This window comes from Harpia harpyja, chromosome 12 (genome assembly GCF_026419915.1).
Source record: "Harpia harpyja isolate bHarHar1 chromosome 12, bHarHar1 primary haplotype, whole genome shotgun sequence".
In the NCBI taxonomy this organism is placed as follows: domain Eukaryota; kingdom Metazoa; phylum Chordata; class Aves; order Accipitriformes; family Accipitridae; genus Harpia; species Harpia harpyja.
In genome coordinates, this window is record NC_068951.1 from 43,871,779 (window position 1) to 44,008,696 (window position 136,918).

At 40.9% G+C, this 136,918-nt stretch overlaps 2 protein-coding genes across 13 annotated transcripts; both read left to right on the top strand.

Annotated features, from left to right (window-relative positions):
* The first annotated feature begins 9,674 nt into the window (after positions 1-9,674).
* PLCH1 (phospholipase C eta 1) lies at positions 9,675-82,116 on the top strand. 11 transcript variants are annotated; one of them, XM_052804110.1, is made up of 23 exons: positions 29,439-29,819; positions 33,414-33,560; positions 34,624-34,867; positions 37,228-37,357; positions 40,180-40,350; positions 47,221-47,314; positions 50,085-50,288; positions 51,874-51,994; positions 53,511-53,682; positions 56,633-56,740; positions 58,979-59,140; positions 61,881-61,952; positions 64,804-64,898; positions 65,603-65,703; positions 67,166-67,345; positions 67,442-67,549; positions 68,540-68,664; positions 69,123-69,207; positions 69,984-70,130; positions 70,531-70,610; positions 73,166-73,526; positions 76,275-76,303; positions 76,605-76,719. In XM_052804110.1, the coding sequence occupies exons 1-22, from the start codon at positions 29,738-29,740 to the stop codon at positions 76,283-76,285; spliced, it is 3,000 nt and encodes a 999-aa protein (XP_052660070.1). In that variant the 5' UTR covers positions 29,439-29,737; the 3' UTR covers positions 76,286-76,303; positions 76,605-76,719. The 11 variants fall into 11 exon arrangements, with proteins under 11 accessions (XP_052660062.1, XP_052660064.1, XP_052660067.1 ...); XM_052804111.1 differs by lacking the exon at positions 76,275-76,303 and adding an exon at positions 72,625-72,684 and having other exon boundaries at positions 29,447-29,819; positions 65,606-65,703; positions 76,605-82,116; XM_052804102.1 differs by lacking the exons at positions 29,439-29,819; positions 76,275-76,303 and adding an exon at positions 9,675-9,810 and having other exon boundaries at positions 76,605-82,116.
* Positions 82,117-99,974: 17,858 nt separating this feature from the next.
* STRIT1 (small transmembrane regulator of ion transport 1) lies at positions 99,975-122,435 on the top strand. Of its 2 annotated transcripts, XM_052804125.1 has the most exons (4): positions 99,975-100,442; positions 114,593-114,668; positions 120,442-120,541; positions 120,632-122,435. In XM_052804125.1, the coding sequence occupies exons 2-3, from the start codon at positions 114,656-114,658 to the stop codon at positions 120,534-120,536; spliced, it is 108 nt and encodes a 35-aa protein (XP_052660085.1). In that variant the 5' UTR covers positions 99,975-100,442; positions 114,593-114,655; the 3' UTR covers positions 120,537-120,541; positions 120,632-122,435. The 2 variants fall into 2 exon arrangements, with proteins under 2 accessions (XP_052660085.1, XP_052660084.1); XM_052804124.1 differs by lacking the exons at positions 99,975-100,442; positions 114,593-114,668 and adding an exon at positions 115,658-115,975.
* Positions 122,436-136,918: the final 14,483 nt, after the last annotated feature.

A 136,918-nucleotide genomic window follows, 5' to 3' on the forward strand; every position in this document is an offset into this window, starting at 1 on the left:
GGTCTCCTTCTGCTGACAGTCTCAATAGTTCACCTCGTCAGCATCAGCACCACTGGACTGAGTGGTCTGAATGGGAGTTTATTTTCTTGACCGCATGCAGTAGTGTAATTCATTGGAGTCTGTGGAAATTTATCATTTCCAGCATGGGAGGTAAAGTTGGATTTATTCCCCCCCCTTCCCCGTTGCAGTTTTTACCTGAAGAATTGAGGCATGAGCTAGGAATCTCTGGGAGTTCACAAACTGCCTCTGAGATTAATCAGTTCCCCTGAGTTTAGGACCATTCATATTGGGGTGGTTGGCTCTTGGAGCTGACAGTTCCGGGCTTGCTATGTGTTCCTCTGCCTACTTTGAAGTGAGTGGTGGTGTTTATAGAAGAAATTGGAGAAAATGTAAAAGAATCTCAAAGCATATAATAGAATCTGAAGATGTGCTGTTGATGACGCGTGAAAAGATAGCATTGTCAATGTGGTGAAGTGAGTTCTCTCTCTGTAGATTAAAATTTCCAGTGTAGAAAGACTCTTGTGTTCAACATCTAGAGTTCGAAAATCTTTGTGCAGCAAAACCAAAAAATGATTTGGATTAATGACTTGGTGTACAGAGAGCTGGCAAAAGCAGCAGAAAGGTGTGCAGAGTACTGGAAAGCTGTGTAAGGAAAACATTTGTGTACACTTACTCATCTTCATCAGTTCCATGTCTGGTGGGATGACTGTTACACTGAACAGAGGGTGTGCAAGGTAGGTGTCTTCTGAAGCTGTGCCCACTGAGCGATAGAGGCAGCACCATGCTGCCTCCTGGAAATAATTCCTTAAATAGGAGAAAAACAAATTCCATTTAGGCTTCTTGAGGAATGGGGAGCAAATGCTAATTCCCTTTCAGGGTCTGTTGCCATGGGGAGTCAGTTCAAATCCTTTCTAATGCCTTCCTCAGCAGCAAGTTGTGCTGACACATGCTTTTCATGACTTCCCAGAAAGAACAGAGAAATGACTTGAAACAAAAGCGCCATCAGAATTAACAGCTACAGGAAGATTAAGGTTTGCTGTTTGTTAGCTGTGGGTAGGACAGATAAGAAAGTTGTCCATTATAGAGGCTAACACAGCTTGACTGGCCTCCTGCCTGCACTGGGTGGGCTACACGGGCGAGGAATGTGTGCCGGGCAACTTGTTGGCCAGACACCACATATGGTGCTGTGCAGTGAAGCCTATCTGTTCCTCTCCTGGAAAGGGAAAGGGTAGTTTATGGAGCAAATTGTGGGCACTAGTCCTCTAGCATGATCCAAGTTAGATGCAGTTAGGGTTAGGCTGAACCTCACATACCACTAGTGCCATCAGGAGGGAGATGTGCAGTCGCCGCTGCCTGCTTTTTACGCCTTGGCACTGGCCAAGTGAAGCTGGGTACAGTTTCCTGAGTATCCCCAGCAGAGCATTGGTACTGGGATGAGGGACAGAACTGGTGTAGGAGACAATGGAGAGAAAGCTGTGGTCTGATGTGGCCATAGCAATGTCAGTGATGATACTGCTGTTTCTGGCTTACTAATGTAGATCATTAGTTGCTGTATAATGAAAAAAATTTAGAAGCACCTTTTTCAAACACTTAAACAAGCGAACTGATGTCAGAGTCTGTCTTTGGTGAACAATGTGTGACTAAGATTAGTGTTTAATGCTGTAATGGGGGAATAGCCAAAATACCAGGTTAAAAAAAAAAAAAAATCTGGATTTTTAGGAAACCTCATCTGTCTAAAGAATATGAAAGTGTTAACATCTGTATCCCAAATCCAAACTCTCTTGTGACCCTCCCCCTTTGAATAGACAACTCTGACTTCTACGAATTTCTTAGAAACCCAGCAAAATCCACAGGAAATTTTTCTTTGCTACTGTGCTGGCTTGCACACTCTGACACCTTTACTGCCAGCGTTGTGCCAGCACAGCTGTTCTTGTGGCCTCATGGCACGTTAGATTAGGGAACTGATCTGGCAGAAAAATAAACCAAACAAAAATCTCTGATTTTATTCCTCCAGACCAGTTCCTAGAGAAATAAGAAAAGGATCAGATACTGGATGTTTTTCCTTTCTATTACCAAGTATTACTAATCATATTTTTTCATGCTGGTGATATTTATGGATAAATACTTGCTGTTGAAAAGGGAGTGTAACTTTGGGGGTATTTTTTAAGCTTTTTTTTTATACAAGATACTTTAACTTCTGGAAAGTATCTGTACCTTTATGAATGGTTTACACCATAGGTAGGTGAAGCTTTGTTTTTTAAGTTATGAGAGTGACATCGACTTCTGGGCAAAAATGTCTTTTTGTATCAGCAGTATGGATCTTTCACCTGATGCAGCTGAGGTGCCTTGCCTATTCTGCATGGCTCCTATACATGCAACTTTAGCATCATTTATGCAAGTTATTTTGAGTGAATGTTGATATTTGATGCTGATTAAAGTGGAGATTTGCACAGATGATGTGTGGAACCCTTAGAGCCTGGGTTTATGTGACAGTTAAATCTAAATCTGCATGAATTCAGACCAGCTTAAATGCTTAGCAATATTTGGGTGACTGTTAGTGGCTTAGTGAAGTAAGAAGCCCAAGACTGCAGATGGGTGTATGCCCTGTGAAATATTGTCATATTAGGATTTTATAATCTCTTCAGATTTGGATTTCAGGTCTAACTATGGCTAAGCTTTTCATCCGGTGGCTACTTTGTTTTGTGGATACTGTTTTAAAAAAATACAGTCCATGTTGTGCAGCAGCTGGTCTCTGAAAGCTCGAAGGTTGTTCCACCAGAAGGTTTGTTGGTACTTTCTTTAGAAAGTAAAAACATGGACTGGAAACAGCAGCTCTTTTTCTAATGTATAAAACCTGGAAAGAAGTTCCTATTGGTGACTACTGATAAAGTGACCTAGGAGAAATCCTGCAGCATATTTTAACATGCTCCAGGGAAAGAAAGTTGGTGAGAGCATAAATTTTCCTGGTTGCATGTTGTGGTGTAAACAGAATTGCAAATGACTTCACTGTCTCTCTTCAATATCTGTTATTTTGTAATATTAGCATAACAAAGGGCTGAGCCCTTGGACTATTGAGAGGACGTTCTAGGGTAAGTGTCTCCTCTTCTCTGATTTTCACTGCAATGTGTTTGCCACGCTGCTGAGTGCTGATGGCACCTCTAGGAATGATGTAGAGTTTGACCTGAAACGTTTCTTTGTCGAAGAGATTGTACAGAAAGACCAACGATCCTGTCTGGGCAGTCCTCATTCTGTTCCTGAGGTGTGTAAGTGAACCTTTTGCTTAGTCTCAAACTTAAGGTAAATCAGTTAACCTACCTCTGGTCTAATAATACATGTAGATCTGTTGTGAAGCTAAATTGCTTAGCTTTTGAATACTACCTCAGTATTCTCCAAGAAAATTTCGAAGTAGTATTTGTACTGTGATTTGGTATTTATTTTTTTGTGTTTGCAATAACTGGAAGCTAACTGGATGCACGTGATGGCGGTCAGCAGAGATTCTGAGTGCCCTCACCACAATCACAGCTGCCAGATTAAAGACCAGTGTTTCTCTGGACAGTATATTCCTGCTACTTAGTGCCAGCCAGATGGTCTTTCTGCCCTCCCATACAGATGTCTCTAATGCTTATAAGAGTGCTCTCTGGCCATATCTGGAGCTAATACAGTATTATTTCCTGTCACACACTTAGTGTGTCCTTTGCTTGACTCTGTGTTGCTTGTCTCATTTCCAACCTACTTATTTTTTTTTCTTTATTTTACTTTTCCTTTATGTCAGTTGTAGTGTCCAGTATCTCTGAACTATTTTTTGCTGTAAAATTGATCATTAACCGGTATCTGAAACAGGTGCAAGCTTCCAAAATCTGGAGCCTTCTGAATATTCAGTGTTTTCTGGACTTTCTTTTCTTTTGAAAACAGAATTGCCAGGCACATGTGCTTCTTTAAAAAAAAAACAAAAAAAACCCCAAACCCCCAACTTTGGTAGAACTTTTTACAAAATATTTGTTTTTACCATACACCATTTTGTGCTAAGGAGAGGAATACACTTTTTATAAATCACACTTTCAAAATGTGTTCACTGGGTAGATACTGGAACAGGGAGCTCTGAAACTGGAGCAGTGGTTTTGTCGGAGGGAAGTCCTGGTGAACTGCAGTATCTGTGCTGTTACGAGGAACGATTCATAGTATCTGATTGACCTAATACTGTTACCTGTTGAAGTGCTTCAGAAACAAGAAGGGGAGCAGGCAGCTGAGAAAAAGTGAGACTAGCAATCTCTCCACCCTGTATACTGCACACTTAACTACCAATTAGTCTGAGCGTTCTCAAGAGAGCTGTGCACTGGACTCAAACGAGTTCCTGTCTGGTGCTAAATGGATATGTGCTTAATACCCTCTTCACATTTGGGACCTGCACAGTGTCCAGGTTAAATGTTAAATAGTGCAGATAAATATTTAGATTATGCTGCTACTTTCTAAAATAGTTCAGTGCTAACCATAACAGTCAGCCTGAGCTGAGAATGTGTTTTGTTCAAGTGCTGCTCACCCTCCAGCTGCTGGTATAATGCATTAAGATTCCCTGGAATGGGCATCCTGCTTCTCTGCACTACTCGGTAAAGCATGGGGTTTTTCTGTGCAACAGGGGAAACTGCAGAATACAGTGAGACCAGGGGGTGTCAGGTGTTATGTTCTTGGTGTTAAGCCTCTTGTAATAACAAGCATCTATCACAGCCTAGACAGAGCATAGGTATCCTCTGCTAAATTCAGAAATATCTTATATGTTCATCTCTACAACTTTTATAATCAAATAATTTCCTAAAGAATGCATATAACAAAACTTTCCTTGTAAGGAGTTTACCCAGTGTCTTGATAACAAAAAAAAATCATATGTGTTCATCTCATCCATCTATATCTACACAGATAGATGTATATCTACGCATGCATACACACTTGAATACATAAGTTTTACTTAGTTTTTTGTATCAAACTTCTTTAAGCAAAATTGGTTTACTTCCATTAATAACTCTTTTGTAAAGTATGGTTCAGTAGAACTAATCATAGCTCTCCTCTTTGGAAGTCTCTTATGGAACACAGTACTCAAAGTACTAAAATAACACAGCTGACACAGGTTTAATGGAAAGTAATCAGCTAAAATAGAAGATACAGTTCCTTCAAGTTCCTGTGTTTCTGCAGACCCATGTAATGGACTCCTTTGCTCAACTCACATGTTAATACAATTTATCCAGATATAAAGTAGGGGGGTTCTTGATACGCTGGTGTAACATCTCTTTGCTTAGGTAGTGAAGCACCAATTGCTTTACCTCTTGGAATGAATGTGCCAGGCTCAGGGCTGAACCTGCAGAAATTTTGCCTGTTGTGAAAGAGTGATACCCCTAAGTTGAGAAACCTGCAGAGCGGAAAAGTTAGGAGTGTTTTCAACTCTCTTTCTGAATTGGTTGCATTATCAAGTAACTACACAAACTAATTTTGAACTCAGATTTATATCTGTTCAGGATTTAGGTAACTTTTTGCAAAATAGTTTTGGTGGTATAGTCCTTTCCTATTTAAAGGTAATTATATGCTTACTGGCACTTTTTACTCATATAGCTTATTCTACATGTAGAAAATAAGTTGTACAGGTATAGCCTGTATAACATTCTGGTCTATGATGTAAACAGGATGTTCTTTTTTCTACTATGTTATTGTTGTTGAAATGGTGCAAATTTGTGTACAGCTAAGTTCCTAAATGCATGTTCATTTGAAATGATGGTATTTGTTCCAAAGTGTGTGGTTGGTTGGTTTTTTGTTTGTTTTTTTTTGTACAATACAGTAAGGCATGATCTTGGCTGGGCTTTCCTAGAGCTCTGTAACAGAGAAAGCAAATAACTTTGAGGGCCATCCAAATAACTGCTGGTGTGTCTTAGGAAGGTTTTCTTACAGGATATTTGTATCAGCTCATGCAGCCACTTTGGGATTCTGCCTTCATCCCTGACGTGCCAGGGAGAGAACCTTTGTTCTAAGGGGCCACCATGGTGTGGGAGAACCCTTTGTGCAAGAACAAAGGAGTATTGTATTGGCATGAACCATGGAAGGGGAGGGGAGTGGGCTGAAGGGTTTCTTTCAGAGGCACTGCATATATATATTGATAGCAACATTTCCCCTATAAATCTCCCCTATGATATGAGTTCTATGTGGGAGCTGAGCAGGAGATAAGATCTCTTTTTATTTTGTGTAAATTCTTGGTGACAAATATTTGATACAATTTTCTTAATTAAAACATGGTGCCACTTGTATTTTTATAGCCTAAAGCAAAAAGCCTGGCAGTAGGCTGGACCATGATGGTAGAATTGTTCCTATACTTTAAAAGTAACTAACAGCTTGTGCCTTACTAATTAACGCTAGAAGAGTGGCCCTAGTTATGGCAAGCTATAATGAAAGCTCATGGCTGGCAAGGGCAAAAGTCCAAGAAATGTAGAAGACGAAGTCTGGCAGAGGTAGTGGGTATTACTGCTTGGTGTTCCAAATATTAGTAAAATATGCCTTTAGTGTAAACAATACATGGGCCATACCCAACACACATACTGTAATGGAGACTGTGATAGTTTTAAGATAGAGCAAAACAGAAACAGGCATTTTTGGCTCACACCTGCAGTGGGTCATTCAGACCATCTCTTCTCCTCACACAGACAACAGTGGAGAGGCAAATCTGACATCTGCAGCAACAGCCTCCTCACAAACCTGCAACAGAACCATTGTAGGTATCAGATTAGTATTTGCCTATCAGTCTCTGATCAACAGTACAAGTAAACATAAATATCACTTGACAGTTTTTCACCAAGTTTTTGGCTTCAGCCCCAATGCTAGCTGCTTCTCCTGCAGAAGAAAACCTTGCCACCTTGCAGAGTGGAGCACCCCTGGCCATGAGTGCCCATCTGATCCAACAGCTTGCTGGCAGGAGAGGGGGAAGCTGGGTCCCCTCTACCTTGCCTCCAGGTTGCAGGATACTGCTGCACCTTCACAGTACCAATGCTGTTGAACCTCCTCTGAGCTCATTCAGCCCTCCAGAAACAGCCTGCCTTTTTCCCTGGATTTGTGAGGTGAATCAGTTGAGGGGTGACTGACAGAAGTGGTGGGGGAGAGGAGGTCTGCTCAGCCGTTGCAGGGGACTGCAATAGAGGTGGGACTGGGGTTGTTTCCTCGTGGACCAGAAATGGCAGATATTTCTGGGCTCTTCACGATCAGCTGCTTCACCTTCACTGCTGCAGGAGACAGCATTCATCGCAGCGAGGCATGGGGAAGGGGAAAAGTTCTCCAGGTTCTTCTGTTCCCTTATAGCTGAGTACAGCGTTTAGGTCCCAGGAAATAATTGTAGCTGAATTGGTCATTAAGGGTAATACGAGTCCTGCTGGCTATGATTTAAGATTACTTGTGTTCCTTTTTGTTTTGAAATCAGTTGAGCAAAATGGATCTGTGTTCCTCAGCAGAGCTGCAGTCCAGGCATTTATAGCGTGCTGGTATTTCACTTGGGGGGGATTTGTTACTAAGCCCCCCTGGCAGTAGTTTTATGAGGAGGCTTGAACAGCAGTGTCCTTACATCCTGCTAGTGGTTTGCTTGGATAAAGACAGTTGGAGCTGTTTGTGCCAAGTGTGGGCGAGAAACCAGCTGGGTTGACCAGAGTGAAGGTGGGAGGGTGGTAAAATGGGAGACCAAAGTGGGCTTGTAACAGGAAGGGGTATCTGGATTGCTGAAACGAGAGTCTTGAACTTGATAAAATAGCAAAGGGAGAAGGAGGATCCGGTGAAAGGATTTGGTGTCAGAACAGGAGATCAAGGAGTCCGTGGGGGTTTTTTTTGTTTTTGTTTGGTTTTTTTTCCAGCAACAAATATCAAAGAAATATGAAATGCTCGTTTGTTTGGCTGTAACTGCAACTGCATAGTAAGTCCTGCTGGGTGGGATGGATTTTTGCAAGGTCCAACTTGCAAAACAAAAGGCTGGAATTCTTTGAATGAAAGTTCAGTGAAATAACTCAAACAAATACAGCCTTGTCTTGAGTTATAACCACCAGCTTATTAATGAGTTAACTTCTACTGTTTAGGTCTCTGAAAATAATTGTTCCGATTGTTCCCATTGTCCCGGATTGCAGCAGTGGAACAGCCAGTGGCTGTGATGGAAACACTCCCGGGGCTGAAGGGGGGTTGTTTCTCACCTCATTGTCAGCGATTGGCTTCAGCCCCTCACGTTCCCCTCACTTGGCTGGTCTTTGTTTTGCACTGGCTTGCTGTGCATTTCCATTTTAACTGGTTTATAAATATTACTGGCTGGATCCAAGAAAAATTGGCGGTCAGGGGCTTGGCCTAGCGGAGCTCTGGGGCCTGTTTCCAAAAAGACTGCTCTCCACTCCCAGCACTTATTGGTGACAGCATCTGTGGCAAATTACCCATGAATACTTTGATGGGCTTGTCTCTGGTGCTGCTGGCATTAAAGGCAGAACTTACCCTGTGACAGTGCTGGGAGCCTCAGCTCTGGCAGGCGAGCGAGCAGGGAAGGCAGGGGCCAGCACAGACCTGTGCATGGAAGGGTTGCTGCCTGGCTGCTGTTGTCTCAGGGGAAGTTCTCTGCAGTCTGCCCCTGAAAAGAGTGCAGTGGTTCAGAGATGAATCCCAATTTTCCTCCTGTGCAGCAACATGGGCTTCTGCCTGCTGATAAGGATGCTTGGTTCAGGCAGCCATCGAGGGGGAGTGTTCAGGCTCCCAGGTGCTCTGGTTGTGCTCTGGGGTGTCCTCGGCTGGTGGCATTTGCCAGGAGGGGTATTGCTCCCACTCGTTCTGTTTGGTCCCGTTGGTGGTTAGCTGTGTAATGGGGGTGAAACAGAGGCAGGCGGAGCAGAAAAGACGGTAAAGCAGATTGATGATTTATCCTGTGCTTCAGCGCTGGGTAGCATTGGTGCTCTGAGTTGGGATCATCTCTTCCCTGTGCAAAGCCGGGATCCCTTAGGGCCGGAGGACACGCATTTTGCGTGGCTGACCTAAGTGCTCCTCCTCAAAGGTGCTGCTCAAACTGCCTGTCCTCAGGACAGTTCGTCTTGAGCTCCCACAGGTGAATGCCTGCCAAGGGCAGGGGTGTGCTGGTGCAGGGGGAGTGCTCAGGGGGCTCTGTGTCCACATAACACTGCTCTGTGGTCTCAAGATCAGGAGGAAATTACCTTTGAGTCACTTTTTTGTTTTTAAATAACCTTCCCTTGGGGACGATTTATAGTTTTGTGGGGTTGTTTGATGTGTCCGTAGCTTGTTAAATATGGGACAGCATCGTTAAATAGATTAAATTGATCATCTCTCCATGGCCCCTGCAATAGCCTGCAGGGGCTGTGGGGGTTGACTGTAACAACAGGCGCCCGTCGTGGGTGCAGCGACTGCCGGGTAGGGTGGGCTCGCTTCAGCAGCCTTCAGCTTGGTAGTTGTAAGCATCGGTGACAGTCTGTCTCTAGCTCCGTCCAAGCGATCCACCTGCACCCTTTGCCTGTACATCCTTGGAGATGGGCATGTCTGGAGAGTGAAGGACTACTCTTGTTGTAATGCTTTGTAGGAAGCCAATGAACTATTTTGCGTAAAGGGCACAAATAAATACTCTTGTAGTGCTTACAGTAATTACGCATTTCTTGTAAATTAACTCATAATTATCCATATTGTGTTTCTCTTTGTAGGGTCGCTGCCTTTGATGGTGAGCAGAAGGTCATCTTACAATGAGTTACTGGAGTCTGGATAAGAAAAGCTGTCTGCAGTACTGCAGGCACTTCTTAGTGGACAATGGTGTATTTCATGGTAAGTTACAAGTTATCTTATATTTTTGGCTTCTCCCGTTTCCTACCGCCAGATGCCAGTTAAATTTCCGAGCGGCGTATGTGTCTCTTGTCGGTAACGCTCCCCTCGGGGTCAGTTAGCAATGGGTGCTGCACCAGCCTCGCTTCCGCCGTCCCTTTACCGTGCTGCGCCCCAAAGTGGGTGCAAAGGGAGGGGGGGTCCCCGGGACTGCCGCCCCCCCCCCCCCCACCGCCGCCTTAGTGCGAGGCGGGGGGGGGGGGGGGCACGGACGCGGGCTGGCCGCCGCCACGCGGGCGCGCCAGGGGGCGCTCCGGGACCGCCGCCCCCCCCGCCTCGCTGCCGGCGCCGGGCGCCGGGCTCCCCCCTCCGCCGCCGCCTCCTCCTCCTCCTCCTCCTCCTCCTCCTCCTCCTCCTCACACCGGCCGCGGCTCCTGACGGGCGGGGGGGGGGGTGTCTGCGCTGAGAGAGCCCTTCCCCTCCTCCCCACCGTTTGGTTTAGGACTGCGCTTCCTCCCTTCCCCTCTGGGTGAGGCCACCGACAGGCAGGTGCTCCGGGCTGGGAAACTTCGCTCCAGCTCTAACTAAAGCGTTAAAGCCTGGAGAAGAGCGGCAGTTGGAGCATGGGCAGTGGGTAGAGTTGCCTTGGGTGTAGACGGTGATTGTGTTCTGGAGCGAAATGGATTAATTGTGTTCACGTGGTCTGGCGCTGCCTTACACTTAAACGTTTCCTCCTGAGGCGTTTCTAGAACTACTTCGGCGAAATCTGCAGGTATGCATCCTTTGTGCTCCTAGTGAGGAGGAATTGAAAGTGTCAGGAAGGGCTTGGCTTCCCAGTATTGATCAGACGTTTGCGCAAAATAGTTGCCTAATAGTCATCTCTAGTTCCCTATCAACCCCTCGCATCTTAGTCTCTTGCCACTACAGATTACATGCTGTGATCGTTCAGTTGTTGAAGTATCCTTCCAATAGCAAAGTTGGAAATACTCTGAAGACATTTTGATATAAAAGACTTCCTTCTCAGGACCTCTTTTTGTATGCTTTAAAACTTGATATATCAACCTAACTAGAGAGCACATGTGTTCCCCATGCAGGTTTCTTTCCCTTTGTTGGGTAGCTTTACCCTTGGGCACATGCTAAGGAACAGTGCTGAGCCCAGCCCGTGCTCCTGCAGTGGGTAAGGGACCACCAGGACTCACAAGCCATCCCTGCCTGGAACAGACTTCTGCAGGTCTAGTTTAATAAGACAGCTGGACCCCTACCTGTCCTACTGGGGGAGTGACTTGCTAATGCTGTTTCTGAGAAGCCCAAATTTTGTATTCCTTATTCCCTTTGAGGTCAGTGATTAAAAACTGTCACTTTAGGGCAGAATTATGGCACTATTAATAACAGTAGCACGGAATACCTATAAATTAAAGATAGAAATACTCATTTTTTTCAAAAGCAAAGGTAATCTTTTTTCCCTAGAGAACCTACATCTCCATTTTCACTGTGTATTTGTCAGGAAGCTCGGGAAGTTTGCAGCTCACAGAATTATGATGCAACCCACTGTAAGCCAAACTGTATCTGCATTTTTGTCACTGTGGTTATGTCGCCATTGATGAAGCTAATGGTTTAGTAGGAGAATTAAGCATGTGTCAATTTGTGCATCGTCTTAACAAAAGCCTATTCAGAGATAACACCATTTTCCTCTGTACTGCTTTTTTTCTTGCCCATAGGCACTGCTAGTTCTATTTGGGACACCAGAAGAATGTTAATAACTTTTCTGTAAGTCAGTCTGACAGCACCATTGTCGTATTAATTCATCTGTGTGCTACATTTGGGGCATGCGTTACAGGGAAGATGGTTCACAAATCTGTCATTGGTGAACCTGTCATCTCCAGGCACAACTGTTCTGCTTCTCAAATGAAACTGAGATTTGTTCCTGGGATTTATCAGGCCACTCATGTGGTCTCACTGATTTTAGTGGGATCATGTTCCTTCTGAGTTCTCTCTGACATTGTGGAAGGAGAGAGTTGTCTCCCAGGTGTCTTCACCCAGGTCCCACTTCTCTGAGTCTGAGCACTATTGCAGTGTTTTGGTAAATGGCCGTTAATCACATTTCTCTCCAGGCAACAGTCTGTACTCTATCACGAGTGTGTAACTGGAGCAGCTACAGTTTTGGATGTGTATTTGCAGTTTTGCTATTCCAGACCAAGTGAAAGAAAAGTCTGGTCCATACTGTGTGACTCGAGGTGGTATTTTATTGTAGAGCAGGATGATGTCTTTATCCTGCTAATGACATGAAGGCTGGATAAAGATCCATTAGCACAAAGTCCAGTAATCCATGAACAGCTATTGAGTGATGGGTCTGCAAAGTGATAATTGTCTAAAGTAGAAGACATAATTAGCAGGAATTCTAGACCAGAAAGATTCTATGGCTTAATTTTATTTGTCTTTCATTCATGACCAGACAGGATTAATTATTTTTCCCGACAGAATCCTTCAGGGCTTCCCATTTGTCTCTTCAACCTAAGCAAGACACTGCAGTGACAGTTAGTTTCACTCTGAGTATATGGAGGGAGCTGAAGTCCCCGCTGGACAGTGACAGAGGTGGCAGTTCCCAACAGCATGATGTAAGGAGACGTGTGCATGTCCTCAGGAATTAGCATGTTGCTCCTGATGCTTGAGAGAAGTTGGTTTCCTATGGGATTGTGCTGATAAAAGGCTCACTGATAGATAAAAGGGTTGATGAAGCTTTTTAGAGATTTGCTTTTTGCCAGTGAGCCTTCTGATCCTGTAGGTCCTGACAAAGGCCAGTGGGATGGGTGGGTGTGAGCGGGCTGGGTGCTTGCCCCTGTTCCTGATGGCAGCCTTGCGGTTAAGATTGACCCATCCTCCTTAGCAAGTTGGACTGAGCAGTGAACTTTGGGCTTTGCATGACTAAGCGAATGCCAAGCAACTAAATTGGGACTTACCTGTGTCTGAGACCATATTTTCTCCAGTAGACATAAGGAAATTGTAATTGTTTAAAACTTTTTTGCACCACTGGGAAATTAGGAAAGAAAATCTAATATGAACTCTACGTGGGAAGGGTACTGTCTGTTAGCAGGGAAGGTACTGCGATCCAACCCCTTGTGATTTGCTGACATTTCAGTGGTTTTGTTGTATGTGTCCAGGTCTAGTGTCTATTCATTCTAATTTACACAGTGTTTTCATGATTTTTTTGTAGTTATTACTATTATAGTTTCATATTCTGACATTGAAAGCATGGCTCATCAGGGAGCAAGCACACAGAGCCATTGATTAGCTTATATTTCTACGATTATGAATGCTAATATTCTGTAATCATTAAACAGAAAGAAGCTGTGACATGTTTAGCAAATGGCTGATTTTGTCTCAGCAGTTCTGAAAGTAGCTGTTCGTACTTACTAGAGTCAGTTACTTAACGCCAATTATCTTTTCTTCTTAAGTTCTTTCAGAAATACAAACCTTTTGTTTACATTGCATTTCCATAATTGTAATTGTCTCTCTTAGTTTCTAATTTTATCTTCTGGCCTCTCCACCTCTTTCCAGACCTGTGTTAATAGGGACTTGACCACTATTGGTAGGATGTCACGTTAATTCAGTCTTGCTCATATTATCTAAACTGCACTCTTTCGTTCAGAGCAATGGACTAATTCAGTTGTATCAGGCTTGTCTGGAAGGTTACATTACAGTGGCACGGTTATTATCTGTAATTGAACCTGTAATCTGGAAGAACTGTTACACCTCAGGTGCAAGCCAGCCAGATAAAAATATCCCACTGCATCAGCTGGTGTTCTTAAAAAGCATAGGAACATCTTTCTCCATAGAGACTTCAGGACTGGAATTGTCTACAGAGGCACACAGTATGAACTTTGCTGCTCAACTGTGTTCATCTCTGGTGTTTCTTTCATACCCTTCTGGGACCTGTGTTGCTTTAAGAACCTAAATAGTTGGTTTTCCATTTGTTCACCTCCAGCTGAGGTGTTTAAATGCAAGAAACTCTTGTGGACAGCGTAAATAAGAATGCTGAAGCTCTGTGTTTATTTGGAGTAGTTTAAACATCTTGTTTTGTGGTAAAACAAACAAACAAAAAAACCCACCCACCAACAAACAGAAAAAAAAAAACTCCCCAAAAACCCAACACCCAGCCCAAAACCCCAAACCAACCAACAACAAAAAAACCCTCCAAACCGCTAAAACAACCCCCCAAAAAACCAACCAAAGAAAAAAACCCAAAAACCCCAACTTAGAGCAGAAACACCCAAATGAGACTGCAGCCCTGCAGGTATAACCTGTTGGAGTGCACTGTGCTTCTGTGTGAATGTCAAAACCTCACTTGGAAGACAAGCAGTGAATGCTTCTGCTCCAATGTGGGAGACCATCAGCTGCAAGCGAGGAGGTGGTATAGGACAAAGCATATGAGACAGGGCAACAGCAGGACAGTACCTTGTTTGTGTGATGCATTCGTTGAAGGCAGATGCAATTTTGAGTGTCGTGGATTAGGATGAAGGTGTTAGTGCTGTGAGGCCCAACCTAATGCAGTTCTGGTCAGCAGTACTTGAGCAAGGGGAGCTTGGGAACAGGCAGAGAAAAGGACTACAGAAGTGGAGATGAGATGAGTCTGGTTTGTTAGCTTGGAAAATCAAAGATTGAGAGGGGATGTGACTGCTGACTATGAATGGATTGCAAAGGGAGAACTCAGGGAAGAAAAGGCTTATTTGAACTGATGGGGAAAGTTGGCACAAGAGCAAATTGAAAATTGTCCACGAGTATATAAATAGACACAGGAGAAACTAATGTACTTTGAGGTGGAGATTGGTAAGTTTTGGAAAAATTGTTGAAGCATCCTATCTATACTCTTGTTCTGAAGTTGTAAATGTAATTAGTAGCAAGTAATATATTGATTAATGTGAATATAAGGCTGGAGAACTATTTAAGTGGTCCCAATTCAATTCTTGTGTCCAGTGAAGAGCAAATAAGAACAGTAGTGTTTCCATTCCATTCTGGAAAATGTTACTGTACACAGATCAGGCTGCTCTCTACCACACTATAATGATGGTTTGAGACACTTGTGTGTTGTTAGACAAGAAAAAGTATTGATACATGACTGTGTGCCTTTCCACAGGGCTTTAATGGGTTGTCTTTGAGTAATGACTGAACATTCATACATGTAATGCTGAAGTACTCTATGCATCAAAATTGCCTAAGGATTTCTCATAATTTTATTGGGAAAAGCTTCTAATAGTTGCATTTGCAGGATATTAAAATTCTTATTTGTTTATGTCTGAAATTTTTGGTTACAGAAGTGTGGAGGTTGCTGCTGTGCCTTGTACTCTAGGGAGTCTTATCTGCCTAGAAGCAAAAATGTCAGTTTTCTTCAGTAACAGCGAGATACAGCACTGTATGTGCACACAGAGAATAACAAACTGAAGACAGATCTGGGTTTAAGCTATTTTAGTAGTTTCTGTAGAATAGAGCAGATAGGCAATTATAATGTTCAGAATAGCCTTGAGGACTTGATGAACCCACTTTCTTTGCCTTCCTGTTGCAAACAGTGCCAAAATACAAAATACATCATGCCTCTAGGCTTGGAAAAAGATTATTTTTTTTTTTTTTTTAATTTTCTCAGGGTTTTCAAGCTGTAAATGTGGATCATATTTTGTTTGTTTGCTGGCAATAACAATGTTGGAGTGGCTGTGTTGTCAGACCAAACATCCATCTACTTTGCTAGCAGATGTTTGGGGCTAAAAGTATAAAGGGTATAAAAAACTCCAGTGTGTACGTAATAACCCTTCCTGTGGCACATGCTCCCAGTGCCTGCCCATCAGCAACATAAGTACTTCCTTAGCTAGAAGCTGCATCTAGATAATTGCATTTATTTACTTTACATCTGATAAGGTTTTTTTTCTAAAGTTTTTTGGCGTTCCCTCAGGCTTGTGACCATCTGTGGGAATTAACTCCAAAATTATGTTGGCTGGTGTAAACCTTCTGCTTGAAGGGAAACAGTAATTCCATGCAACCTTGCCACATTCAGACTGTAATGGATGGTGCAGGTTTGGTTGCTCGATTACTTCACCTTTGAAAGACCATTGACTGGATGTACTGAACTGAGGGCCAAGCCTGTAAGGTAGATAGGTATTTAAGTCATGTTAGGAGTTTTGGTAGCTTTGAATGTCTGCCTCCTAACGTCTTACTGAGGAAAGGGGTTGAGAACATTGTGGTGATAACATTTTCTTCTGCACCTGGGAAAGGGAAAGTGGCAAGAATGGGAACTTCATTCTAGACTTCAATATTGAGGTGCCGAGCCACTGCAGCACAGCTTTGGTACGGTGCTGCCCTGGATATCGGTACTTCCACTTACTTCAAATGGCACTTTGAGGTAGACCACTCAAACATTTGTCTTGTGCTGGCACTAAGCAAATAATATTTTTCCGTAATTATTTTGCCATCTGACGGTGTGCAGTGAGCTGGCTGTCCCAGCCACCAGCGAACATGCAGGGGAAATTGCTGACTGCTGATCTGGATTCCTGCGTCTGCTCGTAGTCTCTTGTTTCAGGAATATCCAGCTCATCCTTCAAAAGGTTCTTCCAAATCACCTACTTCTATACATCCCAAGTTGAGGGTGGGAGAGAGACTTAGTCCAAGGCAATTGCTTATTTTGAGAGATCATCTCAAAGATTTCCCAAATGTAAGGGATGCAATTGTGCACCGCCTTTATTAGATGAACGCCTACTGCTGTTACACAACCAGTTTTGGACAGCTTCAAAAGAGATTGCTTACGGCAGGTGTTATTGCAGTGTTTTTCCATTCATTTCAGTCTGACAAGCTGAGCTTTTGTGCAAGTTCTTGTAGGATTTTTTTGCTTCAGTGATCTTGAACTTTTGTGCCCAATGAATGGGAACATAAAATGCATTATGTTTTACTTTTTATACAGTAAAATGGTCTATTTTGGTTATTAGAGCACAAGAGTTTTGGGAGAACAATATTAAATCTTTGCCGAATTGCACGTGTACATTAGGCTTGATGTTTGCTGGTGGGCAATGCTTTATAATTAGCTCTGCTGAAGCCTCATGCAAGCCCTGCGCTTGAGGCTACAGTGCTAAAGATGCCAGATGTAGACTGCAGAATTCAATCTTATATCTTACTAGTCAGCTTCCATTTGAGTTTTATAATGATGCTTGGGAAAGCAGGACAAGTTAATAGTGCAGTAATTTATATTTTGGTTTATATTCTGATTTATGTAGCAAAATATTCATAATTCATTCTTTGAGACAACCAGATGTAACTGAAAATGCACATGCAAGAAGGGCATTAAAGAATTTATTAAAGTTCACATAGATTGAAATGGTGCCTAAAAATGCCTGAAGAAACTGTGTCTTGGTGCTTTGTTGAATGTGTAACTACCTTTAAGAACACTGTGTCTATCACTAGATGCATCCTTTGGGGAAAGGAGGAGTTTCATGTGTGGGATTGGTCTCGAGCTGGTGTATCAGGCAGTTGAGTTCTAATGCAAAGTGTTCTTCCCTTTCCATCTTTGTATATTTGTCAGCTTTTTGAAGAACTGTGTCTTCATTAATGACAAATGAGTAGAGTTGATAAAAGCTTTAATCTGATAAAAATGACAAGTTTTTCATGCAGCTAATACAGTTTTATTCATTGCTAGCTGACTTTTCACTAGGAGGTTGTATTACTAAGATTAAATTTGGGTGATGAATATTAAGATGTTATCTTCTTATTTCATGATCTATTTACTGTAAGAGGTAGAAGTTCTCTAATCAGCTTTTCTTGCTCTTTAGCAGAATTAGTCTTTGTACCAGTTTCCAGCTATTTTGACAGTGAAAAAGGAAAAACCGATGAGCCAGAAAATTAATATTCTTCTGATACTGTAATTTCAAAACTATTCATTAAATCATATTCTCATTTATTGGAAAATGACTATTTTGCAGTAGAACTTGCACTGTTGTGCCTCTGTCCAGTAATGTAAGCCTTGTGAGGTATGGGGTTTAGTGTTCAAAAATTGGGCTTCCATTTTTGGCAATTTGGCAAAGGCTGGTGCTTTTGGTAATAAATTTTCTTTAATTATGAATGGGGATGTGGCTGCTGCCTGGTGCCGTGGGCAGGTTCAGGTGCTGCCAGGCTGTGGGGAGGGAAGGCCATCTCCCGTGTGTCAGGCAGGGCTGCACGGCAGCCAATTCTCCGGCAGGTACGTTGGACCACAGCCGCTCAGCCCTGCCAAGCGCGGGGCTGTCAGCCCTTGAAGGGGGCCTCTGCCTGAGTTCACGTGGCCTCTCCGCATCCTGGCCAACCTATAGCAGCAAGCACGAGGCAGGATTTTTACCCTGGAATTACTGGTTCAGGTTTACATGGCGTACGGGTATCTTCTGTGCTTTTCAAGGGACTTTTTAGCTGGTTTTGTAGCCCAACAGATGTGAGCTGCCTGGGGAGGAGAGGCCTGAGCAGCGATTCCCGCAGCTGTCTGTCCTGTTGGTCATCTGTTTTGCTGTGGGAATATCTGCTGGTTATCCCGTGGGCTATTCCCTTGCACAGATGAGCTGGGAGTGCCTGGGTGGCAGGTTTAATGTATCTTTTCTTCCAGGGAGCTAAAAATATTGGTGTTGGTTTGGCAATTATACCCCGAGACAAGCCAGCACTGTTTTGTCCCTCTGGCATTGCTTTTGGTACAAAACAGGCCACGTTTCCCCCATCTCAGCCAGAAGCTGTGAGCTAAACTACGGTGTATTTTAAATGAAAACATATCTGTAACTATGTGCATAGAAGAGAAGAATTACAGTTTGCAGATATTACAAGAAAGCTTTAAATCCCCTTTTTTATGAAATGACCAGGATAGTGCTTTGACACTGTCTGCTTTGTACCTGGAGGTACTTGCTGTCTTATCTCAAAATAATTCCAGTGGTTTAATGACAGAACTTTTTTTGAACCACAAATTAAGGCGACTGGAAAATAATATTAGCCTGGGGGAGATGGATTTTGAGTGAATGAACATCTTTTAAATGAATTTTAGTGCTTTTATAGCTGAGATTGTCAAAAGCTATTGGTGTGATGAGGCTTGGAGGATGGTTCATGTGTTTCTTGAAACCAGCTTAAAAAGTTGAAAAAACCAGACTTTTAAGCATGCAAGTTATTGGAAAGTGTCTTCCAAGGAAGGGCTTATGGGGCAGAAAATGTAAGTAGGAAAACCAGACATACAAGTGAGTCTGTTACCTTTCCTGCCAAAGCTTATCTTGTGATCGTGCGATACCTATGAAACAGTGGTGGCTGTTGAAAATATGTACTGCTGTCTTATGGTGATCATTCATGTTAGTCGAATACAGGTAACAGAATAACAATTTAATATTCAGAAAGCTTGCTTGTCACCATCAGCTCTGAGACTTTGATAGAACTTTGCGTGTTGCGGCTCTGCAGAGCACTCCCAGCAGGAGCGTTGTGATCCCCCTGAGAACAGGGTATGTATGAGAAAGCAAAGCAAACTGGAAAGATGTGAGGGTTACTTGGCCATTGCTTAAATAAGATGTAGGTGCAGTGTTAGATATTATAAAGTGAACTAGTTGCCTTTTAACTTTTCCCTTTGCAGACAGTCAAACTCTAATGTAGTGTGTCTCCAAGGACACACCAGTTTCAGATTTGACTCTGACTGACAGGGCTAGGGATTGGATGCAAAACCTGGCTTGTCAGTGAAGAGTTGTCATGGTGATTTTTTTTTTTTTTTTTACTTTTTTGGAAGTTGAATAAACCTACAAGTATTTTCATACCATTTGGCATATGTCTCCTGAATAACATCAAAGTCTTCATTTGTTTGCTGTAATGTTCTTGCTAACCTATATAGCTTGCCCTGATTTCTAAAGCCATATAGCATTTAAACACTTCTGATTTTAAAATGAACTTTATTTTGAAGACAAAATAATGAGTGTATTAATGATTGGGCAAGGTTTCTTACAGAGCAGCTTTGGTGTTAAAGATGCTTGTGTATAGCTCCTCTCATAATATAGAATGATAGGAGTGTGAAGTAATTTGCACTTAACACATTATCAAATGCAATCTGATATATCAATAATAAACTACAGAGTGGTGACAGTTTATTTTTTGTTGTTGAATTGCAACTATAACACATCAATTTGTTTCAATGTAAATGATTAATAACTATCTAGAGGCTTCAGAGTGATGACTTCATCCTTTAATCTTGTGAACTGAGGTGTGAACCAGTGGTGGGGTAATGATGTAGCTGTTCCATTTCCCTTGTTATAACTGAGAATGAGTGACACTTCTCTCTGCAGAGCATGACTTCTGCCATGTCCTGCCATCCTCAGCTGAAAGTGTGATTAGAAGCACAAACTTTGAGTGCAGCCGAGAACGATCCTACAGCGGGCTTGGGGGTTGTTTCATTTTATAGGTTGCTAGGTACAGTCAACATATACCTTGCAGTGTACTGCGATCTATCGTGACATGCAGTGACTGTGCGAAGTCTTACTTTTTGTGTTAGCAACAGCTAAGAAATAATGATTTCTCAGTAAGTAAAAAGTGTCAACTCCAATTTATCTTGTCTCCCATCTCACTCAAGTTCTACAGGGTTTTTTTTTTGTGGATTGTTTTTTTTTTCCTCTCAGTCACACTGTCTATCGTGTAACTTCTTCCTAGCACGGGCTAGACAAATTCTGTCCTCTTTTATTGCTGTCACAATCTTTGAGAATGTAACTGGGGATTCCTTTGGTATGCTGATGTAAATGTCACTGTAAAAGCCAGCTGAATAGTGAAACAATTAGAAAATGCAATAAATCAAACATGTGAAGCATTATATACGGAGCCTACTTTATTCTTGCCATGCTTTCCAACGCTGTGCCCCTTGGGCTCCATCATAAGTAAGTGCAATTTATGCAAGTCTGAATGTTTCTGCCCATTGTTCCACACTGACTATAAACTCACTGATTTCAGTAGCAGTGAGTTGGCTTAAACAAGCACAGTATTTAGCCAGTAGCATGGTAATTTTTTATAGCTACTGGGAGAGTTAGTGCTCAGCATCTCGCAAGAGACTACTTGTACTTACGAAATCAAATGCTCAGTGATGCACAGACTAACCCATTTGCATGCTTTGTGCTCTAACTGGCCTGATTCTGCAGAATGGCTGTTCCCCTTCAAGTTACTGACAGAGACAGGAGGAGGGGGCACAAAACCTGGGGAAAAGGAGTGCGGTCTACAGAGGTTCTCTCCTTCCGCCTTGCAGAATCCCCATGGCTGCAGATGCTGGTAGTTACTTTGGAGTGAGGGTGGCTTTTCTCTTCTGCATTCAGCCTGCGTCACTCTCCCATTCTTTAACTGGAGTATGGTAATCTGTTCCTGACTGGCCTCCCTAGGTGCCAGCAGGATTTCCTTGCGCTTGCCTATAGAGCAATTCTTCCCAGGCGTTATGCACACTTAATGCCTGGAGCATCTTAATCACACTGCTATGCATGCATGTCTCATACCAAAAGTAGTCGCTGCTCCTGCATTCCCACAGCAGCAGCAGCAGCACAGAGCAGATGCTTCCAGCTTCCCTCTCAGGCTGTGCTTTTTGGTTCTGAAGAAAGTTGCCTAGTATTGTTTCCGGATTTGTGCTTTCCTGTCTTTGTGTTATGGATCATGAAGATTTCGTCGTCCTCGTAAAGAGTAGTGCTGGCAATGTTCTGTACTTCTAAGGATTGCTTTCCAAATGTTTTAGCTCTGGAGAAATGCAGATTAAATTGAGGCTTTCCTGCAGTGAGAATTTCCATTCTACTTGCCAATAATGCATGAGTTACAAATTTAATGGCAGACCTTGAAGTATATAAAAATTTAAGTCCAGAAAAAGGTAAGGATGTTTGAGTTTGGAATTACTGTAGGAAGAGCTCATAACATTTCTGGAAGTGATTATAGAAAAATCAGGTAACTTTATCCTTATGATTGGTAAGTTACATACAATATTTATATGGACATTATTAATATAAAAATGTATATATTCCTGTATATTGTAGAGGAAAACTTGATATTTTTTGTATTGACTTGAAAGTACATTTCTTTATGAAAACATGTGGATTGTATGTGAGATACTGCTCCTGTGATATGGACGAACTGCACTTGTGTGTTATCTTAAATTATTACCAATGTATTTGCCTTTAAAAAAAACGTTCTTGACCTTTTCATCTGTTGGTCATTTTGCTGTGGCATGGCTTTCTATGGAAAAGAGTTTCTAGTGTTTTTTTTCTAGTAGCACTTATAAATATTATAACACATATGCAAATGATGTGTAGAATTCTGCAAACAGCATTGGATGAGAAAGATATGTCTTTCAAGAATTGCAGGACGATACAAAAAAAGGAAGACATCTTGAATAACTTTCTTCAGTAACTTGTAGTTTATAATGTCTGATTGTGTTCAATTTAGGTCAGTGCTGGATGGAAAGAGGTAATTATTTTAAGCCTCTAAGTGGATATAGAGTAAATGCTGTAGAGAGAAGGAGAAATCATGGTAGATAAAGTTTATTTTTGTATTTTGCTCATCCTTAATGATGTTGGGTTGTGTGCTTTTAAAGAAAAAACTTAGAAAATACATTTAGCAAAGAGCTGGCTTGTTAAAATTGGGTAGTTCAGAAGACATTTTCTGACAAGATCATCTAATTTTAAAACAAACAAACTAATCTAAAATAAAACCACCAAAAGTCATGGATCATACTTTGAGATATTTTGCCCACTATGAAGCATGTTAAAAAAATTTAAGGGCAGTGTTGGGGGCTGATATATACTGGGATTTTTTTCCTTTGTGTTTAGCATGGATGATTTTATTTGATAAGTATTTTTTAACTAGGGAAAGTTACTGGAAATAGACACACCTATTGTGTAAGGAATTGAGACTATTTTAAGAAAAAGTCAGTTATTTGTATATCCTCTCAGGGAAGGGCCTCCTATGTTGGAGTTGGTATGCTACAGTTCCAAACACTGTATTTTTATTTTGGAGGGTTTTGTTACACAAAACTCTACATTAAGCTTTGATGCATATGGTTAGGTAAAGGAGACCAGGTGTTACTCCATCTGCTTTCTGAGACACAGAAGGTAATGGATATGTCCCCATTTAATAATTTACAAGAGCTAGCTTATTTGAACGGGGTTTTTGGAACAGTCCTAGAAGAAAAGCATCAGTTTAATTTTTGAAGCTCGTGGAAATGTGTGTGTATGTGTAGATAAGCCCATTTCTTACTGAAGTACTCAGTTGATGGTGAGATTCTGTTTGAGGTCATTTTGCAGTCCCTTTTCCTTAGCCAGGTATAAAAGCAACTGCCAAATTTCTTTAATCTTTTCCAGTTAGTAGCACTACCATTTCTCTGTCTGGTGGAGGCAGTTAAAGGATGCAGAAGCAACGAGTACAACTCTGCGTCCCTTGCATTCAGGTTTGGCTGCTTTGGTGGCATTGCAGCAGTGCGTGTGGGGTCACGGCTTGGGCTCCTGGGGTGTCCCCCCACACACAGGAGGGCTGACGCAGCACTGCGCAAGCGCAGACTTTGGATGTTGTGTTTTGTAGGCATGAATATATTCACATGCTTGGATGGTGGAAGAAGGCAGAGTGCCTGATCTCCCCCTTACTCAGTCGGGTGATTACTTTAGCCTGCCAGCACCGATACTGATAACAGCAGGATCACACCCCTTGCACAATTTATGCGCATAAGAGTGCTCGTATGATAGCGCCTGGATAAAGGGATAACTGAACAAGCAGGTGTTGTGTGTGCAGTCGTTGGCCGACTGTCTGACTTGGCTCCTCAATGAGCGCTTGCAGGAAGCAGCAGCTCCGTGTCTGCCAGCGGTTTGGCTGTAAGTTTGTACGCGACCGCTAACCACCGTGAATGGGAAATGCACTCATGCTCAAAGAGGAGTTGGCAGTGGGACATTAATGGGTATGGCGTGGGAGGAGTGGTACAGACTTCCTTGGGTATGGGTTTGGGTCTTTGGCTGACAGGTTGTGGTACTTTGTAGTTATCTTGTTACTGCTTTAGTAGAACACTAGGGTTGCAGTCGGTACAGCCAAGCAGAGAAACAGCAGTGAACTACATCGAGTTTCATTCACAGGTACTATTGCAGCAGCCTTTTTTGAGGTCATTATTAGTGCTTCTTTGGGACTGTTGTATCTTTACATCTGTCCAAGCACCTGTAAGACAGGTATTAAGTATAGACTCTAGAATAGTAAGTGATATATAAAGCAATTAGCTTAGAACAGCATACTGTTCTGAGTGCATATTGAAGGCATCAACCTCCTGCTGTGAAGAACTTGGTCTTCCACGGGTTTAATTCCAATAATAGCTTAAATCTATCCCAGCGTTATATGCACTCGCAATAAGTTAGCATATGCACATGGCAGCTTTGAAAGGTCTAAAGCCTCTGTGTTGTTAGGTATGTTCTGAGGATGTTACGCTGCATGAAGTGAAACACCTCACCTGCCAGCCTGAAAGGAGTATTCTGCGGTGTGGAGTGCCGGGTCCCTTCCCTGGCACTAGTGAGGTTTCAGAGGATGCTGGAGCTGGATGCTGATGGCTCCATGAGGGGTATCTGCTCTGCTTCTGCAGAGCCAAGGGTGTGGTAGACCAACTAGTAACTAGGTGATATGCTTGTTAACTACTTTGGGTTTTTGGGGGGGGGGGGTTTGTGCTTAAGAATTAAATACACTCTTGTTTCAATAAATCTACAGAACATTATCATTGTGTGCAACTGAAAAGGTTCTTAGAGTTTGTTGAAGAACTGTGCCTTTTTGAAACTATGTGGCATAAACTTAAAACCATTAAAGTAATTCTTACTGCTTTGATGAAATGGCCAAATGCTGTATTGGATCAACATAAATGGTGTCAGTGTCATGGCATGCAGTAGCTTGGTGAAACCAGGGGTTGGTGAGTGGAGCTTGATGAAAGAAAAGTTCACAGCTTTTTCTGGCATGGAGCTTACCTGCAAGAGGAAATGTGAGTGCTTGTGTTTCCTCTTTACCATATATTTTGAAGTAGTCCCTTAAGAAGCTCATGTCGTAGAGGACAGCCTGTTAGTATGCAGGCAGCATTTTGTGCTGGTGTGTGTGCTTCCTGGGTGACTGAAATTAAAGTTATGGGAAACCATAAGCTGGCTTTTTTTATAAAAGTGACAGGAAACCCAGCTGTAGGTAAGGAAGTTTGTGCCTGTTCTATGTCAGGTTATTGGTATCCTCAGCAGTATAACATATAACTGGTTTGGAGGCATTTTCATGTTACCAATAGAAACATTGATCAGCATGAAACTCAGATGCGCAAAACATCGTTATTTTTGGAAATAAAATTACTTTGGTGTTTGAGACTGTCAATCCATTGCTTGTCCATAGATGACTCCCTGTTGGTGACTTGCACCAAGGTAACTTAAGAATAGAATAGATAAACATGTTTCTTTGGCAAAATGACTGTTTCTCATGAGTGTGAATAAATTAGCTCCTATCATCAGTTGCACTCTAGTCTTCATTCATTACTTTTAAAGGTTAATTAACTCCACCTTCAGTTCTACTCTGATTTTTCCCCTCCTACTCTTTAATCAAGCCCCAGATGTGGATTTATTTGGCAGCCTGAAGGGGAAGCAATGCTCCCTCCAGCCTAGCTGCTGTCACAGCCCAGTGTGATGAGCGTGCTTCAGGTCCTGGGGTCTGGATTCCTCTTCCACCCACTTCATCCTGCAGCTACAGCTGCTCTTGTGCCCTGTGACTTATTCCCCTCACCAGGTTGTGATGCTGTACAGGTGCCAAGATTGCTGTGACATATTGCTATTTGTTGATAAATTTGCAGGCATCAGAATTCACTGTTTGTGCTGAAGCTGGGACAGTTTATCCTCTGCATGTCTACTGTGTGGGGACAGGAGCAAGCTTTATGAAAGGATATTCTGGTGGGGTTTTTCTATTTTTGTTTTGTTGGAGAAGTTAAGGGGGGGGTAAGATATAAAGGAATCTACTTGAAGTGTAGATCTCAAAAAGGGGATCATAGGCCCTGTGAATAAGGCACTTTCCTAGCAAGTCATTTTCTGCATTGCGCAGTACTCTGTAAAAGATAGTCTCACTGTAGGAACAAAACTTACAAATAAGGATCATAAAAACTCTTTGGGGATTGTATTGTATTGCCAGGTCTTTGTTTTGATGCTTCTGGTTCCTTTCTGATCTCTTGGTGCAAAAGAGGAGGGGGCCTCAGTCTGGGAAAGGACCCTGGGTGCTCCTATGGCAAGAATAACTAATTATTGTCAAGGATCAGCGGTGGAGAAGGCATATAGCAAAAACCTTTTACTTGTAATATGAAAATAAGATGAGTTAAATTGATCATTCTAGAAGCATTAAGCCAGCAATCTCAATATGGTAGGCTGAAACAGCAGTTACTATGAAATATGTTATTACTCAAGCATAACTTCTGGGAGCTACTACTCCCAAGCTTTTGGTTTTGTTTTGGTTTTTTTGTTTGTTTGTCTTTTTTTCTTTAAAAAACCCCAGCACCAGACAGTTCCCAGACCTACAAAGAGTCAAAACACTGCTGATAGATTTTGGTTGTTTGTTTTTTTTCCTTCTGGGTAGTATATGTTTTTGTTCTTAAGCTCCACTGGTTTTGTGTGTTTGCATATTACTTAGTGAATTTACAAGCATGAGTTGTTTTTCAGATTTTATGATTTTCATTGATTGTAAGCCATTCACAATTGTTTTGAGTAGTCATAGCTTGTGTTTGGCTGGTTACTCGTTTTGATTCTCTACCTTCTTGAGGGCTGAAATGAAATACCTGCATGCTTTTCAGCTGGGACTTGTAAGGCCTAGCACCAGCCTTTGGTGTTTCTGCTGGTGTGTGTGACTTCCTTGAGGATTTCTTGGTATTTGCAGAAGTGTGAGAGATTGTCCATCTCATGTCCATGCAATTCACAAAGATTATGATTAAATCCACTGTAAGAAGCTTAATGTAAAATTCCATAAGGTTGGAAGAGTTGCTGCAAAACAAATTAAAATCTGGCATTAAATGTGATATGTGGCTATTAAAAATGGTCCTGACTGGGGCCATGGATTCCCCCAGACCTGCATCTGCGGTCTCTGCTCTCCTGGGCTTTTTGGCTGTTACGTAACAGAACAGCAATCAACAGTTTGATGACGCTAGTGGTAAGCTGCGTGGTGTGCGGGATATTAGTGCTGTTCTATGGGATTTAGATAAAACGCACTCTCTGGGGGATGGAGGTAGGGAGTAAATGGCTTTTAATGGTATTAGCGTAAAGGCAAACTTACAGCATACTCATGGTGAATAAATGATGCAAAATAGGGTGATGAGAAGAGTTCAGACAACTGACAATGTTGGCTTTTTTTGGTGTGGGGTTTTTTTTTTTGTGATTGCATCTGGAATATCTTCACTACTTGGATCATGATAGTCTAATTGCATACTGTTCTCTAATTAAGGGGTGTGTGTGCTTTTTTCTTTGCACATTCCTTCAATGCCTGCTTCTGAGAATGTGCATCTACATCAGTGAAAAATGGACTCCAAGTTGGATCCAGGTACACGATTCCAGTGATGGGAGCATGCTGTGACTCCTTTGTCAACCACCAACTATCTACTTTTTATATAATAGCCTCACTTAGAGTTTAGTTTCTGGAGTTTGGGGGTTTTTAAATCTGAAAACTTGAGATAATTACTATGGTGGCATTTGGGGGTTTATAAAGTAAGATGAACCATGCTTTCCATAGCGTAAGAGCAGTTACCCTAAGGTGAAGTGTAGGATCCTGTTCTGGTTCTTGGGATACAGCAGTACAGTGAATCACCGGAGATGTCTGCAGAAGTCCTGGGAATCATGTGTGTGGGAACGGCACGTGGTGGTGATGGTAATGGGGGGTCTTTGGTTCTTCCCTCTCCGAAGAGAGAACAAACAATATACCTGTAAAGTATATAGTAAAACCAAAAATACTGAATGTAGGGGAGAAGAGCTGATGTTGCAGTTAAAAAAAGTAAGTTCTGCGTTTTATGGGTTTCTTTTATCTCCTCAAGCTTAATGGTGGTTTAATGCAGCTTGCTGCATATAATGTAGAAACACAGTTTATATCCTCTTTCATAATTATACTTCTCATTGTTTGGTAATGCTCTTTATGCCTTATTTAATCTTTTTGTTTTGTCAGATGGCTATAATATTAAGTCCATAAAAGCAAGACATGCGAGACCAGACATTTTTTCTTTTGGTTGCACTTTGAATTATTAATTTCTTAACATATAGTAGTATAACGGGGAAAAATAAAAAAGAACTGGGTTTGTGGACAGCAGTAAAAAATTTGTTTAGATCTTTAATTAAAAAAAAAAAATCTGTGTCACAACTTCAGTGGTGTAATCTTAATACTTAATCATAGGACTCTGTTCCTAAAGCTATTAAATATATTCACATTCTACTGTATTTGTTTTGTTAAGGGCTGACTGTATAAATTTACTAAGGTTTGCTGTGGACACTTAAGCTGTTGGCACATAGCAGTTGCACACACTGCCCCTTGCAAAAATAGGTTTTACTGGCTGTCCTGAAATTGAATTAATAACTCATTGTTTAAAGACCTATGGCTTTCTTGTGCTATCTCACAGAAGCTGACGGAAATGCAGGTGAGATTATGCTCAGGGTGAGCTGAGTGCCACTATGGCAATAGGCTGCTGTGAGTAAAATTAGGACAAGCATGGAAGTTTAGTTGAAACTTTGCATGTGCATGTGATTTACTGCACAGGACCCACAGAGTAAAATGAGTGGGGCCTTGAGCTTTTTTTTTTTGTTTTGTTCAAATAGTTAACATCATCTCTTTGCAGGTAATGGTTCTTTGAATGCAATGTTGGAAAAAAGAATGTTTTAAAAGTGAAATACCACTGAAACTGGCTAAAAAAAGTGAAATAAACCCCTGTTCACCGAAAACCTGTATTCTATGAAGATTTTGCTGTAGGCTCTTGGCATAGAGAGTTTGCTACTAATGGTTAGGTAATAGTATTTTTTGAGTAATGAAAACCCAAAATATAGCAGCAAAAAATCTCAAACCTGTTCCTGCTACTGCTTACTTTTAGCGTTACGTGACTGAAATGAAGGGTTGGGGAAGCTAATCAGGGCTGAGGGCACAGCAAGACAAAGCGTTTAGGAGTTGGGGTAACCCAGAAAACCTTGGTGCAGTGCTGGCTGTCATGTGCGGGCGATGGGGCAGCTGGTGTGCACTGAGCATCCCAGCCGGTGTCTTTGGGTGCTGGTGCTGCTCCTGCACAGTTCCTGCCTGTTGGTTCCAGTTGTGAAGTGACCAGCATATTTATTTAATCTTGGATGAACGTGTTTTATGGGGAGTGTATGTGTGTTTCACTGCTGTGATGTGCCCTGTATATATTTGTGTATATCAAAGTGCATTTCTATTTTACTGAAAGTGCTGCCAGGTATAATGTTTTAATTCCCTAAATATTTTCTTTCTATTGTCAACTAAAGGGTCCCACATGCCTTAAGTGCTTTGTGGTAAAGCACAACAGCACGCAGATGTGCATGTCATAACAATGACTGTTGAGAACTAAACCAAATTAACTGCAAACTGTTGAAAAACAGGGCTCGTACAGGGAAATGGCTGTTAAACCTGTGAACAGAGCTGTAACTTTTTGCGAGAGATTCTCTCAGGGTGCAGTGCTAAGCTATTCCCTGGTTATTAAAGACCTGATTGCACATGGGGATAGATTACAGCCGAGCTGGACGGAAGGTACTGTTGGCTGATTTGGGGCGGATTAGAGTGCTTTTTGAACGTAAGGCCGCGTATGGTTAGTGGTCAGAGTTCCAGCTTAGTGTTCCCAGGCAGCAGCTTGATTTATTCAGCAGCGAGGAGCGGTGTTGTCAGGTAGAATAAATAGCATCTGCTTAACTTGCAAGATTTCAAGTCACATCTGGACTTACTGGGGGCTTGGATGGCTTTCCTCCTGGCTTCAGAGGTCTACCATGTGCTGGGGAGTGTGGCTACTTCAGAAAAAGTCCAGCTGGCACAGATGGGTTTGTATCTGGTTTACCATTCAATAGAGAAGCAGCTCCTTCTGAAAAAGGAGATGTGTGTACTACTGAGAATGATTATCATCGCTTGAACTAAAAATTTAAAAATGCTCTTTGAATTGAGGTCTGTTGTGCTTTAAATGGTTATTTTGGGAGGAAAAAATAGACTGGTATTTCAATATTATTAAAAACCATTAAACTACAGGATGTCTGTTAGGATGATTTTGGACTGTCAAGAATAAGTTTGCATAACCCTGGGAACAGAATTGACTGTAGTTTTCAAATTTTTTTTCATTTGAAAGAAAAGCTTTAAATATACAATGCATAAGCATAATATTTTATTTGAATTTCCAGATTAACTAACTTTCTTTGTTCTTGTAGCACGTAAACTACATTGTATTCTAGTTCTACCTCATTCATTTTCAGACTTTGAGCAAAAAATGCACAACTAGTCCTTGTGTTAGAAAAATACCATATAATGGAAACCATGTATTGTTTTCTCAAATTTTAATAGATGTCTGCATCGAGGAGCTGCTTCATTTACTCAGTATTCATGGTTTATCTAGAGGATTAAATGTTTTTCTGGAACTGGTTTTCCTATTCCTTAGTGAAAGCATTCTTGAATTACTCTTCTGGAGCTTTATTCTGAACTGCCTCTGTTCAATAACTTCACCTTATTCAGATGCTAATGTGTGGTGTCTCTCTCTTGTGAATGTCTGGCTAGAGACAGAAATTAGCATATTAGGAATAGATTTTAAAAAGACTTTTTTTCTTTGTGTGTTTATATTTTATAAATATCTTAAAGGGGAGGATGGTGTATTTTGTAAATGGTTTGCAGAGTTGAAATTCAATGGGCCTATGAATGGTGTGGCATTTCTATTACTGTAGTCCGTTCTTTAAAGTGGATTCTTTCTGTTATTAAAACCTACACAGTAGGGATGATGCAATTAACTCTCTTGCACATTGACAATTCTTATCTAAATGTTTGCATCCTGATGGTATTTTCTTGGAACTGGAAAAGTGCAAGCAGAAAAGATGGTGCTTACTTGGGCACTAGACTTATTGCAGATGGCATTTGAGAAATGGAGAATGTTGAGATATTTAGCAGGAACTGGATTTCTTCTACTCTTCTCTATTGGTGAAAAAAGTTTTTTAAAATCTATGCCTTATAACTTTGATTCTGAAGTCTGTCTGAAAAACGTGTATGTGAAAGGCATCTGTAACAATTACAAATGTGACGTAGAAATGTTTAGGCAATTGAAATGGCGAAGAAGAAACTGGATTGCCTTTTATGACTCTTGCGCCCCCCCCCCCCCCCCCCCCGGTTTTGTTGGCTGTAATTATCTGAGTGTGGCCCATTTTCTGCTTTTCTTACATTAAAGAAATGTAGTCCTCTTTCTTCTGCCTTTTGCTAGTTGCCCTCAACAACATCTTAGTGGAACCAGGTTTTTTTCTGTGACAACTGAGCTGATGATAATAGAAAGACTTATGTGAGACTTAGTTATTTTTTGTAAGAATTTTATTAATAACTGATAGCCTTCGGTGCAAAGAAACAGATTTTCTGTGCAGAGTAGCTTGTTGCTAACCTCTTCCTGAGCTAAAACCCTGTTGCAATCGATCAGTCTAATAGTGAAATTAAAACATGCATGCAGTTTGTATGCCAGGCTAATGTAGCAGTTCAAACTTCGATATCCATACACACTGGTACAATCTTTTCTTATGGAGAGCCTTATTTCTGTGCTGGAGGACAATTCTTGTTTGTTTGCTAGGTATGAATCCAAGGCAAACTTGATCTAAACTCAGTTCCAAAGTGAAAAGCTCAGTCTGCCAACAGAAGGTGTGTGTGGATGTACGTATGTAGTAAGTTTGAGAGATTTATTTTTGTTTCAGTTAATCTTTCTTCTTTAAGGTTCCGAGTTTTCCATCCCTCGTGGTGTAAAGGCTTGTCTTCCTGGTACTTTGTGCATCTTCAGATAGATACAAGTTAAAACTGCCACAGTCGACCTGTGGATACTGTGTAACATCTATTTCTGGCTTGATTTATGTCACTTTTCTGGCTCATCTTGAAGGACTTTCAAACCCGCCTATTTATTTGGTATGTGTGATGATTCAGGGAAGGCCATACATTTATGGACATAATAAACAAAACATTTATTGCACTCATGCACATCTGTGATGCTTTCAGAAGAGTTTGGTTCCGTTCAGCTCAACCTGAGTCCTCTCATTCCTCCAAGAAAGACAACTCCTCAGCAAAACCACCACTTCTGATGCAGTTATTTGATGTGGAGTTTGGCTTGCCAACAAAAAGGCCTTTGTGCAAGGGAGCCGGGGAATTTGGTCCAGGGACAATGGCTGTTCGTCCTGCGTTTGTCGAATATTTAGGATGCTGCTCTGACTGCATCTGACCTAGAGGTGCTTTGGAAGGAGCAGCAGGCTTGTTCTCCTTCATTGATGGCCTTGGGGTAGTGTAATGCTCTGACGGAAGATGTTCTGGCCACGTTTCTGCCATGGAGACAAACCGAGCAGGGCCACTGCAATGTGCTTTGGTGTATGGGAGCACTGTGGGGTTTCAGCTGGCGCTGAGTCCACTGCTGCTTGTGCTGCTTGTGCCACTTGCTGTGGGAGCTAAGGAGGTGTCAGGAGCTGAGAAAATAAATCCTAGCTCTGCCAGAGAGGAGTAGGAGGGTGTATTGGTCTTTGTTGTGATACCAAGAAGAGTAGTAAACAGAGAAGTGGTGAAGAGAAGAAGGGTGATAAGAAGAAATAAAGACAGACCCAGATAGTATTTGGGAGCCAGCCAGAGTGTAAACAAATCACCTGGGAGGTGAATTTGGAATGATATCAAGTCAGCAGAGGCTGTGAATGGATAAAAACAGGAGAAGGTAATTTAAGAGTATGGACATATACTGAGATCAAGAAGAAATGTTATCTTGATCCTAGTGTTTGGAAAACTGTAGGAGGAAAGATGTGAGATGAAATGGAAGAGATGGGTGTATTTTAGTCAAAACAGAGAAACAAAGCCTTATCGTCCTGGATCAGATGGGTGGATAAAAGGAAGTCATCACAGTATGTGCTTGAAATTTGGTAGCAGGATGGAGAGGGTGTAAATGTGTGTGGTAAGGAAGAGGGATTGTGTATTTATAATTATGTTAGCACTTCTAACAGTGTCAAAAGCACAAGATATAAGCTAAAGGATTACCGACCCCAAAGGAATACAGAGTTTGAATGATAATCTCACCATTCAAAATTTGTGGAGTGCTGGGGTTTAAAATTACAGTACTGTGTATAATAATATAAAAATATTTAAATGAGATAAGCATGGAACAACTATAATATATTTTCCTTCAATATATGGTAAAGTTTTCTTTGCCTCATTTGTGAAGGTTTTTTGACAGATGATTTTTTTTTTTTTTCCTATGTGGAGAAGCTAGTAGTGAAGAAGAAATAGTATGTCTCTCACAGCAATGACTAGTTTCCATCATTAAAGGTGCAAGTCAAAAATTTTATATGCTTGGCAGATGTTGGAAAGTGAGTAAGTAATTTTATTAGTGGAATTAGATGGCCATTTAGTTGAATTTATTCTGTTCTGCTTCACAGTTGAAAGATGCATGAGTGTTATGCAGTCTGGGACTCAGATGGTTAAGCTGAAGAGTGGAACCAAAGGGCTAGTTCGTCTCTTCTACCTGGATGAGCACAGGACCTGCATCCGATGGAGACCGTCCAGAAAAAGCGAAAAGGCAAAAAGTAAATTTCTAATATTTCTTTCAATTTCTGGGGCAGTTCAGTATTAGAACATGCATTACAGAGGGATCAATTAAATGCTTTCTGATGCTTATGTAAAATGTGATGTGATACTTACATGAAGGTTTTCAAGAGTGTGAGTAGAGTTTAACCACCTACTAAAAGTTCAGGATTATGAAAGGAAGGGGGAGTGTAGTTCAGTTTGATGTCAACATTTTCCATAGATATAGATGAATTATGAGCAAACTGAAGAGGGACTTGATAACAAACTATGCTGAACTCTTTTCAATGTATATATCAGAAATCTATATACAGAACCTAGAAAAGTTTAGATTGAGGTTTCTTAATCTTAACTGTGATAATTTTCTTTAGGCATTATTACATCTTGAAGTTATTGTGTAGCATTATTTCTCATTGAAACTGTTCCTGCTGCACCATTTGAAATTGGAAATTCAAATTAGTGGTTTATTGAATAAAATACATACTAGAAAATCACACAGCTGTCACGGAGGCTTGAGGTTAAAAACAAGCAGTTGGGAAGGCTACAGATAGTGACAGTTGATGTTTTTGGGCCAGTGTGTGGTGGCTAAGAGCTGCTGTGTTGAACAGCATAGCTATTAGGTGCCATGGCATTGGGAGCCGTGTTACCCTAGCACAGCAATGGGTTTCCCTGTCTTCCTGCTGTAGAAGGCACATCTGTGGTGGGAGCAGTCCCTTCGGAGCTACACAGTGTTTCACTGATTGATAGAAGACACTTGGTATCTGTCTCCTCGTGCTCCCCTTTGAGCAGCCAACAGTCCTCTGATGTAGCAGGGAGCACTCAAAGAGCTTTGCTGTAACCTGCCTGTACCTGCATTGGCCTACCTTCAAGGCAGCTGTACTGTGCACATGGCACAGCCAAAGCAAGGATAAACCTAGAAATCAAAAAGCGCTTTTGGATGTGAAGATGTAATATTAAAAAAAAGTTTAATGACTCTTAGCCTGAATAATTCAGAATTGCTAAAAACAGAAAGAGGTTGGGTGGATATCCAAGCATGTCATCTTTTGTTCTCCCTTTTCCCCATAGTTGTCATCGATTCCATTTACAAAGTCACTGAAGGCCGGCAGTCTGAAATCTTCCACCGCCATGCAGAGGGGAACTTCGACCCAAGCTGTTGCTTTACCATTTACCACGGCAACCACATGGAGTCACTGGATCTGATTACATCTAACCCAGAGGAAGCTCGCACCTGGATCACAGGACTGAAATATTTGATGGCTGGAATAAGTGATGAGGACTCACTCGCTAAGCGACAGAGAACACATGATCAGTATCCTTTTATGAGCCTGAGCTCCAGCTTCTGATTCAGTATTTCTGGCTTGGTTTTTAGTGACTTCAGCATAGGCTGTCCTTTTACCTCCTGTTAAGTGACCAAAAAACCTTGCCATTGATTGCAATGGAAACTTGAGTAATGGGTCTGACATGTTTTATTGCACAGATAAGTGTCCATCAGCTGTGCCTTAGGGGCTGGATTAAACTGCACTGAAGTCAGGGGATAGTCTTGCATTTTGTTAGTGAAATTCTTATTGAAGGGTCAAAACAGTCATTTCTAGTTATCTCAGTAAATACTAACCCCAGCATGATTTCAGGATTTCTGTCGTCTTCTGTTTGCCCAACTGTGCTTATATTCTTCCGCTGCAAATTGTGAGGTCTGTTAGACATTGTTTTCCAGATACTACTAATGGAAAGCTTGAATTTTGTAGCCTCTGGACAGGTGAAACTCTAACGTTTTTGGGAGTCTTTCAGTAAACTGACTAGTAACTCCTGGCCATCTCTGTTTTTCTTGGTCGGTCTGTGTCAAATAGCTGTGTGTACTTCTCAGTCTCCATTGATTGTCAGGAGCATAAATCTTTAAAGCTCCTTAAATGTTTATTGTAGCCTAGTAACCAAAATGAACTTCTTGTAAAGATCATGCCCATTGAATGTTTTCTTGATGTGCTTTCTTTCACAAGAGTGCTGACTAGTATGTTAAATGCAAACAATGCTCTTCCCCCTAAACCAAACCAAACAAACCAAGCCCATCTTGATTAAAATTGTAACCTGCCTCTTCTGCCACATGGAAATCTACAGTGGTCACATGTAAATACTTCTCCTGGAGAATACACATACTTCAGGTATTTTTAATTTATATTTTCAGTGTTTAATTCTGAGACAAGGTAGCCACAGATCCATTTGGGGGATGAATTGCATGCTCTGTTGCACACGTAGTTGCTATATTTATCCATGAGTTTTCTGAGGTGCACATATCTGCTGTATGTTCTGTACTGGTGAAACATCACTTCAAGTCTTGTTTGTGTTATCAAATACGGCAGCTGGGAGACTGCAGATGAAATGACCCTGTACCAGTTCCAGCTAGTGTAAGAACTTAGCAAAAGCTGCAGAGGGATATATGTGCAATGAGGGGGTAAAAGGTACCAGTTAAAAAGTGGAGAAGTTCAAGAAGAATGAAGGGAGAAGTAGAAGAAGATATGAGAGCAAGCCTGTCAATATTTGAAAACTTGGAGTATGTTCTCAGACGAGAAGCTAGTAGCAGAAATGAGAGTGCAAAGGGGCTGGTATTATGAACCTAGCTGTAAATAATTGTTATAAACCAGTACTGGTTTTAAGCATTTGAATGAATGCAAGGGCAGGGGGGGAAAACCTGGTTCAATGTCACCTCAAACCCATGTAAACCTGCAGAACATCTCCAAAAAGGTGATGTTAGAGACAAGCCATATGCTGTGTGAAGAATCACCTCTTGTTTTCTGAATCTCACAGCTGCTAGCTTTATTTGATGCCATATTGTCCTTGTGAGGGGAGAAACAGCAAATGTATGAGCGCTATCCATTTTCTCTGTGCAACTTACGATTTTATGGAGTTGCTGCCCTGTGGAAGATGTGGCACAAAATGAGGGCAGCGATATCAGAAAGTGGTGGACACAGAAGTTGTCCAGAGATGGAAGAGTTAAAAATATACAGATGAAAGAACTGTTTGACAGTCTTGGAGGAGAGAGCATGGAAAAAACAAGAGTGGTTAATTTTTAATGAGGCTCTTATGGAAATCTCAGGCTGATAATAATGTACTTGGGCTGATTTCACAGAGTCTTCCTTATTCCATCCTCTTGCACTAGATTAACATCATCCCCAATACAGATGGTTATTGAGCTTGATTCCTTTGAGTTCAGTCATGAAACCAGTAGCCCTCAGATACAACAGTCTTAATTGCATCAGGTAGGAGGTACAATAGCAAATTGTACCAGATGGTATACAGTAGTAAAAATGCTTTGGTTTGGCATCAGCATGGGGAAGAACCAGGTAGGTAGCACCAGATCTTTGCCAGCAGTGACTTTATTTCACAGCATACCCAAATAACTCTAATGCATGCTGTGGGAAGTCTTAATTCAAATGTTTTGCCCAGAGGCGCTGACTTGAAAAAGACATGTTTGTGAATGCTGGATTGAATAATGCCCAGTTCTTCTCCCTGGAACCTGTTAAGGTCCTCTGCTAAGGAGGATTATCCCCCTGCCCAGAAGAGCTGGGGCAAGGTCTTGTTCTCCTGAGTTCCAGTCTTCTCCCTTACCTGCCCAACTGCTCTGCCTCCCTTCTCCGTGAGGAAATCACCCTCTTGAACCTTTCCTTGACACATTTGTAGCTGGGTCAAACAGACCTTTGAGGAGGCTGACAAGAATGGAGATGGCCTGCTGAATATTGAAGAGATCCACCAGCTGATGCATAAACTGAATGTTAACCTGCCCCGCAGGAAGGTCCGGCAGATGTTTCAGGTTGGTGGCTTCTAACACACAGTGTTGTTGTGGTAAGATAGTGCCAGTTATGATCTATTTCTGGACAGATCCAGAATAGGATCTGCAAGTTGGGATTTAAAACTCTGTCCTTTCTAGCACCTCAGAGACTTTTTCCAAGTCTTTACCTTTTTGTAGACAAAGATGCATCAGGACATTGTTTTAATGACATGAACCACATAGAAGACAACTTATTAATATTACATTTTCAGATGCATTATTGTGCTCATCTCTGTGAACTGAATTGTTGTATGCTGGCATTGATGGACAATGAAGTTATTCTGTTTCTATTGAAATCTTTTTAATTTCCTTTATGGAAAATTATTTAATAGAAACTAGCTTTATGAAAGTAATTAGTTGTTGGGTTTTTTTTTTTTAACAACTTCCTCCTACTTAGCCAGAATCAATTTTTTACTTCTGTTGTCTGAAAACAGTTACCATTTTCCACCAGCCCTAGTGTTTACTGTAGGAAAGGAAAGGTAAGCCAAAGACATAATGGAGAGCAAAATAAAATTTTCTTAACTCTTCAAAACCAGTACCAGCCAAAAGCTGGTTTGCTATAAAACATGGGAAAGTTTGAAGAATCTTCTATGGTCAAAAGTGCTTTCTTTGTTTGACATAAAATCCGCATTAGAGATACATGTATGGAGTATCAAGTTACTCCCCAAAGACTTGAGAAGTGTGGAAACTGGTGGGGTTGTGTTGCAGAGATGAGTTCAGGTTATACTTGTTCCCACAAATTATAAACGTCACTTAAGATATATAGTAGATATAAAATAATTTATAATCCTATTTGACACCAGATAGCTGGGAATTATTTTCTTCTCGGCTTACTTTCTGTGATCTGAGTTTGTAGCTCAGATAACAGTAGCACTAAGAAGGTGTAATGAAATGCAGCTCCCTGAGGTCTTTGGGTTTTGCTGATAGTTGTCTGCTGCAGGAGAGGCAGAGAGTTGTGAAGCCATGTACCAAGAAGAAAAAAAATTTAGTTCTGCCTGCACTTTTAAACTGTCTAGGAATGAAGTAGGCCACTCTAGCAACCATCAGCCTTTGTATAATCAGAGGCAACTTTTGGTTAAAAATAAGCTGCTTAATTTATTTTTATTTTGCTGCAGTTGCTGCCAGCCTATACCTGAGTTAATATCCTAGACCTCACAGGCATGGTTAAAGTTAAGGTTGAATATAGAAGGAGTGTTGAAGGTTTGTTTACTGTTAGTCTTTTGGGGCTCAATCCTAAAGGCCTTACCCCATGAGCAGTGCTTTGGTCATTGCTTCATGCAGGATAAATGGAGTGGCAAAGTAACTGTGGGACAAATCCTTGTCCCTATATCTAGCTACTTGGCACTGTTCTTGGACTTGATCTGCTAAGGTAGTACTGTTGGTGTGGCTTGGCTTTACAGCTGTGGACAAGGCATGAGCAGCCCCCAGCCTGGAGGAGCACCTGGGGCGCCATGGGGGTGGCCAGGCTTATGAAGCAGTCCTGGTCCTGCATCTGGGAATGGAGTATGGGGCTGCTACTTTAGTTGTGTGTATGTACTAGGAGTCACTGGTGTAAAGATGGGTTCCTGTTCTAAGACACGCTTTGAAATAGAGTGGTTTATGTGAAGGGAAAGTAAAACTGGATCCTTGGAAAGCAAAGCAGGTCAGAGATGTGTTCATTGCATCTGCTATTAGACTAGCTCTTCTTCTATAGAAGAAGTGAGGTTGGGCACCAACTGGAAGAGCTTTCTTGAGAAGGAAGTAGTGATAGCAGGATGAAGATGCCCTCCATCTGGAGAAGAACTTGTATTTGGTGTACCACTGTAGAGACAAGCTAACAGGTTCAAAGCCAAGTCAGTGTGAAAAGGACTCTGCACAGAAACTGTTCTGACCTGGGCAGAAGGAAGCACCATTTTTAACAGAATGTGACTTGGGAATGGCAAGGGGGTTTATAACTACAGAGAAAAAACATTATATACAGCATGAACGAAGGACATTATTCATGGGAACAATAGCACATTTCTAAACACTTATTTCATTTTGTCTCCATTATCTGCTTACAGCCTCAAACTTAAAGAGTTATAGCTTCCCTGAAGTTTGTTTTTTGTGGAGACCTACATAATATTTGACAGCAGTTCTCCAGAATACATTCTTTGTTTTGAAAATCCAAAGCAATCCTCTTAGGCAGATGTTCACAGTAAAAAGCTTGTATTAACATGCGTTAAGTACTGTTTTCTTCTCTTCCTACCTCTGAGGATAAACAAAAACTGCCATCAAGACTGGGGCTATTGGGCATATATTTTGGTGTGGAGTCTTACTGCTGCTGCAGACTTGTCCCCTCTACAGAGAGCTGACAGGGGGGCTGAGTGTTGCAGTTTGAATTAATGTACATTTAAGACTGTGATATTGTTCTGAGTGGTTTAAAATGTCAGACCCTGTTGTTAGGGGACACCAAGGGGTGACATTATTATGTTCCTTGCTACGTTTTAATCCAGGATAACTGCAGGGCATACAGGAGAGTAACAGAGATCAGAATAAACCCCAGGGTGAGCCTTCTTACATGGGAAACAAATTCAAAGCTAAAGATGGAATTGAGACTTTCATAGGGAACCTGTGGCTTTAGTGTAGTAATTGTTTTCACCAAAAAATCCAATAGACGGTCTTATAATTTTGCAGTTATTTTAGCTTACTAGGATTTGAGTCTGAACAGAGTCTTGCAGACTAGAATTTATTAAATTTCTCTTCGTGTACATAAATCCTGTTCTACTTTGTTTCCTGAATTCACCTGTGTTTAGCATGCTTACCTGAGTGTCTTTGCCTCTTAGGAAGCAGACACAGATGAGAACCAAGGAACCCTAAATTTTGAAGAATTTTCAGTGTTTTACAAGATGATGTCTTTACGTCGAGATCTCTACTTACTGCTCTTAAGCTACAGTGACAAGAAGGATCACCTCACTGTTGAAGAACTTGCTCAGTTTCTAAAGGTGGAACAAAAGGTATGGGAATACTATGCATCCATATATATGTACATGTAAATACATTCAAGTATAGGGAAAGAATTTTATGGAAAAGTTTAGCTTGGGGCAAGGGGTAAAGCACAGATGTTGTAACAAAAAAGAAATCTAAAGCTGTTACTGTTTTTTAAATACTTCTAGAAAGAGTTTGAACTTTTTTTGTACTCTGTGGTAGAGGAAAGGCAAGTGTAGGGCAATATGGTTAATGTTTGTTTATAATGGCATTCAGGTAACATTCACACTTCTTAGTTACAGCTGATTATCATGTGTCTTAGCATGGTTGCTTTCTCTTACATAGCTTGTCTGGATTGTTTATTGGTGTTGTGGGGGGACGTTTATATTTCCAGGGGATGCCTTTCATGCCTAAAGGTCTTGGCAGATATACTCTGAATTAGGATGATATGTGATATGTTTTAAAGCTAGAAATACATGACAAGAGCAGCAAACTATTTCTGAGTATCTACAAATGGTTTGCCTGTGCATGACTTAATGCGGTAACATGTTAAGATGAATCTTTGTGATCACATATCCTTTCCTGTAAGCAAAGTTGAATCCTACAATACTCTTATATATCCCAGGAGTTCCCAAGTATCAGTAGTAGTAGTAAATATAAGGACTGCTGCTTTTATTATTAAGGCAGGAGTATAAATAATGACAAAGATCAACCTCTTAAATGCCTAAATCTGTATTAAATGTTAAGGGAAGATTACACTTTTGTGATATAATACAAAGGTGGGTATTGTACGAACCTGGCCGAGGGCGAGATGTCCAGGATTCTATCCTTTTTCCCTTCTGCCTTCTTTCCCTGATTTTTCTTCAGAAAGTCTGTTTTCCAGGCATTTCTCACAGATGTGGGGGACTTGTGCAAAGAAAATTTCACATCTGGAGGTTGCACTTCTATCTGAAGCTCCTCAGAGAGAAGCAATTGACAGAAGTGAGGTTCAGGGAACCACAGAAACAGACACTGATAGGGAATTTTTAAAAAAAAAAAAAAAAAAAAGGCATAAGTAACTCAAGAAGCAAAGCTGGGTCAAGACCAGAGATTTTCCCCCAACATGCTTATGAATAAACTTGCTGAACAAAAAAATCTCTAGCCATTCCTATATATGTTGCTCCAGTGGATATTCTCATGCCCATCTTGAAAGAGACTGGATTACTATAAAAATTGTCTGTGGAACCCAGGGAGAGAACTTGTACTCTGGACAGTGAGGAGCACAGAAGGAACCTTGTGATCTCCAGGACTCTTGTTTGCTTCTGGCAATTGGTCCTGGATTGTTTGGTCACCCCATGTGTCATTGCAGAGTATTGTTCCAAAACAACCTCATGAAAATAAATACTAACATCCCAACCTACTTCAGCTTCCTGGGTGTAGATGCTGTGTTTTGCCTGCAATCATCGAATAATCTCCTCTGCCATTCTGGGATCCTGCCTGCGATGACTGCTTTTCCTGAGTTATGCTTAGCATAAAATATCAACAGTCTGTGCTGTTTTGTTGCTGATTTTCCCCCTGTTGGCCACTGTGGCAATTCCCTGGCATGTATGACTGGTTCTTCCTTCCTCCCCCTTGAAACATGGAGCACTATCACGTCACTGATCTCGCTGTGATAGCCTCAACACACAGTTTCCTGCTAGCAATCTGGTCCTGGCAATTCTGCTAATTACAACTTTAAAGCAGAAAATGCTTTTATCTTTTTCCCTTTATGCTATTGCCCTAAGTTTTTTGAGCTCACTGCTTTTTCCTTTGTTTCCTTTTTAATCACTGCCTTCTACTTGGGTGCCCTTCAGTGGAGCACCCTTGACAGCAGCAACAGCAAGGTTGACACTGATGAGAAAGCAAAGAAATGCTCCGGGGAGGACATGTTCATGGAGATGCTGAAGTGCCCAGAAACAGCTGAAGAGCAGTGGTATGAAAAGGGCACTCAGGGACCTGGAGCAGGAAGAAAAACATGTGAAAGAGGCAGAAGAGCTGTCTTTGTGGGTGCACAAAGACATTATGAAACTACTGATGCAGCAGAAAAAACAAGTTGACTGTCAAGTCTGGCATACTGCATCCTTTTCTCTGTCTACACACTACTCAACATGCTGAATGTGGACAGGGCTATCTGTTATAAATGCTCCACTCAACATTATTCCAAAAACAAACACTAAAAAGAGTAAAGGCGTGATGTCCTGTAGATGAACCTCTCAGCAGTGTAGTTTAGAAGCACCTTGCACTTTCTTTGCCTCTTCCCTCTGGTCTTCCCACTTCCCAGTATTAACAGTGTTGGAGCAGATTTACCCTTCAACGTTTTTAGAACACAAACATGGTAACAATGTACTTGGGTAAGGCAAGATTGCCTTCAAAAGCTGATAATGGTTCAAATCGTAATGCAGCTCTCAAGTGCCTTCAACCAAACAGCATTTTGGTTTTGCTCTTGTCTGGCTGCTTGGAAAGCTGTGGACAGTCTGTCCAACTCCATCTGCTACTCTTTTAGCAAGACTTTTAAATATTCTGCAGCCTGAGGATAGAACAAAAGGGCTTTGGGTTTTTTGTTAACTTGCTAAGCTGGCTTGTTTTCTTAGGAGAGCTCCCTGTTGTGTTCACCCTAGAACACGTGAAACAGATTATTTCCATTTAGGTGTGGTTAAACTCAGCTCATTGCTATTGAACTTGCAGTTATATGGCTTCAAATGTCAGAAGAGCAGAAAGTAGGCTGGTTTCCTGGAATGACTTCTGGTCCTGCAGTCCTCTTGGCACAAGTGGCTGTGAGGGAGGAATGTCCCTGGATGTCCAGTCATGTCTGCACGCCTCAGTGTTGTCCCTTTGGGAGTGTCCTTTCTTAATAAACCCATATCATTGTCTGAGTTGGTCCTCTCCAGAGGAGGATCTCCCACTATATGACAGATTGCTTCCACAGCAGGATCTCCAGGCTCTTTTGACTGACAGAGTTTGTCTGATACTTGCCTTTGAGTAGTGGGGCTTAGGTGAAATAGGCTCTACAAACATCATCTTCCCTGTTAAATAGCAGCTTTGCAGTTGCTAGCCGTTCTGGACCTGCATTGTAGAGTGAATGGCCTCATTCCGCCCTGGCGTTGGGATCCCCATCGCGATGCTTCTCTGTGTCCAGGGGGGGTCAGCCGGCCTGTGGCTGTTATCTGATTGCTGTCAGTCCTTCCCTCCTTCTTTCTGCTGTATCCATATCACATCAAGTGTTTTTATTTTAGTCATAGCAGAGACCTTTTTTGACTCTTGTGCTGGTGGCTTTATGTAGTTACAAGGCTGCTTTGGTGTTACAAACCTGAAATGTTTAGTTTTGGGTTTCTGAGGGTGAGGTTTCCCATGTGCCTGCTTGCCACTGCTGCCTTACCATGGATCAGTTACTTTGCAATACAGTTTTCATCTGTCCTGAGAAGAAGGACAGCCCGCTGAGATCTTGCCTACAGCAGTGTTCTCTGCATGCATATTGTATGATGCGCCTTGTCATACTGCCGAGTGACAGGAACCAGATGGAAATGTTAATACCACACCATTGTATTGGTACCAAACTAGTACTTTCTGTGGTTAAAAGAGCTGCTGCTGTATGCAGCCTAAATGAAACTGGTGGCAAAAATTAATGTCCCCGCTCATTGTAATTGAACTGAAAAGGAAGTAATTTTATGACAATTATACCCTCGGAACATGCATATATAATTATGTAAAGCTTTTCCTTAATTATTCAATAGGGGCTAGTGCATTTTGAGTTAAGCCTGATTGAGAGAGTAAGTTTACTCTTACTACTTGTCTACACTAATTATACTGTATCACAGGAATAACTAGGGATGTGGTGAGAAGTGGGGACTAAGTGCACTTTTAGAAAATGAATGTCCTGAAACAGCTATACCTACTCTCTTGGAAGAAGTTTTAAAGGGATATGAGACAGTATATGCAAGGGCATATGTTAGGCTGTGATCTGAAACTGTGTGTACTGAAGGATATCAGAAACCAGCATCCCAAAAGGAATGGGAAATTGTAAGAATATCAGTGTTGGTACATGGACTTTGAAAAGAGGAGAGACTGTGGAGCTTGTTAATATCGGACAAGGAAGACAATACCAGATCATAATGCCTGATGAATCCTTGCTGCTTTCCACAAAAAATCCTTATTGCAGCAACACAAACTCACAATTGGAAAGCAAGCTGATGCCTTCCTCCCTCTCACGCTTACACAAAAGGATAATCAGTATAACTGATTTATGTGGTGACTCGGTATGTCATGACATCTTACATTGACATCTTGTACTGAAATTGGAAGAATGTCTTTGCTTTGATTATTTATATTTTGATTTTTCTTATAGAATGATTAACTGTGAACAACTAAAGCCTAAACTGTTAGAGCACTGTTGACATGCTGGTGGGTTGGTGTCCTGTCTAGGAACACCTATTCTTAGCATTGCACTTCTTTTCTAACTTCTTTTCCTTTTTTTTCTAAATTCTCTTCTACTTTACATTCTTTTCTCTTATTTCCTTTCCCATGAGAATGGGAAATGAGAACGATTCCCATTCTTAGCTTGTGGGCCTTTGACAGAAGAGGGCTCTCCCATTACCTAGCATTGCAGTGCTCTGCAGCTTCAGATGGCATTAGATTTTTGGCAATAGGTATGTCTGACCTGCTTCCAATGAGATTGGTAAAATCAAAAGTGATTTCCCTCTTCTTTCTCATACTTCTACACAGAAGATTAGGTATAATGTTGCTTTTTTTGTAGTTTTGTAGGATCTTATTTTAAGAAAATTGATTGGTAGTTCATTTACTGAAAAACCAAGGTCTTGCTGGTTATTGAAAGGCTGATGGTCTTTTAAAGAACATATCTGCATCAAAATTAAAGCTTTTAACGAGGAATAGAAAAAGTAGCCATGTATCCAAGGGATTTTGGAAACTCCACTATTGACCATCTTCAATAATCCATGTATCTAAATATTCAGTCATCAATAACAATCACTACTATTTGATATTATTTTTAGTGGAATACTTTAAAACTTAATGAAAACAAATTTAAATGAGTATCCTAAGTCGCCATCTCTCAAGCTACAGTTAAAAAGCACAAATCAGTGGACTTTTCCCTCACAGATGCAGCTTTGCACTAGATTAGACATTTTTGTTCCTAGAGCACACAAGTACCCTGCCACTCAGACATCAAGGAGCCATGTGGGATAATGAAAAAGTTAATTCTAGCCAGCTTGTGCTGAAGAAGGGTCTGCTATGAATAGTGTTTGCAATCAAACAGCAACATCTACTTGAGCTATGATAACCAGTTATCTTTTCTACTGAATTGTTCTCTTTCCTATTATCCTGTGTAATTCCTGCAGGTGTCTCATGATTGTTGGCTTAGCTAAGAGATGTAAATAAAATGTTTGGAGAAGGAAATGGGCTGAGCCATGCTTTCCCTGTGCAAGATTAAAAACAGAGGGAAGGGTGAAGGGGAGAAAGACTGGAAAATATCTCCAAGTTTTTCAGCCTGAGTCACCATATGAGTTGAACTGCTCGCTTGCTTTCTGTTACTATATTTCTAATGTTGACATGTCTAGTTTTTTCCCCTCCTCTGGTAATTTTTCATAATTGGGCTGTAGCCTTTTAGGTGTTAGGATATATGGTCAGTCATGGCACCCACATTTCTTAGGAGGAACTCAGCACTTGGCAGGATCAGGCCTTTAGGGAAGACCAGATCAAGAGAGCCAGCCTACTTCTAGATTTCCATATAGCTAAATGCTGGTGCTGGGAATACTGAGCCACAGGAAATAATGGAAAGTGCAAATTCATCAAAGGCTACAGATGGAGCAGAGTAAATGGAATTGGTTTTGCCGTCTGAAAGAGAAGTCCCTCAGTAAGAGAAAAGTTCAGAGGGACCATTTTTGGATTTAAACAGTAAATATTTTGTAATCTGCATGATGACTAACTTCACTCTTGCCTTTGACTGAAGCAGTCATGTTAACAGAGATGACATGCTGTCTAAGAGAGGGGACTGCATGTTCCTTTGCTTCCAGACTGCTCCACATGTCAGGGCATTTGAGCTGACTTTGGCAAAGGATGCAGAGTACAAACAGTAAACAGAATAACGGTACAAATAAGCTGCCAAAGGTTTTAGTGTCATCATTGTCATCCTATGATATTATTAGTGGAGGAAATGAAATACACCCAATTGTAGTTCTTACTGTGGTTCTCTACAACTTCAGGGGGGTGGGAGTGAGAAAAGATGAGATGAGCGATGGAAGCTACTTCTTTCCTTTAAAGGAAATGTAAGTGTATGGTGATACTGTGGCCCCACTAGTCAGTTAGGACTTCGATTGTGGGCTAGTTAAAGCTGATGACAAAACTCTTACTTGTTTCAGAAGAACTGCTGTTTTTCATTTCAGAATCTAATTATTTATCTCAGAGCCAGTATATTATAGTGAACTCTCTTGGAAGTAATGAAATCACAGAAGTGGAAAATGCATGAAAATGAAATCAAACCCTGCCAAATCTTTCTGCATGTTTAAGTAGATCATATTAAAGAATATAACTTCATAGTTCTCATTTCAGCAGTATTGCCCAGTACAACTATTATTAGTGTGCTTAACAGCTAACTTTCATCTTTAAACTAAAATGACACAGCTCTAGTCATTGCTACCTCTTACTTCTATTTTTCTCCACAAAGGTAAGAGCTATGAGGCTTGTGCAGCACTAACAAAAATCAAATCAAAATCTTAAAGTTCTTTTACAGTGATGTTGCTGACTGTCCTATTCATATTTGACTGAACTCAATGTTTGATCATAAGGTTTTTCAACTGGACCCAGAAGCCTAAAGTAGATTTTGGCATGCTGGTGACATGGTATTAAAAATAAGCGTTCTTTTTCTGCAGATGAATAATGTGACACCAGAGTATTGTCTTGACATCATACAGAAGTTTGAAGTATCAGAAGAAAACAAGAAGCAAAATGTTCTTGGGATTGAAGGTAAAGTTTTTGGTTTCTAAATTAGTCTTGTCTTGATATGCTGTAGTGGAATAGAAAAGCTTTAACAGTGTTTTGGTGTAGCTTATAATATTTGACTGCAATAGAAAGTTACCAACCAATAGAAGATCAGCAGTCAGTAGCGTAGGTGCATTTTTGTGGGACGTGGGGGAGAGAAGAGTAGGTAGGGTGAATTAGCAGCTAATGTTATACAGTGATACATCATAGCCATTATACAGTAATGTGAGTGCCTTATGCTTGCATGAATTTATTGCTAACTGTGTCTTTGTAAAACGCAAATGTAAAACATTCTATCCCATGTGTTTTATACTATAACCTGTTCTAACTGAAGTAATAAAAGCAAAGTTTTATTTCTGCTCTGTCTCTGTAGATCTGGAATCGATCCTGTACAATCCATTGATTTATGCTTAGGTGAAATAAAATATGGATAGTGAAATAAAATATGGATAGTTGCATTTTCTTTGGGTTTTAATTCCTTATTCACCTTGTTTGCTAAAGCAATTGTAAATGGTATATTTATTCAGAATCCAACTTAGTATCAAATCAAAATCTGAATTGGAACGAAATAGATTAAATGCCATGGTGTGTTAATTTGCCTGGAAGATAGCTTTCATGAAGCAGCATAATTTACATGGTGATTTGGGAGGGGAGAAATCTTCTTCCACATGGTGATTAAATCCTGGATATGGCCTCCCAGTTCTTAAACAAGCTTCCATTGTGACCCAGGGCACTGGACTTAAACTGAAAGCAAAATGAACAAGTTATGACACTTAAAAAAATATTTCTGAAAGCATTTCTGTTCCTCTTAACCTTACTGTCACTACTCTTAATGTTTTGAGTTGCTTTCAGGGTTGGTATTGTTTGCACTATCCTTTCAAAGTATTTTACATTTCTCATTCTCATAGGAGGTATTTTTAAAACTTTCTCTGTTCAATGCTGGTCTGATTAACAGGGATATAAACCAAGTACCATCTTCTCAGATAAACTTGCAGCATAAAGAAAACTGTAAACTAGCGTGAAATTGGCTAGATTAGTGAATCGGCTAGCATGGGCTCCCATACTCTCTGTGCTGCAGTGCAGGCCTTTGGGAGGCTGCTACCTTGTTTACATGGTATCTTCAGTCAGGATAGTGCTTATTACAGCAAAAGAGTGGCACTGGGGCAGAGCCTAAGTGTCAGCAATAAACTCGGGGGGGGGGGGGGGGGGGAGAAAGAAAAAGAAAGTATTTGCTTCCAAGTCAGGATGTCAGTTTGGCTCCCATTTCTGTCCTGTGATCTCTATAAACTGTCAGATCTTTCTTAACTTCGGTAGGAGTGTGTTCTTTTTTTCTTGACACTGTTGCTACCTTCTGAAGATTACTTCTCAACTTGGGACCCATCGGGCATCAACAGCAGCATGAAGTCCTGGCAGATCTGCAGAACACCAAACCTGTACTCTTGCAGGCATCATATCCTATATCTCTTCTGCAGCCCAGATTTGAGGCATTTCCTCTGCTTCCTCTTATTTACAAGATGTTACACTTGTGATGGAGCAGGACAGGATAACTCTTACCTGTTACCATTACAAGGGTCCATTGAGGGAAACATGGTGCACGTGTCAAATCTTTTTCCATCCTGCTGAACATGAGGCTGAGGTTCCCTCCCTTCCACCTATCCAGCTGTATTCCTCTAAGCAGGTCACTTGCCCTCCAAGGCACAATTCAGTATCCCAGGAAATGTGGACTGATGCCACCTAAGCATTTGACCCAATTTCTCAGTTATACTGATGCTTTAACAAGAATCAAGAGGGGGTAGGGGATACCAGTTTGAGAAGGAGGAGGAGGAAAAGACAGTTTTTGTAACAGTAATGACTCATGGTTTAGCTGCATGCTGTCTGTTTGCAGTAGCATCTAGATGAAGAGATCATTTTTATCTCGCTGAGTAACTGTGAGGAAGGATGTTTTCCTCCAGCAATTCTAAGAGAAACAATAAACAACTTCTTCTGTTCTGCTTATTAGTGGAGTGGTTTTGTCTGAACTGCAGAAGGCAGTTTGAGCGCACTTGTCTTAGTCTGTGCACTGGAACCTAGGGAGGTTCTCTACGGTTTCAGAGAATTTTTACATATCCATTTTTGTCATCTACCCCTTTTCTGAATGAAACGTCAGATCTGAATGAAACATTGGACCTAGAAATAGGTTGGGCAGTGGCTGTACTGATCTGTGGGTTTTTTCAATCTTCTCATATAGCTACTGCTTGTTATTTTTATGCTTCTCTTAGAATACTACTTTATTTTTTTACTATTGGTTGTTAATTTCTGAAGGGTCTTATCTCAATGCCATGTTTTGCAAATGCTTGTTGATTTTTCTGTTTTTTTGCAGCAGTCATAAATGCCTTTCTAGATTATATTTGCTTTTCTAGTTCAAAGCTGTTTGAAAATTGTCTGGGGACAAGGGCTGGATCTTGGGAATGTATTCTTTTCAAAGGTGTCGGAACTTCCATAGGCTTCAAAAAGAAATACCTGTGTGTGTGCCAGTAGTAGACTGAGTCTGTGCAGCCTCTTCAGTTCGCAAAGAACCAGGCAAGCCACAGACAGCAGTTAATATGCTGAAAACATGGGGTACAGGAAGATTAATCACTGCTACATGATTCAGTGGTTTTGGAGACATGAGTTAGCACTGACAAGCATAAACAGAAAAAACAAATGTTAGAGTGCAAATCATTTGCTTGGTAATACGTACTGCATCAGTGGCAAAATTGTTTCTCTTTGTTCAAAGGTTTCACCAACTTCATGCGCAGTCCTGCTTGCGATATATTTAATCCACTGCATTGTGAAGTGCATCAGGATATGGATCAGCCCCTTTGTAACTACTTTATTGCTTCATCTCACAATACATACTTGACAGGAGACCAACTGCTGTCCCAGTCCAGAGCGGAGATGTATGCACGAGTGCTGCAAGATGGTTGTCGATGTATTGAAGGTATACTTTTAGTGTAACTTGCTGGTTGTGAGAAGTATGAGGGATATTTCTTCTAATCACAAAGTCAGTGGCAAACTCAAAGCATTAATGCTTCACTCTCTGATTAACTTCAGTGGTAAACTCCTGTTTTCTAGCAGTCTAAACAGAATTTTTCTGTTGGGAATGACCTTCTCAGACAAACATCATAGACACCACTGTTTTCTCCTGCCTACTGCTGTGGTGTTATGCTTTTCTCAGTCAGTGCATGTTTTTCATTGTCCTGCATTTGTATGAAGCATTTTTTTTGTTGCACAAGACCCAGCAGGGCAATGGGCAGGTAACTGTTTGGGGCCCTGCAGTTCCAGCAGAGCAGCCCCGGTTGTTCTGCTCTGCGTTTCCCCTGTGCTGGAGGTTACCACTTCACAGGAGTGCTTCCAAATCCACATTGTTCAGAATAAGCTGAGCCAGCAAAGACCTTTTTCTTTCATAAGCTGAATGAGAAAGTGGGTGTTTGCATATGTAGTTCCTCCTGTGGATGCAAAGGGAAGAGAAAAAGTGCCTTTAGGAGGAGGACAGGTGAGCAAATAGTGCCTCTATCAGCACAGCTGTGTATCTATTTCTGTCATCATCTTAGAGCTAAGAAACCTGGTTTTGGTCTGCCACAATAGACAGGTAGGATGCTGTTTCATTGGCTGGATGCTGGTGGAAGAAAACAAGATGCTGTTTGTCTGATAGCCTGGAGATCGCGTTGCGTTCTTGTTTAAGATCTGCATGATTGAAAGAGTAACAAAACATTAGTATTTTTCTTTTCAAGATTTTGGGTGAAGTCTTTTTGACAAATTTAAATTCAATATTAATTTTTTATTACTAGTATTACAAAACTCATTTCTGGAAAAAAAATTGTTAATCTGAATTTAAAACTTAGAGAAAGTGAATCTGAGAAAATTGGGTGATCTATCACTGTACTTTCCCTTCTTTAGGAAAGTTCACTAGAATGCACAGTAGTATGTTATTTCACTTGACCTCAAAACTGTTGTAGATACTGTATAGCCTAGGTAATAGCTCTGTAGCTTTCTCTTTGTGAAGTCTTTAACTTCCTGTAGAGGCAACAGTAGTGACAAGTTTGGTGTAAATCCAGGGTACAGTAATTCATTAGGAAAAGTATTACTGTCCTAGTCCATTCTACATGTGATGGATTTGATGCTACTCTTACTAGAGTCAGTTATAAACCTGCAAGTTTAATTGGGAGTGGAAAAAGACTAAATTGTTTTTAAATAGTTTGTCTTTCAAGCAGAAGCTGCTTTCCCAAGAGGTAGCTGTAACCATTATTTGAGCTAATAAACCTTTGTAATTTTATATATGAGGAAAAAAACCTCAGTTTAATATAAGGGGAAAAACCAGTTTTAGGTTGCCGATTTCTTATTTGGTACAGGAAAAGACTGTCGTCTTAGTCTTAACTCAGTTGGTAGGTTGTAATAGATTGAATGAATCTTGTTGACACCTGCATAGTTGAGTAGTGTACATGACTTCTCCTGGCAAGCAGGATCAGCAGAAATGTATAAGGTCATGTGCATCTCTTAACATATAGCTTTTTTTGTCTTAATAGTGGATTGCTGGGATGGTCCAGATGGAGAGCCGGTAGTGCACCATGGCTATACTCTTACTTCTAAAATACTCTTCCGTGATGTGGCAGAAACTATCAATAAGTATGCCTTCATCAAAAATGAGTAAGTGTAGAGTCAATTTTGAAGCTACACCTGTCCCTTTCGTGTAGTTAATCCCATGTCAAAATCAACAATCAACTTCGGGAAGTACATACATTCCTTTAAACACATTGAGAAATTATAAAGTTGATTCTGTTCCCCTGTTTATTGCTTGTGTCATATTTATTGTTCAACTGCATGAGCTCTTTCCATCAATTGAGTTAGAAAGTTCAACCTCGGTTAGAAAGACCTTGCATGCATTGTAAACTCAGTAATATTTTGAACAGTCTGAAACTGTTGAATATCTACAGATTATTTTGGTCCTCTGTTTGAACAGAACTTCCTACTCACATCCACAGGGACATTCTACTTAAAAATCAATACTGTAATATTCTCTACCTAAGGAAAATTGAAAAGCTGTCTCATATGTAGTATGAGGAAATAGTGAGATGTGGGGTAAATTTCGGATTCTATTTTGCTTGCCGTAGTACTATGTAACAGTTTATTATGAAAATCATGGAGTTTAATTGTATATAGACAATAGGCTCAAATCATGAGCGGGTGTATAGGATTTTGAGTAGTTTAGAGAGAATAAAGGGAAAATGCTTACTCCACTAAAAAAAAAAAAAAAAAAAAAAAAAGTGACCCAACAATGGGTGTGTGGAAAAACCCAATAACCAACAAAACCAAACAAAGAACCTGAGCCCAAAAGTTTGGTGTTATTGATTAAAATTGGAGGTGGTGATTTCAAAACTGAAGGAGGTGGTTCTTCATTTGGTGTGTAGTTGGCATGTGGGGTTCCTTGCCATAGGATTCTGGGACTGCCACGAGTTTAGAAAAAATGGGGCAAATATGTGGAAGAAATAGGCTGTTATATACAGAAACAATGTCTTTAGCTCAGGAAACTTAAGCTGCAAATTCCTGGAGCCTGGGAGAGGATTCTAGAAAGTATTGCCAAATATTTCTTCTCCAGAGTCTGGGCATCTTCAGAGATTTGATCTGTCTCACTGTAGCTGCACTTAAGACAAAGGCAAATCGTTCATGCAGCTATCAATCTTCAGAAGATGAACAGAGAGGAGTTTGCAATTCCTTTGAATCTGTTGATTTCAAAATGCTTTTCTACAGGAGCAGCTTGCTGATCACTTACAGCTTATGAAGACTTTGTATGTGACTTGCAAAGGAATAATGTACCTTCTGCTCAGTTACATAGAACAGAAAGGCATTGTATTGCTGATGAGCTTTATTGCAAGTTGCTCTGTGCCTCATGCTTGGTGATCATCAGTTTCAAGCTTTGTCACCCTGTGTGCTAGTGGGTAGGGTTGGAGTGAGAGGACAGAATTTCCTACAGGGACTATCCAAGGGATTCTGACAGAGCAGGTATTTGGGAGTTCATGTGCAAAATCCTTCCTCCCAAAGTGAGTTTGTTTCCAGACTACTGACAATGCAAAAGCAAACTGCTTAAACCAGTTTATGTGGTAAGCTGTGTGTGTCTCCTCTCTTAAAACACAGTTATGACAATGTCTGGGGGTTTTGTTCCTAGGTTTCCAGTGATACTGTCTATTGAAAACCATTGCAGTATTCAACAGCAAAAGAAGATTGCTCAGTATTTGAAGGAGATATTTGGTGACAAACTGGACTTGTCATCTGTAATCACTGGAGATTCCAGGCAGCTTCCTAGCCCTCAAAATTTGAAAGGGAAAATCCTAGTGAAGGTAACTTGCTACTGGTGGCATGTTCAAAATGCAACAGAAGTCAGCATGTGATATTTATCGTAGATTTTCTTTGGTTTTTGGGGAACAAGTTCAGCAGGACCATGTGGAATAGTACAGATGCACTAGGTGACTTAAAATTCTGAGCTTTTCAGAGACATTGAAACAGAGTTTACCGTGGACTTGGTGAGTGTCCCAGAGTATTTCCTTGAGTGTTTCAACAGGGATGTGATGTCAACAGCAGTGGGAGGAAAATTCTTTCTATTTCTTAAGCATCTTATCTGAGAGTCTTAAAGTCAGAGGTGCTTATTTTTAAACCTTAGCACCGAGTCAGCAGAGCAGAAAAATGATAAAGTGCATCATTATGAGTAGAAAGAACTGTGACACAGTTACCTGAACTGCATATTTACTCTTTTTTTAAAATTTGTCTAATTTGTTATTAGTGGATATTGTTCTGTATGGTTCATATCCCTGTAGTATCTAAACATTATCCTACAGTGCCTCCTTGGACAAAGTATTTTGGAGTAATATAAAAGCGTTTGAAAATTTCTCGCATTTTCTTGCATTTCCCCCTCACCCTGCTATGAGCAGTAGTTCATGAAATGAAACTATTTTCATGGTTCATCAGCTGTGTTTATGAAAGAAGAGCACTTCAGAAGGTGGCTATAAGGAGCAGCGAGGGAGGAGGCCCTGGAGCACTGAAGTTAGTGTTGTATGCAAGATTAATTGTTTGAGCCTCTCAGTATAAACGGATTTGCTCTGAAAGGAATTTCAAAGACCAAGATGGATATAGTAAGAAAGAAATGCAAGGCAGAACTTTGAGAGGATGATTAACAGAGTTGTGGCTTATTAGATTGTCTTATTTACTTTGGCACATAGGGGCAATTACTTAGCTGTGAGCTCTTGAGATATTCTTTCCCCCCACCCACCATCCTCTGTATCAAGCTGGCTACAAGGATTCACAATTGTGGTTTGATATTAATTTGAACATATTTCAATGTATAGTACAGAGCTGACTGAATTAGAAAACCTTTGAGTGCTCAGCTGTGACTTTGAATTTCACTGAATCAGTTTTCTTGGGTAACTGCTAGTTAATGAACTATGCAAGCATGTACTGTTGGTGTTTTAGGGAGTCAAACAAAATAGTATGTAATGTCAGTCATGTGACAAAACCCAGCAAACCTGGCTTGAAATACTATGTCAACGCACTAAAGGCAAGAGAGATTTGGTACTCTGCTGTTCTTATGTAAACTTTTGAGCTGGTCTTCCTAGCACATTTGAGTTTGTAACTTCAGTTTGATTCTTCAGCTAACAGTGCTGAAACCCTGTGAGTAGTTACAGAATGGTGTGGAGCTGAGCTAACATTTTCAGACTGAGGAATACTGTTTTAAGTATCACAGTATCTTTTCACAAAGGCCTGTCTCCCATGTCCTGCTTAATTTAACCAGCCCCGTTGGAAAAGATAAAATCATATTTAGGAATCAGCATCTTCTTGACAAGTAAGCCAGTTTCTCATCTTTTTGCTATTATTTTTGCTCTGTTTTATACATTTTCCTTTGAAAGGCAGTATTGATTCATTAGCCAAACAATTTCAAGTAATGGCATAATTTTCATCTTGCGAGTGTAGGTAAAGAGTAATTCTAATAATACTCACAGATTTAAACCAGTATAAAGGTGCCAGCATGAAGTGAATTTGACCCACTCATTAGCAGGGCAACATTATCAATTTCAAAATGCAGTCTGTAAATTAATACTCTCAATTTCTGCAGAAATCTGAGTGTAATTCTCGTCTACCTCTGTTACTGATGAAGCAGACTGCGAACATTTCTGCAGTGAGAAAGACACACACAGAAGTAATAACACAGAAGTTTAATAGGTGACTTATTACGTAGCAGATGGTAAAGCACGAGGCAATGGCCACAAGTTACAGCTTGGAAGGTGCAGACTGGATGGCAGGAAAAGCTTTTTCAGCTGATGGTAGTGCAGCATGAAAAGAGGCTGCCCAGAAGGCTGGGGGAGTCTCTACCCTTGAAAGTTTGTAAGACTTGGCTTCATCTAGAGCTGGTAATGATCCTCCTTTAGTGTGAGGTTGGTCCAGAGACCTTCAGAGGTCCCACAGCCAACATTTCTAAGGTTCTGTGATTGGGCTTCGCTATAAGTGATCATACAGGAGAATTAAAAAGGAATGCTCTAAAAATTATAATTAATCTGTCGGAGCCTCTTTTTTTTTTTATTTTTTTTTATTTTTTTTTTTTACCAGAAGTAGCCAATAACCTCTGTGATGCTCACTACTCTAATCAGATGTTGGAAACTAGACATGGAATTAAAGTAATTCCTTTCTAATGTAGGTATATGACATTCACAGTACTGAATTAGCAACTAATTTTGGATTGCTGACTACATTCTTGCATGAGCATGCAATACTAAAATAGGCTTTGCTGCTTCCTTCATGTTGATGGCTGCTTGCAGTGAGTTCTTTTGTGGCTGCATTTTGCATTCTGATGAAGAGCCTATAACAAAATCTCAGCTTCTGATTTTTAGAATTTTATTTTAAATATACAATAGTCTGCTTGGTAGGGGTAGGCCTGAAATATCCGAGAGTCAGCTCAAAAACAAAAACAAAAAACCCCCAAACCCACCCCCCAAAAAAACCTTTTGGACACTTGCTGGCTTGTTCCAGAGATGGGAGGTGGTATGCTTTTTTTGAAAGAGCTTGCAAAGATCTTTCAGTAACAAACTTTTCCAGAAACAAACTCTTCCAGAAATGCTTAAATTATCACCTGTGATAATCTGTGTCCTTGAACCAGTTTGCGTGAGACTCTCTGAAAACAAATTCTAAACTCTGGTCACAATTTACATAAGGAATACTTGAGGAATGGGCTATTTTTGGTCTTTGCACTAAATAACACTGACCACGTGTGCATTTATTGTGAATATTTCTTCCTCGTTTTAGGGTAAAAAGTTGCCATACAGTCTTGGAGCAGATGCTGAGGAAGGAGAAGTTTCAGATGAGGATAGTGCTGATGAAATTGAAGACGACTGCAAATTAAAGCCCTGCTATGTATGTGCATATACACAGTTCCCAGAACACTTACATCTCTACATTTCTTACACGGATACTCCATAATCCTACTTAAAGTTTTTAACTTTGATTTCTAAATCAGGTCCTTAAGATACAGAAGTTATATAATTCCACTTTTAGATATGGAATGACATTGTTTGGAAATGCACACTTTGTGTTTTAAATCACATAAATAACAGATTTAAGTACTTTAGGTACACTAGACTGATGATGCCAGCACTATAAGCATGCTAGCCTTTTTTTTTTTTTTTTTCCAGATATAAATGTATAGTACTCAAAGCAACGGCATGATGGAATTGCTACATAATTGCTAGATGAAAATTATGAAAGGAGACATACAAATGAAAAAAACTTGAAGTGTGAAACATTTTATTTTCAGTCCTTCTGTTTCTTATTTTTTGACACTGAAGATTGCTTTCTGTTCCCTTTATTTCTTAACTCCTTGTTTATTTTTCTGCGGTTAATTTTATTAACACACTTTTGCTGCAAAGTGAAACTGGTGTGCAATGCTAATACACATTATCCAGTGGGTGTGTTTTTTCTAGAGTGGAGGCAGCCTTGCTTCACCAGTTAAAACATTTGAACAAAGAAAATACTATCTAGGGAGATGCAGAAAGAATAGATCAAATTCAAATTAATATTTAGCAAGTCTAATGTTTATCTCTACTTTTGAATGTAGCTCAGTGAGTTTGCCTCATTGCCCCACGGAAGCAGCTATCTGTAGGTCTCATTAGCGGGTTTTAGTTTACATATTGAGGTTTTAACTTGTCTGTATTTATGCTTGCTGTTAGCAATTGAAGGTTTTTCAGAATAGCTTGGGATTTGCTTTATAGGTAACAGAAGTCCCCAACCGAACTTGTTCAGAGGAAGTATATGTTTATGCTGGTTCTTCCCCTACCCTGATGCTGATGAAGTGCTAGTGTCAGCAACATCTTTTGGGGGATTCATGTACGCCACACAGAAGGGCTGATTTGACATGCACACACACACCCCTTAGATAAACAACCCCCCTTTATGCTATTGGACAAAATCATGATTAATTAATTTCTTAATTATTTAGAGGTTAGATTGCACTTGGATGTCATTCAACCCATACGTTCCACAAGACAGTCTCATACAGAAGTAGAGCCTTGCAGTAAATGCTTGAAGCATAGGATAAAATCAGCTTGCTCAATGACTTAAAGTTATATTTCTGTTAGTATTTACTACAGAAGTGGAAATACTTGGTATTAATTTATGAAGAAGCTTGAAGACTCCCGATCCCATAAATTTTTAGGAATATGCTTGGTTTTAAGTACAGGTACAAAATTCTGCAGGTTTAAGTTCAGGGAAAAAGTATATATTGAATGAACATAACTCTAATTACAGGTATAGTAAGATGAGATAAGATTGTTCAAACAGTTCTGAAACCAATGTAATACCTGATTCATTGTCACGTGCTGTTCAATAGGAGCGTCTGTGTAATCCATGTATACTTTAATAACATGGCTTGAGCACTTACGATGAGATGATGCTTTCTTTAACAGAAAGACATAAGACAAAATTTGGCAATCCTTAAAGCCAAAGCAAACCATGGGATGTCTTTTGGGGCTAGAAATGGAACATGTTAGGATAGAACAGTTGCTTTCCTCTCCTGTCTCAGGAGAGATCTCACACCCCATGGACAGAGGAATGCTAGGTGCACACTGTTCTATAGGATCCATTTTTATTTTAAGCGCCTTATGTAAGAAACTGATTTGTGTCTGTATAGGCCATATGACTGTTGTTAACAGTAATTGCTTCCTTTTTCTTACCATTCGGAGCAGGAATCTAATGATGCTTAGGTTGTCTGATATTTTGGAGGAAGTGTGTAAGTGCATTAGCTGAGAATTCATGCCATCTTCTGAAAGAGGAGGTCAGACTTGTGACAGTTTTGAAACAAAGAGCTAACACCAGGGCCAGGTTCTGGGGTGATCTATGTGATGGATTGTGCTTTGCTGAGGCAGTGTAAGTTGCATCAGGAGGACTAAAGAGAAAAAGGAAAATGGAAATGGCAGTAAAAGCCACCAATAGAAAAGGCAAAATCAGGCAGGATTATGGAAGAAGCTTTTTCTTGCACAGAGAAAGGAAATGTTGGGAGGGCTGTGTGGCCTGAAGCATGTGTAATGTTCCCTCAGGCTGTCCCAGAAGTGATGGACATAATAATCTACTTTAACTGGTTTTCTTAATGTCTTTCAGAATAATGGTGCAACTGAGCACCAGGTGGAATCTTTTATAAGAACGAAACTGGAATCTCTGATAAAAGAATCCCAGATCAGGGACAAAGAAGATCCTGACAGCTTCACTGTGAGAGCCCTGCTAAAGGCAACTCATGAGGGGTTAAATGTTAACCTGAAGCAGGTATGTGGGTTTTTCCCCTTCGCATGCTCTGTTGAATATTAGACAGTGCCAATTGTATTGCATATTTTTCAGATGAGAAAGCTGATAACTTATGAACAACTTCTGAGTGTTTGTTTTATCCAAAATGAAAACTTGGAACTATTTCAGGAAAATATCTAAGCAAATTTGAATGGTCAAACATGAAGAGTGTGTTGTTTAAATGTGTTCTGGTTTATTCCTTGTGAAACTTGGAAGTGACTAATTCAGTAAATACCAATATTGCAAGCGTGTGTCAAGCAATTTCCTTTGTATCTAGGTTATTGGGGAAAGATCCTTTTTCTGTTGCCTTAGTCCTATCAAGACTGGCTGTGATAACTGTAAGCATCTGCCTGTAATGTTGATGGCTGTTTTGTACAGCACTAAAACACAGGATTGTGCTTTTACTGCCCTAAGCAAGGTTCTGGTTTTTTGTGACTGTTTTTTCAGACCATTTTAGATCAAGAACGGTATGTTTCTTTTCCCTTCTGACATCAAACTATTTTTGTAAAACAGTAAAACGGATTGGAAATTTGAATACATCAGTAAACAGTACCTTGAATCCATGGTGACCGTGCTTTCACCTCAACTGGATGCAAACCCCAGTAATGTTAAATACAGAGTGAATTGTTCTGGGGGAGATGTGCCTACTCTGTAACCGGTATAGTCTTAAAGGTCAAGTGCATACAGCTCTGCTTTTTGCACATCTTCCCACTCTGTAGGGTTTATGCAGTTCTTGTGAATCTCTTTCTCCAAGGCTGGACCTATGAGACTTTTTCCTGAAGCCAGGCTTGACTGCAGAAAACATACTCGGCTTGTGTTAATGCTTGAGACATCTTGTGAAAGCTGTGTTGTGGTGGGAAGAGGCTGTAAGAATGCAAAGGATGAAGCCATCTGACCCAACAGAGAAGGGTTATTTTCAGACTTGTGGCTTTGCAGTGCGAGAACAGAGTCAGCTTGCCTGTTCCCTTTGGCCTTCATGAGGTCAGAAAAGTGGGATTTCAGAGACCAAACTCCCTATCTTAGTAAATATGATCAGATATGAGCCATTTCAATACTATTTTGTGTTAGAATAATTACATTTGGTATGTTCTCTGGTATGAGGAAAATGATTGGCCCCTAGATAGCATTTGAAAGTGTAGGGGGTTTTGTTTAAAGAATGCAAATTTCCATGAGGTGTTGGTGTTGGATATGATGCCTGAGATTACCCATTACATGTCATTGACATGACCAGAATACTGAAAATACTTCAGTAATGCAAGTGCATTATTCAAACATCTGTCAGGTAATAATATTAAAGTGATAGAATTTTCTAATTGACTCATTTTAAATTATTAAGGGACATTTAGAGATCTCTTCCCTTGTTGCAACAGTCCTGTGTGAAGACTGATTGTATGTGACTGTTGTTTTCAAGGGTCTTAAAGCAATACAGAGCTGAAAAATTAGTAGTAATAAGCTAAAACAACTGGAAGATTAATTTGTAGCAACTATTGACCTAGACAGGAGAAAACTAAATGGTTAAATGTTGTGATGGTGTGGTAATTCTGTAACTCATTAGCCAGCTTTGGTGGTGTTATAAAGCTCTTTTCTAGTAGTTGCTGTGTAGATATGCCAGACAGGGATCTGTTGGGAAATTTTTCTACTTTTTTGCTGGTCAAATATCATTTTCCTTTACTTTGTTACTGATGTGCATTTCATTTTCCCAAAGACTTACTATTATTTAAAAAAACAAACAAACAAACAAAAAAACCCATTCATGATGTAAGCTTATGTACTAATCTCCAGTAATTACCAAGTAGGTTTTTTGGGGGGTGAGGGAGGAAGGCAATGTGTACAGTACTGTCAGTTAGGTCTGATAATAGTTTGGATTTGCTGTTGAAACTGTCAACTCTCACTCTTATGTGAGGGAGAAAAGTACTTTGTCTGCTAAGGTTTCCTTCTCCGTTTTACAGAGACTATCAGCCTGAGCTAGGAACAAATCTTTGAACGTACTTACAGGGGTTATTGACTTTCTTGGACCTAAAGAAACCGTCTAGTGCCCTTTATCATTATGATAGCCAGAAATGAATTCCAACTCAGTACTGAACAGGGAATAACTGGAGTTCATAGGACTTGCTGTTACACTGGGGGAATATTCTTCAGCACCTTTAGGTCATTGTTTTTCTCTTTAGAAGATAAAGGGATGTGCCTTTCTGACAGAAAAAGATAGATGCTGCCAGGAATTACAAAACTGATGCCTAGGGGCAAGGCTATAAATGTGAAACTTGGACTTCAGGCTGCCTATGAAAAGTCCACATTTACCTGCTAGGAGATTTCCCCCTAATCCTTTTCCTTTGTGGCTCTTTTAAAGCACACTTTCAAATGTTGTTGTTGCTTGCCTGTTTTTGCTAGACTGTTTTTTCTACATGGTTGGTTGTTGTCTTGAGTGTTAATGTTATTTTTCCTTACTGTTAGAGGATTGCTAAACTATCAAGTACATAAAGAAATTAGAGAAGTCCTGTAATGAGATTTTGGATTTCAATTTGCGTTCACAGATCAGTATGTTGTGTTTAGACTCTAACTCACTTTTATTCTCACTTGCAATCACTGTACTTTTCTAATAGTGAATCAGGGTGACATACAAGAACTTATGTTGAAACTATGTCTTTTAGAGACTGTAGCAGACTCCTTAAAGATACTTCTGAAGGTATCTAGTTACACTTTTTATTGCACTTTCTCTGCACAGAACCTGGACACAAAAGAAGGTGGAAAAAAGTCTCATAGCCGATCATTAATGGGCAACTTTGGTAAACACAAAGTAAGTAAAATGAGAGACTCGGTTTGCTGTTCTAGGTCTGACAGCGTTCCAGAGACACTGGGTATGTTTTATTGCTTGAGACAAGCATGGTGTATATGGGGGCAGTGAGGAAAGACTATGTGATTACACTTGGTATATTTATTGCTGTTAAGAAAAATATTAGCTGCTAGCAGTATGGAGAACCTGTTGAAGATGATCACACAAACTCAGGAAAAAAACTTGCCTGACCAAAAAGATCATCTTTACCAGTGATGTGGAATTGCAGATGTTCTGATCAAACTTGCAGCAGCAGCAGAGCAATGTAGACAAATGCCTTGGTGTATTCTTGTTTTCCAGACCTCTGTCCCCATGGTTGACAATGTTTGTTTGATTTGAGGTCCAGTTTTACTCTGTTTCATACCCTTAGCAGTGCCATGCAGAGTGTGCTGTTACTGTCTTTCCACTTGCTTTAAGGGATTGCTATGACTAAGTACTGGCTTTGGGCTTCTGCTTTGTAAAAATGTGTTCTTTTCTGATCTTTTCATGGTTTTGCATATAGTATTTATATGTTCATGTAGCTGCTAGGTCAAACTGTCTGCTTTGCTGGGTCTTCACTGTGGCGGCTCTATTGAACCAAGCAAGAGCTAACGTAATTCAAATGAGCATGAGGTTTCATTTTACAGCTGGACAAAGAGCAGCCACCAAAAGGGGCAGTGCGCCCATGTTTCCTCCCATTCCCATATCCTGACAAATGTGTTCCTGTCATCTGCCTCCTCTATTCCCACACTGCCATGGTGCCTCGAGGCTTGGATTTATTGAACATGTAGCCTCAGCATGAGCTGATTCAACTGAAACTTCCTTCCTCCCAGAGTCAATTAGCAGATACGAAGTAAGTAAATCAGCAGATAGGCTTATCATGAGAGAGGGCTGTGGCAGGTCTGCAGCCGAGTCACTGTGCCACCAGCGGCTTCCTCTGCCCCCAGCCTGCTAGACATCCATTCTTCTTCAGCACTATCTGTGGTGAAGGCTGCAGCTGAGCAGGGAGCACACTCTGTAATTGGTTATCTGAACAGCAGTTTAGGAAAAACAGCAATTACGAAATACTTCATAGAACTTAATCAGCCACCGGCTCATCTGCCCTGAAGCCAGCTAGGAGCCAGCAAAAATTCTCTAGGCAGACAATACCAGGACTCATATTTACACTTTGATTATAAGCTTGCATCAGTTTAAAAGCAGTCATATTTCTTTCAGCAGCTTTAGCTAAGTGCATATTATTCACTCAGTATGCGTTGAGATCTGCAAGTACCTGTTGTTGTGCATGATAGTGGACACTTCACATTGTAACCTGTGCTCGCTGATGGGAAAACAAATGCTGTGGAATGAGATGTCACAGACGAAAGTCAGCCGCTAAAAACTGCTGGTTATACTGAGGGCTGGAAAGTATGTCAATAATGTAATTACTTCAACTAGTTACCCTAATGAATATAGCAGGCTGGAATGCCCATTCATTTCATCTCTGCTGAAAGAAATAAAACAGAGTATATATAGAATTTTTTTCTGTTTCCAGTAACAATTGTATTGTAGACTGAGGCAACGGGGCTGTCCAGTAACTTCCCCCTTAGGCCTTTCTAGCTAAAGGGATGCCTGGGAAGGATGGTTACTATTGATATTTTTGCAGGTACAGAATTATCCACCCAGGGATATTGACTTGTGATGTTTTCAGCCAGCTCTTCTGCCAAATGTATCCATGTATAAACTCTATAAAAACTGCCAGTGGGGGGACAAAAATGCTAAGGCTGGCAATTCCTGCAAGTTAACTGCAGGAAACAGCCACAGTGCAGACCTTCAGATTCCAAAACTGAACCATGCAAATGATTTCCAATGTAGTCAACTTTACTTCAGCACTAAATACAGCAAACTAAATTATGTGTATTATTGGTGTGTCACAGCAGGAGAAAAGAAATCTGTGCTCAATTAGCCATATGAGTAAAATGATAAGGAGCTCTCAGTTATATTGTTAATTGCCTCTTGATGAGAAGGGAATTAAACTCACTTGAAGCTATAGTTAGTGTTACAAAAGATGTAATGTTGTTGAAATTGGAAACTATTAAATAATAGGTGCTTATGAAGAAAAGGTGCTTTTGAGGTTTTAATCTTTTTATTATAGCTATTTTCTTTACTGTATCCTGTAATAATTTAGAATAACTTGAATGCTTGTGTGTGTGGCTCAAAAAGCAGCAGAGAGGTGATGTTTGAAAATTTTGCCCAGACTCTGTTCTCAACTTCACAAATGAATTCGTTAAATTTTCTAAACTGGGGGGGAAGCATAGGTGTAGGTGGAAGCAATGGACTGTACATTTAGATCCTACTGTGTGTTACTGTTTGTTAAATATGATACGATCCATTAGAATTTCAGCAGGACCAGTGCCCGGTGTACTGGCAATAGTGGAGCAATGTTGTCCTCTCACGTCAGGAGGGAGCAGGGGAGGGAAGCTGCAGAATATGCAGTGGCCTGCAATGGACTGGCCAGTTTGCAGAAATAATTTTCTTCAGTCTTGGATTTGTTTGCTTGCCAGTAGATAAGCCTGCTCCATGTCTGCAGGCTTGGATCCTTGGAGTCAGATGAAGTGAGATCAGGGCACAGATGCTTTGTGTTGGCTTTTCTTCTCTACATTTATGGAAACACTTGATGTACCACCCAGGGTTTTCTGCTGTCAAACCCCCAGGGGTCATTCTGTGTCCTTGTAGGACACCGGACCTGTGCTGTAAACCTGCTGCTGCTTGCCCACCCACCTGACATTAATTACAGTAATGTGAATTTATAGAACAACTCCATAAACTGACACAGCTGTACTTGATTCTTTCCCAACAGAAAGCTGTAAAGGCAGCATCCAAATACCATAGTGCATCAGATGAGGAAGAAGGCCAGCAAAACTCTTCTGGGAAGGAAATGGGGCAGCTCCACAGGTGAGCTATGAATCACCGGAGTTTTACAGCTCAGTTAAAGCTAGAGGCATGTTTACTACTATCAATATTTATATGTCATTGCCTCAGGGAAGTATGTTCTTGAGAGCAGGTCATTTATGACACTGCTGTTGGGGTATATTTTGTTGTGACTGCTGTAGCCTGGTATTTTGATTGCGTAGGTTTTCATAGGTTGCAAATAGCAATTACCCTTAAACTGAAAAGAAGTGTGATAGTAATACTCTTCTAATGGAAAAATGCCAATCTACATTCTGTATGCTGTACCAAGTGCTCAAAGAGAACTGTTTAGGCTAAATAAGGGTACATCACAGCCCAGCCAACTTTATTACATCTGAGAATGTAAAGAAAAAGCAATCAAAAAAGTGCCACTGGGAATGCATTTGTTGTCACTGAAATGCTCCATTTTCAGACACAGCTCAAAGCTGTCTGCCTTGTTTTTGTTGACAAGAGTCATGGTGCAGTTATTTCATTATGTTTTAAATGAAAAATTTTGTTTGTGTAGTGTGACTATAGAGGTACAAGGGGAACAGTCATCTCGAAGCACTCTCTAAGGAGGTTTGCCACATGTGATTCCCTGTTCACGGTTGTTTGTTTCCTTATTGATGAAAAGAACAGCAAGGGGGATTGAAATATGCTTTAAATACTGAAAAATTCCCAATTTCTTTTATACATTAAATATAACTCAGCAGACTAGCTCGTCGAAGAAAAACGGTGAAGCTGTGCCGAGCTCTGTCTGACCTAGTGGTGTACACGAACTCTGTGGCAGCCCAGGATATAGTAGATGACGGTAAGGCTGCTGGCACAAGACTTACACATGCCTTTTTCACTTTTCTGTTTGGATAGGAAACATGTCTGTGTTCTCAAGGTTTCTGTTGTTTTTCAAAGATGTTTTAAAAGCAGAGTAGTTAGTTACCTGTTCCTTTTACTTAACTATGGAGAAAGAGTAAAGCACCACCTTTTCCTCCCCTAGGAAATATCCTTTTCCTTGCTTTCTTATGACATTCATGTTGTAGTAGCAATTTTTAAAATGAGGCTTTTTCAGGAGAACCCTTTCCTGTTTTCACAGTTTTATAGAATTTGTCATCATCTTTTAACTTTATGAATTTTAAGTAGCATTTAGTAATGTGATAGATTTGAATTGTGACAAATAGATGTGATCCCTGTTCAGAAAGCATGCAGTTGTTACACTGAAAATGTTAGAGGCAAAATGGAAATTGAGAAAGTTGCAGAGGAATTTGTGGGAAAGGTCACCAACTGTATGTGAAAAAACTGTGTATGAAATTCTTTAATTACTATACAATTAATTCTAATTTCATAGGAGAGAAATTAAGGAGGGCGAAAGCACTGTGGAGAAACAGAGTCCAAGAAATCCTACAAGAACATAGTCTTGCAGAGTTTCGGTCTCATTGTTCTGATCTGAGAGACAGCTCAGCTTTTTCCGCAGGTGCAGTTAGGTGGTACTGCTGAACCCATCTGATGGCTCATGGCCCTCTGGAAAGGAGGGCCTGCTCATCAGAGCACAGTACTGCTGCTGCCTTTCATCTAGATCTTGTGCTTTCCTGACCCTAGCTGAAGACATGGGCATGGTGGGATGGTACAGTTGAGTTGGTCTAACTGCTCCCTTGAAGTTGGGTGCTCTCGCCTAGGAAAGTATTCTGGTCAGTCTTTCTCCCAGAGGACTGATCAAAGGGGATCTGCCTAACAGGATAAAAGCTCAGAGGGAAGACTTATGAACTGGAAAGGACTGGTTAGATTATTTAGAGAAAGGATGAGTTTGCAGGAACTTGTAGGAGAGACAAATGGGTTGAGTGCTGCTATTAATGTGTTACAAGCTCAAGAGTGAAATCGGAGCCCTGCTGGGCACTTCTTTCCCCTGGCTGTAAGCTCTTCAGTAAGATAGTTTTGATCACGCTGCCATTAGTAGATTTCTCTATAGATTCTTCGTAGCAGTCATGTCTGGGGTTCTGCAGGAGAAAAGGCTCTAGCAATTAGCTGGAACTCTCACTTGGCTTTCCTTTTAAGTCTGGAAACTTGAGGGTGGAACAAAAGACCCTCCTGGAAGGGGAAACTGGTGCCTTTCAGTTATGCAATGTACTTGATCTGCATATGACAACACAACTTATCGTTGTAAGTTTGGACTAAATCTCATGTTCCCCTTGATTAATACCAGTGTAACTGAGGTCTGAGTTCAGGCCCCCATCTCTTGGGATTGCTTTATGACTTGTTTATTGATTTAACAATACACACAGGATCAACAGGGAACGTGCTATCATTCAGTGAAACAAGAGCCCACCAAGCCGTGCAGCAGAAGGCCGAACAGTTTATGCTTTACAACCAGAAACAGCTTACAAGGGTCTATCCGTCAGCCTATCGGATTGACTCCAGCAATTTCAATCCTTTACCTTACTGGAATGTTGGTTGCCAGTTAGGTAGGTGTTGCATGACAAACTTACTTCCTAGTTCTTGTGTATGTGCTAAGTAAATATTATCTTTATCAATGACAACTGAGTTTTCTTTTTCAACAGTGGCACTAAACTACCAGACTGAGGGACGTGTGATGCAATTAAATGAAGCAAAATTTAGGGTAAATGGCAACTGTGGTTATGTCCTCAAACCTCAGCAGATGTGCAAAGGTAATGTGCCACTATACATTTATTATTTTAAGTGTCAAGCCTTTCAGAAAGCATTTTCATAGTGAAGTTGTGAAGACACAAGAAAGGAAAGTAAGAACATATATAGAATCTTTCATATTTCCATACATTCATAACTCTTAGACTGTGTAAGTACTAGTATGTAATCTCTTGCTGTTATTATAGATATATTTTTGAGGGCTCCATCTTATTAATATGTGTTTAAAAAAAGAAGGGGTCCTAGGATAGCCAACTGCAATAAAGTAGGAAAAGATATGCAGTGGTCCAGGACCAAGTATCCAGGACTTGGTCCAGCTCTCAAGCAAGTCAGTAGAATTATTTTGTTCCCTTTAAAAGGATTTGGTTCAGTCCTCAAAATGCTGTTAGAACAGGAGCCGTGGTTTTCAGTGTTATGCAATGACAATCATACCATATTTTGAGGATTTGGGATCTGATTTTGCCCCTATATTTCTAAGTAATTTTCTTAATGTGGCCATAAGAAGCAGTGGCATTGATTGAAAGGTACTTGAGAAATGGTAGAGGAAGTTTGGGTATTTGAAGCAGGCATTGCTGCTGCAGGAAGCAGCTTAACCCTAGCTGCTTGTTCTCATTAACATCTGGGCAGCTGTACAAGAAACATGATCAGCATGCTGATCTGGGTTATAACTATCAGTTTTTTTGAAGCTACTACTTTACAGAAGAAAGGTTTTTTTGGTTTTTTTTGGTTTTTTGTTTTTTTTTTTCCCCAAATGATTCTTGCAAAACCCTACTACTAGAGGGGTCCTTTCAGTCTTGTAATCATATAAACAAGGGCTGCTCAGGTAAGAAAATGTTATAAGAAAGTGGAATGGAATTCTAAAATTAATGAAAAGCTGCTCCATACTCTGTTACTTGCTTATGACTGAGTTTTGGCTGTATGTACGCATCTGGGGGAGGCGATATTTATTCTGTGTGTCTTTTTCCTTATGCTTCTCATTCCTTGCCATCTTTTAGGCACATTCAATCCCTACTCTGCTGATCCACTTCCTGCCAGTCCTAAAAAGCAGCTTATTCTGAAAATCATCAGTGGACAGCAGTTACCTAAGCCTCCTGACTCAATGTTAGGAGACAGAGGAGAGGTAAGATACTCTGATACTGACAAATGCTTCTATGAGAGGTCCTGGAGTGACATGGCAGCATATGACTCAAATAACTTTCTCCTTATTTAAATACACCAATAAATTTCAGGTATTGTCAAGCTTTTGGTCACTAAATAATACATTTTTCCACAGAGTCTGTATCCTACACATGATGTTTAAGCACTGATTTGTTTTGTATTTTGAGGGTGACTTCATTTTTTTGAAAATTAGTCATAGCTGGCTGTAGCTCTTGAGACTACAAACCATACATTGATTTACATCAATTTATACTTCATGAAGCCATTTCCTATGATTGTACTCCTTGAAAATTTACATGAATCAAAGTTTTTTAAATTCTCATATGAATTTAAATTAACTCTCTGCATGAATTTTCTTAAAAATTGACCTTCACTTGTATCATTGGCTTGCTTTTAAAATACTTTGTTTTCAAAAAATAGATAATAGATCCCTTTGTTGAGGTGGAAATTATTGGGTTACCTGTTGACTGCTGTAAAGATCAGACCAGGGTGGTTGACGACAATGGTAAGATAATCTAGCTGATTTCCTACTCTTAAAGTAAAATATTAAGTAATTATAAAAGATTCAGTATATGTTATTACTTTCTAAATTGCAAAGCTTCTTATCTAATGAAATCAAATGATTCTATTTTAACAAATTAATTCTGCTTTCTAGACAGAATTTCTGGTGTGGGGAGACAGACAAGCTAGAGGTGAAGGAAAAGAACTGTTTACCACAGTATCTTTCTCCTGGATTGTTCTTAAATCTCCCTTATGCAGAAGTTCCAAATATATATTTTCTTTAAATGTATATAAAATACAGGTATAACTTTAAATGTAATGAAAACAAATCATGTCCTAGGCAATTTCACTGCCACCTCAGCCTTCATGGGAAGGAGATGAATAACAGAGTGGGATATCCTGTTGCAGGAGGAGAGGTGGTCATCAGTTCTCATAGGCAATTGCAAAACCATGGGGAAAAAAGGTAGTTCCTGTTTGTTTTGGTCTATCTTTAGCCTACTATAGTTCTGCAAAACAACAGCTTGCCTTGGTATCCCTGCCAGCTGCGCAACCAGAACCGTTTTGTTTGTAAAGCAGTCCAAGAGACAAATCTCTCACTTTTAATTACTTACATAATGGAGATTGAGAGTGCCGAGATTGAGATGAGCAATAAGTAATGGGTTTTCATCTGTGTATTTGGTCTGCTTGTTTCTTATGCCTCTTGCTATGCATCATGAAAATTGAGGCTAGCGCTTGCTTATGGACTTGTTTTCCAAAATTTCTGTTCTGTTTGTTTTACAGGGTTTAATCCTGTTTGGGAGGAAACACTCACTTTTACCATCCACATGCCTGAAATAGCTTTGGTGCGATTTCTTGTTTGGGACCATGATCCTATTGGACGAGACTTTGTTGGACAAAGAACTCTGGCCTTCAGCAGTCTTGTGCCTGGTTAGTCCTACTTGTTTTCCTTAACTTAGAAATCTAGCTGAAGAGCAAACACCTTTGAACTTAAAGTTTAAGGTGAGGTTATCAGCATAAGATCTGTGTTTATGTCTCTGAGACTTCATGTATGAGCTTGGACAATTACCCTGATATCTTAGGGTGGTATATTCACCGTTACTTGAAGGAGTTTGGGTGTCTGTGCTTTTTGAAATTACTACTGGTGTCTTTTATATAACTTTGAGGCAATTTGTACTGGGGGGGCTTGGAAAACCTGCGAGAACGTAAGTTTTACTAAAGGCATAAGGTGGCTTCCTGTATATATTTCACTTTTATAGACAGTCATTGCCAGTTGTGCATAAAATGCAAACTGTTGAGTATTTGTGGTGCAATACTTTTGTTTTACTAGGTTATCGTCATGTGTATTTAGAAGGACTGACAGAAGCATCCATATTTGTTCATATAACCATTAATGAGATCTATGGAAAGGTAGGTATATCTGGAAAAATACATCTTCTATGACTTTTTTTTTTCATCTAATAAGAATGGATTTAAACATACCACAGAACCTCACAGGATTTATCTGATTTCTAAATGATTCTTACATCTTAGTTTCGTGGCTAATGGATTAGCAGTGCCTAGCTTGCTCTGGCACTGATCACTAATAAAGTTTAAACAAATTATTCAGATCATACAGCAGTGAAAAAGCACAATATCTGATTCTCTATTGCCCTCAAGTTCATGTCTTCATTTATACTCGTATCTGTCTAGGTATCTACATACGCTGGTAAGCATCAGCATGTTCAAGGAAGCAAAACACAATTCCTTATTCATAGTGTTTTCTCTGAGGAGCACTGAGCCAGGACACCCATTCGCAGCACACCCATGTCCAGTAAAACACTTGGCTCTCTCCAGCTGAGACATCCCAGTAACAGCACAGACATGCTTCTGTCAGAGTGCTCAGGAAGCAGAGGGATGTAGCTCATAGTGTGTGTGGGGGGTGGTTCCTTGCAGGTGATCAGCAAGGAAAGCATAACATACTGTTACTCTAGTCTTAGTGTGCATGTCCTTATGAATGTTCTTACTGTTAGCACCTAATAATTATCACATCTAGATACAGCAAGTACATTTCTTCAATGTGTTAAACTAATTTTATTTTAGAAGTAAATCTTGAGAACTGTAACTGCTCCAGAACATGGTATTTGACAAGCTATTTTTAGCAGCTGATTTAAGCTTTAAATCTTCTAGGTTTTAGTGCATACATTTTGTTTTTCTGCAAGTTTACTAATTTTAAAACATTTTTTAAATGAAAGTATAAGCACAATGCTTTTTCTCTGCATTTCTGCTTCAACTGTCTTCATGAGCCATTTACAAGAGGTCATTGGAGATAACTAGCACAAAGAAATTAAGGCCATATTCAACAGGATGCTAAAATAAAATAACCCTTTGTAGCAATTTAAAAAAAGGCAAAACAAACACACAAAAACCCACAAAACACCCCCACCTTTATGAAGGGTGTAGGTTGAAAAGAAGTTAGCCCTGTCTTTCTCCCTTCTGAGAGTGGACGCAGAGAATGCATGTCAAATATGTAAAACCACAGTTCTGCGAGCACCCAAGGAAAGCTCAGTGGAACAGAGATAGAAAATAACATAGACAAGGCCTAGGGGCTGAGATTTGGTATAGTCCAGATCCTCACTTAACTCCACTACCTTTATCTTCACTGATCCCAGTAGATCACTGAATGATCTAATGATGGCTCTGTAAATCACTTGGATATCTATCTCATTCTCGACATTTTTGTCTTGGGGAAGAGACCAGTGTTTCAATGTACTCACCCGCTCTTGCCTCTGCAAGTGTTCCTCCCACCCAGGAGGACAGCAGCAAGGCAGCGGAGGGAACAGGACTGACCATACCAGACCCACACATGTTCTGTGCACAAAGAAAAGCTTTTAGTATTCAAGGTAGACTTTGTTACTCCTAAGTCAGTGTAAAAAGAAAAGCAGTAGTAAACACCTTGGAGTACATCTGCAATGTATACCTAGATCTGTATGCATCTGGGTACATGTGTGAAATCACATACAGTTTTGGTGATAGTCTGTAGGGGAGCCTGTTTGGCTATTGCTCTTGGCTCATGTGCTCTTCAAAGAAGAAATATACTCAAGAAAAATAGTAAAGAGTAGCTTCATAGGGAAGACAAGAGAAGAGGGGGGAAGACCTGTTGAGACTTGATCTCTATATTACTTAGTCTATTCATCTAACGCTTGCCTTAATGACGGGCTATATTAATGTTTCTAATGTATAAACGAAGGCTGAATGCACATTTGTATCCTTATAAGTGAGGATATCTGGACAACTTTGAGAGACTGACATTAGACTAATAAATAGTTTTAAATTATTTGCTGTAGAGGGTTTATATTTACAGCTGATGTGCTATTACCTTATTTGCTTGTGTCACAGTCTTGAAAACATTAGCCAAATGTATTTGCATTTTTTTGCCTTTCAGTGGAGCCCTTTAATCCTCAATCCCAGTTACACAATATTGCACTTTCTAGGAGCCACAAAGGTAGACTTCATTAGCATGCACTTTGCACTTGCTGGGCACAGACTTTTCAAATGGTTCCTAATCGCATGATTTGCAACTACGAAACTTACATCATTCTTCATTCAGACTCTGAAACATTTGAATATTGCTTTGATGAAGCCCATGCATAAAACTCCAAGTTAATGTGTAGCCTGTCACTGCAGTACACTTCTTACAGTCTTGTCATCTCTGATTAGGAGACTTTGAGCAAACTTCCCTTGTAATTGTGGCAGGCTGCCATCCTAATGAGGAGAAATACAGACATGCATGAATTCATGGAGACCTATGCTGATGGTTCCTTGGTCAGAGTAGATGTGAATTGCTTGGTGTGAATTTTTGCTTTGCTGCATTTTTAACTTTGTCTTCATCATTCATAAATACTCTGAAAGCAGCCCTTTTCATTGTACTCATTACATAATAGTCTGAACTCACTCGAAACTGTGGTTATTCTTTTTCCTTTCAGAATAAGCAGCTGATAGGACTCAGAGGGTTGTTTAACAAGAACCCTAAGCATAATTCTGCTGAAACCAGCGGGCACTATGTACGAAAGCGATCTATTGGTGATCGAATTCTTCGGCGCACAGCCAGTGCACCAGCAAAAGGTAGAAAGAAAAGTAAGATGGGTTTTCTGGAAGCTACTGAAATTAAAGACAGTGCATCTGAACCAGTAGACTTGAAAGACAAAGAAGGAGTTGTAAGGCGTACAAGCCGGAGTTTGCAAGCACGTCCTGCGTCTATGCCCGTGGACAAATATCTCCTTGCAGGACTGCCAGGCCCAGAAGATGAAACTGCCCAAGATGCCCAAGGAAAAGAAAATGCATCTGGTAAGATGCTTCCAAAATTACTTTTGATGTAGTAAGTAGAAATAGCCCATTAAAGGGCTCAGTTCTGCCGTCCCTATGCAAGTAGTTTTATTCAACTGAAGTAAGAGTTACTGGGCAAAATGACATATGCTTAAGATTGTAGTATTTTAACAGGTCTTAAACTCTTTGATAAGTGAAACCCTGGAAAGCTGTCTACTCTCTAAACTAGGCAAATGAATTACAATAATTTCTGGAAGTGCTCTTAAAAGGACACTTGCCAAACTTCATAATTTAAGAACCAACCTTCAATTACGCTTCATCAATTTCTGGTTTGCTACTGTCCCTTTACTTACAGAAACAGAGCTGCTGGCATGGTGGGTTTTCTGTCCCCATTTTCAAGGAGGAAGAAGAGCATGCAGGATATGGTTTTGGAAATAGTGTGTGTAAAGACTAATGCAGACTTTCAAATAGATGTAAAAGGGGTAAAAGTAGGTCAAACTTTGTATCCAACAGTCTTGATATTCTCCTTTTAACCTAGGTTACTTAATTTGATTAATTTGCATGGAAAGCATATGTTAGGATAAAATCTTACTCATGTATTATTGATACACAATACAATTTAGTTCTTGAAACAGCTTTTTTTCTAAGTGTATTCAGCAATAATAGTCCTGGTTTTGAAATCCAGTTTTCCCATGACTACAGCAAAGTTAGTGTGTTTGACCTACCTAATGTTTGATTTACTGGAGTATTTAAAGAAGTCTAGGAAGCTTTGAATACACTGGCTGTAATTCATTAGACCTGCTGTCTTGACCCTGAGCTTGTCCCTAGTCTAGGGCATCTATACTGCTTTTTGGGGCCAGTTGTTTGTTTTGTTTTGTTTGGGAGGACCATGTGCACTTGTGGCTCCTCCCCATGAGGCTGTAGGGCTAGCCAGATCCTCAGCTTCTGGTCAGCTCTGACAGCGCAGCATTTCTGCAGTTAGCCCCACAAGGGCTCTTCCTTGGCTGGCACAGGACAGCCAGAAGCACTGTTTGTCTTCCTTGGCAAGATGCAGAGAGAGCACCAAGAACCTCTCTTGGCTGGGGAGTAGTGGGGGGGTTGTGACAGAAATGCTGCTCTGCTCTGAATATTTACAGCTATGGAGCAGTGGCTTCCAGCAACTGCAGGAGCCACCCTAAAATAGGAGAACTTGCTGGGCACAGATAAGAACATGTTGTTAAGCCACCTTTGCTCTACTTGCCCATATTAGTGGCTTTGAAGGAACAGGTAACGTGCACATCATCGTGTAAAAGAAGTTACTTAGGAGAAACAGCAAGCAAAATTAAACCCATTCTTTTTCTACTACCCTGAGAAGAAACTGTAGACAGGAAAAAGGATATTCCTAGTAAAGGAAGTTAACTCTGAAATGCTGTATTTTAAATTGAAAGATCCTCTTGATAAGCCTGGGAAGACGATACAGCTCAGCCATTCTTTGCAACAGATGTAATAATTTCTTTAATATTTCTTCCTAAAGATGCTACAAAGACACAAAATTCTTTTAGAAGAAACTCCCATGCTTTTTGGACATCACAGGTATTCACTTATAGCAAAATAACCTTTGCAGAAAACACAGGCCGTGGTGAGATGACCTAAAAAGCTGTCACAGGGAATGAATCTTGCCCCGTCTAACTATCAGAAGACTAGATCCTGTCCATTAGAGTCTCTGTAAGGCTTGCTCTGTAACCCCTATGGAGTAGGACTGCCCACCTTAGACATAAAGAAATGAGACATGAAGAAGATGACATTCCAGAGAGTCCTCTCATGTCCTCGAGGGACCTTTTCCCTTCTGTGTGCTGCAGGGCCATCCATGGCTCAGTGGTGGACATAGAGAAAAGCAACCTGGGCCCTTTTTTTTGTGGAAGCACTTACCTTGAATCATGGTGAGAAAAGGTACAACACAGCCTTGTACGCATACAGGAATAGGCTGGGGTATTCACAGGAAGTAAGTTCAGCCCAAATATTTCAGACTGGGAGGTGGCTTCACCGTCAGGGAGGTACTAGTCAGATGAAGTGTTCATTATTGCTGGATGCCATGAAGAATGGAAAGGGCTGGCCATCCAACAGAGATCTTTCTTGCTAAAATACTATGGCTGAATATATCTCTACTGCCTCAGTTGGAATTACGCCAATTATGCTGTCCATTTTCTCCTCTGTTCTTTATAGAAAAAAAAAAAATCTACAAATCGAAGATCTTCCATCCTTATCTAGGAGCACTGGAAAGCTTGGGGAACTTTTCAGAGTTTGGAGATAAGCATTTAATGGCATGTTCATTAGAAACAGTTCTTACTCCACCAAGGGTGTTTAGTCACTGTTAATGAATGATCAGGGCTTCTCTTGTTTCTTCTTAGGGTACCTGATTTCTAGCATGTGTTAGAAACAGTATATATTATGCCAAGCTTACTTCTATAGTCCTTGCTTAATTAGAAGTGAGTTGTAGAGCTCGGATTTGGCATATAAAGACAAGTAAGAAGATTTGGTGGAGAAAATATCTAATGCATATTTTTCAAGGAATTCGAAATCTTGCTCTCATGAATGCAGTATGCTGGTAGAAGATCAAAAATAAAATCCTTAAATTGTAACACTTTACAATAACTACATGTATAAAAGAGTCTGGAGTCCATCTACTTGACGCTTTTTACTCAGCTCTTTTAAGCATGCATCTTGTTTCGAAGTATTATGTTTTTTAACAGAGCTGTTTTGTTCTGTCTTTATTGCCATGCTTCTTTATAGTACAAATCTGAATAGGAACACAGCTGAAGGTAATACCATGTGCAAGCTATGATATGGTACCTCATTAACATTATTTGCAACAAATATTACATCATGTGCTTGATGTAATAGACATTCAAAGGAAATTTAAATGAAGTGCCTGCAGTTGTATTTTTCCATTTATTCATATCACTCAGATAATTTGTACTAAACCTGCACAACCCCATAATTAAGTTCTGTCACAACTGTACCTGATTTTGCGTTCTCCATTTGTCTGTCTAAGGACAAAATAGTTGTTAATAAACAGTTCACAATACTGTATGCAACTAACGTGTTTCTTATTTAATTTAGCCAACAGTGATAACAATACAAATGAGAAGGAAACAAACTTGAAAGAATCTGTCTTTCCATCTTCTGAGAAAACAGCAAATACTTCAAATTTGGCATCTCAATTTAAGGAGAATGACCAGAAGGAGACTACAGGTGACTCTTTAGTACCACCTCTACAGGAGCAACCTGAAAATTTAGTTTTTGCAAGTGGGGTAGCTGAAACAAATCACCTCATAGACTATCAGGAAAATAATCTTTCTGATGGAACTGTCCCTCTAATGCAGGACTCTGATTTTGAAATTTCTGCAGAAGAAACACATGACAAAAACTGTGCAGACAATAAAAAGGAAGATGACACAAAAGGATCTAAGGAGGAGAAAATAACTCTTGTGGGGACTTCCCTTTCTCAAAAAGTAGAGATGGAAAATCACAAATATGACATCATCAAGAAAAGCACTGCAGCATCTCTTTCTTTGATGGGTATTTCTTCTACCATTTGCTCTGATGCTCCTGATTTGCACTCCACTTTAACCATGCAGGACAGTGACATTTCTCGCCTTATAGATGAAGTTTCTTTAGCAAATGAGAGCGAGATGGATAGCGCTGTCTCAGCTCTGATCGGACAGTTTGATGTCACAGATGACCAAACTAATCTTACTGTGGTCTCCAACCTCCATGGCACTAGCAGCCAGACCTTCAGTATGATGGCTACACATCCACACATGCTTACTGCGGATCTTAACAGTCCCTGTAAGCACAACTTTTCTACCACAAAATCCATCAAATCCCCTTTATTCTCAACTCCAGATACTACCATATTCTCCAGCCCTGAGACTGCAGAGTATTCTGTGTACACAATTATCCATGAGGCAACTCTTACACCAGCTTTTGAATGTAAGACCCACAGTGAATTAGTTTGCAAGAAAAAGTTAAATAGTACAGAAAATAACTTGCCTAGCTTTCCTTGTCCTTCACCTCTCTCTTTGCTAAATGCAAATCCCAAAAGCAAATGTGGAACAAAATCTGGAACAAGCTGGGAAGCCCCTGAGTCTGCCAGTTCTTTTGCTTCCAATAGCCTCATCTTTGAGGAGACACTTGTTGACCCCCTCGCTGGTGAAAATTCAGAAAGCAGTAGTCTTGTAGAAGTAGATGGGGATTCTCAAGATCTCTTGGTAACTGCATGTGAGTACAAAAGGGAAGACATGAGCCAGTTGGCTTCCCCTTTGAAATTGAGGCAAAAGCAGGACACTGGGCATGGTGGTGAGAGGGCCTCTGGGAATAGCGCAACTGTTGAGCTCTGTGCTGCTGCCCTGGACTGCTCAGATAACTTCAGGACTGCAGGGAGTCAGCTCCCTTTTCCAATGTGTGAAAATGTTGGCTTTTTCTATCATCATCATTCAGATAAGCAGAAAAATGTAATGTGTGCCTCCGAGAGATCACAGCTCAACATACACTCACCGGTGCTCAAAAATGCTTTGGCTTTCCCACCTCATTCAGCCATCAAGCAGACTAGCCCTTGCAAATCCAAGAGTCTCGGTGACTTGACATCAGAGGATATTTCCTGCAATTTTGAAAGTAAGTATCAATACATAAGTAGGAGCTTTATCTCATCAGGCATGAGAGACAAGAAACTTGCTGCTATGAAGAATATGAGACCACATTCTACAGATGCCCTCACGGAACAGCTGAGGAAGCTGGTGTCCCTGGACCAGGAGGACAGCCGTGAAACGCTGTACTCCAGGCAGATTGATGAAGACTGCCCGAAGGCACTGGTCAGAAAACTCTCATCCAGAAGCCAGAGCAGAGTGCGAAATATAGCCAGCCGTGCCAAGGAGAGGCAGGAGGCCGCCAGCAAGCAAAAATCTTCTAACACAAGTAGCGTAGCGGGCGTTGTCCTTCGGAACAAGCCTTCAGCATCGCCTCACGTTATCAACAGGCATTCAACGGGCTCATACATAGCCAGGTACTTGAATGGCTTCCCAGGGGAGGACATGGAGGGCCGAGGAATACCGGAGGGAGCGTGCGCTGCTTTGCACTATGGCTGTAGCGACCAGTTGTATACACGCGATTCTGTTCTGCAGCTGGAACCCAGTAGTGATGATAAGCCTGAAATTTATTTCCTGCTGAGACTGTAGATTGTATAAATGTACATCTTCAGTGTTTACAAACTATGTCATTGAAATGAAGGATTTTTAGCAAGACATACTGTTTTGAGGGTTTAAATTATTTAGAAATGCAATTTCATGCTAGTGATTCACTCATGATTTAATGTGCCCTTTCCTGTCAAAGCTTATGTAAATAGAAACCATACTCCATCCTTATGTATGTATTACTTTGATTTAGAAATTATAAAGTGAGGTAGTCTGGGGACTATTTGCATGCGTATTTGTAGCATTTTGTATTTGTAATGTATGTCATTTTTAAGTCGAGCACATCTGCGCTCAAAAGCCTAACATTGCAATGAATGCAATAGTATTCTGTTTTCCTGATGTCTATCCTACTGTTTGGAAGAACATTTTTAGTGATCACTTTTGGCCTTTTGTGCAAATTCTACTAAGACTAGTGCTTTCTGTTATTGGTAACGTCCTTGGGATTAGACTGCTGAACTAGGACTCGTGCTGCCCAACAAGCAGCAGTCTCGGAATGGGACCCTTCATTAGCACCACTGTTTTTGCTCTGACTTGTACTTAATTGTTAATTTTACATGTTTCCATGTATAAACTATGATTCTACAGCAAACAATTTGTAGAATTAGGGTTAGTCCAAATTTGTGAGTAATGTGTAGGTTTGTCTTCTGTCTGCTCTATGAAGTACAATGACAGTTGTCTTCCTTTTTGGTCACAGTGTTGAATGATCATTTCAGGACAGAGTGGAATGTGGGAGTATTTCTGCATTTATGAATGGAAAACGCTTAATTTCTGCATATTTTGTTATGTATTTTTGCTATTGGTTGTGTGTGTAGCTTCAGTACAGTAGCAGATCTGTTTTCTGTATATTTGTAATTTTATTGCTAAATTGTTGGCAGTCAGTGGAATATTTAAAGCTGACATGGTAGAGTATTTTGACTGTCCATCTTCATCTTTTTCTATGAATCCTGAAAGTGAATTGAGTGAGTAATCTCAAACACCTGAAGCTTCCCTGTAGGGAACAACATAGCTTTATTTTGGTTTTAAGATATTCTTTGCCTTCGCTACAAGTTTTTTCTTATATGTAAAAGATGTACCTTTTACCTCTTTCTTTTGTAATGCAGAGTATTATTATTCTTGAAAACATCATTAAAATAGATTTTTAAGCACTTCATTACATGGTTACTGAAACTGTAGCAAATATAATTATGCTTAAACTAACAGTAGTTAGGGATTGCAGACATCTGTCTTGCCATGAGCTTGCAATAAGGTTTCAGAAAGGGAAAGAATTCTGTCATTTCACATGATGGTAATGGTTCTTAGCTAGAAATCTGCAGCTGAGCTCTTTCACTTTTCTGGTTAGGAAGCCATGTTTTTTGAGTATGTCTAACTGCCTGCATATTCTCATTTTGTTCCATTAAGAGTCTAACAGATGCAACTGGCTGTTGTTTTGATCACTTGGGAGAGAACAGTGTATTTTCTAAGTAAAAAGCATTTTTCCATGGAGGAACAGAACCAGATACTGGATTAATCCCTTTAAGCTTTGAACCTGAATTTCTATCTTGGTACTTGTGATACAATTGGGAGGTGTGATTGAAGCCATTTCTAACTTTAGGGAAGTTCAGAAGCTCTGTGACTTGGAGTGTCAGAACTTGGGCCAGTACTTTCAGAGAGGTGGTTTCAACTTGTCTGTAGCTTGTCTGCTGTGGTAGTTTAGAGACCGTTTCCAAGTGAAAGAGTAGATGTGTGCAGGCTGTGATCTGCTCTGCTGAATGCTGTGTGCCACAGATGCTCACACACTGTGTCTAGAGATATATATTTGTTTTAGTAGAACCTATACATTCTTTAGAAATAACTGCCATTAAAAGTGCCTTGTAATTAAGCAAATGATATAATCTCCATCACAGGAGACAAAAAACCCCTAATCTTGACTTGAAGGTTGTTTCTATCTTTAATTGGAATTAATTTAGAAAAATTGTATTGTATGTGCAGAAGGTCAGAATAGATTATTACAGTGGACTCTCATGACACTAATCTCTTACGCTTTCCTCTTAATTTTAGAAGTTACTTCAGATGGGGACAGTTCTTTGTGTGAAAGTGAAATTTGAATAGTGAAACAGGGCAGGATTTCTGTAGTGTAGACTCAAGCCAAAGGAAGATCTGGTTCAGTAGTTTTTCCTGTCTCACTGGGCTTAGTCTTGTTTTTTCTGTCTCACTGAGATTCAAATTATATTTTGTTTGCACAAGTTTCTTTTTGGTGGTGTAGCATTGGGCTGTGCCAAAACCTTCTAACTTCTCAGTGTTGGAATACTCTGAGCCTTGAAGAACTCGAGTCAGAGTATTCAAGATGGTCAAAGGTCTTGTTGTGATCTAGCACAGGTGAGAAGGCAAGGAGTACTTATGTTAACTGCCATTAATTTCTGTTCTTGAGTAATCTGTAGGGCAGTTTATGGGCCTGGACATGGAAAACTGATAAGAAAGACTGTTTTTATGTCTGTTTGCAAAGGTGATATTATAAGAGACAAGTTTTCAGTCTGCAGAACTTTAATTTCAATAGGTTCAGAAATGGATTTGGTCCTTACATGTATGTCTTCAATGCATGAAGAATGCATGAAATCACAAGTGGTGAGTATAGAAGCATGAAGATACCTGTGTTACCAGCTACATCTGCACAGAGAAGCTTGATGACGTGATGAAGTATTTTGACTATTGGAAGCAAGTGTTCTGTGTAAAATGTTTGAATTGGAGAGGGGTCTAAGCCAAAGTCAGAGACATTATCTCTTGCTTTTATGTTCATAATTATAAAAGAAAAAAAGATTACTAGTAAACACAAACTACTAAAAAGTTAATGGTATTATTTTGCACATATAATACATTTAGATTAAATTTAGTATTTTGTATTAAAGCAAGTGCACCAGGTATCTTTACAGGATAACCATTTGACCATCTCTCTTTTAATTTACTAGAAATGGAGAGCATTCAGACTTTGGAAGGAAGAACTTGAGATCCAGAAGAGCAGTCCATACTACCCTTGCAGAATAGACAGGTGAAGAATACTCCCCAGGACTGACCTGCCTTCTGTTTTCCTGTCAGCTGGCGTAGGGTCCATTCCAAGTGCAGTCCTGTTTCTCTTTGTATACCAGGTCAGAAAGTATGTCTAATCCCCAAAGACATTGGGGCTATTCCTATGCTTACTGTTAAGTATCTGGTTAAGGTCTTCACAGAATTAGGAACCATTCTATAAGCACATGTCAAAGATCCTTGAAACCTCAAGTTAAATTTCTGTTTCTTTTCCAGGTGAGAGTGTGTGTAAACAACAATTTATCCTTTGCTTAAAACTATCGATGTTGCTTCTGAATCTGGAACTTACAAATAGTAGAGATGTAGGGCAAGGACAAAAGATGGAACAAAGTTAAGACATCGTTTATTTGATAAACTATAAGCTAGTAATTTTTTGTGTGCTAAGTGGGAGGTTAAGATGAATTGGAGATGGGCAGACATCACTCTCCAGTGAAGTCATTTGGTGTAAACCCATTATTCTAAAGGAGATGTACTGCATTCTGTACCAGGTTATACTCTCACTTCCAATGGATTTTATATCTATTCAAGATTTCTCTTATCTTCAGTTTTTAGTTTAACTGAGTGAGCTCCATTTCCTTTCATGGAATGGAAGGAATATAAACAAAAGTATATCCTATGGTGATGTGAACTGTAATTAGTGTGTAATACCAGTCTGCTGCAGGCAGTGTCTCATTTCCAAGTGCTGGGCCAAACACATCTCTGGTATAACTAAAAGGTCTGATCAGGGGAGCTATACTAGGGATAAATTTGCCTTATTAGATATAAGCTTTTTGGCATGTTAAAGCAGCGTGTTTTGGTTAAATACCACCTGCTTTTTCTGTGAATTTCTGATCCTTGGCATAAACTTGAAAATATGGCATACTTGGTCCATGCATGCCTCTGGGAATCGCTGCTGCTGCTGTGTGTGCACCAGAAAGCAGCTGTGTGAAAGCGGATGGGCTAACTGATGCTGAGACTGGGCTCGCTGACTGCCACATAGCAGTCTGGGGATCAGTCTAATTCTGTAGCTGCCAATTTCCCGAAGGAAACGGGCAGCCTCTGGGATGCTTTTATGAGCCTGGAAGCACGCTGCCAATCCAGCCGCTCCAGTGGTGGTGTTCCCATCGTAAAGATGGCCTGGCATATCTGAAAACACACTGCTGATCCTCCCATATCGGGAGGATGATGTCTTATCACTGCTGGGTATTAGTAATATGAGCCCAGAACTGGTGTGAAGGGACATAGTCATGGTCTAATGTGGTGATACTCTCAGAATCATAGAAATATTTGTCTCATTGTGAATTTGTGCTGCAGAAATGATTGCAGTGTCAGAGAAAATCTAACCGGGGGCTAATACGCTTTATACAGCAATGCTAAAACATGGTGCTGAATAGCAGTAGGAATGGGACAATTTTGGAAAACTGAGAATGCTTGCTTCAGTAGATTTGTGTACTGGATAATAAAATGAAGGGACACCGTATCAAGAAATTCAGCACTTTCTGAACTCATCTGGGTCTTTAGACATCTGTGAGCATCTGACACATAGATTAAAAGAAGCATTGTATAGAGCCAGGATTTTTAGATATATGGATAGAACAGAGACCAATCTACAATTCAGACATTCATAAGGCCATTCATTTTTCAGTCCTTCCCCAAAATTAATTAAACTGTGTATGAACAAGGCTGCGGCTTTTTTGGTGCAGAATCTGTTGCAAACTTCAACTTATTCCAATGCTGATTACTTTCAGTGCTTAAAAAAAAAATATATTTCTGGTTGATGTTTGTCTAGGTTCACTTTCCAGCATGAATTATGTTTTATCTGACTGCTCAGTTGAAAGGGCTTCTTACCCCACAAGTTTCTCATAAACATGAAGTCATAGCCTCCTCTGACATCCTACATGGATCAAACCCCTGAAGTCTCTCTTTTTGAAATATTTTATTCATTCCTGGAGGTCTCCTGTGAAGGTTATAAAGTTTCCAGTACAGTTCAAGGGCTGTAGGCACCAGCACTAGTTGCAGCATATCAGGGGCAGTTATGTCAGTGGAAAGCATGGAGACAACATGATTTGTACCAGATTGTGGTTGTATTTATAATGTGAGGGCATTTAATCTTTTTTGGCCACAATATTGCGGTTGAAGCATCTGTGCAGTGGGTATCTACCATGCCTCCCAACTATTTTTTTAATTCTTTAAAGGGTGGAGGTCTACTTTTGTAAATATGTTTTGCATTTTTCTCCTTCTGAGATTCATTGAGATGTGTATTTTACCTTGCTGTCCAGCTCAGAAATATGCTGTTTATTATTTTGCATTCCTCAAATTTTTGTGTCTTCTGCAAGCTTTGATCATCACCAATTTAACACATTTTTTTTTCGGGTCATTGATACAGCACAGGGCCAATGTCTAAGTCTTACAGGACCCCAATACAAATGTTCTTGCTCACCACTGATTCACTCTCTGTAGTTCCATTTGGAGATCTGGCTGCTAACCAGCTTTGTGCTCTTCTAGCAAGTGTCCTAATGATCATGTGTCATTCAAGTCTCTTGATAAAAATGTCATGAAGCATCTGATTAAATGCTTTATGGAAGATTAAATACATATAATCACCATCATTCTTACCTGTATGGACTGAACTGTTATAATTCATAAAAAACAAGATGTCCAGTAAATCTAGTTTCTTTAATCCCGTTTTGTTTGGTATTAATTACATTACCCTCCTTTTCTAAATAAATATTTCCTTTTTTTTTTTTTTTTAATTACTTTCATTACTTTGCCCAGCTTTTATATCAGTCTCTTAGGCAAGAGTTATCTTTCTTGTTGCATTTACTCTTTTAAATATTGATACATATTAGTTTTATTTCAGCCCCGTGCAACTTTCTGAACAGTTGAAAATTCAAAAATTAAATATTGGGGCATCTCCCTCAGCCAATGATTTTGAAACTCTTGGATACAAGTGCCTGTTGATTTGAATAGGTTTTTGTTTGCTATTTTTTTCTGTCATTTTTCCCTAATTCTGAACAGAATAATTGATTGCTGGGAACTCTTACAAATAACGACAAGCTTTTGTGTATGTCCATTCCTAAACAATCATTTAAATGGCCAGGGCCAAGATTTCTTTTGCACAGTGAAGGAACGAGCTACAAATAAATTGCATGAGTGGCAAGTGCTGTTGGAAACTTTGTGTTAAGATTATGCATTTGCTGAAAGGGGTGATATTTATCTCTTATGCAAAAGAATGAATGACCTTTATGAAAATGAAAAGCCAGTGCACCAAGGGTGATGCAAATGATAACTTTTCTGATTATTTCATACTTTTATTTCAGAAACTCGGTCGTGAAGTAACAGAACTCAAAACCTTACAAAGGTGGTATTCAGTTCAAATTCTTTCTCTTGAAAGAAAAGAAAAGCAGCTTTTTAACAGATTCCTAACTCCTGTAGTATTTTGTTTCCTATACCTTTCAATAGCAATTGAAAATGGATTATTTTCCTCTAAAACTTCCTTTTCAAGCTGTCTCCATCCTAATTGCATGTAGGTATAAATTAGCTGGAAGAAACTATTTTTCTTCACTAAGGATCTGTACTATTCTAATATGTCTTGTCAAGTATTTTTAAAAGCAAGACTATCTTATGAATGCTGAAAGTGTTTTTACCCTTTCTCATCTAATGCATACATTTATTGCCTAGCAGGAAAAATCAGAAGAGGGGAATAAGCAATTATTTTCACCTAGTAAAGGCTAGTGGTTCACATCCTGGGTTAGCAGCCCTAAATTACTTTTCTAGTTTATGAAAGAATGCATAAATTAATCTGTTCAGGCATCTGCAGAGAACAGTTAATAGCAGCAAAAATGAGACTGGAATATTACTTTTAAGAAATTATGTTTTTTTAATTCTAAAGCAAAAAGGGTCTCTAGTTACCCTTATGTGATTGTTTACTGGAATATCTAATGCCCCTGCTTTTAAGAGCAGTACAAAACACTCCTAGTGTTAGGGATCCAATTTCACATTCTTCACTCTTGGCAGAGGAGCCTGTGTTCTGGTAGAAATGCACTGCAAAGACTTGAAAAGATCTGCTGGGAAGTTTTTCTATTTCTTCTATTCATCCTAACAGGCTGAGGAGGCGTTTATTGCTCAGTCAGATTCACCACTGATGTATCGAACAAGAACTGAAGCAGTAGCCAGAAGAGTGATTTATGTGTGGGCAATGGGACGGGGAAGGCATTAGCTTTAGGCATTAGAACACGTGAGAAACAGAAGTAAATATGTTGAACAATTTTTTTTTTTATAAAGCATTTGTTTTGTTTTGGCCAGTTATGCTGCATTTCAGCAATGTTGAGGTGGTGTGACATGACCCATACGGTTGATCAGATGAGGTGATAAATCATGCTCATCACTCAGGAGTAACATTTTAATGCTATATTTTCAAGGTCAGGTTTTGTAAAGTCTGCCTGCACAGCTCTGAGAGGATGGTAAAGCTGCCTAGTGCTCGAGATGGAGTTGCTGCTGTCCAGAGAAGCCTCGGTTTTTCCAAGACAGTTAAAAAAAACCCCAAACCGTAACCCAACAAACCCCCAGTTTTTCTTTACTGCATTTCTTGTATCAGCTGCTGTGAGGTTTTCTACTGTGAGGGGCGAGCAGGAGGTGACGTGTGGATGCTGTTTGGATGCTAACGAGCCCAAGGCTGGTTTTGTTGCTCTCCTCTTGCAGAAGGGTGACTGGTCATTAGTGTGCCTCTTTCTGCCCATGTCCATCACCGTGATTACCAAGACCTGGTGCCACAGGGCACCGAGGCTTGCTGCAGCACTTCTGGGCGCCCACTGCCCTGAGCGTGCCCCGTGGCTCTGGGGCACAGTGTGGGCTATAGGGGGAAAAGCAGGGCATGTGGGGGCCACACCAGCAGCTGAGGAGGTATCCTTGCATCCCAGGCTCTGCTGCATGCCAGAGCCCAGCTTGAGGCAGGTCAGATCCCTGGGCTTAGGTACCTACTTCATGCTCAAGTCTTTCTTTCTGATCTCACTCCGAACAGGCATCTATGCACATTTTACTGCTTACAGGATCATAAATCCTCCTAGTAAGAAACGTATTTTCTATCCTAAAATGTTTTGGTCAGAGAGCTTTCTTCATTAGTTTCCCATTCTCATCTTAAATAAGATTAAGTTGTAAAAGAATAAAACATTTCATTTTTTAAAAAGTGAGAGCCATAGAAAGAACAGCCAGAATTTCCCTCAGAAGCATGTTGGGTCAGTTTTATTCTTGGACCAATGCTCATTTGGATTTGTTTTGGTAAGATTTTAATGCTCTTCCTATTTGCAACAGGGAAAACAATGTTCAGGACCATCAGGCCACATGTATGAGACAGTGTGGCAAAGTGATTACACTGATTACAGATCTGCTTAGACATGTAGAAGGAGAAATAAATTGAATTTCTGTCAGAGATTATCTTTTAAAGTCCCGTGTTGATTGAGACAGAAATAAATGAAAATGGGCAGTGCCTGCGCTGGCCTAGTTGAGCATGGAATTTTTTGTGTGTGTGTGTGTAAAAAGCTGTGGAAGTTGAAATGTGTTCTTTAGTATGTGAATTTAGTATCTGGTATAGCTGTGGACCAAACAGGAGAATTTACAGTCCAGGTACAGCTTACAGCTGAATTACCTTGCCTTCTCTTGCTGTTGTTTTGCAAATATTTTCATGTCAGATGCATGTATAAGAAGGGGTCATGGAAGGGAGGGGAGGGAGGGCAGCTGTAGGTATTGCAGTGGCTTTGTTAGTCCTTTGCTTAAGGAACAGCTTGAGTTTTAATATGTAAACCCTTTGCAGCAGAGACTTGTCTTTATCCATGACTTGACTCAATCACTGCTGTAGTCCTAACAGTATTCCTAGGGTCCAGATCCAGCCTGAGGAGTACAGTCAGCCTCTTCTGCAAGTGGAGTTATGTTGATTTAATGCCTGCCTTTGCTGCTTTGGTTTGCACATATGTGTGTACAGTGAAGACACAGGGGTAAGGAATAGTGAAAATGGTCTAAGGAGTTTGAGATTCTGAATTGACTAAATTTTTACAAGTTGCTTTGCTGAGCCCTTGCAAATAAAGATAAATCCTGTTTTTCTTGGTGAGTGCATTTAAAAGCAATGTGAACTTCTGTTTCAGACTTTATAATGACATGGGAATAATTCCTTCGTATTCAAAACAGTAAGATCTAATCCTGGCATGCAGGGTACGTGGCCATGTACAGAATGACACACGCGAGTGGGAACTCTGGTGTCTTAACAGGCCAGAACTTTGGTTCTAGGTCAATGCAGCGGTCTGGATCATCTCCGTACTCTGTGAGCTTCCTGGAGGCTGTGCCACTGATGGTAAAGGGCACCTTGCTGGTTCCCACTCAGACTGTGCAGTGGTACAAGAGAGCAGAAGGTTTCAGGAGGAAAGCCCCCCATCCTGGACAAAACACTCATGTAGCATTGCATGGGACTTTGTTGGTTCCATGTTATGACCAGTACAAGAGATAAAGCACTGAATTAGATCTGCTCCATCGCCTCCGTGTGACAATTATTTCCCTGAAGCTCTGTTGTTCCCGATTCATGCAATGTTCTGTAATGGCATTGGTTGGATGGTTAATTTAAGTACATCTGGATGTAGACTTAAATTTGTCAGTAAAGTCAGACAGTATTTATGTGATCCCATTTTAAGGAATAATAGTCTTAAGGAAGCACATTTTTAAGGGAAGCAGATGTCTTGAAGCAGATGATTAATTCGTGCTTAGTTTTCAAGCACTCATTTTGCTTACAGGGTTTTTTAAGTGGATTCTTTTTTTTAATTTAGTGCTTCACATCTTAAACACTTATAGCCAAAATCTTATTTCAGTTAAAGATGTATTAGTCTAAAGTGACACTTTTAAATTCAGTGGAGAAGTTCTGCTGAGAAAACAGAATATAGAGAGTTGCAGAGTGTCTGCAAGTCATGTTAATTTGACTTTTTTATTCTCAGCACTACTAATATATTTTTCAGTAAAATGAAAATTTAGTTGCATCCGAGTGGGTCCTCTTGCAGGGCAGAGTTCAGCAGAACAAGGGAATATAATCAAGTGCTAAACTTGGGTTCTTTAAGTCAGTGCGGATCCGGGGTGTAGCTACTGCAGTTGATGGAGTTTCCCCAGATGTGTGCTAGGATGAGAGTCTGTTTCTTGACTACTTTATCCAGAGTCAGTCCATTTAAAGCTAGTCAAAAGGCTAACTAGAGATGGAAGTTTGATTTAAAACATGTTTCAGGTTTCTTGTACTTTTCCAGATCTGATCTTCAAATAGAGGTGATGCTGAGTAAGGAAGATGGTAATTAATACCCTTGTATTTATTTTGTCTTGGGACTAAGATGTTAAATATTTAAAATATATGCCTAGCCTTCGTAAGGGTGAGAGTGCTTGTGCTGTTTTGAATTAATTTAAATAAATAGTAGCAATATTGACCTGCACCCCTGCTTTTTTTCCCTATAGCTTGAGTGAGAACCTAGTTATGCATAGCGTTTGCATAAAATGAGGTTTTTGCATTAATCAGCTGCATTCCTAATCCTGGAAGATAATCGTTACGATTTCCTGGTTTGATCTGTGTATCAGTGGGTAAAGGTTCAGCCCACTTGGATGTGTATTGCCCTCTGGAGGAGACACTTCACTCTCTGGCTGTATGCACAGGGTGCATAAGGTGACTGTTTTTAATTGGGTACTCATTAGCTTTCTAAAGCTGGAGTGCTGAGCCGGTAGTCGCACTGCCGGCTCTCTTAGTACTGTACACACACGCAAAGTGCACAGTGTTTGAGGGTATTTATGAAGCATGAGCAGAGAGAATCTGTTGTCATGTTATCTCACCAGATGAAGAAATGCAGTGCCACAAGAAAGTGTCTGCTGTTCTTCAGAGATCTTGTCCTCAACTGGAAAGGTTGAAGCGAACACAGGGAATCTGCTGATGGAATACAAAAACCAAATCTGAGAGCAGTTTGGGATGAGGCTGCCAGCACCCTTCAAGGGGCAAAAGGGACAAAGACAAAAATGTCTCGGGGCCATGTAAGTAAAGCCAGGTGATCAAGAGTTAAAGCTGCTGCATTGATTTGCTCCATGTTTGAGTTGTGGGAACACTGGAGCCATGAGAGCTTTATTGCAGTGGGATCCTTCCCCATCCACAACAGTGTGAGAGAAAGTTGCAAAGGAATTCATCTTTCTGGATTTCCCTGAAGCCAATATGTGCTTTCATGAGATAAAACAAGATTTACTCATTAATATAGTTTTTAATTTGAAAGATAAATCCTCAGCAGTCTCTTTTGCCTCTGGCTTCCATGCTCAGTCTCTCTGTGCCAAGCACAGTACTGAGCCAGCTTTGCAGCAGGAATACTGCTAGACTTGACAGCAGGAGTGAAGGGAAAAGGCCTGATGCACACATGTCCAGTAAATTGTCCCTTTTATTTCCTTGCTGAAAGGCACTTCTTTTTTTACGCAAAAGATGTGAAAGTGTGTTTTAATTTTGCCAGTAATTCAGGTTCATACATTATCAGGCCCGTAGGATGCAAGCCATTCTCTGCTGTAGGTCTTTGCTAGGAATCGTGCAGAGGGATTCAGTCCAGTGCCAAGGGAAATGGTTTCTATCTCTTCGATGGTTTTGGCAGCACCTTCTGTTGCACTTAGTAGAGATGCTAAATGCTTAGCAGGATGAATAAATACAAGCAGTAGCCGACTTCTGCTTCTGAATGTGAAGTTTTAAACAAGGAATAACTTTATGTATTTTGTTTGAGCTATAGAATAGTATGATTTAGACCAAAATTCTTAGTCGTTTGGTCATACACATCAAATCATACACATCAAATATATTTTCATTTGTTTCAAAGTGAAAGAATTGTGGAGAAAGTGCTGGTATGGCTTGCAGAAAACAATGGTGTAAGCACAGTAGTTCTGGGTTTTTGATCCATTAAAGCCTTGCCAGGCTCAACATTCAGTCCAGAGACTGCAGCTGCCAAATGGATATATGTTCTAGAAGGATTTGTAGTTTCTGCCAAATAAAACTTTGCTGTGTAATTCTGAGTAGTTCAGGAGCTGCATGTATGGAAAATCCTATGTCAAGGGGGACAGTTTCATATCAGACTGGCAGCCCCAGGCTCCATCAGCTTCCAAGATTCCTCACCGTGTTCAGGATAGGTGTTGGCGAGGTCTGCGACAATCTCTCTTCCTCCCTTATGATTGTAGAAGGGGGCAGCAGGAGGTGTTTGTTCTTGTCAGATGAATAAAATGAGACTGTCTTTCTGTTTAGTAAAAGGAATGCATCCAGTCACCCATGCAGCAGGAATAAGACCAGACAAATCCTATCTTTTTGCCTTCCAGAGCCAAGGCACCAAAACCAACATGGTGGTATGTTGTCAGGATGTTGGTAATATAAGCTAGTATCACGTAATTCTGAATGGTATGAATTTCTGCTCCAGGTATTGCTAAAGGAGGAAAGGGAGGATGATGTGTGCTTGCTGCTAGACTCCAGTGAGTTTAAGGCTGGTTCTTATCAAAGCAGGCTATGCCGAAAGATAATGCTTGAAGAAGGGATTTCCAAAAAGAAAGTTTGCAGGTAATTATCCCTGTAAAGTAAAGGAGAAGGATGTGATAGTGGCAAGATGACTGTTGAGATGCTACAGACTCGTTACCTCCCTAATGACTTGTAATTAAGCAGCATCTTTGGAAAAGTCTCTGCTTGCTGGGTGATCTCCAGCCACCTCAGATCTAGACACCCAATAGGTATTCATTCCCCTAGGCATGCATCAAAATGCTCTGGACACAGAGTCAGACTAGTCGAGTAGAAATGACACAAGTACTAGAGAGCCAGGTTAGCCTCTGTGGGCAAAGGAGAAGGAACAAGGGATTGGGGGGGGAGAGATTTCTTTGTTTCTGATGAGCATGGAGAGCAACCTGATTAGAAGGCACGAATGTCTTTTTCCAGGAGCTGGACGCCGGTGAGGGGGAGGCAGATCCCTCCAGCTCTGCCCTCTAATGCCAGCTTGGCCCTGACTCGCCCACATTTGCTGTGAGGTCCCTGAAACACAGGCCCTGTGTTTTGGAATTTTATCATTTCCAGAGATGGAGCAGTGTGGAAAGGCTTGCAGGAGCTCACCTGTATTTTCCTATACTTTCAGGATGTTGACAGAAGGAAATTTGCTTCTTGCCTATGCTTTTTAAGATGCACATTGGTTTAGAGCAACAGGTTTGTATCATGACAAGAGTACAATAGACTAGTACTTAGATGTAAAAAAAAAAAATAATCCTAACGGAAAGCACACTTGGTATTTTTATCATGTTATGCTGAACCAAGCAGGATTACTCCATGTGTAAGTCTATTAAAGCCTTTATGGCTTCCTCTGAATGTGAACTGAACTTTTAAGGCTGGAATTGGATCTTTGAGGGCAGGAGTTGCATGCTGCAACACTTGTGCACAGAGTGCCAAAGAACAGGTTACATCCTCCTCTTCATTCTTTTGTGACCATATATTGTCTCAATATTCTTCCAATATTCCAGTATCTCATTCAATTACAAAAATTCCTGTTTTGCAGCCACAACTACTGCATTCAGATAAGTGACTGTTCTTACACCTGCATCGTGTCTGTATGATGATGACGGCTTGAGTGGTGGGTCTAGAGGAAGGGACAGGCTGGGATATTCTTACATGGGTAATAATAGCAAAGGGATGGGATACTCTTACACAGGTAATAGCAGAAAAAGGAGAGCAACGTTTAGTCTAGACCCAGAACCACTAAAGAATCCAAAAGGATTTGTATGCACTTATGCCATTCTAGTAAAAGACCGGGGAGAATACTCCAAAATGTTTTAAAACTCCTTTTGGACTACCTTGAATACAATTCGTCTGAAAAACAGAGAAAGCACAAGTCGGGAGGAACACCTTCAACTGTGTTGCTTATCAGATTCCAGGCCCTCTAAAATCCCTCTATTTTTGGATTTGGCACTGATACTCTTTTTTAAATAGAAGTCTAGTCTCCTGTTGAAAAGAAATGCATACTAAAACAGTTGATGCTTTTCTTCCTAAGAAAACAAAGTTAAGCTGGTTTTTCATTTCTAAAAGATTGTTTGGTCTTGTGATTTTGCTCTGAATTGCTTCTCTGTATATATTTGATTCCAAATACTGATCAATGACAGTTGAAATATTAAAAGAGAAAAAAAACCACCAAACCAGACTACCTCCAGAAAGTTCTGTTGTTTCTTTTTTCTTCTTTATTTCTTTAAGCCTAAGAAAAAGCAGCTGCCAATGCATTCAGTGGCTGTCAAATAAAGCACTGTCAGTAAGTCTGACTTGCTGTGAAATATTAGTAAACAAGCAGTTATGTTAACAGTAGCCAAGTTTAACAAGATCTCCACTTATTATCCTGTCATTTTTTGTGGAAGAATATGCCATTGCTGTCAGATCCATCTGTTCAATTGCACAGCCTGTGCATAGAAATCACCTAGTCTCACACATGGGAAAGATTTTGGAGAAATCTGAAACTGAGAATGAAAGATGAATAGAAGATCTGTTAATAAATAGTTAGAGCTCAATTTGGATAATTGACCGTCTGGCAGAGAGCAGCCAGGTTTTGTTATGTTGTGTGTAGTGGTGAAAAATCTGGCTATCTGGCCCAATGCAAACATGGTTTGTTGTAGTCTGCATAGATCAAATGTTACCTGCAGCTTGGTTCATCACAAAATAACATGGAGAGGAAGCAGAAGAGAGAACATTGCTGGGAAAAGCTATGGAAGAAAAGCGTGTAAGAAGGTATCAATTTAAACATATTTTTTTCAAAAATAGACAAATTAACCTGATCACTTGCCATAAAAATCACTGCTGGTGTAGTTGGAATACCTTTCTTGGAAGCTGTGGTATGGAAAAATTAACAAACCCTGGAGAAACTTCAAGGGATAAATATATATCCCTAATAATATTCTGTTTATGCTATTCCATCTAAGAGGTTGAAGAAAAGTTGCTGGGCAAGACAGTAGTTGATTGAATGGTCTGTTGAACAAAACCAAAAGATCACCATTGGATTTGGCTATGGGGGGAGTGAAAATCTGGTAAGAGGTTGGTTGTCTTCCTGTTCCTTCTGCGGAGGAGAGACCTTCTCTGGAAAAATAATTGGGAAATCCAAACTAGTTATATATCAGTCATCATCAATTAATCAATAATGGTTTGACTAATTCTAAAACCAATTCAATAAAAAGTGAATCCTATTGCTGCTTTCTTCCATAGTGGTGAAGCCATCTCCCATCACTGTCAAACCTGTCTGCTTGCTTCTTGGGTACAAATGAGCTTAACAGGAATTCAAAGGCCGTGCTGAAAGGACTGGCAATGGAATGGGATGAAGCGACAGAAGCGTGGTAGGATGTTGACAGGAACTGTTTGGGGTTTTAACCTGGCTCCCTGAGCAACGCTAACACCTTTATGGAACTGGCAGAATAACTTAATAGCTGCCAAACATATATTTGTTGAAGTTTAGTAAGTTGCTTGCTCAGACATTAAGGATTGATCCAGCTTTGTGACTTTTGCACAGCAAATTTGTGTCAACTGTCAAATGTCTTTGCTGCAGATGCTGCCAGGGACTATAGCATATTTGTAGAACAGACTTCCGTCAGCAACTGTATTGTCATTCTGGTGCCTTTTGCAGTTTGGGATTTTTACTTGCCTGTCAGTGCAAGTCTGAATAATACTCTTAGCTACTCTAAACTGAAATGGATCCTTTCATTTCCATGGGACTGGTTCAAACCTCAATGTATTTAATAGATCTATTTGGAGATACTCAGGGGTGTCAGGTTTGGAAGATTTAGTGAAGTCACATATTCTGTAATGTCAAAATTTGTTTAGAATTTCTCCTCCGTCATCTATGTCATGCACGGTTCCTCTCCTTTTTGCTATTCCACACTATAGACAAAAAGTTGTTGATAGACAAAAAGTTGTTTTGTTTTGTTTTGATAGTGGCCTGTCCATATGGCCTCTCCATATGGCAGCCCTGGCATATGTCACTTTGCACTGGTGAATTTATTATGTTGTCAAGACTTAATACACCTGTTCATCAGCAGGGATAGTGTTGCTAGTAGGAAAACAAAAATGATCTGCCAAAGCATTCAGCTAGCATCTTTAAGAGCCAGAGACCAAATGTACTCTATTTGGTGGTACATGTGAAGCTACTGGCTTCTGGCAGGACATTTCTGGTGTCAATTCTCCCTCCACCCTGGGTGAAGCACATCTCTTGCTTGCCTTCACACCCCAGGTGCAGACAGAAAGAGCCAAAGAGGGGTTGAACACACGATAGTACAGATGAGCTTTGTGTCAAACTAGGTGTGCATGGTCAGTCCTGCCCATGGTGGATGTCGCTTCCTCTCTGGTCTTCATCACAGCTCCTGCTGCTCCAGGACAGCTGAGAGAGCAAGCAGGTGTGGGGCACAACTGGGGTGTCTCTGAAATGTTTGGCATTTAGGTTTCTTGGTGGTTTTTTTTAGTTTGAGTCAGAGACTTTGTTCTTTGCCCTTTTATAAATTAAAACAAAATTTCATCCGTTTTGGAGCAAGCTGCAGGGTGGCTTTAGCTTTCCATGGCATGTATTTTACCTTCTGTTTGATCAGCCTAATTAACGGATCGCAGCCTCCAGTTCTGGTTGTGACAGAGGGCTTTATTGGAGCTTTGAAACCGTTCCCTCAGCTTACGTCACTTTTTGCCCCTCGGAGTTGTGAATTGTCAGGGCTTTTTGCTCCACCCAAACACAGCACAAGCATGTGGGCTGTCCTGAGTTTGGGGGTGCCTGGAGCGGTGCTGGTGGCTGGCCGCAGGGAGGACCCAGCTGCCAGGTTGTTGATTTGAGCAAGGACAGCAGGGAGTGCAGAGATAGCAGCAGTACCTGGGCAGGATTCTTGTGTGCCTATTGCTAGCTAACAGTGTTAGGGTAGGTGTAAAGGTGAAGCTGCCAGCTGTGTGGTTTCAGGCAGCCAAAGGAAGCAAACGATGTCTATTAAAACCCAATAAGATCAGTGCATGCATGGGAGTGTAATTGCATTCTGGGCTGCAATAGAGATATAACAAATCCTAGCTCTGCCCAGAGCAAGGTGGCGAGTGTCCACCGTCACCTAATCTGGAGGGATAGAGTCAGCCCACAGGAGCAGAAAGAAGCGGAGTCACGCTTCAGTGGGCTGTCACACTGGGAGTTTCTGAGCATTTTTATTTTTTCATTCTGGATGGGAGCATTTAAGGTAACACTTGATCATTATTTTTCAACTTTTTTGTAACTATGGAGACCAGCAAAGCAGAAGCTCTCTAGGTACAGTTGGAACTAACTCAGACATTTCTGTCTCTTTTGGCCCCTTGTCAAATCTTTTAACTTTCTGGAAACTGGAAAAAAGAATCAGTGGCATATGCAGAATATTATACTTCAGATTAAAATTCAGTGGAATAAACGTGAATGAATCTGCATTTGAAAACAAAGGCTAACTCTCAAAAGCCCCTTTCCCACAGCCACTGCTCTGAATATGAAAGGTATGTGCTGATAAAATCAGCAGGTATGGCAGCTCTCTTGTCAGACAGGCACCCACTTCTTTTTAAAACAAAGGCAGGAGGACCTGTACCTGGAAATTACAGTAACTGAGGAGGTGGAAAAAGATGGTGGAAAATGTCTTGTTTGGAATACATATTTGAATCTGCAAATTGTTGGATAGGGATAGAAAAGTCTATATCATCTAACTTCGCACAATTAAATACTACTATTGTGATAGGATTGCAGTGTGCCAAGCCCTGTTTGAAGGAAAGAGCTTTGATGGATAAATGGAGTGAAGCCTGACTTTAAGGATTCATGCGTCTCAAGTTAAGCAATTTTGCCAAACGTACTATGTATAGTCCTGCTTTAGTTTTATTAGATGATCAGCAACTTTGTTATAGTCCTTGATTCCCTACACACATGTTCAAGTATTACTGAATCAGAGAGGATAATTTATTTCCTCAGCATTTGCTTTAGGGGGTTGTAGTGTGTTTAATCTTGGGATAGGGCAGCAGAGAAAAATGTTTCGTGTTTTGGTTTGGGGTTTTTGGGGGGGGGGGTTGTTTTTTTTTTTTATTCAAACTAAAAGCTCAGTTTCAATCAAGTGTTTGTGAAACAGGCAAGGCAGTCGCTCATGCGTCCTCTCAAGAGCTGAGGATCTGTGCAGTCAGTAATTTTAGTCTCCAGGGTAAGTCCTTGAGGGAGCTGAGCTGCTCTGACCGGAGGTCCCAGCAGGAACGCTCACCTCCGGCAGTCCTGGGCTTCCCTTTCTGGAGGAAAGCTGCTGCAGGAGCCAGGCAGGCTGCTGAGGTGGCTGTGGGGAAAGCAGACTGAAGAGGACATGTTTCCTGGATGTGGAGCAAATAGTCGCTTTGAAACAGCAGTAGAATCTGTCCCATAAGGAGAGCCCATAGGAGGATTCCTGCTCCTAGACCTTAGCTTAATTTGTCCAGCAACTGGCTCAGTCCTCAGACTGTGCTTCGTTGGAAACGTGGCAGCACCTTTCCCCTGTGCCAGCCAGGAAATGAGTGATTATGTAGAAAAGCATGTTTTACTGAATTTGTATAGTAAATGCATTTTTCCTTGAGAAGGTGACTTGGTGGTGCACAAAAAAATGAGAACGTAGAAGTCTGACTTGCACGTAGAAAGATTGTTTACAATGCCTTGTTTGTGGCAACAATCCTTAACTAGCTGGGAGGGCTAAGGGATCAATTCATTGCTGTAGCGATGTATGCAAAGATGCTCCAGACACGCACTGGGGGAAATGCATTTGTGGCAATGAAAATCTGTTAATTTGTGATGCAATGAGTTTTCACGTCGGGAAACAAATAACTAATATGATGAATATGGATGAATTTTAATAGGACTTTTAAAGTTATTTGGAAATGATCATCAGTACCCCTGCAGTTCTGTAATATTTCAGCATACACAATAATCGCCTCGTTCTCAAAACTGTTACACATGAAGTTTTAGTAGCTATGGGAGAATTCTTTTATTTTCTCTGTATTGTACAGAATACTGAATTTTATGACAGCATAATAAATGTCAGGAATAAATAAATGACTAATTCATTGTAGCAGTAGTGCTAGTGCCATAAAACATAAGTTAATAAATGACAACTGTTTAGACAGACTTGAGCCACGCTTACTCTACAAGCATTTTAATTGCAGACGGGAGGGTTTTATGAATGCTTTTCTATAAAGCCAAGGAATGACTGGCAGTACTTGAAAAGAAGGCGGGATACTGCACTGGAAGTAGCCCGATTGTACAGTTTCAAGTATGGTTTGTTACAACTGAACAAAGATGTCAGACATTACCGCCCCATCTCTTCTCCATAGAGCTATCTGCTTCACTTCAGCAGTCTTGTCCCAGGTCAACACTACTGTTTAAGATAATGCTGATAGAGCTACTAAAACCTTTCTTTTGCTACCTTGAGGTATTTTGTATTTTATCCTGCCTGACGTAACCTTGGTGTGCGATTTGAGTGTCCCATCATTGCTGAGAAGGCACAAACTGTGTGGAAGAACTCTTCTCACTCTGTCCTGAGAAGTGGCCAGCTGTGGGTTGTGCTGTTTCACTCCCACTTGGGACGGTCACATCTCCTTTCTGAGTTGTGTAGCTAGCCAAAACGGGGGAAGCAGGTCTAGCAGGCTATTCCCCTAAAAAATAAAAATCAGTGATAGTATCGGGTATATTGATGCGTCTTTGGTGCAATACCATTTCTCTGTTAACCAGAATACATGAAGTAAGTGGCAAACAGTTCTTAGTCATCACTCTTTCGTCCAGCCCTTCTCCTACAGAGTCTTCTCCCACAGGGCCAAGCACGGCTGTTCCTCTGGCTGCTTCTTGCCTCTGCATCTGCCTCTGTCCCCTGCTGAGCTTTGTCTTCCTTCCTTCCCACGGAAGTCCTTCCCAAAACAGTATGTACCCAGCTCCCCTTTGATTCTGAACAGCCTTGTCTTTTGTTTTGGACAGAAACGTACTTTCAGGTGGTTTCTGTAGCAGAGCGGCTCAGTCTCTGTATTCCCCTAAAATGTGACACAGCAGTAACTCACCTTGCCTGCTCCTGACACCAGAGCCCTGGGCTCGCCTGCTGGAGCTTTTGAGAGAAGACATGAAAATTAGCTGCAGTGATGCTGTCAGCTTGTATAAAACAGCGTACATGGTGTTCGGCATCTTCTTACCTCATTAGATAATATGAGATAATGTGGTACTGCCTGCTAGAACCGGGAATGACAGTGTTCCAAGATTTATATGGTTTCACTATTTTTTGAGGTTAGATGATCAGCCTTGCAGTGTATTGAAAAGGTCCTTTTTTTCTCCTTAAAACAGCAATGCTGCAAATGTTGTAGGGGAGCAGTCATAGGTGCAGGATGTATCAAAATCTGAATGTGCAGAGGGATCATTTAAAAATAGGCTATTAAGAATAATCAGAAGACAAGTTGGGAAAGAGATTTAATAAGGAGGGAAATTATCTGGCTTTGTTTTGCTTTGTTTTCCTGGAGCAGCTACTGTTTATGAAATCAATACACACAACGCTATGTAACAACACAAAGATAAAATGGTATACCAGGGGATAGTTCAGAAACAGTATTCGCTTATATTCTGTGTAACTCCTTATGCTGTTACATACCCTTACTTGTATTTAAGATACTCTTTGTGTGACGGAGTATCAGACATATAAAAGACTTTCATTTTCTAAGTTGTCCAGCTGGATTTCTCTTTCCTTTGCCGTTTGATCTGTGAATGTGACCTTTCTGATATTATCTGTGCGCAGTGAGACTGTATATTTTGTCCAAGGACAACACACTGGCTTGTGCCGAGTGTATTATGCCCCATAGCATAATGCAGTGGAGTACGAAGAACCACCCCAAGGAACTGATCCTATGTCTAGCTGTTAACAGCATTAATAGTTTTTGGGTGACTCCTAAAGCAGTGAAACTAATGGATACACATATGAGAACATAAATGTCAGCTACCATATGTAGTTTAGAGATACATTGTTTGGTGACAGTCCCATAATTTAAGATCTGTATTTAGTTTGATCTATGTCATTATGATGATATTTTCCCCAAAAGAGAAAAAATTAGAGAAGCACTAATATGCTGATTGATTTCGATGACTAACATGGCTTATTTAGACATTCTTTGATACATGTTAAAATTGGCAGTGGAGAGCCAAAGAGACTCTTTGTAATTATGGTATCTCCTTCCATGAACTTGGAAACAGCTGTTAACAGCAAACTAGTTAACAGCACTAATTAAGCTAGAAAAACAATATAGAGAGGATTAATATAGGCCAGGAAGTGGCTGAGCAGTGTAATAGCATAAGACAAACTAAATCTGTCCAAACAAACAGCCCACTAACACAGTTCACAGGTGGCATTGACATTGAGAAGGATGAGACTGGAAATTAATGGATTTAATGGGTTTCTTGAGGACTGGCCCTGAGTTGGCAGGGGAAATTAGCAGTCTGACTTTCTGCATGCTTTTTGTTTCAAAGGAGATGTTGATAGAGAGTGAAAAGGCAACTATGTTCCTCAGATTGCTGGAAGGAAGCCTGTTTTGCTCCAGAGATCTCTTCTTTTTTTTTTTTTAATGAACTTTGAGAACCGTACATCCGCCTGACAGTCAGACTTCAGTGTCCTGCCTGGAGATGAGGTCGGTACCAGCAAGCCTTCAAGCTCATTGCATGTGAGATCTTGCTCTGCATCCCTTCTTTGCCTTTCTGCTCCTTCTTTACCTGAAACTGTCTTTTCATTGCATGATCTGAGCTAAAGCTCTTGCACTTGGTGGGGAGAGCAGGAGCTGCCAGGCCACTAGTGCCGCCCTCCTTCTGTATCTGTGCAGTCCCAGCCCTGGTTTGTCCCACAATTTGTCATAACAAAGTGCACGTATGGATGTTGAAAAGTAGCAAAAAACTGATAAAAAATGCACCCAATATAAATTCATGAGCAAGGTAATGCAATAGGTTCATTCCAACACAAGGGTTATTTTCTACTTGCCTTTTTAATTTGAAATATTCAGAACAGTTTGAGAGTTTTGACGTTTAATAAAATCTTGACCTGTTTTCCACAAAATTGCAATTGTACAGCCTTGGCTTAATAATATATTGCTATCTGGAATTGGGTCAAAGCAAATCCACATACATTATATAACTTGAATTGGTTTATACAAGGAGAAGGGGATATAATATCTTAAGCCTTTTAAATAAGGGATAAGTGCAATACTGGGAATTTGTTAATATTATCCCATGCTAAATTTTAAAATGCATTTCCAGGTGCAGTATTTAAAGATGAGGCTGTTTGTTTGATGGGATCATTTTGCTTTCATGTGTCTGAGTTCTAATTGGTAGGGATGCCAATAGACTGTTATCCTGGGGTTGGGTATTACTGTGGTCAGATGCTGTTGTGGTGAGCTTGGCAGAAAGACCTGAATGAACAGGGGGAGAGCTCTTCCTCCCAGCCAGAAGAGGAAGCAAATGAATGACTTGCCAGAGCGAGTAGAAATAGTTGTGGTTTAAAGTCTAGGCTCTCCTACACTGTTCATGAAAGTTAGCCAAGAACTTTAAAAACAGCTGCTTCTATCAGTATTATAAATAATTGTCCAAGCTTTTCTATTTTATTAGGAGAAAGTTCTTTTTTTTTTTTTGACATTTTAAAGCATATTGACTACTTTGGAGGCTAGAGGGAACTGTGTGGGTTGCCAGTGCAGTTCCAGGGCTCAGTTTCTTGGGTACTCTCCAGAAAGTTGCTGTTCAGCTTAGAGGTGATCTCGTGCTTTATTCTGAAATCTCAGTGCAATGTAAGCCTCGGTTGCTGCCTCCCTAAGTTTTTTGGGTTTTTGGGGGGTTTTGGGGTTTTTTTTTTTTCTTCCCTGTATGGAATGAGGCTGGGCTGTCTTACAAATGTACAGGTATATAAATCATACCTTACACTGACATTTCAACAGTTCCTTCAAGAAGAGGATCTGGGTGTTACTGGAGCCCTGCAGAGCCGCTCGCATGTGGCAGTGTCATGCAGCGCTGTCATGGGACGGACAGGAACATGGATGTGCCATGCCGTGCTGTCACAGCTCACATTGCAACCGCTCCAGCTATGGAGCTCTGGGTGCCAGCGTGGTGGCGTGACATTTTCTAGGATAATATTTTTAGGTGTCTCAGTTGTGAAGGTTTTCTTATGTTATCACTCCAATTTCAGAGTCCAGGACATAGCATAAAGAGACCAAGCCTCTGATCTTAATGACTTGTACATATGTATATATATATATTATATATACATCATGCTTTTGGAGTGGTATCCCTGAAGTGACTGGGGTGCAAGGTGGCAGTACTGCAATGTGGAATGAAGTTCAGGGATTTTGCAGCAATAAGTGCAATACAGAAGTTAAATTAAAAATAGATCAACTAAAAATATACTGTTCATCAACAAGTCTTGTGTAGGAGCCTGAAACATGACACGTTGTCAGTCATTAGCCCCCAAAATCAGTCAAGAGGCCATGTGGCACAGTGGCCCTGACAATGAGTAAAAGGAATAGCGCTTCTCACCTGTTACTGCCATAAACGCAGTCTAGCCAAATAGTGACTGGAAATTGTTTCCACATTATGATATGTGGCTGATTTGAGATGAGCTGGTGTCACAAAAGTCCCCTCTCTCTATAGGTGGCATGTAGACAGTTGTCAGGCACAGGACAAAGGCCAAAGAATAGGCTTTTAAGACTACTTAACTCTATTTTAAGTAGGTTTTTTATGCTGTCATTGCCATACGCATTGCCACATTTAAGGTCATGAGATGATTTGGCTAAAATCTGAATGTTATGGTTCATGCTGCCCTTGTTCTTTCCCCAAGGAGACAAATGCATCTGCAGCATATGGGCTTTTTGGACAGAACTGTTCTTTCACAAGTACTGCTGCTGTAGAGTTGTGTTGGCAAGGACAAGAGGGTGGCATGGTTTGTGACAGTTCTTAGCTCCTGGAAGGAGTCACAGAAGCGATCATCCAAAGATTAATTTAAGCTGTGTGTGAAGGGCACTGTTTCAATGAGGATTCTCTGGGATCATATTTAATTCACCTGAGCTTATTTTAAAAGTATATAGAGCCATATTACCAAATCCTGCACTGACACGCGAACTCTTCCTACCCTACTGATTGACGTACAATGCAATGTTATATATGGCAGGTAGCCGCCGGTTTTCATTAGATGCAGGAGGACCTGGTGCCGTGAGGTTCACAATCAATAGCTCAAGGCAAAGGAGCTGCAGAAAGAGTGATCAAGGAGATGATCAGTACATTATAAAATGTTAATTTAATAACTTTACATAATTAAGAAATACATGTTAATATATCAATACAAAAAGATAAAAAACACTGAATGACATTGAATATTAATTGTCTCGGTTTTAATCTCACATAATACATACAGAGTTTTAAAGTCAATGTAATTACCTATGCTACTAATTTAATTAGCATTCATTTAGAAGAAAGCATCCTTTGGCATTTGACAGCATTTAAACTTTGCGTTGCTTGTTCAGAAGTAGCTATCTGAACTATCTGAGCTATCTATTTTTTAGTAGGAAAAAAAAAAAAACCAAGTCCACTTAGGGAAAAACTAAGTCCACTTAGGGAATGTCTGAAAAAATTCTAAATATTTTGAAATTGAACTATTTCCTTTATTTCATTCCCATGTGTATGCTCACATAAAAATAAGCATTGGAGCTTTACAATTCTCATTTTCCATGAATAATTTATTTTCAGGATAGATGATAATACTAGTATTCACAGAGCATACTTGAATGAATTATCAGCAGCATCAGTTTATCTAGAGAGAAAAAGTGATTTGTGCTTCATGTGGGTTTCAGTATGTTCTAAACTATTGCTGGCAGTTGGTGATGCTTCTAATTGTTCATGTAACACATGGAATATTTTGACTTTAACGTGTTTGATGATTTTGTAACCTTTTCATTAGAAAAATTAACTACTTCGGAGCACCTGCTGAACTAGCAAAGGCATTGGTGCTCAGATAAAAATAAATAAGTAATTCTGAGGTACACTCACAAAACATGAACTTCTTGTTATCTGTCAATAATATAATCTAGTATACATTGCATATATATATATAATCTATATATAGCCCCAGAAGGTTTGTTTTCTTGCACACACTGAATACAGCCCATATTTGCTCTCTTCATGGATTTTGCTTTAAATGTCAAGATAACTTATTAAAGGGCTATTTTTAGATATTATCTCCCTATAAAAATCTCTAAAAGTATCTTCTTTTCCTTTTTGTCCTAGCCTTTGGGCTTATCTGTGTGCCTTTTACTTACAGAATGATTTTTAAAGCATTAAAGCCATTACAAAAGATAACATGCTCTTTATGAGGTTTAAAGATAGCTTATTTCAGTTTAATATAAATGAAACAAAAATAAACTGAATCTGAGGAAAGCCTTTTACTGAACTACGAATTTCTGCATTTTGCAGCAATTAACTTAAACGAGAAGAATTAGTGGTAAGTTTCTGTGTGTAAAGCAGGCCTCACAAAAATGACCATTGGCCTTTTATATTTTGAATAAGGATTTTATAAACCCATCTGCCTTCACTGGCAAAGTAATGCCAAATTGCTCTGCTTCTCCAAACCGTGCCACTGCTACCACTTTCATTAGCATCATGAATATTTACTGGATTGTATATAAATGTATAGAACAAAGTAGAATAATCTATTAAAAAAAAATTTTTTTTTTTTTTTTTTGCTAGAAATGAATTCAAATCTAGTTCCCTCACCAAACGTGTAGTCTTTTGCAGGATTCTTGCTGCGTCTTGGGCTCAGATCTAGAACTGGAAAACAGAGAAGGGTGCTGGAGCAAAGGCTGTGGAAGGGCTGCCAGAGCAGCCTGGCAAAGGAGAGGAACCACAGGTTGTTGCAGTCTGGGCTGGAGCTCAGAAAGCAGAACATGTGCAATCCCTGCTCAGCGCAGTGAGTGTCTTTCGTCTCCATTGTCTGAAGCAACTACTAATTGGTTATCTTAATAAAACGAAGTTATCTCTGTGTTAAATTGCTCATTAAAAGGTTGGCATTGCAATGAAAGCATGCAAAATGCTATCATTGTGTGTATCCCATCTGTATGACCATGTGCAACTTCTACTCTGAATGTGCTAGTAGAAAAGCCTATGTAAATGGTAAAAATAGCAAAAAATAACACCAATTTTGGTGAAATTTTACTTGTGACATCCTTTGTCATTTGGGGTGCGTTACAAAACATGCTGATTCTTTGAGGAAAGACAGGTGAGTTCTGTCATCTATTCTTTGCTCCATAAAAACAAGGGAAGGGTTAAGAGAAGTGGTGTAACAGAGGTGTAGATCATGGAAACATTTTCCAGGGCAGGGCTGTTCAGAAAGAGCTGTCTTCTGAATGTTGATTAAATTGGGATCTTTTCTCACGTGGTGGTTATTTTAAATCGTATTCTGATGTCTGTGACTGTGATATATCATTGAAAGAATGGAAAAGGAACCATTCCTCAAGTGTTTAAGAAACAAAACCTTGCTAAGAGTGTGTATCTGTGTGTATAGGTGGGTGAGAGAGGAAGGGAGAACTGGCTTTATATTTTCCTTCTGTAGGCTCTGTATCCAAAGAAGAGAGTTTTGTGTCCAAAAATCAAGGACAAAATAGTATTTCTCCTCTGTAAATAATATGCAATATAATTAGTTATAGAAATACTTAATTTGTATTTTTTTTTTTTATCATTCAGATCTGGTTTTGCCAAACACTCAGTACAGCTGTGACGCACCGCTGGCCTAGCTGCCCAGGACTGCAGGAAGGGGTTGCCATCTGCTGGCAACCACCCACCCCAGCCTGGAGCTGGAGCGCGCAGGCTGATGCAAGGTGACTGGGGCAGGAGAGACTTTGGGTAGTGGGACCTGACTCCTGAAGTCCTGGAGAAGTTGGATGATTTACTATGATCCCAACAGTTCAGTCTAACCTGAACAGTAGAAAATGTCACAAATTTTGTGTACCGTGGACAAAGTCAAGTGAGATGATGTAGGTGCATATGTGGCTCCTGCTTAGGAAACAGCCTGAACTTGTTGCAGTGGCCAGATTTAACTAGTGCATACCATCTGTGGCTGCTCTGGAAAAGAGGAGGCTAATTAGTGTTGACCCCTGGTTTTGTGATTCAATAGTGGAACTGGCTTCTGAAAGCAAAACTCATTAAATTCTGTGAGCTCAGTCTGGGGCAAAATACGTTCTCAGTAAAGAACCTACAGAAATGAGAAAGCCAGGGAAGGATTAAAGTCAAACACCAAAATCTGTGTTTCTACCTGTATGTATTGCTCCCAATTACTCAAGTGGTCTGAACAGTAGCCAAAATGCCAGTGCTCAGTCATTTCTGAGCATCCTTGGCTTGTGCACACAGGTACGCCTGGCTGAGGACAGTGAGGTTCAGGTGCCCTGCTTCATTTCCTGTAAGTGTAGTAGGATTCATTTGAACAGGGGCAAAGACACTCCAGAGTGAGGAAACACTCAGCTTTTTCAAAGCCCCGAAACACTAGATATATCTTTCCTGAGAAAAGTTTTAAGTACAGAGTATTTAGTTTCTTAAAAAACAAACAAACACCACCACACCTTTTTGTGTGGATAGAGCTCCAGTGCCTCAGCTGAGTGATGATGCAACAGGGCATCTTGTGGGTTCCCTGTAAATCTGAAGTTGCACCGTCTGTCGCAAGAGGGTACTGCAGCACAAGTGTAGAAGCTGCTGTTCTTCACACTACCTTTTCTTTAAGGACCTGGTGTTTACAGTCCATATCTAGCTAGTAAAGCTGGCTATGTTCTTACAAATAAGATACTTTTGTTTTAGTTTGTGCACGGAAGTGACAATTTTTGAATGTTTTTGAGAACTTTATTTCTGGTTGGATAAAACTTGGTAACATTTTAATGGCTTTTCAAGGCTTGCAAAGCTTTTTTGAATTAAGTGATTTGTTCTGGTAATTTTTAAAACACATATTTTCCCCAGCACAGAGGATTCATTTAAAAAGGAAAATAGAAGCTATAGAAAAGGAAGGGAACAAATATCCATCTCATGTTCTCACACAAGTAGATGGACTGCAAAAGGAAGTCGTCATCTCCACAGAGGTATAGAACCCAGGCATACTTATGCCAGAGTCACCTGGAAAAGGAGAGAGAAAATGACTTGACTAGTTGTCTACAAAACGCAGTGGAATGCTAAACCAGCCCCTCCAGGAGGACAGTGTCAAATCTTGCATTGAGATCATGCAGATTAAGCTCCCATTCAGAAATGGTAAATCTGCAGTGTGCAGAGCTCTCTTCTGCTCATATAAATACTGTCTCCTTACAGCTGAGTCTCAGATGGTACAGTTCGGTGTATCTTAGTATGTTTTTGACCTTAGTATATTTTTGCTTTATCAGAAGTTGTTTTCTTCTGGTCTCGAATTTTGTTGCCTTTCACTAACTGCGAACCTTGTTCAGGTTTGCTTTTTCCAGTTTTTAGGAAAATGGAATCCTCATCTGTACGGATAAGAGCAAGTTATCTGTAGGTATTTCTGCTGGGCAAGGTGCAGTTTAGGGTAGGTGACTTTAGGGCTCGAATTCCACAACTCAGTTGTGTTGTAGTTTTCTAATTCCTTCGTTTTGTTCTGAAGAGGACATTGAAATTATCTTGCTCCATCTTTATCCAGTGTTTATGGTTAATTGGAATGATCAGATCAAGAAATAAATTATTTAAATCTTAAACACAGCATTTTAGAAAGTCTTTCACAATTTATGTTAATGAATATATCTTTTTTTCTTTAGCTAGTTTGTGTTTTGCCATTGTATTCCTTGCTGGCATGATCTAATGTTCTTTCAGAGGACACAGATGAAATAAAAATGTTTTCAGCTTGTGTATGACTTTGCTCAGCACATGAGCTGAAATCATACAAGCTAGCATTTGTTTTTGAAGGCAGTATCTTCAGTCTAGTAAGTTGTTTTCAACCAGGAAATTCAGGGCTGAACCAAGAACGGGAACACGCATAACAGCTGAGCAGTTCAGTTATTTGTTTTTCAGGAGTTAGAAAAAGGGAACAACTAAAAGTGTAATTTAATATCCAGCTATTTCCATCTCTTTGTCTGGGTACGGCCAGGGCATCATGGTAAAAAGCAAGCGCTTGAGAATTAACGATCCCCAGTTACAGGGCTGCTATAGGTACCCCTTGTTGCAGTGTCCCACATTGCTCCTGGTCTCCTGCTCTGCTGCCTAGCTACCTCGTCCACCCTCTGAAGGAAGCTTTTCCTGCCCATTTCAGTCTGAAATGGTAAAAATGTAGCCTGAGCACTAAACTTTAAACTTCACCTGCAAGAACAGTCCCTTTACAAGCCAGGGAAAGAGGGGAGCATACTTACTGGGGAAAAGGAGAAGAAACCAGTTGGGAGCAGCTCAGCCGGTCATTCATCCCATTCACTTCCCTTCGCCTCTGCCCTTGGGCTGCAGGCAATGCCAAGGGAAGGGGCAGTTCTTGTTCGTGCCCTGTTTTGCCCTCGGGCACAGGGGAGGTGGCTGGAGCTGGGGACTGGCCCGAGCAGGGAGAGCGTTTCTCCAAGCAGGTCAGACATGGTGTTCCTTATTTCTGCTCTGTCCTTGCAACCATCAATTAATTGCTAGTCTTTAGGATGAGAATTGGAAAGAATTTTCCAAAAATAGTGAAAATGGCATTGTGTGCCTTGTTTCTTTTTGCCTGTTACCCTACGTCCAGGAGATCTGGAGCCAGAGGAAGATTTTCAGGCCAGTGTCAGTGGAAGGCTGGAAGATGTAGGGTCTTGAACACAGTTGACTGCTTGAAGATAGGTCACAGCCACAACTGCTGCAGAACAGTATGGGGTCTGTCCTTGTACTGGGGGTGGCTGGGGGCTCCTCTCAGCTTTTTGCCAGCAGAATGGAGCAGTGGAAGAGGTTACAACTCTGGTGCCTGGCCACTGGCAAATGTGCCTCCCCCCGCCTGCACCGAGGCCTCTTCCTTAGGCTGTTTGCTGCATACAGGGTGCACTACAGGTTAACTTTGCTTATCCAGAGAAACAGAATGCAATAATTATTAACTTCATGTTTTTGTGATAGCAGAAAAATCACATGGAAAAAGCAGCATGGTCAGGCTGGAGTTTTAACTTGGGCTTAGCAGCTTGGTCAATAAGTTAAGATACAGTGCAAATCTGAGTGACACATTAAATGCCTTTAAATTATGAGGAAAATGCCAATTTTTCTTCAGCTGTCACAGTAAAAGCCACACCAACAGGTTACGCTAATGTATAAATCATAAAATGCATCCTCCAGAAAGCTGACATTTCCCAAGTCACAAATCCCATGGTGATTTATGGTGTATGATGGGTTGGGTTTCCTTCCAGAATAATAATCACCAAAAAGGAAGAAATTCAGTGAAGTTTTTATATGGAATATCTGAAACTTGTCCTATTGCTGACCCCTGAGCTGGGCAGCTTTTGTTGCTGAGCTATTCCTGGGGGGTGTTTAGTATCCTGCATGCTCTTCAGTTCAGCAGCAAGCGAAGATGCGCAGCATTTCGTCGGACAGGGCTCCAGAGCTGCTTGCTTTCTCCAAATATCTGCAGTTAAGTATGCTTGGCTCTTTGTTCACGTACTGCCATCCCCGTGGGGCAGGCAGTTGTCCGTGGGCTCAGCAGGCTGCACAGAACAGGCTGGAAACCCTGGTCAGGCTACGTTGCACATTGAGACTTTGGACACTAAAGTGGCAGCTACAAAATCTGGCATTGCCTTGCATGCCATCGTTTTGTAGCGCAGCTCGCCTTCCAGTCATCTAAAGCTCAGTACTAAGAAATCCAGCTGAGACGGTTTCTCATAAATTATGTGTCAGGCAGATTTATTCACAGCAATTATCCCCATGCCAGCTAGAAAGGTATTTACCACTCACTCAGCAGCCATTGAAATGAAACTATACAAAGACAAACCCCACAATCGTTATCGACATTATTTTTAGACACCAGTGGGGAACTAATCCAGAAGTGACGTTGCACATGTAGATGTCTTCACTGATAGTGCTGTTTCTCCATTATATTTACAGCTTTTTTTAATCAGGTATCTCAGCATTTAGCTGAAGTGCTCTGTCAAGAGAGATGATATGTATACCCCAAGCCCTAGGAAACAGTGTGTGGAATTAAATATTTAGTAGCTTAATAAATGGAATTTTTCAGGTCTTCAGTTGCATAGTTATCAAATCAACAACCAGTCTTTATTTTCATGATGTAAATGTGAGTGGAAGTAATCTCTAGCAATTTTTAAGGGAGCTTTCAAATGCCAAGATTGGTGTGACTAATAAAATGCATCTCATTAGACAAATTTTCCACACATCTATTTTGCAAATGCAATAATCTGATACTTTCTCACATGTTAGTCTGCAGGTCACAAGAGCGTATGGCAAAGTAATAAAACAATTCAAGGCATTTAAACATGGCTTTTGATTTGCTAGTAAATCAGTTGTTTGGTTTTTTTAAGGAAAAAGCTCAATTGAAAGAAAGGTGATTTTAAAACAAATAGTACAATATTACAAAGCTATAAAGATTTTATTACTTGAAGCATTTCTTTTGTGCAGATGAGTTGATATGTCCCTCTAATCTAATATAAAGCAGCGTAGCCTACAGTTGTTTATATGAATCGTATAGTATTTGTAAAACTGAAAGCATTTCTTTGCCAATCTACTGAATTCTGTATGTAGACTTTCAGATGTTAGAAGTATGGCTAACTAAAATATAAATTTGACATTCTAATATTTGATATCTAGGTACTAGTGAAATTATGATTAGAATGTACTCTAAACATATTGGCTATTTAAACAATAAATATTGCCAATTTTCTTTGCAAAATGGGTGGTATTTTAGTGTGGTGTTCTGACAGTTGCTTCCCAAACATCAGACACTAAATCACTCAAATTCAGCAGAAGTAGCATAGCAAATGCATCCATGTTGTTGTTACCAAGCAGTTGATGTTTGCTTTCTCTGTTGTATTCCCAGCATCCCTCAGAGGGGACTGTGCTATGAAGAAATCCTGTCTCTGGTACAAAAGGGGAAGAGTTTGCCTCTTAATGAGGTGGTATGTGATTGTTTATAGCTAAATCTTTCCCTAAAGTACTGTCTAAGAAAGTAGCACCAACTCAGGGAGAGGAAACCTGAAGCTCACGAAGCTGAGATGTTTGGCTCTGGCTCTGTGATCTCCGAACAAGCACAGCTGGTATTTCTGCTTACCGTAATACCCTGTGTGTACAAACACAAGACAGCGGGTGGGTTGAGGGATGCAGAGATCCTGTAGTTTCTTATGTTAGACCTGTGCCCATTATTGTTACAGGAAAACGAATTACCAACAGCATATTGTGGCAATGTATCTGTCAGCCTTGTGGCGCCAGTATTCAGTTAGCCTGCTGGAAAGCTCCTGTATAACCAGTCTACCTGTTAAAGAGCTGTACAAACACATTTCTGCTAGTGTTGGCTTGATTTTTCATGTTTTCTTTAGGATTGGACTCTGGCTTTAATTGCCCCCTTGCCCGTTAAATTTCCATGAGCACTCAGCTGTTGGTCCCCTCCGTGCTCGAGGGCAGATGCTGCGGGTCCTATCTTTCTTGTGGCAAAGGCGCTTGCTGACACAGCAGCATCGACAGCTCCCCGGGTCTTCCCTGGCAGTTTTGGTGCAGAAGCAGTTAAATGCCTTGGACGAGGATGGAGGATGGCGTCAGGTCTTTTAAACCATGGCAGGCTCATACAACTCCTTTGTGCGACTGGAGGAATAGCCGAAAGATAGCTATCAGTAGAATAATGAGATTTGTATTTGTAATATGAGGTGGGATACTTCTGAGCACAGCTAGGGACATTGTTTCTTCCAACCCTTCACCAAAGCTTTGGCACAAACACAGTCAAGCAGCCTGCAGAGGGTTCTCGCCACTCCCCATGGCCAGCGGCATGTGCGGCTATGCTGAGGAACAGCAGGAGCTTGTGAACGACGGCATTCATAACTTCCAGCCAGCCAATGAATCCAACAGCAGCCTCTGCTGGTTTGTTTTTTGTTTTTTTTTTTTTTCCCCCTCTGGCAAAGTCCACATAGATCTGAAGAAGAGAATTTAATATTTTCTAAAACGTCAGTACTGTTTTTTCCCTTAAAAATGCTTTCTCTTCTGGAAAGACTTGCAGCCGTGCTGGCTTACTTGGTTCCTTCTCCTCATTTTGGCCCTAATTCACTTAAAGTACTGAAGGCATTTAAAGTGCATTCCTAGCTTTGAGCAGTTAATGGGACTGAAATCAATGAAGCTGCTCGAAGACTGTTTTAAGTGAGATAAATCTGTCAGCCTTCAGTTCACTGAGGTATTCTAAAAAAGAGATCTCATTTCTGACCACAACTAACCATCCAAGTCTAACTCTGAATATTGAGTATTTCATCATCCCAGCACAAACACAGAGGAAAAAGCGTACAAAAATTATAATGTAATTTGGAACACAGATAAAAATGAGGAAATTGTTTTTCTTGTGTATTGTTCTTCAGCAGGCAAGAAAGTAGATGCTTTTTGCCACAAATCATTCTCTTGAGTTTTTTCTTAAGCATTGGGTAATCTCCTTGATTTTATATTTTGAAATTGTCCCCCTGCTTTTTTTTTGGCTGTTGGACTGAGATCTATTGTAGAACTTATGTCTGCAGTTCATTCCTCCATTCAAAACAGAAGATGTGTTGTTTAAAATAATGTCTATATTGTTACATGATTCTTTGCTGCAGTTACAACTTTTATATCCTTAACCTCGTGCTTTAGACTTACAGAACAATACTTACTATGCTTGCAGCTAAATTAGAGTAGTAGTTAGCAAAACTGTTGTGAACAGCAATGACTCTCTGTCCTTGCTTAAGGCAACTAGGCCTGGAAGGATCCCAATCTGTGAAGGTCAGATTGTCTTGTTAGGAATACATGGTTCCTGGTAGAAATTATTTCCATTAGATCAGATGTATATATAATTAGCAGAACCAAAACAGATAGGATTCTTACAGGAACAGCTATGCAGCCAATGAAGTTATTGTATCGGAGAGGTGGTTTTTTTCAATAAATATATTACACAGAGAACAATCATATTTCTTTTTACAACAAGTTGGATCTTATCCCAAAAAAGTCTGCTCTGTAGCACAGCTGGGCAAAGAATGTAAAGCTCGTATTTTATTCTTGTCTCTCAAAATGATGTGATACACTGAACTGTGCATGGCATAATAAAATGTTATGTAGCCCTGAGTTTTGTTTTACAAGTATACCCATTTTGGATAAGCAGTAATGAAATCACTTTCCTGATGTGGTGGAAAGGCAAGCATTTTTTAAGGAGACCTGTCTTGCTCAAGAATGCAGAGGATGGGCAAAAGCCAACAGTGAAGCCATACTAGGCATATCCAGTACCAGAAAATTTCAGTACTTGGAGAACTTGCCGTTTCAGTTACTATGTTAGCATACCCATTTGAAACCAGTGGAAGTCTTTTGACTCATTTCCCTGGGCAGATGAATGTGATCCTTTGAGGGGACTCATTGAGCCTTTATTGTGAAGTACCTGCAGGTCTGGAGGTGCTGCAAGTGCTGTCACAACCGCTGGGAAACAGCCTGTGGGAAATTCTAGAAAGTAACAGGTCCCACAAATTCTGCTGGTTTTAAGATGATGTTAAAATTTATGAAAAAAAAAAAACGTTATCCCATGATTGCTGTTAATTGGTAGACAGGAGTTTCAGGTCCCAAGAAAATCCTTTATGTCCTGTGCTCGTACTAGAAGAAGTGGGAGTCTGATCCTTCAGCCAGCAGAGTCCCTGCTGTCAGCAGAAACTTATTGGTGTGGACCTGGTGTTAGTGGGCATACAGTAATGTTCAATGTTTCTGTTGCATCTGCGGAACTGGAAATAATGCCTCAAAGTACCGGCTCTGAAGCATCTCATTGTACAAACAGAAACACAAGAACCTAAGAGACAGTGAGCACAAACTGACTGAGGAACAGGTTGGTCAAGATACCGATTGCAGAAACTGGTGAAAACTTCCTTACGTGACGTGACTTGCCTTCAGTTATTTTTCTGTAATTGTCATCTTAGAATTCATGCTAACCTCAAAAGACCAAAAAACGAGGACTGTTTATAGTATGCAATGAAATCAATCTATACAAAGCTAAATTAATCAGTGATGTAAAACAACTGTCTTCAGTGAAGTTTTGCCAGAGTTGAATGCTGCTCAATCACATTGTGTATGTTAGCATGGTTTCTAAGATACTGATCAGAGCAATACAAATAATTGTATTTAAAATATTCCACTGCCATTGATTTTTTTGTTTGTTTGTTTTTTGTTTTGTTCATTCTAGATGAAAGTACTCTGCAGTTGGACACAAGTCGTGTAGCCTGGGGCCCACGGTTTCCATTCTTGCATCTAGGACAAAAAATATTATTCCTGTAAAAATAACCAGATATTTAATTGCATTTCCTATGGGTATTTTGAAGGCTGTCTCTCCCAGCTGTTTTGTAGGTGTAGCATTGGACATGTATCTGCACACTTCTGCTCTGCCTCTGCAGTCACGGAGTGGGCAGGGAACTGAGAAGGGATCCCTGGAAAACAGCTCCTGTGTTCAGGAACAGACCCTTCCTTGGTAGGGGCTGGGATTGCATCTCCATTATAACCAGTTCTAGTCGTTTCAAAATTAAGTACTTGAGTTATGAACCTGCTTTAGAACAAGTTAGATTGTGTTGGTATGAAAAGCCAGTATTTTTTCCACCTGGTGCTCTAGAATCTAACTTTTGGCTCAATTCCTTTTTGTCAGGCTGTCTGATATAAGAACTCCAAGGAAGATGTGATCTCCACAGCCATTTTAAGAGAGGAAGCAATGCTGAAGAAAGGTGATAACTGAAATTTACTTTTTTATGTAAAGTATTTAATCTTAAATCAACGAGCACATAAGAAAGGGATAATCTCTTTTAGAAGATCTGCATAATGTGTTTCTGAGCACTGTCTTGTCGTCTTGGAGCCCACAACCAATTCCTCTGAACTACACAAACATCCAGATGAGATCTCTTCAAAACATCCTGTGCACCTGTTATATGGAATGGCTTTTGAACAACAATTTGTGTCCTTTTCCATTTCAGAAACACACAGGAAGAATCCCTGTTTCATTTAGTATCTAGGCACAGCTCTGAAATGGGATTATGTATAAGCTTGCTGAATGTTAAAGAAAATGTTCTCCTGTGCCTGACAAAAAGCATTTGGTTAGGGGCCTTTTGCTAACATGTGATGCACCTGTGTGTTCCTCTGAAAGTTCTGTACAGGACTTCATTTTCCCTAATAAACTTTGAATGGGCTTCTTATGCTTATTGGTCAAAACCTGTGGCCAGGATCACTCCAAGGGATCTTTATATGGAGCTCTTCTTTTATGTAATACAAGCTAGTGTGCAGTTTGTTCTTTTGGCTCAGATCTGACACTCATCTCCATGTTTTGTCTCTTCTGAATTAGAGACAGTTTGCAAGGATTTATCCTATTTAGGACAAAATCATTCTCAGATTATTTTAGGAATATTCCTCCCTTGAATTTTGTTACCCAGTACCCACAGGAGTAATGAAAACCTGTGACTGCACTGTAACCTTCCAGAGGGAAGATGCTAAACGTGCTTCTGTGCTTTGTGGAGTACAAGATACATGATGATGCTTAGCAAGTAACTAATAACTATAGAAATACATATACGAATATTACTGTGTAGGACTTGGGGCTTGTTTTTTTGATAGGAGAGGGACGAGAGGAGATGTGTGAGACTAAGAATGAACTGGAGCCCTGTCATGCTCTAAATATGTGTATGCACATAAATATTACATGAACATATCATGTGGTGTTTCATGGCTGTAAAGAGACCATAAAGCAGTTTTCGCCCTTGTTTGTCTCCCTGTTCAAAAAATGATCCCTTTTTATTCAGCTTTCTCTGAAACAGATGTGCAGTTGCAGGAATAGGAAAAGGTAACCTTGAATCGCTTGAACTCCTGCCTTTTTAGACAATTGAATGCATATAGCCAAAAACTGGCATCAGTGAGCAAGGCAGCTGCAGCACGTTCCAAATATTGCTCTATTTAAAGCATCCCGAGGCTCACAAGAACAACTGCAGAGGCAAACCTTAAAACTTGCCAATAAAACTAGCAGAGGGGGGAATGGCAGAACCAGGTAAGATGCACAGTTAAATGTGAATGTAACAATGTATTCTTAAAATTCATAAATCTGAGCAATGTAATGTGAAAATACTCAGCTATTTGTATTCTTGTATGATGCACTATATATTTTAGTTTTCAGTAAGTGTAATCAGTTTAAAAGCTGATTCTATTAACAGCAATGAGTTTAAAGTAGCTTGGGTTCCTCCTGTATTTCTGAATGCTACCATTTTTTTTCTCTTTAGTTTTTTCGTAGTTGTAATTTTAATTTGACTAACAATTAAACAGAACTGTGTAAAATAAGTTTTGTTTGACGGCATTTTAAATATACTGTCTGTGTAGCTGAAATCTGAGCATAGTGCTAGGTTAATGTATAATAATTTAGATTTTAACCCCACAAAGCTGAAGTGGCAGAGCAAAATGAAATTTTATTAACGACCTTCTCATTATAAGCACATTTCCACTTTCTCAAAGGAGAAAAGCAATTTTATAAAAATGCATTTTATATTCATTGTCATTTTCTATTTACTTCACTGTAAGAGGTTCAGATGGTGAAACAACTGTAAGTTTAAACATGGCGTTAGCTGCGTACACAGTTATTCAGGTAGTACTTTTCCTTGTAAAAGTAATTTTTTTATACGTCTTTATAGCTACATTAAAAGCTTTTAAAGACTTTTATCTCCCTTTTTTGCACCACTACCACTGGTATCTAAGAAGGATAGCAGAATTCTACTAAACTCAGATACAACAGGATACTAAATGCTGTTTCTTAATTTTAGTTTTCATTGATAACCATAGAAATTATATTGATACTGGTATTCCACCAGGAATTAGTACTTAACCATATTTTGCATTGGTAGGATGTGTATTGTTATTTGTGTTTAAATATTTTAAAAACAAAAAACAAACAAAAAAAGCAATGTGGCCATAATCACTGAGATGGACCAGGCTGGCACCAGCACTGGCCCTTGGGTGCAGCGAGAGTTGCAGCTGGGCTTGACTGCCTGTTGCCCGCACATGCCTCCAGCCCGACCCCAGGTTAGAAAAGGTTGGGCAACCTCGCTGAAATGAATAACTGCAGGGTTTGCATGACTTTTAAATATGAAGCTGGCAAATGCCATCAATACAAAAGCCTGTCCAGTTCTGTGGTTAAATTAGATATCAAAGCACTGTAGCCTCTATAGGCAGCATGTAAGAACAGGGAAAAACTTGTCTGTTGGGGCTGGCAGCTGGGAGATGTGCAGGAGATGTTGTCCTCTGGGCATGCCCACGCATTCCCTCCTCCTCTGCTCATCAGTGTAGCGTTCAAGCTGCCATCCCAGTGACGGGTTAGTGGTTTGGTTATGTGTGTGCATGTGTAGCCTACATGAGAGAAAATACAAAGAAAACTTCTGTGAAATTCTGAGGCATTTTGGAGTAGGGAACATAAGACTGCGAGTTTGAGCTTGACAGGCTCGGGCAGGGAAACATTCCCTTCTTTACCTGTCAAGCCTCTGCCTGTTTAAAGTAAGTGGGAGCTTTTTCCACCTGGTATCTTGGGGCACCCTTGTCAGTGCAGTCAGGCCCAGATATTTCGGGGGTAAAGGCAGCTCAGTGAGACCGCAGGCATCATTTTTCCCTTGGTAGCTGGTAGGAGTTTTGACCAACTACAGGCAGCAAAACCACGCCAACTTCGTTCTGGATAAAAGGTAAACCACAGGAAAAAAAAAAAAAAAAATAGCGATCAGATGAAGTTTGTCAGTATATTTAGGCTGTATTTAGCTTGGAAACCTGTGCTGCTGTATCCTGTAGTTGAGGGATCCTTGGCTTCACAGTTGTACTTGGGCATCCTGTGGAGGGCAATTCCCAGGGCTTCCGACCTACAGAAGCTCAGAGCTCAGGAGTCTGTTTATCACATGCAGAGGAACCCTGCTGTAGCACAGCAAAAGTGCTGTGTGTTTGCTGCTCTGACCAGCCTCTTTCTGTTTATTTTGAGATAAATTCATGTTTGAAGTAGAGAAAAATTACTGTAATAGGGGAAAAAGAAAGTAATTTGTAGCTAGAACGCCAGCTTATATACACAGGTCACAGTAAGATTCCTTTATTTATTCTTGCTGCCATCCAGAATTGGCCTTTTTATTTCAGCAGGCTCTGGCTCAAACCCCAGAAGCCAGGGTTTGTTTCCTTGGTCTGTTTGAAAGCAATACTTGTGACTGCAATAACCCACATTATTTCCCTCAGTATTCTGCTTGCATGTGCATTCATTTAAATGGTGATTATAATGAAACCTCATGTTTTAGGGTTTTAGCTGGTTACCTGCAGGTGTCAGAAAAGATTTCTTTCTTTCCAAAACACAGTTGCTTAGAAGTACTCTGTTTCTCTGCGGCTCGTCCCCCCACACCCCATCTCCACCCCAGGCTGGAAAGCAGACAACGCAGATGCTCTCTTTCTGGCTGTTGGTGCGCACAGCCTTGCTCCATGGCGAGGGTAATACCAATTCTCAGGTTTAGACTCAGGATAGTTTTCTCTTGGACCAAATATCGGGACCTTGGAGTTTGTCAGCTTCTTCTGAGGCCTTATGAAGGGGTTACCTGCTCGGACGTCTGACCCAGCCAAGCCTGAGCTTTGTGCATCTCTCACATTTCAGTCTCTCCTGCTCGTGGCATAAAATACAGTCTTCCAAGCAGTTGCTTTATTCGAACTCAAGTCTTGGGGTATCTGTCCTGTGACATATAGGAGATCAGAGCAAATGATCTCATAGTCATTTCTGTTCTTAAACTATGAAACACAAGTACTCCCAATGGCTCCCATGAAACTCTATCCCTTGGAGCCAGCTGCTTGCTGCCTCATGACAAATGCTGGGCACAGCATTCCTGCTGACCCATCAGGACTTGCCTGCCTCTCTTATCTTACTGTGTTTAAACTGGATCTCATATAACAAAACACTGCATGCAGTAGACACAACGGCAACTCAGCAGAGCTCTGTCAAAACTCTTCCATGTACCCCAAGTAGGATTCAGCCCTTTATTTGTAATAGGACCTTTAGAAAAATGGCAAGTGAAGAGAAATGATTCCCAACAGGAGTAGCTTTACCTTACGAAGTGTCAAAGGAATAACAGTCTTTAAATGAAACAGGTAAGGAACTCCCCTGTGGCAAAAGGACACTCAGTTTCAGAGTAGGATTTTAACTTTTTGCTGTGTGGTTGCTTATCTGTTTAATAATTTTATGGCAGCACATGCAGATTTTCTATCTACATGTTCTCTCTTTCCCTTTCAGTAGATATACCATGCAATATCATGGTGAGACATGTTTGTGTTGTGCATAGCTTTAAAAGAGCAATGTGGAAAACCTTAAATTATTGAGTATCCCTCCAAAATCTGTCTGCTTGATCTAGTGTGCAAGGTGTTGTGAATAGTTTCACATTATTTATTAATCCTTTCAAAAACATGGAAGGAAATCTTTTAACTGCAAAAGATGTGCTTTAAAATGTTGTAATATATTGGTAGTAATATGATCTCAAAGGTTGATATGCTGCTTTCTGGCAAGCTTCTGCTATTTGCAGGAAACTGATAGATGGGTCTTTGAAATTCTGATGCTGTATAGAAACATATTTATATCAAGCACTAGTCCTGCTTTCTGCGTGCTCCTTGAAGAACTACTGCCTGCACTGGTCTCCATGTCTCCATGTAATTTTTTAGCTTGTTCTAGGACTAGTGGGCAATATACAGGCGAGACATCACGTGTTTGTGCCTGGCCCGACTCAGCCAGGCAGGTGGTACGTTCACATTGGAAACTCTTATGTTATTTTCTTACTTGAAAGTGGGGAACACCCTTGCAGCAGGTAATTACATCAACCTTAACTACCCTGTATCGCTGTAGTGACAGGATAGCAGAGGGCTAAGTCAGGCACCGTGCACAGAAAGCACAGAGATGAGCTATGAATCCCTGACACAGCTGCTGGCAAACGTCCCTTCGGGGTGTGGGAACTCATACAGCATCCCCTCATTGCAGCCCCAGGCACATTGATCTTAAATGGGTGCGATGTGAAATAATCGCTGTATTTTTAATCCACTGTTGCCAACCTAATGAGATTTCTAGAAGGTGCTGTACATGTCAGGGATTGAATCCTGAATCTGCTGGGATAGCTGATATCAATAAAGCCCAGTACAGATGTTCTCCTGATGACCTGTGGAGACCAAGGGCAGAAGCGTGCTTGTCTCCTCCCTGTACCCTGCTGCTTTTGGAAGTGCTAAGCCTTGTACCTATCTGATTGCAGAGACCACAGCGTGGAAATCTCTTTGGGCTTTTGCTATGTATTCTCATTAGAAGGCATGCCAAGATATGGTGACTCCATGCTAAAAACAGCAATCATAGATAATGTGGCCCAAGCTCACAGATATCTTTTTGCTCTGTGATAATCATGGTTTTGATGTGTTTAATTTAGTGAATTCAGTGTCAATGTAATGTGGCCTTTCTGAAAAAGACCATCTTTTCTCTTTCAGCCCAAGTCCCGCTTTCACGTCTCGTTGTACCTATACTCCTTGCAGTTGGCTGGATAGTGGGCTGTGCACTAATGGTTTACATTGTCTTCTCTTGATAGAAGTAAGTGACTTCTACAGTTATCATATACCATCCATGCTTTCTTTGGTTTGCACTGCCACCTTTTAAAATGTAATTTTCTTTGTTTTACAGGACAGAAGAATTTACAGTTATGTTGATTAGAAGAACCTGGAAGTTAAATTGAAATGTCTAATGACTACAATATGTATAAAATGAGTTATTTTTAATATCAACACTGTAAACATGGTGTATACTTTTTATCTACAACAAAGGTTTGAAATGCTAATTAGAACATTAGGAAGAATCATCAAACCAATTTCCCAGTTTTCAAATGATTTGTAATTGAGGGAGTAGTTTTTGGAGTCCAGTGGTAGGTCAGATACCTGCCTGTTCTGCAGCCTGCTTTGTTGTTGCCACCCTCAATTTAAGCAGTTTTGGAAACAGTATTCCCAGAGTTAGTGATGCAATGGTGGACAAAAAAGTGAGTTAACCTCATTTGTGATATGTGCCAAGCTGGGGAAGAAGTATCTCAATGTGTTTGGGAGAGTTTTAAGTGAGTTAAGATAATTTTTTAAGTTTTGTAGTAAAAAATATATTGTTAAACTTAAAATACTGTGGTGGTACACTCTCCCTGTCCCAAGATCTGAAGTATTAGTGTCTAAATAAATTTTCTGAAACTACATTTAAATTCTTCTTTTAAAAAAGCAAACAGTCATACAAGCATACTAATACATAAATCAAAAAAAAGTCCTTTAGAAAATGAAAGGAAGATAGGGCAAGTTACATGGAAGCAATGCATCCTAAAATGTATGACTTAGACTTTCTAAATCATAAAACATTTGGGTTTTATTTAATAGTATGTAGATAAATACCAAATGAACTGCTGGCCTCTTCTGTTTACATGATGTTCAGGGCCCAATTTTGTATTTTTCCATTGGCAACCAATCTGGTTCTTGTCAAATTAAATGCCACTGGACTCAGCGGGCACTGAAATGGATTGAGACCATGTAGAATTCCAGTCCCGTTTTCTGGCATGCTGGCAGCCCCTCTCTGCTGGCATCAGCCAGAGTGCAATCCAGCGAGACTGGAGAACAAAGCTAGAATTCAAAATGAAACTAAATAACTAGTCTGGAAAAAAATGCAATGCAATAGGTGAAAATTTAATTCCTACACCTTACAGGAATTGTTAAAAAGCACAAATACGGAACAGGGAGCTGCTGGCTGGATAGCAGTTTTCAGAAAAGAGCCTTGAATTGCCATGTATGACAGCCTGAATTCAGGTCAGCAATGTCATAATGTTGGTGTGAAAAGTGAAACTTTGTCTGGGATGATTATGAGAAAAATGGCCTGAGAGGTGCATGAAATCACCCCCTGCTCTACCAGCAACGGTAAGGCCTCCCCAGCCTGCTGCAGCTGCCTTGGGCACCACGGGAACCAGTCGTGGGCCGGTGGGAAGGAGCTCGGGGGAGAGCAGCAAGGGGGAACTGAGGTTTGTAATGTTTAACCAGTGAGAAAATGAGCACACTGGAGTGGTTCAGCCTAAGAGCAGACTGAAGAAAACGTAAGTCTTAAGCATATCAGACTTTTTGAAAGAGGAAGGGAATAATCTCTTCTTGGTGACAAACAGGCCAAGAAGTAATGAAGAAATAGAAAGTAAGATTCAGGCTGTCCAGGCGCTGAAGCACTGGAAGAAATTTTTAGGCATAATAATCAGTATTATTATTGATTACTGGGAACCTGTGGAAATAGATGGACAAATGTCTCTCGGGCATGCCACAGGAGTACAGGTGATCCTGCGTTGGTGCCTGAGCGCGACAATATTTGACATCTCCTTATGCACGAGTCTCCATGACTATTAAGTATTCCCATGAAATTCTGCAGGACTGTTTGCAGAGAAGACACAGAACTGACTGATGGTAACAAGAGGCAAATACTACTTCCAGCATTAAGCTTTTGGCATACAAGGATAACGTTTTAATACTGGTTGCAGCATTAGGAAAACTGTATAACATCGAATAGGAGCAGCTCACACATGCGGTGCGTTGGTAAAGCCACGCGAAGAAAGGCAGCGGTGCTGTTACAGCAGGGAGACTGACGGTGGAGGCTAGTGTTCAGATGAATGCATTGCATGTCAGTCGACTGCATCTAACTATGGACTATGTAGCAGAAAGGGCTGAGCCTTCCATCACATATTTAATGCTTTAACTTCACATGTTCTTAAATCCTCCTAGATGTTTCCTGAGTCATTAAGAGGAGGAAGAGGCATGAGAGAACCATTTCTTTAGTTCAGTCCAAGGGGCGGGTGGGCCAATTGTCTGTATTTCCCAGTTTTCGTGCTCTGCTGTCAGCGAGCACGCTCATGTGCGTCTACCGAGACAGTTCAGACTCACCTATCAAACGAGGGTAGAAGCTGAGAGGATCACAGGCCTTTAGGTGAGACAGGCTGTATGTACCACACAAGTGCTGGTAGGTGTTGCATGACGTACCAAAATGTAGTATACTAAACTGTTTGCCTTGCAGTCGTCTGAAGATACTGTAGTGCCTGAATCAGCCTTGGTATGGTACTCCTATGCCTTTCTTTAGAAACTTGGCCTTACGGGGCACATCGCTGAATATCAAACTTTTAAAATAGGTGCTATCAGCTAAGGAACTTCAAACTTTTTAGAAACAGGCAAGAGTTAATTTCTTGTGAGGCCTGAGGAAGTATTTTTAGCTTTATTATGTGGAAAATTTCTTGGAATCTATTGTTATGAAATAGAAACATGTATGTCCTTCAAAAAGAAAACATCAGACTTATTTAAGGTTGGGGGGTCTGTTGTACAGCATAGTGTGTCTAGAATTGTGGTTCAGACTCATTGTCGCCTCCTGATTATCTTGTACTAGGCGTTTTGCCTTTTTAATTATAACTTGAGATAATTATAGTCACCCTCTAGATAATGTGACCTGGTCATTTAAATCAGAAATGATCATCAGATTATCTGAGCCACTGCATTTTCACAGACAGCTTTGAGCTTGTGAGCTCGAAGATTTTTGTACTGAAAAGTTTCTGTTCTCAGACGACTAAATAATTAATAATTCAATCTCTAGTTAAAGTAGAGAACTGCTTGTGGGAGGCATGTCTTGAAAATCCTAGCAAGAGGTATTTTTAAGGGAATGTGAAAAAAATCTTAGTGACCCTTGATGGGGTTAGATAGAGAAACAAACTCTTTTTTTGAGTCCTGCTCACACAATTTGTGTGCTTTTGAGAACATGAGGAAGGCACATCAATCAGACATTCTGTCTCCGTCTGTGGTCAGTGTCTGTTATCCTTTAGGAATGGAAACAAAAAAGAAATATATTTTACTGTAGCGCAACCGTGAAAATGCCTTTGCAACTCCAGCAGCTAATTAGCAGCAGCACTGAAGCGTGACATTCTGTTTTGGGAATTCTCTTAACACCAAGTTACTTTGCCTGTGAATGAACTGAGGGCAAAGGGGCAATCCTGTTTCATCAAATGTCCTGAAAGAGAGGGGATAAACCATGCAGTCTCTTGGAGAGCTGGAGACTGCTAATTTCTGCAGCAGCTGCTGCTTCCATGCGAGGACCTCCAGCATCACCAACTGTCTTCTGGTCACTTCCAGATGAGAACATCCATTCTAACTCACTCGTACACGTAGACTATATAAGCTAAGAGGCTAGTTTAAGCCTATACTTCAAGCAGATACCTTATTATCTCATTTTAAGGACCAATGCTTCATTTTCTAAGACTGAGACCATCCAGATTGATACTAGTTCTGACTGTCTGAACTCTAGACAACAGGTAGGCTCCTTGAAGATAGTGGTAGCTGCACACGTAGTTCAATTATCTGGTATTTTTCAAACTCTCCCAGAAAACCTGATGCTGAGAAACCGATTGCCATTACACGAAGTCCCAGTCTATGTCTTGTCTTACGAGCTCATTCTTCCTTTTGCGAGTGGACAAAGCATATAGGGAGTTTCTTCTCCTGCACACCTTGTCAGCAGTATCTGGTGCTGCATTCCGCTGGCAGCGCAGTACAGAGCCAGCAGCAGCTCTCCTGCAGCTGCCTCGCAGCGCTGATCTGGGCTCTGACCCGTGCGGCTGCAGCGCATCCCGCGGATGGCACCGCACGGGTGGGCCCGCGAGCTGCCCGTCCACGGCTGCTGCCGGGACAAGCAGGCGCAGACAGTGACTTTGTAGTGACCACGTATGTATCTTTACATTTCAGTTTATTTACCAGGCACTGATGAAAACAGTTCTGAAAGATCCAGCTGACCCAAGCGGTGTTTTCAGGTGTCTAACAGCATTTGAAATCGAATGTTTCAAATTAAAATCTTACAGAGCTAAAATATAAACAATGCAATATGTTTTAGCTTTACCTGATTTCTGAGAGCAGAAAAATCTGATTTGGCAAAGCAAAACAAAATAACTTTCTACGTTGGCTTCAATAGTGTCAAGCCAACTTGCTATAAACAAAGGAAAAGAAGTTCCTGCCAGTTTTGTAGAGTAACAAAATGAGGATTATTCCAAGAAAATATGCATCCCACATGCTGTTTAAATGCACAGACCACTGCAAAGTGGCCTTCTGCAACCACCTTCAGGACAACCCACTCGGGCGTCTTTTCATAATGAACCTATACAATGCACTGCTGAAGCTTCCCACGCTTGCAGGGGTGTATTGGGTAACAAAAGGTTTGGGTTTTTTTCTTCTTGAAAAATAAAACGAGTGTTTGGGTGCTACGTTTTTTCTCTCAGAGAGATGCTAGTGATTTAGGAGAAGAAGAAAATATACACGCTCAGATTTCTTCCAATATTCAGGTGCCTTGCTATTAAAGTGTGGCAATAGCTTCAGTTTTTGTGTCACCGTGCCAGTACATAGAACATTTGCATTGTTACGATGCTGGAGGGGACTCTGGCTTCATTACAGTATAACGCCATTAAGGCCTAAAGACCTGTATCGCATCACCTGAGATCCAGTTCTCGAGGGAGGAGCAAAGGTGGCCTGCGCATGTTTAGGGTGGACATCTTTTTCAAGCCCCCTTTTCATTTCTATTGTTTCCTTCCAGATAGGATGATGTTTTCTGTGATCAAAGATGATTGTTACTGATTTTTTTTTTTTTTTTTTTTTTTTTTTTTACAAAAGCTAAGTGGGAACGTTCGGCTTCCTATTGCTCCAGAGAATGGTTGCCAAGTTTGCACCACAGCCTCTGCCTGGCTTTCCCTGTTACCCGCTGAAGAGCTATTTGAGTAAGTTGATTAGGGGTGAGTCTCCGTCCATCTGTCCCGGGATGCTGTGGGTGGCTTCCCGGTAACTGTTCCAGTCTCTTGTTTATATTCTTTTAATGCTTGTGATCCAATTTAAGGACATCAGTATACACAAGAGCATTACTGTGTTCCTCTCCGCTGCGTACAGAGTGGGGCCGTGGTGAGAAAGCCTGCCCGTAGACCAGAGTTTATCCTAAGGAGACCTTCCCCCTCCAGCCCTAAGCCAAAGACGGGGGCTTCGGGGCCCTTCGCCCACCTCTCGTGTCTCTTCTGCCCCGACGGCTAACACCAGCACGCCGGCCTGCTCCCCACTGCCTCCTTCCCCTCACCCCTGCTGCCTCCAGGCCCAGTTTAGCTGTGCCTTTCACACCTGGCTTTAAGCGTAGCACTAACTGTGGGCCCCGGCCTAACCCCCTTAGTATTCCCCAGCGGCGTTAACGGAGGACGCTTCCTTGCTCTTGGTCTTCTCTCGGTTGAAGCGGAAAGCGAAAAAAACACGCGGTCGGTCCTGCCCGCTCCCCTCTGCTACGGCAGCCCCGCTCCAGGATCTCCCCGGAGGCTTCCCGGCTCTGTCCGACCGCGGTCCCGGCGGGCGGGAGCAGCCCTCTGCCCTCGCTCCGAACGGCGTCCCTCCGGGCTGACGGAGGGGGGATGGCCGCCCCCTCAGCCCCGCTGGGGCTGGGCCGGGAGGGAGACGGCCCGGAGGAGATCCTCGCCCCGGAAAGGAGGCGGGCTGGGGCACCCCGGAACCTTCTGGAAAGCGGGGGGGCTACAGACTGGCACTGGGGGGTGGGGCAGGGGAATGTTCTGGGAGGGGGTGGAGCTGTGGAGGGGCACTGAGGGGTGGAGTGAGGGGAATGTTCTGGAAGGGGGTGGAGCTGCGGAGGGGCACTGAGGGGCAGGGCCAGGGGAATGTTCTGGAAGGGGGTGGAGCTGTGGAGGGGCACTGAGGGGCAGGGCCAGGGGAATGTTCTGGAAGGGGGTGGAGCTGCAGAGGGGCACTGAGGGGTGGAGTGAGGGGAATGTTCTGGAAGGGGGTGGAGCTGCGGAGGGGCACTGAGGGGCGGGGCCAGGGGAATGTTCTGGAAGGGGGTGGAGCTGCAGAGGGGCACTGAGGGGTGGGGCCAGGGGAATGTTCTGGAAGGGGGTGGAGCTGCGGAGGGGCACTGAGGGGTGGAGTGAGGGGAATGTTCTGGAAGGGGGTGGAGCTGCGGAGGGGCACTGAGGGGCAGGGCCAGGGGAATGTTCTGGAAGGGGGTGGAGCTGCGGAGGGGCACTGAGGGGCGGGGCCAGGGGAATGTTCTGGAAGGGGCTGGAGCTGCGGAGGGGCACTGAGGGGCGTGGCATGGCAGGGCAGTCCTGTGGCGCTGAGTGGAAGCAGGGCTGGCTGGGGTCGATGGCGTGGCAGGGCTGAGGTGGGGGTCGCCATCTGCCTGTCCTCCTTCCCTCCCCGGCAGCCCGGGCATTGCAGGAGCAGCCCAGGACGCGGCTGCAGCACCTCGGCCCCGGGCAGGAGCCCCCCCAGGCTTGGCTGAAAGCTGCCTCTGAGGTGTGTTTTGGCAAGGGCTGGCCCAGGCGTCAGCCCTGCCCCTGCCCCAGGGCTGTGGTGGGCTGGCTCGGACCGCCCGAACCCTCGTGTCAGGTTTGGCCTGCAGCGGAGATGGGGTCGCTGCAGGTAGGAGCAATGCGGAACGCAGCTGACTGAATCCTTAACCCTGTCTTGTAACAGGAGTGCGTCAGACCCGCCGGGTGTGGAACTGAAATACTTTAAAGTACATCGGTAATGGTATTTCTTCCTGTGTGTGGAAATCCAGGCCTAACTCAAATCCTACCTACGTTTGCAGACCTGTCCCTGGCTCCCATCCGGGAGCGCAGCAGAGGCTTTGGAGCTGTGTTCCTTTGTTGGGGTTAGTAGCACATGATTAATTACATTTGCTTTTCAAAATACTGTTCTTGTACAAAGCTGCAGAGACCATTGGTTCCTGCGTGAAAATAGAGGACTTCTAAGCTTTTCCCTTTTTCTGAGAGGCTTGTTTCTGTTCAAAGCAAATACTCCAAGTTATGTAGCAAGATTGCATTTTGTTTGTTGCAGTTTTTGTTTACTGATGTTTAAGAAACTGACCCTGGGGAGTTGGTGGCCTGTTTAGGTCAATTGATTTGCAGGACGTTATCGTGCTTCACCAGCTGTAGGAGCTGTAGACAAATCCATCCTCGCACTGATCCAGGTCAAAGGGGTTGACCGGTGTGCAGCCGCATGGGCTATCCCAGACTGCTTATATTGCCGGTAGCTGTCAGCGGGTCAGACTTATCCGCGGTCTCTTGCTCTTGACGTTCACGTCAAAGCGGGGTGCAGTGAGCAAGCAGCGCTTACCAGAGAGCAGGACGAAGGATCCTTCTGAGGGATGGGGCCCGTCCTTCGCCTCCAGCCATCTCTTCAGGGTGCTTGCTCTGTTCCCTTTGTCTAGAAGGAGGGTTGTGGCTTCTCAGTCATTTGCAGAGTGGTCAGCTTGTACCCGTTTGCAGTCACAGCATGTTGATTAAAATGCATCAGTGTTTATCGTTCTTGCAGCAGCAGTGCTACAACGCCTTCCGGGTCGCAGCCTCTTGAGCCTGGTGCTGTGCAAGGAAGCTTAGTCAGTGACCGTTTCAGCGCCAGTGATTTATGAGTTGAGGTGTAATGACAGGCTAGAGGGCAAATAGGGTTCACACCTATGATAGCCTTTTCTGTTGTTACTTATGAAGTTGTACGATTTAATTAATGATTGTAACCTCTTGTATATCAAGATAGCTCTGATCGTTGGAGATAGTCTTAAGAGGATGATAAGTTACTCTGCCAATATCATGTGCCTCAAGCTGAACTATTTAAAACTGATTTAATAATCAAATAGTAGCTACTGCATAAATATGTTATTCTGGGTGGTAAGGGAGGGAGAAGGTCACCAGAGAAGCTCAGTACTTGGATGAGATCCTCTCCTGGAGAGCAACAGTTAACTAGAATTAGGAATGTAGGGCTGACAAAGACAGCTGGGTTTACTGATTCCAGTCCTGAAAGCTGTCCTCAGCAAAGGTGGGAAGTGTTTCTTGTAAACAGGTGAAAACATTTTGGTGAGTTTGTAGCCTCCTGTAGTTGCATCTGGTTGGAGATGCACTGGACAACTGATTTATTTAGGGAAGAGCCTGGGAGTTACTGCTGACTTGCTCACTGACACAAGCTCTTCTGTAACAGCAGTTGTGAGTTATGCTTTCTGCCATCCATTTTGTCTAGGTTACCATACCTCATCATGGTGATTAATGACTTTGCCTCACTTCATCACCTCATAGCTGGACTACAGGCATGTAATTCATGTGGGCGTGAAGCCCAGTCCTTAAGAAAGTCCAGCCTAGTGTAGGAGGTCTCAACACCAGCAGGATAACTGTCTTCTGCTCCTATATTAGCTTCTTATAAAATACTAAATCAAGTTGCCCGTGTCAGTCCTTATGTTCAAGGCTGTAACTGAAACAGTAGCAGAATACCTAAACAATTCTGGATGAAGAATATAGTTGACAAACCTATTTTTGAAGCACTGTCTGGCTACCAGAAGGTGACCTGTGCAGGAGGAAGATCTTTCTCAGGACCTGGTTCAACTCTGGATCGAATTCTGACTTCTGAGGTTCAACAGAAAACATACCATACAATTTTCTGAAAGTGGATGCTGTATTGCACGTCCGCTATGGCAGTGAGGAGAACAATAGCCAGCTTATTCTTGTTACGATTCTGCTGGTGTATTATGGTTGAGATACAAGACTTGGAATAGATATGGAACATTTGGTAGCAATCAAGTGGAAATAGATCAGAGTCTTCTCAGATAATTTTAAAACTTCATCAATAAAATCCCCATATAAGGAGGGAAGCCTTAGAACAATCGAATGGTCTACTTAGTAGCCTTACATGTGTAATCTCACGAAGGATTATTTTAGACTATTGTTTTCTGTTGTTCCCATTAGTGTAATATCTAATCGCTACGTGAGGGTCTGCATGGACAGCGGAGAACATACTGAATGGTACTGTTGTTGCCAGGAGATCAATGTAAAACTGACGCTGCGAATGGGAAGTCTGAACATCGTCAGCATGAGGAATTTTGTCCCAAATATACAATTGATAGATTCTGCTATGTTTGTAAGATTTTGGGTCGTACCTGTAAAGGCTCTAAGGGGGTTGCATTGTTTGGAAGTCAGTGCACGCATTCCTTTCCTGGATACAGGAAAGAGTTCCCTTACCAGAGGTAATCATGTTTGGTGCGAAGCGTACTAAACGTTTGTCATTACACGGCAGAGTCCCAGGCAACACAACAGCCAGCTGAGCCTGCATGAGGGAATTAATATAATTTCATAAAAGAGGAGGTGAGTAGGACTCCAGGGCACAGATCCAGCCTTCTGCCCATTACTGAGTCTGAGGGGCTGGTCTGAGCTCATTAGGACTCACTTCTATTAAACACTGATTTTATGAGGAAAATTTTTTTTCTGTCTTGAGTCACCACCATCACTTCCTCCCATATTTGGTTCTGGTGTCTCAATGTGTGATGTGGTGAGAACAGCTTGAGTTAAGGCAGACCAAAGGAGACATCGAGACATGTGGAATCTGAATAATTTGGGAAAAATCTGCCTGCTGTCGAAACTCAATATACATATATTTTTTTTTATAATCATTGTTGCCACTTTCATTTGTTTTCTGAACCAACTGCTTTCTGTTCTGTGGAACATTGCTCCAGTAGTGTAAAGTTGGTTGTATTATATAAAGTAATTCCAAATTCTGCTATGCTCACTCACACTGTGACTGACTCAATGTGTGCATCTTTGATTCTTCTGGAGAGGAATTTATTCCAGTGCCTCCTGATAAAATAATTTTTGGACCTTTTTTCTAGGTTAGTGGAAGGATTTAGTTCTCAGGTAACTTTTGAGATACTTAATTTAAGATTAATCTTCTTCTATGAATATTACAGCCTCAGAATTTATTTTTAAAAACTTTTTTAAAAATTATTTTTCTCTACTACTTTAATACTGTAGACATTGAAAGTGGGCTGTGTTCCTGTAGCAGTTGTCTTCATTGCCTTTCTTACAAAGTCAGTAAGACCTGTAAGTGTGACAGAGCAATAAAATGACCCACTGATTTTAGTGAAACACTAGTAATTAGCCACATGCACTGAGCCTACATGCATGTCTGTGTGAAATACAATTATCCATTTCTGTGTGGATGTAAAGTAATAATGATCAGTGTATGGAGGGGCTTCACTTGGAGAGAACACATCCCAAAGCAGCTGGAAAGATTTTTGCCTCATTGTGGACTAGCAATTCCTTGATGGTTTAGCTAAGAAAATGAATACAAGTACTTAGCAGTCTGTCAGCAGCTGGTCAAATAAGAAAAGCACTGGGGTATATCCAAAGGAAAATTAACAAATAACATGATATATTACAGTAACATCAAAACTTTCCCTGTGTTGAGTTAAAAAGTAAGAAGTCCTGGAGAAGGGGGAAAGAAGAACAAGGAGTTTGGACTCTGAATAAATCCCAGAGAAAGAGCTCCCCCGTGCTAGGCTTTTCCGGGGAGGGCAGTCCAGCAGTGCAAATGTTGCTGGTGTGCTGGGAAGACTGAAGCATCCTCTGGGTCAGTAGCTGAACTATGCCGTGGGGAAAAAAGTTAATCTCAGTTCCATGACGGTCTAGCCTTAGTTTCATTTCTGGACAGCTGTGTCTGATAAACCTTTCAGCCTATGTCCTGTGGTGTTTTTTTTGTTGTTGTTATCTTCTTGCTTTCATCTGAATTTGCCATGAGTGAAGGATGATTTTTAAGGTAAAGGACTAACATCAAGACACTCCATCCCTCTGAGAATTGAAACGAGGGTATGGGAGCCTTTGCATCAGAATGTGTCCTCGCTTAAACTGTGAACTAGTTTAGGATGTGGCAGTGCTAGAGTCTGGAAGGAACAAAATACTTTACTGACTACGTTTAACCAGTAATGCTCTTTGAGGAAAGGAACTAAGGTAGCAGGGATGGGCTCCAACTGCATGGTGCTGCCTTTGTGCCTTGTTTTGCATTGGAAGGAAACCTTGGGGCGTGGGCAGGGAATGAAGCGCAGGGCACAGCCTGCTCTGAATGATCAAGGGACAGGACTGAGTGCCAGAGTATCTCCGACTTCTGTTCCAACACAGCCTGTAGGCTGTGGGGTTGGCTCACTTCAGTTTTTCTCTTAAGTGTGCTGACATTTTTCTTTGGGATTAAGCACAATGTTGGGGAAAATCCTTTCTTGGGCAATTATTACTCATTAGCCATTTGGGTAAAAAGCTCTCCTAACAATGTTACAGAAGATGTGTGAATCCATTATGGCTCCTCTGGACACAGTATGTGCCATATCTTACTTATTTTTTGCTGTATTGTGATTTTCCATTGGGCGTTACAGAAGATTGAGAAAACTCAGGTCTTTTATATTTTAATTTAAAGGCCCATGATTCAATACCTGATTGAATTGAACTGATAGGTTCAAAAAGGAAAAAAATAGTAAGTGTAGCATATGTAGGAAAATAAGTAACACCTGGTTAAGAAGTAGTGGTTAAGGAGTCACTTGTCCGGAAGAAAAAGTCCCTAAGGGTTGTCATCAGTGGCATCTTCACTGTCGGAGCTTTTCTATGGGCTCCGAGTCCAGACGTCGGTCAGCGGCTCGAGGGTCGCCCAGCACCTCTCGGGGTGGTGCAGTCCTGCCTGCGCAGCCTCGTCGGAGATCTGCCACTGGCCTTGGTGAGCCTGTGGCCCCGAGTCCCTGGGCAGCAGAAGCGAAGCTGTTTGACTGTGAATCACAGCATCTCAGCAGTACTTGGATGAATTATTTAGTGATGGTTGTCTGTTATGTGTGTTTGGGAGCTGTTTTGTTAATGCATTGTCAATTAATTGACTAATGTCAGTGTTTACGTGTATTTTATATAGTCCCTAAAGTTTTGTCGGCCTGCTGCTATGGCAAGTCAAGTCAATGGAAACAATCAAAAGACATCTGTAGAACTATAGTGACTGATTCTTAGATTTTATGGAAGCTGACAGTGATACTCTAAGTTGCTTATAATATTATTTTTTTTTTAGGTAAAACTGAGAGGGTTTTTCTTCCCCAGAACTATGGACAAATGCAGTTGTTTGCCCATTGGATCCTGCTATATCTCAGTCTCACTGTCCATTAAACTTATTTTTGAGTTTAAATTTGTCCTTTCTTGCACTGAAGTAGATCAAAGAAAGCTGTTAAATAACAATATTTTTTTCATACCTGTAAATGTTTTTTTTTCCTGTACATTTCATTGGTGTTAACAAGGATACTGCGATAAAGCAGAAAGCCAAACTGACATTTCAGCCAAAATGAAAAAATGTGAAATGTATCATGAGCAAGAGATCATGCTCCCTCCAGCTTTTCTCTTCACATTTTGATGCTTTCCACAGAACTTCAGAGCTTTTAGAAGGGTAGGCAGGACTTGGCAATGGCAGCCTGACCAAACTTTCGGGGAAGGGGACTGTAATACTCCTTAGGCAACCTCTTCTAGCCCCGAGACTGATGAGCGTAAATCCTACGGGACTTTCAGCAGCCTTCATGCAGACAAATACTGGGAATGGCTCTGCAAAGCGACTTTGCAAGTGAACAGCAGTTACTTACATAATTAATTTAGATATTTTGTTTCATCCCTTTTTTCTCTGATGGTTAGGAAATGAAGGTGGTAGATGTAACCAATATTTGGACAGTATTAACTGTTTACACAAGGAGTGTTTGTACCATAGTACCTTAGCTTTTGCTTGGCTAGTGCTTGCTCAGGTATTTGTAACTGCAGGTCAGTCTGCCAGTAATAGATAGGAGCAGATGTTCCTGCTATATTATAACTCCTAAGATGTTGGATTCAAGAGTAGATCTACACAGCAGCAGGCTCCAAAACTGCTTTTTGTACCAAAGAAGAGAGTGCCAAAATTTGTATGAATGTATGTAAAGGAAAATACAGCAGAGGGAGAAGTTGGAGCTTAAATGGGCAGGAAATGAGGAAAAACATGGCAGATGGACTATGTGACTGTGTGGTTATTTTGCAAGGAATTGATTTCTCTAAGAGAATACGGACAGAAGGTGACTTAAGTAGCTGGAAAACAAAAACCAATAAAACTATCAAGGGCAAGGGAATTAGCGGAATCTAACAAGGAGGAGATAGCCCATATTTGTCCACAAATCAAGATCAATTTAAATACCTGTCAGGTATTAACACATTTTTCTTTCTTTTAGGTATGGAATACTTTCCTCTTCCAGAAATTCCTTGCCTTCCGTTGAGGTAATACTGATTATTTTTTTTGCTCTTTTTTGCTTTCTGGTTTTGAACCTTAACAAACATGCACTGATGCATGCTTCATAGGGCACTAGTTAATTTTTTTTCTACATGTTTTCACAAATTCTTCCATCTCTCTGTTGTTCATGCCAACTTGATTCCAAGCGTTGTTTTCAGTAAAACAGAAAGACATTTTCTTAGGTGATGTAGCCAAAGCAGGTAAAATTTACAGAAAATGCAAACAGTTTAGCAACACAGTGTTTGTGATACCACGTTTACTGTTTTTGTAACTTTTGGCAGTAAATCTGGCAATTTACTGAATTTACAGGTGCCTCATGCCAAGCTCATGGGAATGCTAGAAAGGACCAGTGCATTTGCACACAACTTGAACTCCTACTGTGAAATCTTAGAGTGTCTAAATGTGGAGCTGAAGAAGCAGTAAAATATGAATGCTGCACTAAGTGACATGTCCTTCAGTCTTGTTTGTTGTTTTTGAGGCCTTTGGTAAATGTGTTCCATGGCATGTCTATAAATACTTCCCTGACATATTGACACTCTGTGAAAGAAAATCCTGGCTGGCACTAATTAGTTTGCAAGCTGTGATGAAAGGTATATTCTGATTGTCTCTGCTTGTTTGTTTAATGTCAGATATCTCACATCTGAATGGTTAGTGCTATGTTTCTTTTATGAAGACCTGAATTTCACTTTTGCATGAGTGAGGAAATCATAATTGCCACTGGTTAAAGTTTGGTTTCAAAGACATGTATTTTACATATTAGTTTTCTGTTAAATGCTAATACAGGGCTTCCCTGCACTTAGCTGACGTGCCGAGTGACTTTTGGAGAAGACTAAATTGATGAGAGGTGGTGAATGATGTGCCTAGCCCCAGGACTGGTATCAGAAGATATTAAGACCTGTACTGCAGATGATTTCTCTGTTTTCTCTGGTTCTGTGGAGTGCAGTAATTTCCTACGAGGGCTTATTTCAGTAGTCACAGCTATCCACACCATTCTGATTCAGCTGCTTCAGCCAGGAGTGAAGCCAACCCTTCATTTCTTTTCCCGCCTATTCCAAAGGGGGAATAAGGAATTGAGCAGCCTCATTTGCACCTACAGGCTTGAGCCTGTGGATAGTGTAGCCTGTCTGGAATCATAGAATAGTTTGGGTTGGTTGTGTGAAGGAAGGAAGGAAGGGGAGTGTCTCTTGGTGGGATGTTTTTGGAAGCGATATAGATGCATGGGCATATGTAAATCTGTCTTTTACAAACAGTTTGACTATTTAGGTTCCTACCTTGACCAGGTCCTTTTTCTTTAAACCCTTCTCACTCACACACATCAAATCATGGAGTGCTTGTAGGTTGTTTTCTAGATGTCCATTCACTCGATTTCATGATTTCATGTATGAAAGGAGATATTTCTGGCCCTTTGTGCAGTCAGCAATAACTAGTAAAACTTTGCCATTCTTCCGGTCATATGCCTTATGTTTGGTTTCATTTCACACCCTTCTTTCTAGGCTCCTAGCTCATTGTTACAGCTGGATTGTCTGTAACAAAATAGATGGGAAAGGGAAGCAGTGAAGAAATGGGGGTTTGGGGGAGAGAGTCTTATAATTCATGAATGTAAAAGCTGAGTTTGATGACATGTCTAAAGCCAGCTGTCAAATGTGTCTATGTTTTGTCTCCTTAAAAGAGTATCTGTTGCGGCTCTGGCCAGGGTGTTGCTAGATACTTTCCACAAAGGGTAGCTTTATTTCTTCCTGTGACGGTGAAAGAAATGACCATGTCCTTGGTAGTATATATGAATTCACCTTTCCTGCTCCATCAGGAGCTAGCGTCAATCAAGATGCAACTATTTTTACGTGTGTATAGGTTGCTTAGAAGTGAAAAAACCTTCAGTGTGTAGCATGCCTGCTGTTGAAAATCACAGGGAGGAATCTGTATCTCCAACACTAAATACGCTCTTTGAGTTTTTTGTCTGTCTAGCAGGCAAATGAACCACAAGGTCTATCAGAAAAGCTTGCTGGTACACTATTGAACGGGTATTACAACTGATCTACCTGTATTGACTTATTCATGGTTGGGTTTTTTTGCTATTCTATTCACTAATTATTAGTGATTCTCTATTTATTGATTGTGACACTTAATACTATTTATTCTGTATTTAGTGATCCACTGGTTTACTTACCTTCTGAATTTCTTTTCTCTCCTTGATGAGTGTTACCATGTCTAGCTGTAAAATGGGGATAATGGTACTTCCTGTTTCACAGTTTTATGGGCTTGAATTTGTAAAGGATTGAGTTTCATTTGGATGCATCAGGTTAACGATAAAGAGTATAAAAAGATCTCTGACAAATATGGAGAAAAGGGGCATACATGAAAAAAGGGACTCAGCAGAGAGGTAAAAACCCTGTTAACACAACTTTTGGGTTTTTCCTAGTGCTTGTCTCCAATTTCTACTGCTTTTCACTCTCTGCTTCCCTTTTGTGGTCAGGAGTGACTTACAGGCAGCAGTGACTAGACAAAGAATGGTGTGGGTACAAGGGCTCTGCAGGTCCGCTCTGCGCCCTGGACATCACGTGCCTTCAGGAGGGTCAGTGGGAACTTGCTTTGTGGCTGCCTTTGGCCACTTGATGTGTCGGGTGCACCACAAGCGAAGATCCTTCCATTGCTGCTTAGAAACTGCAGGTACAGCTACCGTACCTCCAGCAGCAGTGGAGCTGTCCTGGCTGCTACTGGACGCCTTCACTATTGCTCTTGCATTAAGCATGACTCCTCCAGCTGGGAATTCACAAAAAAGAATTCTATGTTCTGCTCTCTTTATCATACTGTTGGGGAAAAGTCCGGG

What these genes read in the sequence shown, in the direction of transcription:
- PLCH1 (XM_052804111.1), top strand. Translation starts at nt 29,738, where the DNA reads ATGGCTTTCCTCCTGGCTTCAGAGGTCTACCATGTGCTGGGGAGTGTG. An exon ending in TTCTAAAGGTGGAACAAAAG is followed by an intron (nt 40,351 to 47,220) that starts GTATGGGAATAC and finishes CTTTTTCTGCAG; the next exon opens with ATGAATAATGTGACACCAGA. An exon ending in GCAACTTTGGTAAACACAAA is followed by an intron (nt 61,953 to 64,803) that starts GTAAGTAAAATG and finishes CTTTCCCAACAG; the next exon opens with AAAGCTGTAAAGGCAGCATC.